We start from the raw sequence: 144,179 nt of genomic DNA, 5'->3' as shown, positions 1-144,179 counted from the left end.
GGGACTAACAAGCATTTTTTTTCTCCTTTGCATGTCCAGTCCCCTTGAATTTTTTAGAAGAAGCTACCGCGTATTCCTTTTTTATTATTGAAGATCATATGGTGCTATTGAAAATGACACCAAAACAGTTGTCAATAGAGTGATCACAATCTTTGAAAAAAAAATTGTTTTTTTACTAAAGGAAATTGTTACTTAAGTCCATAATATTTTGTTAATTTAGAAGATCAAATTTGTACAATATTCTTATTTTTTTTTAATAACTTGACTGATGGAGTCAAGGGATAAATTGGTAAAATATTCACACTTGAAGAACAAACTTGCACATAATTCACGCTTGATCAAATAAATGTGTAAATAATTCACACTTAAAAGACCGAAATTTTATTAATATCCAAAACAAAATTTCAAATTTTCAAATCTACACCTCATTTGCAAAAATTTCAAAATCTATCCAAATTGGGAAATAATTTTTCGGATCCAACCCCTAGATCCATAAAATAATTTCCCGAATCCAGACTTGTGGATCCATGAAATACTTTCCCAGATTGGGCAGATTACAAAAGTTCTGCAAATGGGGTGTAGTATATTTGTAAATTTGGTATTTTTGTGTATTAATAAAAATTTCGACTAAATAGAACTATTTTTTATATTTATAACAGTTCCACACTAGACAAAATAAATTCATACATGATTTGCACTTGCATAATAAATTTATATAAAATTCGCATTAGACAATTTTATAGATTTCACATGTGACAGTTGTACGGAATTCACGCTTGACAGAATAAATTTTAACATTGTATAAAATCGTTGTATGAAGTGTAAATTTTATCCAATTTTTTTATGTCTAATGTAAACTTCGCAAAAGTTTAAATTTATACATAGTAGGCACCTGATAAATAAATTTTAACACGATTTACCCATGACAAATATGAACTCGGTACAAATTTATTTTATTAACTCCTGTTTGAACGTGTCAAGTCTCAATTCAAATAACGAATTCACACATAGTAAAATAAATTTGTATATAATTGACGCGGCTTAAGAAAGTTAAATGGAAACATTCTAGGTACTATCAATGTTTACAGTCCAAATAGCAGATTCACACCTAGCAAAATAAATTTGTATATAATTGACGTGCCTTAATTAAGAAGGTTAAATTGAAACATTCTAGGTACTATCAATGTTTACAGTCCAAATAGCGGATTCACACCTAGCAAAATAAATTTGTATATAATTGACGTGCCTTAATTAAGAAGGTTAAATGGAAACATTCTAGGTACTATCAATGTTTACAGTCCAAATAGCGGATTCACACCTAGCAAAATAAATTTGTATATAATTAACGCGCCTTAAGAAGATTAAATGGAAACATTCTAGGTGCTATCAATGTTTACAGTCCAAATAGCGAATTCAACCTAGGAAAATAAATTTGTATATAATTGACGTGCCTTAATTAAGAAGGTTAAATGGAAACATTCTAGGTACTATCAATGTTTACAGTCCAAATAGCGGATTCACACCTAGCAAAATAAATTTGTATATAATTAACACGCCTTAAGAAGATTAAATGGAAACATTCTAGGTACTATCAATGTTTACAGTCCAAATAGCGAATTCAACCTAGCAAAATAAATTTGTATATAATTGACGTGCCTTAATTAAGAAGGTTAAATTGAAACATTCTAGGTACTATCAATGTTTACAGTCCAAATAGCGGATTCACACCTAGCAAAATAAATTTGTATATAATTAACGCGCCTTAAGAAGATTAAATGGAAACATTCTAGGTACTATCAATGTTTACAGTCCAAATAGCGAATTCAACCTAGGAAAATAAATTTGTATATAATTGACGTGCCTTAATTAAGAAGGTTAAATGGAAACATTCTAGGTACTATCAATGTTTACAGTCCAAATAGCGGGATTCACACCTAGCAAAATAAATTTGTATATGATTGACACGTCTTAAGAAGGTTAAATGGAAACATTCTAGGTACTATCAATGTTTACAGTCCAAATAGCGGATTCACACCTAGCAAAATAAATTTGTATATAATTAACGCGCATTAAGAAGATTAAATGGAAATATTCTAGGTACTATCAATGTTTACAGTCCAAATAGCGAATTCAACCTATCAAAATAAATTTGTATATGATTGACGTGCCTTAAGAAGGTTAACTGGAAACATTCTAGGTACTATCAATGTTTATAGTTCAAATAGTGGATTCACATCTAGCAAAATAAGTTTGTATATGATTGATGCGCCTTAAGAAGATTAAATGGAAACATTCTAGGTATTATCAATGTTTACAGTTCAAATAGCGGATTCACACCTAGCAAAATAAGTTTGTACATGATTGACGCGTCTTAAGAAGGTTAAATGGAAACATTTTAGGTACTATCAATGTTTACAGTCCAAATAGCGAATTCAACCTAGCAAAATAAATTTGTATATAATTGACGTGCCTTAATTAAGAAGGTTAAATGGAAACATTCTAGGTACTATCAATGTTTACAGTCCAAATAGCGAATTCAACCTAGCAAAATAAATTTGTATATAATTGACGTGCCTTAATTAAGAAGGTTAAATGGAAACATTCTAGGTACTATCAATGTTTACTGTCCAAATAGCGGGATTCACACCTAGCAAAATAAATTTGTATATGATTGACACGTCTTAAGAAGGTTAAATGGAAACATTCTAGGTACTATCAATGTTTACAGTCCAAATAGCGGATTCACACCTAGCAAAATAAATTTGTATATAATTAACGCGCCTTAAGAAGATTAAATGGAAACATTCTAGGTACTATCAATGTTTACAGTCCAAATAGCGAATTCAACCTAGCAAAATAAATTTGTATATAATTGACGTGCCTTAATTAAGAAGGTTAAATAGAAACATTCTAGGTACTATCAATGTTTACAGTCCAAATAGCGGGATTCACACCTAGCAAAATAAATTTGTATATGATTGACACGCCTTTAAATGAGTCTTGTATAAATTTATTTTTTAAGTGTAAACCTTCTAAGTTTTTCATTGTGCAAGAAAAATATATACGATCGTGGCAAATAATGTTGACTAAAGTAAAATATTAATGAAGTCGAGAGACGCAAAGCTTGTTTATTTAATTAGAATAATAGTTCTTCAAATTAACATATATACTTATGAGAAGTAAGAGACGCAAATAAATTTTTAGTTATGAAAATTTGACAATTTTGGACAGTCAAAGAAGAGTTATTTTAGAAGCGGTTGGAATCAAGTTAATTAATTGTCTAATATTTAAAAGAAACTTTTTATCTGAATTTCAAATCGTGATTTCGTACTTCTTCTTCTTTTAATAAAGTTGGGTCAAGCTAGTGGTTTGCTAAACCCCTAACGGGTTCAACCCGTTTTGCCTGGCCCGTACCCGTTACCCGAGCTACCCGTTGCCCGGGTACAAACGGGTAGACGGGTAATAAACGGACCGGACAACCTAATTTGAAAAAAAACCCGTTATACCCGTACCCGCCTACCCGCCTACCCGTACCCATCTACCCGCATACCCGTACCCGTACCCGTTACCCGTACCCGTTACCCGTACCCGACCCGTTTCACTTCAAAAAAATTTGAATTTTTTGAAAAAAACAGAAAAAAAAAAGGGAAAAAACAGAAAAAAAAAAAAAAAAAAAAAAAAAACCGGGCGGACCGGATCCGTACCCGTACCCGTCAACCCGCAACGGGTACGGGTAATAAACGGACCGGATAGAGGTTTTGGAAAAATTATCCGTCTACCCGTTACGGGTTTTACCCGTATCCGACCTACCCCTTTACCCGTCCTACCCGTTACCCCTAACGGGTAACCCGGAACGGGTCACGGGTAACCCGTTAGCAAACCACTAGGTCAAGCGACTCAACTGTTTTTAATATCCATTGAAGATTTTCTATTCGAACCTCACTACACAGAAGATCGATATTGATTTTGTTACTAGATTAAAGGTTGGTTTTTAATTTCGTACTTATTGTTTTTGTCACTAAATTAAAAATTAATTAAAGAAATATTAAAACTATTAATTAATTTACAAGCGTCAATTGGCTACTGGTAGGGTTTCTTTTTTATTAAATAAAAATTTACCAAATCAACTTGAGTGATTTGTTTTTCACAAAAATAATAAGTACCGAGATAAAACCTGTTTTTTCTTGTGCCAAATTGGCATCTCAATCATAGTAACAAGACTCGCTATTTATTCGCGTTTAATTTGTTTTTTTTACGTTTTCGAACTGAACTTCAAATAAAACACAAATAAACGTATAATACGTTTTATTCGCGAATAAAACGCGAATCACGAATTATTCGCGAATAAAATGCGAATCACGAATTATTTGCGAATAAAATGCGAATCACTAATTATTCGCAAAAAACGTAAAAAATATATATATATTTGATTTTTTTTTTTTGCTAGGTTTTTTTTTGGATTTTTTTTTTCTTTCTTGTTGTACCGAATCATTTCTGAATTATATTCAAATCACGAATTTTTGAACCCGCCGAATCAAATCCTAATTTTTCATTTGTCACTATGATCTCAATACAAGAGTTTTCACAAATTTTCATTGAAAAACGGTGCTTTGATGTGGAAGGCTCTATACCGAAAAGCGTTGATGTCATGCTTGATTGTCCAGGTCAATGTTTTACAAACTTTTTTCTCCACGTGACATCCAAATTTGAACGTGTATGTTGACTTCCAAACAAATATTTACCCGACATTTTTATTTTTACCCCATTAAAAATTATTTTAATAATAATAATCAAAGTTTAGCAACAATTTTAAAAATACCTTACACGTGGAAATTTTCCACGGACTGGAATTTTAATTCCTTTTTTTTTATAAAACAGAAATTTGTTTTTATTTTTTATTTTTTGTATTGAAATATTAGAAATGTTGGATATATTTCTTTAAAAATAGATGGAATACAATATAATTTGATTTATTTGAAAGACTGTAACAAATAACCCGGATCAATATTTTTCAGGTCGGATTTTTGGCGGCTGTAAGAAAAATTAATATATTTCTGTATGTGTTATTGGAAAAAAATAAAAAGGCTTAGATTCTGAGTTATTGATCCCGGTTCAAAAGTCACTTCTATGTAATCTAGAAAATATTGTGATCCTTCTAGGACATTTAATTTATGGAAAGTTGTATCTATTTTTGAAAAAAAATAAAAACTTTAAGTTATTTATAATTATTATTCAAAAAGAATTCTCAAAATAGATACAACTTTTTATAAATTAAATGTCCTAGAAGGATCACAATATTTTCTAGATTACATAGAAGTGACTTTTGAACCGGGATCAATAACTCAGAATCTAAGCATTTTTATTTTTTTCCAATAACACATACAGAAATATATTAATTTTTCTTACAGCCGCGAAAAATTCGACCTGAAAAATATTGATCCTGGTTATTTGTTACAGTCTTTCTAATAAATCAAATTATATTGTATTCCATCTATTTTCAAAGAAATATATCCAACATTTCTAATATTTCAATACAAAAAAAAAAATTTCTGTTTTATAAAAAAAAAAAAAAATTGGAATTAAAATTCCAGCCCATGGAAAATTTCCACGGGTGGGGTATTTTTAAAATTGTTGCTAAAGTTTGGTTATTATTATTAAAATAATTTTTTAATGGGGTAAAAATAAAAATGTCGGAATATTTACCCTCGTTATACCGGACCTAATTTCAAGTTGATAAATAAAAGAATAATCATTTCTGTACTCGCGCTACAGTACCCGCACAGTACCCGCGCTACAGTAATTGCATTTAGAGGAATAATGTATTATGGTCCCCACTAATTATATTGTGTTCACTAATTATTATTATAAATATATATTATATAGTCTCAACTAATTATTATTTTAAAATCCTAGCAACATCCTTTCAAAGACTCGGCACTAATTCCGTATTAACATTTCTCTAACAAAAATAGTTGACCTCATAAAAATAAATACTTCAGTGCATAGATATAAATACTTTCAATACTTAGATATTGATACATTTAGTGTCATATGTAAAAAGAGGAGGGATCAAATTACAAGATTATGGCAATTTAGGTCTCCACAAGCAGTTATGTAAAAATTACAACATTGTTTACTATATAGATATAAATACTTGTGTTCTTTGAACTATATACTTCAAGATTTGACTATTAATATTAAAAAAAAAGTTATAGATCTGGAACGATTGCGGTCCCCACAAGCAATTATGGCAGTTTAGGTGCGGGTACGATGTCAGAAATTTCAAAAAAAAGTGTGGGTACGATTATTTAAAAATAATTAATTTATCATTTACATTGTTTATTATATAGATATAAATACTTATGTTCTTTGGACTACATACTTCAAGATTTGACTATTAATATTAAAAAAAAAGTTACAGATCTGAAGTGCAGTTATGGCAGTTTGGTCCCCACAAACAGTTATATATGACAGTTTAGGTGCGGGTACTGTAGCGCGGGTACTCATATCAGCTTCCTAAATAAAAATGAAAGCAAGGCGCCTATGCTTGAGAACTATTACTTGAGTGATTAAGAGCATTTTATCACTGGAAAAAAAAATTAAAATGTAGTTTTAATTTGTCTTATCTGCAATTTTGAAAAGTATTTCTCAATCAATTTTATATCACCTATGACTCTATGTACTTACAATCAAGGGATTGATTAACTATCCCCAGTCAATAACTACTTGTGGAGACCGTTAACTAACTGAACTTCATTAATTACTTGGGGACCACTTAATATTTAATAGATTTTATAACTGATGCGTGCAAATATGGATATCTATAAAATAAAAACCGATCAAGAAATGGAATTTTTTGCAGCGAGGGAATTAGGGAAATACATATCTTCATTCCAAAATTTAAAAATTATTATTGGAAGTTAAATAATTGTATTATTGTAATCTAGGAGGACACTCAAAATAATAAATTAAATTCTTTATCGTCTCTACTTCAAAGGGCATTCTTACTTGCTATCTTTTTTAATTTTCTTCTCTGTTTCCCTTTAAGGCTGAACAAACAAAGCCATTTCTGATGACATGGTATTGCAATATTTTTATCATCATTTTTATCATTATCAAGTGTGATTCCAAAAATACATCTATTATAAAGGGGACAAAAAGATTACATTTTTAATTAACATGAACTATTAAGAGCAGAATTTGTTATTTTCAATTTTTGCTTCTTTTGTAAACAAAGTCAGCAATGTTTCATTAAAAAATCTTCTGCTACATTTAATTTAGATTTTCCTCAGATATGATCATTTAATGTTCTTTTATTTATTTTTGTCATCAAGCATTGATATTGGCAAAGTTAATACTTGTATGGCTATTCTTACCTTATTGTGATATTGAATTTCTAAGGTCAGTAGATGATAGTTCTGATAAACTAATTAAAATTTATCAAAATGTATAATAAAATAAGAGGAGGGTTCGAATGCCTTCATTTTATGTGTCTCCATCATGTCTTTATTTTTTAGAACTTTAATAACTTAAAATTTAAAATTTAAAAGTCAAAATAAAATTGTTGGATATGATCTATATCATTTTATCTATGCACATGTAAAAAATTATAACATTTCTATTTTGTTTTGGTTATCATCAAGAGCTTGTAAAAACGTACTAATGTGGATAATTTTTAGATGTTGATTTTTCAAATGATTGATTCACATTATAACAAAATCAAAATGTAATATTTATTTTATGAGAACATGGATAAAATAACATAGGTCACATCTAACGGTTTTATTTTTGACGTTTATAATTTAAATTTACATTTATTAATATTTTTAAAAATAAAAGTATGATGGAAGTACAAAAAATGAAGACATTTGAACCCTCCTCTTTTAAAAGTAAAAATAAAACCTTCAAACCTAAAGTTTGCATTAACATTTTTTTATTTTTAATTAACAACAGGGTAACTGTCTCCTAAATATCAAAATTAATTGCATAGACCTCTTGATATTAAGGAAATAAATCTCTTGTGATCCAAATTTTAGGAATAGTAATCCTGAAATTCCTATTTTTACAAATCCATCTGTTCAACTTTTTATGTATACACAACTTTAAACAACTGGTTTTCTGTGCACGCATCTCGAAACAAATCAACATTTGAATTTGGGAAAGCATAAATTTTAGACTAATATTCACATGTAAAGATCACAGCAGATTCGGATCCTGATAATAAAGTAGAACTGTAGAATTGTTAACTAAGCTTAAGTCTTGAAACCTTCAACTCTTCTAGGTATCAAAATGTTGAGGTTCCAAAATTCAAATTTGTCAACAACCCATGACAGGGGAGAAAATATGGGTAAATATCTTTGAAAAATGCACTGTTCGTAATGTCACAACTTAGACTCTTTCTCAGATTGTCAGAAAAAATGGGAGCTTAGCCGGTTAGCCCACCTCATAATGTATATTAATTGAAATTTGGTGAATTCATTGATTTTCTCTGTTTCTAGTCCATAAATTTGAACAACTATAGTAGCTCAAGTAATAAAGTATTAAGTTAATCTTAAGAAGAGGTCTTCTGTTTCAGTAGACACAAAATGGTAGAATTTTTTATAAACCATAATTTAAAATTTAAAAAAAAAACATTTTTATCATACTAACATGATTACCTTTTTTTTTTTAAAAAAACCATAAGAACTGAAATGTCATCCGGTTCAAATTTTTTTTTAGACCGAAATGGCAATTCGGTCTCAAGTATTTTCACAATTTTTCAACGTATTTTTTTTCGAAATCTATGAAAACAGTTAGGACTAAATTGACAATTCGGTCTAAAAAAAAAAGGGATCGAAATGGCATCTCGGTTCTTATGTTTTTGGTAAAAAGAACAAAGCAATCAAGTTGGTTTGATAAAATTTATTTCTTTATTTATGGTTTCTAAAAAAAAATTCAAAATGGTAAGAGATTTGTGAATATTTTTTTCATCACTCAAAAGACATATTCATAAGTATTTAAATTTGTAAATTTCTTCTGTTAGTAATTTATGATAATGACTGTGCTAGAAAATTTATAATGAAAATCAAAACTGGAAACATGGGTTAATTCCAGCAATAAAATATATTGACTTCACCAACTTCCCTATTGATCTACAATAAATATTTTCTAATTTGGACTTCTATATATTTTGAAGTCAAAATCAACTGCTGTGAATGCCATGCTAGTTCAGTAGAAATAATCAACCAAAGAAGAAAAGGACACAATAAATTTGAATTTTGACCTACTGTTTGACTAAGAAAGTCTGAATTTTGACTTAATACCTTTAGAAAACTGTTCATAATTGACTAGATTTTTCTTTTATTGACAAGCGACTTAATGAATCAAAAGTTATCAATTCTCGGTAGTACAGTTAAAACGTGCCGCGTGACTTTGATCTCATGTTATGTTGTGATCTAAGTTAATTTTATGTGTCGTATTGTGTCGTGATCAAAATATCAAGGGATGATCACTGTACACGAATGGTCATACCACGTGAGTCACACCGTGTTCAAATGTGTCATGACCAAATGTGACTCGCGTGATCATTTTATCATAATTTAAGTTAGTTTATTCAAGATTCATCATTTGATCAAGATCTAATAATCCTAATTATACGTGACTCGCATAATCACGTGTTGTGCCATGACTATATATTTCGCGTAACGTGCCGTGTCGTGTTAAATATTCAAAAGATAATCACGGCACGCGAATGGTCACGACACAAGACACGTGAGTCACGGCATGTAACCGGTACACGTGCCGTGCCGTTCCGTGACGGAGTCGACTCCGTTGTGTCATTTTTTCCACTCTAATTACAGTGAAGTATAATGTATAATTAGATCAAGCAACTAGTTGGCATTAAACAACATGATTATATAAAAGATCATGTGGCACCATATATCAAGGAAAAATATAATGAGATAAGATGACATAATGGTTTCATAAACAACTTGGTTTTTGTGAACCTGTAAAAAATTTAAAAGTACTTTGTGAATCTTTGCTGAATTCGAGCCCATATAGTTTATTTTTCTTTGAAATGTCTTCATGCAATTAGCAAGGAAATCAAGTTTTATATTTTGTTTACAAAGAGTTAAGATATATAATCAAATCTGGCCCAGCCTGGAACTAAGATAGTATATCTAATTATGCAACTGGATTCTATTTTGGGCTTTTAAATTTAGTTTCTGGATAAAGTAAAAAGGCCCAACAAAGTATTACATATAGGCTTTGTCATATAACCGTAGCTCATCCATTTTGAACAAAAATGCAGCAAATTAGTGCCCTTGATTTCCCAAATCCCAGTCCCACCATAAAAAATATCTACTAGCTAAGTTGAGAAAGAAAGGCCTTCTTTAAAAGAAGAGGCTTCATGATTTTTGACCCAATTAGCTTCTGCAATGAATTAAGTTAAATAAATGTTAGAAAAACAAAAAAAGTATATTGTCATTTATCTGAAACCAACCATTCTAGATTAGGTATCGTCAGGTACTATAATTTTACCAGTAAGTTTTCATATCCGGTACGCTAGGATTGGTTTAAGAAATTCAATTACTATATTGACAATAAGCAACAATTGCTGTTACGTGGAAGTTACAGTTTGCATGTTTTTCCGATTGGTACGTCTACGTGTACCAGAGACGGTCCTAATGACAATAGATTGACTTAAAATTCTCAGCCAGACAATCAGGACCTTATTTTTGTCTCTGTGTGTTTGCCCAACTTAATGGATAGATGCTGCTTAAACAACTGGTATTCCTGTTCGTTCGTGACCTGTTAGTGTTTCCATCTGTGCAACTATCTATCTATGATTGAAAACATACCAGATAGAGCAAACATTTGTTGCTATTGAATTTCTGACTCACTACAACATCAGCTGCATCTTAATATCTACTGGAGATCTCCACGCTGAGTTGTGAGGCCGATAAATGCTTATCTCCATTTGCAGTATGACAAGTGTTTTATTCAAAAGAAGCAGCAGAGAAAGTGCTCATTTTATTTCTGTCAATTTCTTTTGCTTTGTTGTCATTGTCTGACAAATAAGATTGAGAATGAGAAACATTTGGAGATATCTGTAATCAGGTTGAATGTTAGGATACTTACAATTGAATAGGAGCCACAAGTAACATTTAGGTAAGGCTTCCAAGCAAGGGGCAACCCCATGTGAAAAACGCTTGCTGGACACGGCTGTATTACTATTGACATTTCATGTTATTTAATCAATTGGAAATATTGATTGATTAATTGGTCAATATACTTTGTGCCAGGTGGATGAAAAATAAAAACTAGAAAATGTAGGTGCACCAACAAAGCATCAAAGTAGTAATGTAATCAGCTGGAGGACAAAGTATCTTTAGAGGACCAAATCACAAAATAGCCAAGACTATGTTACAAGGGAAAACAAAAAAAAAACACCAACAATATTAGAAAAATGAATTTAAATTTAATTGGCTCTGAATCAAGTTAATAATCATTCACTTCATTCCTCCAATATTTTAAAATCAATTCAATAAACCAATGATTTACAATTTGTCCCCCATTCACTTCTAGAACCTATTCATCAATGAAAGAATTTACCTAGGTATTATTTTCCAAACAAGTAATCCTTTAGTGGGTAGACCAAAATCACAACAGCCCTAGTTTAACCTGACAAGTGACAATGGTCCCATAATCAACAATCTAGCTGGTAACAAAAAAACTATGACTAATAAAAGCATGTTTTGTGGAGCAACTAGCCACTTGAATCGTCCTAAGGTTTCTCTCCCTCCTCTGAACATTCTAGAGAAGTCGAGTCTCGCGTTGTCATCAGTGGCATGTGAAGTCCATCCGTCAGGAGGGCCCATGATGATACTCGGGTCCGTACCATGTGGCACCACAAGGGGCCACCATACATGCCGCCTCTGCTGTCTCTTCTTTTGTTTTCGTAGTTTCATTTCGTGCCTGATCACAAACCTCACTGCCTTCATGTATGAGTTCATGTCGTGGTCCCTAAAAATAAAAATGTGAAGCTCACTCAGAAATTTTTAAAAAATAAAAATTGAAGATATCCATACCAGAATAGCATCAGCTGTTATATCAAGTGATAACCAGTATGGGAGGGTCAAGTACGTACATACCAGTACCTGGATGAACCCTAGTATGGTACATGCTTGATACTAAGAAACCAAGATCTGCCAGGTATCCAACTGGTACAGATTAACTTTTTCTTGATGTGTACTGGTAATAATGCTAATAATTTGGTTTGTACACTACCTATGGATGCTGCCACCAGGGCCATATGAGCTACGATCACTCAAAATCTCAAGTGGGTGTGGAGAGTTAAAGAACGCAGACTGGGCAGCTCTCAAGAGGCTTTTCGGCTCGTCGGATATGGATAGAAGGTAGAGCCCGCAACCCGGCGGAAGGAGGTGGTGGGGAGGAGAAAATCTCTCATCTGGCTGGAGAATTAGCAGCTTACCCATTGGTTCATATAACAGCTTCTGTTTCAGGAAACAAAATGTACATATCATATAACACCTTTCCAAATTAAATAAACATATCAAGGGAAGTTGCAAAACCACCCAAATTTTTCACCTATTACCTTTTTCTATTATATCCTTCATAATTTATTCAAAAACACCTGTGCACAATGTTATAACATTGACCCTTCCCATTGTTCCCAGCTATTAACAAATCCCTGGAAGTTCCTACTACCTCATTCTCGCTCTCACCACAAACAACTTGTGTTTGGGGTATTTTTTTTAAAAGGCAGGCAAGAATAACTGTAAAAGGAATGCTTTGAATCTTTTGATGCCAATTTCAATATTAAAACTTCCTAAATAACAAGAAGTTACCTGATTCACCAGGCACCGATGTTTTCGGAAGTTTCCATTTACTGCCTTCAAAATTTGTGTGACATTGTCAGGATAGTTACAGGAGAAGGCCCTCGGCACAATATCTCGATGCATGGCTATCCCATGGACATGGTCCATGGAAAGCCCGAGTTTGCGGAGCAAGTAATCACCTCCACACATCACAGCTGGAGCACCAAAGGTTATAACTGGCAATAAAGCCGAGGTGGGTGCCACGCCTCTTATCAAAAGCATGAGGTTAATTAGCATAGCAAGAGATCCACCAAGAGAGTGGCCGGTAAACCGAAATTTAGCTGAGCTACCACGAGAGTTAAGGTGCGATTTGACCAAGGGAAGCATTTGCAAGTAGATGCCTTTTGCAGCCTCATAAATACCTCTGTGTACCAGTACATTTAGTCCCTGAAACCAACATGAGAAATTCACATCTTATATCCAGTAGAGTTACCTTGTTGGTACCAAAGGTAAAAGGATAAAGAATTTTTCTTGTGACAGGCCGATGGAAAATTATCAATCAAATAATAAGCTCATTTATTGTGTGGACAACATTATTCTTTAGAACCATGTCATTGGGTTTTTGGCAAAAAGGACTCTTTTTTCCTTAATTACCAAAATAGAAACAATTTTGATGACAGAGGCATCCCCCCCCCCCCCCCCCCCCCCCCTCACTACCCAACATGTGACACGTGTAAATCTTTTTCAGCCAAGTGCAAAATTAAGTGAACCTTGTACAAATTTCTGTCAAGTGTGAATTTTATACAAATTAATTTAGGACGACATGGCACATTGAATGTTTGATGCATGTTAAAAAAAAAAAGGAACATAACATACAAGCCTAAAAGCACATTTAGGCCTAAACAGAAGTCAGGATAATGAAATGCAGAATATTCCATTTACCTTAAAAAAAAAAAAAAGGTAACCAGTATAACCAAAAAGAACCTATAGAATTATCCCATTAAATATTGAGCATGTTGCCATCAAAATGATATCCTTTAGATCCAGTGGTTCACAGATAAAAAAAAAAACAAATTGCTATTTTAAAAAGTTAATTTACTTGCTTACCTCAAATTAGATGCAATATAAAATTGCTACATTCTTAGCAATGCTAGATTTTAAGATTAATTAAATATCAAAAATAAATTCTAAATAGAGCTGTTAACCTTCCATAGAAGTATGAGTCTTATGCTGTCACCAAAAGGGCAATTATTCATTTTTATAATTATTATGCGTTCCAAACACAATCTATCTTTTTTTTAAATATATTACCTCAAATTTGACTGGTTCAAATAGAAGGTTTGCCTGCCATGACGCCAATGACTCCGAACCCTGAATAATTCAAACATGAACTCATATGTCACATATTTCTATCATTGTCATATATCAAAAGAAAAGTATATGCAAATACCACTTTGTATATATACCCTTGGGAGAACATCAAACTTCCCTAAACTACATCTGCAAGTAACATTATATCATGTTGAGACAATCAAAACCTCCCAATCTTCCATGTGGGCCCCTCCTAATACATTCTATACTTTCCTAAGAATTACACACTAGCAAGCTTTTCCAGGGGTGTTCATGGAAAAGAGAAGTTCCTGTTTTTCCTGGACAGAACAAATTAAGATCAACCAATAAACCATTCATAAGCATCCTGGCAGAAACTTACAAGCTCAGAAAACCTACAGTACCCTCTATTCTAAGAAGAGAATTGAAGTAGTTGGGGCTGTATAAAAAAAATAAATAAAAAAATAAAAATAAAAAGGTCACCGATCTAAAACATCTGAAAAATATCTCACCTGAATGACGAAATATCTCGTACCACTCTGATCTTCATCACAAACAAACCATTCACAAGGGGAGTTCACAGATGAATTCAAATCCTTTGCAATCTCTTCCTTTCGCTCTTCCTTTGCGGCCACCACAGCCGTGACCGAGTTAGTAGTAGCTACAAAGGAGGCCTCGTCGAGAACTCCAGTTATGGCACTCTCCTTTTCACCAGTTTTTGGATCCATTTTGTTGCCTTTGCGGGCTTTATTTGAACCAAATGGAAGGATCCCTATGGCCGTGGCCTGGAGATAAGAGGCGGCTGAGGCTGCAATGTCATAAGCAAAAGAGGCATTTATTTCATGTTGTTGGGATTTGGGTTCTGGGTCTTCAGTCTGATCAGATTTCGGATCAGGATTGCTGCCTGTTTCCAAGCTGAGTTCTTTCTTCTCCAACGAGGAGGTTACAAACTGGAGTTTATGGTACTGAAGCAGGTTTTGGGGCTGAAAAAAAAAATTAAGAATGATTGAATTAAAAGATTGATACATCCTAATTGATATAATGAGCTTTATTTTTCTGTTAAGAAAGGATCACCTGGGGATTTTATCAAACACTTGGAAGATCAAAAACCAATTTTTGTTAATTTTTAATATACAATCAAATTGGAACCTCAATTCTTCAAAAAGGAACTGAAATGGTGCCACAATCATCTGAAATCATATATTAAAGCCTTGATTATCCAAAAAAACACCAACAAATTATTATTACCTTAATTCTCTTGATGTTATACGTCAAATTACTCAGATATGACATTTTGGCATAAACCCGCATCTCGTCCAAAGAAATTCTCTTTAGCAATTTCCCAAAGGTATTCCGATCAACCACCTTTTCATCCTCCCTTTCTTCCTCGTCATCGGCTACAACGCATCCAACGGCGTCATCTTCATCGACTTCATCAACATCAGTTTCACCATCTACAGATTTGATCTCAGCTCGATCTCCCGTCTCTGATCTCACGCGCAGAATATTCAGCACCCAGTTCGCCTCCCTTCGCTCCTCTTTCCCTTCGCTTATCGACGTCGAGGCCTCTGGCTCTGCCACGTGTTCTCCTTCCCGAGTGTTCGTGTTTTCTCCATTGCTCGTGGCCCCCAACCCCCCTAGAATCCACTTTACATTCTGTCTCTCGTCTTCCTCCTCAGATGTCGACGTGGACGCCTCAACTGACGCCACGTGTCCCTCCTGCGATTTCTTCTCTTCTCTGATCGCATCTCCATTTCCCGGCCAGAGGCGCCCGAGGGGACGAAGAAACATATACGGACGGTGGCTGCTTAGAGGACCAGCGCTAACCTGCGCCTGCGAGGGCTTGGTAGCGTGCGCCGGTGTGCTCAACTGCGCAGGAATGGGAGCCCCACCTGCCCCGACTCCGTACGGGCCCACAGAGACGGGTGGAGGCGTGGGGATGCCACCCATAAATCTCAAGGCTTCCATTATTTCGTGATGACAATAGTTCCAATTTTGTATCGTTTATAAGTACTGTTACTGAATTAAATTTTGAAATGGACGAGATGGGTGTTGTAGAGTTGGCCAGCCAGGCAGCCAGCGATGGTTTATATATATATATACTAATAAAGGGAAGGAGATCAGAGAGAGAGAGAGAGATTGACGTGGAAGGAAAAGTGAAGGAGAGAAAAGAGGGGAGGAAAAGAGAGAACTCAAATAAGTAATAACTGAAGGTAGTTGCCCAAATTGGAGAAATGGGGCCGCTACGGTTGGCACGGGGAAAGAGAAGTTGAACGAAAGTAAAGACTTCTGAGGGTGGGGTCCATGGAATTCGCATCCCCTCAGGTTACCTGACTGAGTAGAATTGAATCGGACGGTCCAAAATTGGAAGTTTAACTTGGAACGAATCTCAAAGCACAAATAATACTGCCCCTACTGCCATCCCGATCGCCCACCGGCTGAAATTAAATCTGGACCGTCCATTGGAATTGTGTTGAGTCAGGTACCTGGGAGGATACGGATCCGGGGTCCATGGGGGATTCAGATCCAGTAGGCCCTACCTGTACCGTCCGTTTTAATCTTCACGAATCTTAAAGAGCTCCGTACATGTATGATTATTAATTAATCGGAAAAAACATCGTTACCCTCTAAGATACGCTTCCGGGTCATAGGTTGGAGTTGGACGACCTCCTCCCAGCGAGAAAGTATATTAGATTCGATGTAAACCACCTTTTACGTCCCTTCGTGTGGCCTTTCACAAATTGGACTGAAATATTTGTTCTTTTTGTTCGACGTTTCAATTCACCAGTGCGCGAGGTTGTTTTTGTTAATTCACCAGTGTATTATGTAGCTTCATTCTCTTATTTAATGCATTTTTATTTTTGGTACCCAATATTGCGTACTTTGTGATGTATACCAGAATTCTTCTGTTAGTAATGCATGATTTTTTCATCTTAACTATAATATTTTTATTTTTTTTTAGTAATGTATTGCTATAAGTTCTTGTTATCTCCAAATAAAATATACAGACCGCCGATTTGTATACAATCTGGTATGAAAAAAATTTAGTCTATTTTATCATAAATTAATGTTTTATTTTCGAATATTTCAGGATGCGTTGTACTTTTTTTTTCCATCTTAAAACAATTATTCTACTAAATTTCATTTCTTAAAACTTAAAACTATATTACCCCCCCCCCCCCCCCCCCCCCCCAGTAAAATAAGAAAATACAGTTGATAATTATGATTAGATTTATGGGCCGTTGTAATTTTAAAAAATATTTTAATTATTTTTTTCTCATACATTATTAAACTTTATTAATTATTTTTGGATAAAATCTGCATTATATCTTAATCAGTAATCACTAATTTTTAACCATCTTGAATTACTTTTAATACGAATTTGTTATTATGATCACCACCATGCTTGCATTGTCAGTGTGTCATATGGAAGAGACACGTCAGCAATGTTGACATCGATCATAGTGTCAAGATTCGTGTATTATATCCGAATTATGCCCGTATAATTCGTTTTTTGGTGATGCCGAACTGAACGCCGAATTATTCGGTTGACCAAACTTTGACCGAATTAAACCCGAATAATTCGCAAATTTTAAGAATTTTTCTCTAATTTTACGAATTATTTGCGAAATTTTCCCATAATATATATATTTTTTGGACTTTTTTTTTGCTCTCTTGTAAGATTGAGATCTCTGGTCCGAATAATTTCGAATCATTCCCGAATTATACCCGAATTATATCCGAATCATGAATTTTTGACCTCGCCGAACCGAACCCGAATAATTCATTTGTCACTATGGTTGACATGTCTGATATAATCGAAATTGCCACAAAAAATCAAAGATAAATTTGCTGTACTCTCCGGACCTGTATTTAATGGATATATGACCACGTCATCAGCTGGATCTTAGGAAGCTCCAGGTCCAGGCCCACCTAAATAACACTGAAACTGTAGTCAAAAGTCGAAAACGGGTCGGATATTTATTCACTCCGACGGTCCGACCGAATATATCGGAAACGCTTTCGACACGTCATATAGATAGATGTTGATTTTGGTCGGCGAGGCCTACGGGCCGTCAGGAAACCAAAAAAAAAAAAAATTTGGTCGGCGTCTTTTTTCTGCATTTATTGCTGACTCTATAATCTATATGCTGCTCTTGTACCGATGCGGATATCGGATCCCATAGACTCGGATCCATCAACTCCGGTTAATTCGGTTTGACCGTTTGGGTTTCTTAGAGACTTAGACAGTTAGACCATCCCAATTTTACGCTTTAATGAGACTGCTACTAATTAATGGGTGTTATAAAGTCTTTTACAAGCACTTATTGTGCAAAAGGCTACATATCAAAGTTATTAATGACTACATTCCAAAAAGATTCATAATGATGATCTCTCTTCTACTTGACTGCTAATGTTGTAATAATTACTGGAAACGAATTCTCGTGTGTGAATAGTCTTTTTGAAATTTCTGCTTTTTTAATTCAGCCGTTGAACTGTTTCGAGATGCATGCACAAAAAATTCTACTGTTTTGAGTTGCGTGCATAGAAAAAATTGAACGAATGAATTCAGAATTTTAGAGATTTTAGAAATAATGTTCACAAACTAGGGATTGCAGCGGATTTCAATTCATAATTAATAGATTCAAAATTGACATAAATGAAGTTTGTGCCTTGTTGTCTGAAAATTTGTCATACAAGTGATTTTACAGCACATCATCATATAAATTGTGTATCAGGAGTAGAACTAGGGTGTTCTTAAGTTTACTAAGTCTACCGGCGAACTCAAGTTTAAAATCTATCGAATCGATTTCAAACGACAAATTTGAACCGTTGAAATCCATCTATCTTACGAGTGATGCGTCTACATGTAAAAAATAATAATTTTGCATAGAGTCAAGTGGTAAAAAAAGTTCAAAAAATGATTGCATTAAAATTAATTTATTAACATTCTAATTTTGACCGCTTGACTTTATACTAAATTAATTCGAATGTTTAAAATTTTCACATGTAGACACATCACATATAAGGTAGGCGGATTTCAACAGTTCGCATTCGTCATTTAAGGCCGATTTGATGAGTTTTAAACTTAAATTTACCAAGAAGTTTGATGAATTTAAAAACACCCTAGTTCTGCTCGTGTATCAGTACATACAAGTGATTTTGAATCACATCATTATATAAAGTAATTCGTATGTTGCGGTATAATACTATGATTTGACAATAAAATAGTTTTGCCAAAATCTATTAATTACCCAAGTTATTGAAATTTACATGATAAACATAATAACATAAATAATTATCAATTTGTAAAAAAATAATCATTACCGTTATTTCCTAAACATAATAATTATAGTTAAATGAATTAAATTAATCACCACGTCCTAAGAAAATAATAATGATTATTTTTTGGGATGCGTCGCCGGTGATTAAATTACTTTAACTAAAATAATTTTGTTGGTCGGATTAATTTTTTTCCCATGTCTTACGAATTTTATGCCAATTAATTATTGAATTAATATGTATAGAATTTGCACTGTGGTGCACTGTTGTAATTAATAAAACTTATTGATGTGTACCTGTACTCTGCCAACAAGAGAAGCAACACAATAATTAGTCTCGCTTGATGCTGATTTATCATATTTAATTAATTATCCTTCACATCAACAAAATTTAAGATTATACGCAAGTCACAGGAGGGAGACTTGATAATCTAATCCAGTGTTTTAAATAGCGCGCTATAGCGCCGCTATAGCGTTTTCCGACCAAAAAAGCTATGGCGCTATGCCCAAATAGCGCCGCTATAGCGCGCTATTCCGCGCTATAGCGCGATTTTTTTAACCCGTACGCTATTTCGCGATAAACGCTATTTAAACCATTGATCTAATCATGTGTTTTCTTTCACTTGTTCTCTGACTCTCTTGTAGCATGGAGGTGAAAGAAAACACAGGTAGGGTATTCATTGGGTCCGGTTTAGTCAGTTTTGAACCGAACTAAATTAGTTTGGATCAAATAGTTTGGTTTAATGATTCTGTTCGGTTTGTTTTTTTTTTAAAACTGAATTATAACTTCGGTTCGGTTCGATTTAAAAATTTTCAAAACCAAAATAACCGAACCAACCGAACTTTCATATATTATGAATTTGATCTGAACTACCCCGGTTTATTTCTTAATCAATTGCTTTAAATACTTCGATTTATTTCTTAGTATCACAGTTTATTTATTAATATCCTGGTTTATTTCTTAATATAATCTGATTTATTATAAATCAATTGCTTTACATAAAAAAATTAATATATTTCGGTTTGAACCGAACAATCCGAACAAACCGAAATAAAACTTTGATTCGGTTCGGTTCAGTTCTATTTTTGAAACCGAATTATAACTTTGATTTGCCTAGTTCAGTTAGATTTCAACCGAATCGAACCGATGAACAACCTAAACACAGGTACTTGACTTCAGTTATAATTAAGCAATTTAATGACTTTAAGGCATGCACCAAACAGGTACATGCATATCTCAGTACTAAAAAATATTAATTTAAGATGGAATATAGTTAAAATCAGCATCATATGTACTTCAATTTTTTACACTGTATTTTTAATACTTCCTTTACTAACAGTAACATAATATATGAAGAGAATTTGATACTTGTTTAATTGTTTTATGTTATTCCAGCAACTGATTTCAGTATTAATATATACTAATGATTTACAGTTGTAGGATCTAATATAGTTTCTCGCTGGGAGGAGGTGGAATTCGGTCGTCCAACTCATGATCCGCGAAAGGAGAGGTAGTACAATTGGCTAAAAAAAAAAAAAATTTCGGGTTGTTGTACCCAAAGATCGAGAATTCGATTTCCCCTCACGACTTCACAGCTTCTGTGAAAGTTTTAAAAAAAATGATTTACAGTTGTAGTTCGTTTTAATTGTGCTACTGCAAAACTTTCACGAGTCTTAAAGACCTCGTACATCTATGATTAATCTGAAAAAACATTCTCTGGCTGGAATTGCGTACCCTCCAGTATAGTTACAAGATTTGTGAGTTAAATCCGAATTAAATCCGAATAATTCATTTTTTGGTGATGCCAAACAGAATGCCGAATTATTCGGTTGACTAAACTTTGACTGAATTAAACCCGAATAATTCGCTAATTTTACGAATTATTTGCAAATTTTTCCCACTTTTGCTCTCTTGCAGGACTAAAATCTCTAACTGGATAATTCTGAATCATCCCCAAATTATATTCAAATTATTTCCTAATCACAAATATTTATTTGTCACTATGCTCTCTAGGATATGCTTCCGGGTCTTAGTTTTTTTTTTTTTTTTTAACTTTCACAGAAGCTACAAAGTCATGAAAATGAATCGAACTCTCGACCTTTGGATACAATAGCCCTAAAACTTTTTTCTACCTGCTGCCTCTAATTCCCATCTCCTCTCAGGGAGAAACTATATTAGATCCGATGTAAACCACCTGTTACGGCACTTCGTGTGGCCTTACAGATTGGGCTGAAATATTTGTTCTTTTTGTTCGATGTTTCAATTCACCGCTAGGTTGTTTTTGTTAGTTTACCTTAGTTATATAAAAATGTAGGAACTCTGGATAATTTATTTTAATAAAATAAATTAAAATGAAAAATGGCCATTTAAAATTGTCTGCGAGGACGTGAGGTACATATAATTCCTTGTTTTATTTACTTAAATTCTATATTTCTTGAAAAAAAATGTAGTATTATTATGTATCTAATATAATATAATATAATATAGTCGATAATTTTTAATATATATTTATTAGAATTGCATTTTTTTTGTTTATTTAAGAAAAAATATCAATCTATTCAATTCATGACTAAGTTTGAGGAAGGATATGGTATGCACTATGTAGCTTCATTATTTTATTTAATATAAATACTGTTTAGTACCCATATTGCGTACTTAGTGATATATACCAAGATTTTTTTATTTTATTTTATCTGTGTATTGCTATGAGTTCCTATTTCTCTCCAAATAAAATATACAGACCGTTGTTAGCTTGTATAAAAATGTTTCATGATATGCTAATTTTATATGTAGTCCACTTTGAATTTTTTTTATAAACCATAATTAGAAAAAAGTTTTTTATGAAACCAACATAATAATGACTTCTTTTTTTTTTTTTTTACAAAAACTACAAGAACCAATTTTTTTTTTAGACTAAAATGATAATTCGGTCCCAGATATTTTTACAATTAGTGTATTTATTTTCCAATATGTTCGAAATGGGCTGTGCCGCAAGAGAAGATATGACAAGATTCTCAAATCATCACCATTCACCACTATATGTACATATATATTCAATTTCATTTTTTTCCTCTCCTTTTTTTTCTCCTTTTTTTCAGTTGAGGGAAACTCGGATCATGAAGTTAGAAGTTAATTTTACATGTACAAAAAATTCACATGATAAAAAAAAAAAAAACATTGATAGTGAGAATTAAAAAAAAAAAAGATAAAAAAAAATAATGAGGTGATTAATTAATTGCGAAGTTGTTTTTATTTCCTGTGTGGTGATATCCGAGAAAAATAAATTAAGATAAATCAACTAGATATTATTATATGACAAAAATTACACACGTTTCTTATATGAAATAAATTAATAATATTAGAGGAGGTTCCAATACCTTCTCATATCTCATCGTACCTTATATTTTATATTTTCGTTTTTCAAATCTAAATTGTCAATCCGAACCACTAAATGATATTCAAACTAAAATATGTTTGGGGATAAAATTTTATTATTTTTGAAATTTTATTACTATTTTGTAAGATAGGTACAAAATCACTATTTTGTACCGTTCAAAAACACTATTTTGTACCGTTCAAAAACAATGATTTTTTTACCTATCTAAAACATACTAAAAAAATTTCATCTCCAAGCATATTTTAGTATAGATATCATATTAAATGGTTCGGGTCGACAGTTTAAACTTTGAAAATAAAGATATAAAATATGAGATATTGATGTGAATTATGCAATGCAAGTAATAAATCCTAAATTGCACTCAATTTGGTTGCAAGTGTACAACCTTATCGAGGAGTACTTAGGGATCGTCTCCACAGGGACAAGTCGGAATATTAACTCTAACCTAACAATTTAATTTAGTAAAAGAAAGTAAAAAATGTTTTTGTTTGTTCAAAGGTTGGTTTGGTTTCGATTAAAATGAATTAAACTAAAGTCTTAAAGCAAAATCTGAGTTTTTAACAAGTATGAGAAATTAGGGTTTCTTAGGGTTCCTATCCACTAGTGTTATGACTAATCGGTTTATTAAATTTGTTCTTTTAGTTATGAAGGCACAGTTGGGTGTTGTAGGTACAAAGGGATATCTCTATATTAATATCATCTTTAAATTAGAATAAACGTCACCTCTCGGTACTTGGCTACCCTAATCTAAAGTTATTAAGTTCTTACTGTCCCAATAAATCTAGAAAACTATCTTTCACCTCTCGGTACTTGGCACAATTCTCTAAACTATTAGGTAAAGCCCGTATAAGACAAGCGTCACCTCTCGGTACTTAGCCTATCAAATGCCCTATTCCTTATGGTCTGGACCTAATATTCAATTTCTCAATTGCAAATACCAAATCCTAGGGTTTCATGTGATTTCGATTAAGTCCTCACAATCAATTAAAATAAAGAATAGATCATAATAAAGAACAAGAATATATAAAATAAAACCAACTAAATCATAACAAAAGTTTCAAGTACAACCCTAATCTACCCTAGAAGAGTCCTTAGCCTGTCATGGCTAAGATACAAATCAAATCAAAGAAAAATAGAAGAGTTCCGAAAGAAAGAAAACAAATAAAACCGATTGATCAATGATCTCTTCCTCCTTCTTCTCTCTTCTAGCTTTTCCTTGTTTTTTCTTGTTAAAACCCTAGAAATTCTGCCTAAAAAACGTCCCCCAATCTGTTCTACAAGTTCCTATTTATAACCCCCTCTAAAACCTAGAAATAACCAACCAAAAATAGCAAATTCTGACTCTGAACCGACCTAATTGCGGGCCGCAATGTACTGTAGCAGTTAACAGACTGCGCAGAAAAATTCTGAAGAGGTCCTTGCGGGCCGCAATAAAAGTCCTTGCGGGTCGCAATACATTCCTTTTATATTCTCAGGTTGTAGATCTTCTCGTTAGCTTTCCAAAAAGTGGTCACAAGCCTAAATCGGAGTTACGAGTCAAAAGTTATGGCCGTTTTAAGTTCAGACTCTATTTTTGGCTGACTGCTACAGTGCGTTGCGGGCCGCAATAACTGTGCTGTAATGAAGAGGCTCTGACTTGTTTGGTTGCGGGCCGCAATAACTCCATTTCGGGCCGCAATAAATGTTGGCAGAAGCTCATTTCTTCGTGCTAACTCACCCGTTTTGCTTCGTTAAGGTCCAAACACTTGATTACCTGTAAAACAAACATAACTAGGGCAGTAACTTGAACTTTTGGACATTTCTAACCTAATTAAACCTAATTTAAACTAATTTAACCAAAACTTGGCTTAATTTACATACCTAACCATAGGTTTAAATAGATACAATTTTGGCTTATCAGATATTAGTAGGGGTGAAAACGGATCGGATACGGATCGAATAGTGGTAAAACCATATCCGTATCCGTTTTTATTTTCCTGATATGGATACGGATCGGATATTAGACGGATATGGATACAGATTGAATATTAACCGGATACGGATATCCGCTTTTTATAATAGTGAATAACATAATTTTTTTCATATATTAAATTATATAATATATATCTACTATTCAAATACGGATAATTAAAATTTAAAATCATATCCGTATCCGTATCCGCACATATATTCAGATATCGAATATCCGTATTAAATTTTCGGATACGATCAGATAATATCCAACCCGTTTGCACCCCTAGGTATTAGAACCCTCCTCCTCGTAATATTAACATATCTGATATAAATCGAAATTCTCATAAAAATATGGTATTTTATTTAATTTTTATCGGTTGTACTCCACATGCCTGTATTCTAGTTGGAAATTCCTAAAAAATCAAAGTTAAAATTTGTTGTACTTTCTGGACCTGTATTTAATGGATATATGACCACGTCATCAAGCTGAATAACACTGAAACTGTAGTCTAAAACTCAAAAACGGGTCGGATTTTTATTCACTCGGACGGTCCTTTAAATACGCTCTGCACGAATCTCAAAGCACACATAGTACTGACCCCTTCATCACCCCCGAATAGGCACCGGACACGTCGGTCACGCAATAGTTGAGATATCTCAGAGGAATAGAGGATACGTACTCCCGAATATATCGGAAGCGCTTTCGACACGTCATGTAGATAGATGTTGATTTTGATCGGCGTTTTTTTTCTGCATTTATTGCTGACTCCATATGCAGCTCTTAGACCGGGTAAAGATTTTAACAGAGCAATTTTGGCTTCATGCAGAGAACGAACTATATATGAAAGTTGTTTTCATTCTATATATAGTATGGTTCCACTCTACATGTATCATACCCATTGACAACCCTACTCGGATCCACCAACCCCGGTTTCTTAGACCATCCCAATTTTATGCTTTAATGAGACTGCTATTGATTAATGGGTGTTATATGAAGTCCTTTACTAGCACTTATTGTTTATTAATGACTACATTCCATAAAGATTTATAATGACGATATCTCTTCTACAATTCTACTTGACTGCTAATGGAACCAACTCCGCTGCTCTTCAAACAGGAGAGCAGAACCCTGTTATTTAAAATCGAACCGTTCATCTGTATTGAGATCCGCGCATTAAAAAATTTAACGGTTCGATTTTGAATAACACGGTCTAATTGATCTCCTATTTAGAGAGTAGCGGAGCCGGATCTGAATGCTAATATTGTAATAATTAATAGATTCAAAATTGACATGAATAAAGTTTGGAGTCCGTGTCCCCCGTATCTGAGGTGCAATTTTAAAAAAGGAACGGTCCAGATTAATTCTATTCAGGCCAAACTCAATCTAGTGATTGTTGAGATTTTAGGGGGTTTGCTTTAAGATTTGTGTCAAGTGAAATGAACGGTTCAGATTCACCACTTGCACCTCAGATACATGAGGTGTCACAGATTCTAAAGTTTGAGCCTTGTTGCATGAAAATTTGTCATACAAGTTATTTTACACCACATCATCATATAAATTGTGTATTAATACATACATACAAGTGATTTTACAGCACATCATCATATAAAATAATTTGTATGTTGCGGTATGATACTATGATTTGACAATAAAATAATTTTGCCTAAATCTATTAATTACCTTGTAAAAAAAAATCAGTACCGTTGTTTCCTAAATATAATAAATTATAGTTAAATTAATTTAATCACCGACGACACATCCCAAAAAATAATCATGATTAATAAGCATCACGGGATTATCATGATTATTTTTTGGGATGCGTAGTCGCCTCGTCGGTGATTGAATCATTTTAATATTAATGTGGATCTAGTTCGCACAAATTTTAAAGTATATCAGATTGTTGAGATACATTAACTCAAAAGAGAATCTTTTGAGTCAATGCACAGGATACAAATTCATTAATTATGGGGAGGATTCAAATGCCTCTATTTTTTGTGCATCTATCGTTCCTTCATTTTTAAGAACTTTAATAACTCAAAATTTAAAACTTAAAGGCTAAACTAAAACCGTTGGATATGATATATATCATTTTATCTGTGCATTTGTACAAAATTGTGACATTTCAACTTTATTTTAATTGTCATCAAAAGCTTGTAAAAACGTACTTCTGTGGATAATTTTTAGACATTGATTTTTCAAATGATTGATTTACATGAAAACAAAATTGAAATGTGATATTTTTTTATAAGCACATAGAGGAAATAACATAGATCATATATAACAGTTTTATTTTGACATCTATGATTTAAATTTTGATTTATTAACATTTTTAAAAATAGAGGCACGATGGTGGCACAAAAAATGAAAATATTTGAACCCTCCTCATTAGGGTTGCACAAAAAAATTTCGTAGTTCGTGATTCGATTCGAGTTTGATTTGAAAAAGTTCGTAAAAAATTTGGATTCGAAATAGTTCAAAATTAATTTAAACCAAATTCAAATTGGACCTGGTTCGTTTGAAATATGTTCACAAACTATTCTAGTTCACAATAGGTCCCGCCCAGCAACAATTTAATCCACAAAAGACAAAGATGCAGCAATTTAATCCACAGAAGACAAAGGCCGCCTAGCCATAGGTAATAACTCGTAAGTCGTAACTCTTGCTCTCAGTTCTAAAACCTTAAACGACTTTCACCTCTCGCTTTCGATGACTATGATCACTTTTTTTTGTCGTAAAAGATTCGAAATTTAGTTTGTAAGAAAATTTGATTTGAAATTAATTCAAACTAAACTTCGAAATTAATTCAAACAAACTGAAACTGGATTAAATTCGATTCGGTTCAATTCGTTTGCAGCCCTAGTGCTCATTAATTATTGAATTGATATGTATAAAATTTGCACAGTGGTGCACTGTTGTTGACACTTGACAACCGAATTATAGACAAAACAACACCGCTGCAATTAATTAATAAAACCTTCTGATGTGTACCTGTACTCTCCCAACAAGAGAAGCAACACAATAATCAGTCTCGCTTGAAGCTGATTTATCATATTTAATTAATTATCCTTCACATCAACAAAATTTAAGATTATACGCAAGTCACAGGACTGAGATTTGATAATCTAATTCACTTGCTCTCTGACTCTCTGTAACATGCAGGTGAATAGGACTGCATCTAGCAAATGAGGCCCGAAATTTTTATAAATATCCAAATCAACTAACAAATTACGGAATCTACCCTGTTTTGCAATGAAATTCGAAAAATACCCAATCCGGTTATCCAATAACCGGATTTAATACAAGTGTCCGGTTACCCACTCCCCGAACTCAAAAAAACAAATCCGGTTAATGGTTAACCGGATTTGTGCATTGTGTTTTTTTTTTTTTTTTTTTTGAAAACAGAATTTTTTTTATTATTTTTTATTTTTTGTATTAAAATATTAGAAATGTTGAATATATTTCTTTGAAAATAGATGAAATACAATATAATTTAATTTATTAGAAAGACTGTAACAAATAACCCGGATCAATATTTTTCAGATCGGATTTTTTGCGGCTGTAAGAAAAATTAATATATTTCTTTATGTGTTATTGGAAAAAAATAAAAATAATTAAATTCTGAGTTATTGATCCCGGTTCAAAAGTCACTTCTAGGTAATCCAGAAAATATTGTGATCCTTCTACTACATTTAATTTATAAAAAGTTGTATCTATTTTTGAAAAAAATCAAAAACTTTAATTTATTTAATGATTGTTTTTCAAAAAGAATTCTCAAAATAGATACAACTTTTTATAAATTAAATGTACTAGAAAAGTCACAATATTTTCTGGATTACCAAGAAATGACTTTTGAACCGGGATCAATAACTCAGAATCTAATTATTTTTATTGTTTTCCAATAACACATAAAGAAATATATTAATTTTTCTTACAGCCGCAAAAAATCCGATATGAAAAATATTGATCCGAGTTATTTGTTGCAATCTTTCTAATAAATTAAATTATATTGTATTTCATCTATTTTCAAAGAAATATATTCAACATTTCTAATATTTTAATACAAAAAATAAAAAATAATAAAAAATTTATGTTTTAAAAAAAAAAAAAAAAACACAATGCACAAATCCGGTTAACCATTAACCGGATTTGTTTTTTTGAGTTCGGGGAGTGGGTAACCGGACACTTGAATTAAATCCGGTTATTGGATAACCGGATTGGGTATTTTTCGAATTTCATTGCAAAACATGGTAGATTCCGTAATTTGTTAGTTGATTTGGATATTTATAAAAATTTCGGAAATGAGGCTATATAACAGAGTCCGTATCCAGCGGATGAGGTTTCAATTTTTTTTTTTCCAGATGAGGTTTTTATTTTTTTGGTGCTGACTCTATTCTGGAGCCTCATCTGCTGAGTGCAGATTCTATTATGGGACCTCATCCGCTAGGTGCGGCTCCCAGTAAATGAAGTCGCATCCGCTAGATACACAAAAATTGAATTTTTCACAAAAGAGGGTTTTTTGGTTGATTTTTTTAACAAATGGTATATATAAAAATTTCGGTGAAAAAACAATCTTTTATGTTTATACGAAATGCCTCAAATTTAAAATTTCAATTTTTTTTTGTAAATATTTAAATTAAGAAGTTGAACTGCCATCTTTACTTAAAAATATTATGTCTTGATGAATTAAGAGTTCACTAACTTTTGGGTTAGAAATACCTAATTTGATAGGTCCTTGAATCTAATTAAGACCCATAATTATCAAAATAATTTTGCTTCTTGTAAAATGTCCCTTTTCTGTTGCCTGTTGGATTTTAATTTGCTCACACGTTAGATGTGGAAAATTATCTGGCAATTTCGTTACGGGTAGGCATCATCAAATGATTACATTTTATTGATGATAATTGCTTAATTCCTAAGTCTATTTCCTGGCATATGACAAAATATTCAAATAAATGCATCATATACTGCTTCAAATAAAAGTATATATTTCCTGGCATATGACAAAATATCCGTTTTATTTTATTCATTTATATTTATTACTTTTTTTTTTTACAAGAAATGTGGAGATCCGGCTTGTGGCATGCAGATTCAGAATTTTTGTCATAGTAGAGCAAGAGATCAAGTGTAATCGGATTAAAATAGCTAACTAGTTCAAGCTTGTAATAAGCTAATCGGATATTATTGTGGGTTGCACAACAAAAAATTTATTATGGGCACAACTAGATATATAAATATGTATTGTGTCATGTCGTGATTAATTATACTGTGATTAGGGTCGTCACGTGTTGTGTCATGATCAAATTCGAAAGCATAGTCACAGCATATTAATCACACTGTGATAACACGTGATGTATTCAAACATGACTTGTCACGTTTGTCATATTTAACTTTTTTTTTCATAATTTAAGTTAGTTTATTCAAGATTAACCGATTCTTTCAAGATCTAACGGTGTTAGTCAGGCGTGACTCACGTGATCGTGTGACGTATCGTGATTAGATCTTTTGCATGTTGTCCTGTGTTATACTAAGTTTTTGAATGATGGTCATGTTATGCGAATGGTCATGATACGGGACGTGCGAATCACGGCACATGGCCGATACACATGTTAGTCGTGACTAAGGGTGCAAATGAATCAGATACATATTGGATAGTGGTACAATCATATCCATATTTGCTTTTATTTTTTGAAATACGGATACAGATTGAATATCAAACAGATACGAATCGGATCTCCTATATCCGTAGATATATACATAAATATTATCATAATATATATTAAAATATATAGTATATATACTACTATTCAGATACAGATAACTAAAATTCAAAATTATATCCGTATTCGTATCTGCACGAATATTTGAATATTGAATATCTGTATCTAATTTTTAGATATGGATCCGAATACGATCGGATATTATCCGATCCGTTTGCACATTCGTGATAGAACCTTGTCACGTAGTGACGTGTCCACTCATAGACATGACTTTTGTACATCTCTAGACACAACACGAAATCTTTATTCTACTTTATTGATTCCAAAATATATTGCTTCTTAATATATATTCTTAGTGTTGCCCTATTCAGTAGAATAAAGTAGAATATATATTCTTGGAATCAATATATATTTATGTTGGAATCAATATAGTAGAATTTTTTTTTTCTTTTAATTCAAACTTCCTGATTCCAATATATATTCTTAGTATATTATTCTACTTTATTAATATATATTCTTAAAATAAAGTAGAATAAAGTTTTTTCTACTTTAAAAGAAAAAAAATTGCTTCTCTAATTGCTTCTTAATATATATTCTTAGTATATTATTTGAATTAAAAAAAAACTAAATTATACTTATTATATTATCGTCATATAATTCACCAATTTATTTCTTAATCAAACTTTTATTATGCTATTAATACAAAAATTAAATGCGGATCAAAGTTGTCTTAAGTTGAAACTTAGCACAAACATATAAAATTAGCATGAATTGAATGCGGGTCTAGAGCATCGAAAAATATCCTGGAAAATTGTTAGGATTTAGCAGGTATAAAATTGGAAATAAATCTGCTGTGATTCCAATGGAATAACAGGGTCCTGTTATTCCGATCTCAACCATTCAAAGTTTTTCATGCACGAATCTCAATAAAAAAACTTGTTATACACGAATCTCAACAAAATTGAAAGGTTGGGATCGAAATAATAGGACCCTGTTATTCCATTGGAATCACAACAGATTTATTTCCATAAAATTTTACATGTATAAGAAGTGATTATATGATTTATGAAAAGAAGGTAAAAAATGAGCTAAAATATTGATAATTTTCTTTTATTTTTAAACCATTTTTTTTGCTATATTTCATAAATCATAAATAGTAAAAGAAATTTAAAAAATAGTAAAAATTGTTATTCTACAAATTCAATATATAACCAATTTACTGATCTGCTTAGTTCGAAGTTTTGAATTCGACTTTTTAAAATTTAAATCGGTAGCACTTCGGCCGAAATTTAATAGCTCCAAAAATCCAAACAAGCATGCTTAATTTGTACTGAGTTTGCTTACCAATAATCATTTGTCAAATTTAATGCCGCCAAGTGTCATGTCAGTATCAGAATCAAACAAAATTATATACTTGTTTTTGTTCTTTTAATAATCTGTTGTTACATACAGTTGGGATCGTCAAATCTATACTTTCAAAACATTTGTTGAACGCCTAGCCTACTCTGTTTGTAAAAGAATCTATTAATATAAAATTAGTTTAATTTAAGCATAAATGGGGATGTAGCTCAGATGGTAGAGCGCTCGCTTAGCATGCGAGAGGTACGGGGATCGATACCCCGCATCTCCATTATTTTTCATTTTGTTTTGTTTCGTGGCGCTGGTAAATATATCTTATGGAAAGCAATTTAGTATTTTTTTTTGCTAGAAGCCCGTAGCCAGTTTTTTATTGGGAAAATTTATAGCTCACCATCTCATAGGGTGGCAACGAGCTACTTCGTCACGAGTTGGATTCAATTTGAACTTGTTACAAGCTGGCTTGTCTGAGTTACGAACAAGCTGATTTTAGAGATCTCTGAAATCTCAGCTTGAAATCGGCACAAGTTGGACCGAGTTAGCTCACGAGCTAACTTCTTGGATCTGACTGGACCTTGTTTAAAAAGAAAATAAATTCTACAAATTTTTTGAATCAAACTAAACCGAGCTGAACTGAGTTGGTCAGTATTAAATGCACATAAATTCATACGAATTCACAAATTGATACCTAGGTTCCAACTAAAATTCGTTAATTCTAGACCGAGTTGACTAGTTAACAGCTCGGTCTAATAATAAGCGAGTTGTTAGTGAGCGAGTCAGGAGCTTTTTTGCCACCCCTACTCTTACATTAATTAGTAGCTCTAACTAATTATATCATAAATGTTTGGTATTTGAAGTTTTCTAACCACCACTTTTGGTCTCCAAACTTTTAATTATCATCAACCGTCTTTTGCATAATTAGTTAAAGTTGATGCCGAAATAAAACAAATTAAAAAGGAAACAAGATATTTATGACCGGATTTTAAGTTTTAGATGCTTTAGTTGAAAAATAATTTAATAGTTTTTGCATATTTGAACTACCACTTTTTGTCTCTACACTTTTAATTCTCTAAAACTGTTCTTTTGAATAATCAGTTAAAGTTCATGCCAAAACTAAACAAATGAAAAAGAAACAAGATATTTATGACCTAAAATCATTTAATAATTTTGCATGAAACAAGATATTTGAATTAAAACGAAAGATAGATTCAATTTGAATAAAAAAATAAAATTGTATAAACCAAAAGTCGATACGATCTCCGATCCAGTCGTATCCAGACGTTTCAACGGAGTATCGGAGACCGTATCGACTGAGTAAGGATACACTAGCTGGCGTATCGGATACGCTAGCTGGCGTATCGGATACGTATCGGTGTCGTATCAGACGTGTATCGGTATCCGATACATGTCCCATACGGATATGGAGTGTATAAATGGAGTATCCGAGTAAGATAGATAAGATAAAATTGAATGGTCCGAAATTTGTACAACCATCGCCATGATATTAAGATACAAAATGCAGCAGGAGAAACAAAAAAAAAATTCAAACATCATAAATCACGAGAAAGGGAATGAAGTGGGACTTGTGAGCAGGTCCGATGCCCATCATATCTACTTTGATTTGACGGGTTCAAACACCGTCCAATCTACTTTATGATTCATCCACTTTGCTTTAAAGTTCGTGTATTTCAGCTTTAATTTTTGTGCGCACAGATTTAAGACGAATCAGACGGTCATGAAACTCATTGAAATTCGAATTATATTTTTATATTGCCATTTCTTCGGAAGTAAAGCCCAATTAGGCCCATCTAATTTGTAATTCTTCCAAGGATGCAATTTTTTTTTGCATCACATGAAACTGAACTTTCTACTCAGCTGCTATTGCTATAAATTTAATTTTGAGTGTCCAAATCAATACAGAAAACAACAGAGCACAATAATTTTGAACAGAAATTCACCAGCCATGGGTTTCTGTACCTGGATTGATTATCACTGGTAATTCTTTTTCACTATAAACATAATATTTGCATTTGCGGGCAAAAAAGATAACTACCCTTTATCGGCTTTTTGTATATTTGGAGAATACTTGCTGAAGTAAACATGTCAGCAATGCTTCTCAACAGTTCTACAACTACAAGTCATAAACAACAATCAGCACTAGCTCAGAAACTGGACCCCCAACAAGTGCTCACTTAAAATTTTATTAAATACATAACTATGTTCAAGACAGCCAAACAGCTACTGTGACCAATCAGTTCTCTTGTGCCAACTTCTCAGCTTTTGATGCATCAGAGACACCATGTTCAATGCACTGAAATATGAGAATTATTTTAGAGCAAGTAAAATATTATTTACTGGTGCAAGTATTTCTATATTAATGTCTGGAAAGTCAGGTGTAAGACAAACTAATCTACTCATTAAAACAAAGTCTAACTAATTAAAGCATATATAACAAATTTTCGCTAAATTAAGCATGAGAGAAGATTTAAAAAAAAAAATCACCTGTAGAAGATAATTGTGGAGTGAATCCAATGTCTGGGTGAATGTACTTGCTGAGATATTCACAACATGTATTCCCTGATTTAAAAGATATAAATAAGTAATGCAAAAGAATACTTGTTGACAAAACAAACACGGGGGAAAGCACATGGATATATTTGATCCAAACTTGTTTCAACAAATTTCAGTTTCATTATCAATACATTCATACACTTTTATCCTGTTTACGCATAATACCCAAAACATTCACATATGTAGGGAAGGAACAAAATGAGGTCATGGATTATACCATTCTGAAAAGAGAACTTTACTATGAAAACAATATGACAGAAATTATTCAATCTTACAAGAGTTAAAGAGTAGGACAACACACTACCTGTGGTTTGAAAGAGCAAAGATAGTCCTGAATTGTCTTTAAGTTGTTTATCAGCTTCTGACGATCCTATGCACGTACAAATTAATAAAAAAAAAAATGGCCTTTTGATGAGATGAAAGAAAATTAAAACTCGTATAATCTTTTATCATACGGACCAGATATTACTTACCATAAAAGGTCTGATTTACAAGTATCCCACAAGGTCTAATTGGCATCTCCACAATTAAAACCAACAAATAATAGCATCCACCATACTAATACATCATGATGACCGACTAATGACAAGAAAGAAAAATGAACAAAACTCTACAAAAAAATAAATCCTAGCAGTAGTTCAACTAATGTTTACCTGCATTAGACTCTTGTCACCAATAGCCCTAGTTGCTATCCATTCTTCTAATAATGCCTACATGCAGCCAAGACAGTTGACACATATATTTAAGATATTTATAGGAGAAAAGAGCAAAACAGATTCCAGTAATATTTACAACCAATTTGTGTCTTACCAGCAAAAGACGAGCAATAAAGGAACCCACTTAATTTGCTATGATCCAAAGAATTCTTTACACCAACAATTTATCTAATAAATAATTAATGCTTTGGTAGGAACCAACTGCGCTTCACTTCCAAAAATCCACAACCAAGTATTACAGGAAAAATAAACATTTCAATCATTAAAGGTCTAATTATCAATGTTGAAACAAACCTTATGATCAAACTCGGCCATCCTCAAAACAATTGGAATTGTTATAGGATCAGCAGCAGTTTTCTCTTTCTTAATAGCCGTAGTATTTTGCAACTCAGTTTCATTTGGCATTTTCTTCTCTGCAAAAAAGAAAAGAAAGTAAAGCTAAAGATTATGATTTTTTGAGAGAACAAAACATTACTAAATGAATATGGGCAAAAATCTACTCGTACAAAACAAAAACCAGGTAATAGCATTTCTCCAAAATAATCTAAAAGAACCTTTAGTCTCAGAAGAGGCAAGTGGCGGATCAGTAGCATGCTTACTCTCTTCCGCTTGGGAAGAAGACGACTCTTCAGCTTGGGAAGTACCCTTCTCAGACGAGCAATTCTTTGCTATATCAGGGTTATTCTCCTGTGAACCCAAAATTTTGTTTTCTGGCTCTTCTGCTGACTTATCAATTGAGTCTTTTTTTTCCTCATCCATCAAATATATGCTTGGATCCAAATGTATTCCCTGAAAAAATTATCACAATTCGTCATTTAGTAAAGGTTAAATGATATCATTAATTAAGAATCGAATAATATGATATCTGGTTGCACATGGAGTGATGGTTCAATGCAAAGGCCTAATCCAAGTTTGAGGACTAACATACCAGGTCACGTCATGTATTGGTATAACTGCAATGTGACTCATAACAAACTGGTCACAGTTGATATATCTATAGTGTTGCAGCATACTTGCATGACAGGATTGATAAAATTCTTCTCCTTTTGGAATAGTTTTGTTTCTCTATTGGTGTTCAATTTGCAAAACTGAGGTTCAAATTAGGCTTCATTGCAAATATTATATCTTAGTTGGCTTAATTTAGAGCATTGTTGCAGAGGGTATGTTAATGCCTTGCCACCTTGATAGTGAACCGGTCATTAGAAACTACCAGTAAGTATCAGCCAAAAGTGCCATACACTATTTAATAACATACCAATTATGATCACTTCCTCTCCTTTTCTGAAGCAATAAAATCCTACTTCATGTACTAACAGTTGTCACTGGAATAACAGAAATACCTCTATTATGATGGGCTTTCCATCTTTCATGGCCTTCTTCAAATCACCAGCCAAACCTGGCACAATGAAAGCAAAATTCTCACTGTCTGGTCTAAAGAAAAACCAATAATTTTACTTTCTTGTGCACAGGTGTTCCTCATGGTACACACAAAGCAATACAATGGTACCTTTGCGAACTATTCTACATTCCCTACAAAATTCTTTAATAAGCTCTTCAGGAGAATTGAAATCTCTAGCCCACACCGGTGTTGATGTAAGTGGTGCACTGCAAAAAGAAACTCATGCTTAGAGCATGATCTACATATAACACAAGAACACAACTGAGAACAATGAATAATGCATGCAACACTAACTCTGTTGACGTGCGTATCAATTCATGCACCATATCAGTCTACAAAAGAGAAGAAAAACGGATAATAATTAGCTCTTCACAAAAACAGAGAATAACTAGCTTTAATATTGAAAAATAAAATAATGTAAAGGGAAAATGATACATACATGCAAAACATTTGGTAAGTTGAGACGCTGTGCAAGCTGTGTGGCAACAGTTGATTTGCCTGTACAAGCAGTCCCACAGACTAGAATAACCAATGGCACCCTCTGATGATGAAACCTAATGGTTTATCATAAAACCCGAACTTATCAAGATACAATTTGCTTATCAATAGCGTCAGAAGAAATAAGCATTGCTGATAGGAAAGAAATGTCCATAATAACAAACTATAATATGAGTTCAATGCACCCAGAGTTAGGTATGGTACACAACTGCAGATGGCCTGCTTACCTAGTCATCATTTTGTACCGGTTGATATACTCCTCACCATAGCCCCGTCGCTCCATAAGCTGCACAGGTATAGGGAGATCCAACATTTTAAACTCCAATACAATAGAAAATTTTGATTTGGAAGTTGTAAAAATAATTTGTTTTTCTAAATCAAAGTAGGTACCATTTTATTTCCTAAAGCAGCAAATATTAAGGGATTGCTCAAATGTAAAAGTACCTTAAATAAGTTGGCTTCTAAATCAGATTGAGAGCTGCAAAAAAAATAAAATAAAATACACAAATGGATACAATCACATGAAATTATAATAACTAATTCATTGCTGACAAACAATAATGCAGCACATTTAAACAGACATGACAAACACTAATGCAGCACATTCCAAAGATAATGGTTGTAAATATTAAATGCTTTGAAGAACTGATGAGAACAAAACAAACATACACATCAAGAAGACTGTTATCAACTAGAAGCTTCTTGAGTTCCAAAGCAATTTTGATAGCTACATGATTAGGTATCTGTATACAGAATTAAGAGGAAGAGAAGAATTATGAGATTAAACATTAGTTTAACAAATTTGACACTCAATTTGTCCTATAATGCCAAAATCAAGCCTAACTCCATCAATTAATCTCTAATCTATAGTAGAACAGGTACCTTGGTCACAGTAAGCATGCGACTCAGAAGAAACCTTGACAATACGTAGTAATGATCAGCATTCTCCCCTAGCCACACTTTCACCTGAATGGCGTGACAAAACCAAATAAAAAAAATATATCATGATCACAAATGAGCATGATAACAGAAGTTCAGCATACCGTACCTTCACAAAATCGTACTTGGAAGAGCCGCTTCGGGAGGGATAACGAGCAGGCGGTACATTAGGCTGATCGTCCTTTTTCCTCTTCTCATCTGGGTCACGAGGTGGAACCTCAAAGATGTTTTCGGCAGAAGAGGCAGCCCCGATCTCACTATGCGTTCTCTCATGCATTTTGGAAGCAATTTTTCTGGAAATTAACTTATCGGCGAGGTGGTTAGGAGCAAAGTTCTAGAGTGTGGTAGGCAGGGTAATGCTTCTGGAGCTTGTTTTGAAGCCTAGAAATATAGAGAGTGTAAACTAATTATAAGAAACAAAGATTCATTCTCTCATCTCTACTCCTTCTCTATCTAACAAATACTAGAACCTAGATGGTACCACAGCCTCTAAAGGCCAATACCTACATTTCCCTCATCAAAATCCCTTTTTCCTCCCTGCTCAAAACTGAGCAATAGATAAGAATTAGCTCCAATCTGATCAAAATCTGCTCACATTTAGAAAAAGATACCAGAAACTCTCCTTTACTAAGGAAAAATCGGCCGAGTCGTACAGGAATCGGCCGCCGGCGATCCGATTTTGAAACGGGTTTCACGGTTTGTGATTTTTCAAAGAAAAAAAGGTTCAAACCGGCCAAATCAAGCGATTTTTCACTGATTCTTCATTGATTCGGACAGATTCTTGACGTTTGCAGCCAATTCTTCAAACTCTAGGTGAGATTTGAGGGAAAACACAAATAATCAGAAAAAAAATCGAAAAAGAGAACGAATGGGAGAGAGAAGGGAAAAACACAAATTGATTCGGACGGATCTCAGCTGTCTCATTAAAATTTTCCTTTTTACAATTTCAACCTTCAAATTTTAAGATTTTGTAAATCAGTCCCAATCATAATTAAAATAAGATTTTACCTATTATCAAATATAAATTTTCTACAGTACCTATCTCATACGTACTTTATTTTGAGACAAATATATTATCAATTAATCTGTGTTTATCGTATTTAATTTTAAATAACTAAATTTTGTTGTTCATTTGTCTAAAAAAAATATTATTTGTTCATTAGATGCTACCTATTTTATTGAAACAAATATATTCCAACTTTTCGCACAAATATGATTTACTTGTATTATATTGTATTAGTGGATTATTTGAATATAATTATTTGTCTAAACATAAATTGTTAACAAATTATTTTTTTATCATTTCTATCAATTTTTTAGTACAAAATAAATTTCTGGCAAAAGAGACCGAGTTTTCGATACGATTCACCCGATTCCGATTCCACAGTCAAGTGACCAATTCCGATTCCGATTTTTCCTTCTATAATTATACTATATCACATTTAGTTCACAATTAACCTCTGAGACGCATCACGAAAGTTCTCTCTTCACCCTCTGATTTCCCAAAATTCTTGCTGAAAGTACCAGCAACCAAAAAGTGTGACTATGAGTACCTAATCTCGGCCTAAAAGCTTATTTACAACTGAAAAAACATGAAAACTGCTAAACCCACAGGGGAAACCACACAAGTTAAAAAGCTTAATATCCACAAAATTTTACACACCTCTCACCAAAAACCGGACGTTTTAGTCTTTAAACCCTGTCAATTTAGAAAGCTAAAAAGTATGACATTGCATTATACCTGAAATCAATAACCTCGTTCTTCAGCGTACAAGCATCGATCTTCTTTCCAAGACCAGCGCCTGTATCTATACAACAGCGAATGAAGATCAGCTGATTAGATCAACCAAGCAACACCGATTCTCAAGATCAAAACGGATCGTCGCACACAATCAAAGCATTACAAGATCAGAATTTTCAAAAAAAAAAGAAAAAAAAAATGTACCAGACACATACCATGTCGTTCTACAGTCTTCAGCCGTCGCGCCGCACGGCGTCTATCTACAAACGAGACACAAGTGTCGCGCTCAACACCATAACCTAACCATCGACACGGCTCTCTCCTCCTCCTATCGAACAAGACGGCACCTCTTACCTTTCGTCTTCTAATTATCGCACTCTCAAAGCCACCCCTCTTGTTCCTGTCGGTTTCGACTAGTTCGAACGGGAGAGAAAAGAACCGAATATTTTTCTGAGAAATTTATATATATGCCCATCATAACTCTTTAATTTGATATTTCTCTATTTAAATATAACAATTTTATTAATAGAGTGATGCTTCTATGGACATAAGGACCTATTTGTAAAATGAACACCATTTTTATTTTCAAAGTTCAAACAGTCGATCCGAACCGTTCATCTTGTTCTCCATATTAATATGTGCTTGGAGACCAAATTTTACATTTTTCTGAATTTTTTTACTATTTATTAAGATGGGTATAAAAAATGTCAAATTCAGACCATTGAATTTTGTACCCATCTTAATAAATAGTAAAACAATTCAGAAAAATGTAAAATTTGGTCTCCAAGCACATATTAATATGGAGAACAAGATGAACAGTTCGGATCGACTGTTTGAACTTTGAAAATAAAAATATGTTAATTTTACAAATAGGTCCTTATGTCCATATAAGCCTTTGCCTTATTAATATATCCATTTTTATTATTTTTCAACGAAATATATAAGAGAAGGATCCAATTACACATTTTTTTGGTGACACCGAATTATACTCATTATTTTCAAAGTTTTCAAAGTTTAAATAGTCGATCCAAACCGTTCAACATAATAGATATATTAAAATGTTCTTGCAGATCAAATTTTACATTTTTTTGAAATTGTTTTACTATTTATTAAGTATTTAACAAAATCGCTATATTCAGACCATTGAATTTTTGTACACATCTTAATAAATAGTAAAAAAATTCAAAAAAAAATGTAAAATTTGATATGCAAGTACATTTTAACATATCTGTTATGTTGAACGGTTTGGAACGACTGTTTAGACTTTAAAAATATAGAGTGTAATTCGATGTCACCAAAAAAAGATGTAATTGGATCCCTCCGGCCATTTTTATTAATAACCCACAAAAAAAAGTTTTTTACAAAAATAACCTCAAAATCTAATTTTTTTCAAATATAACCAAACCGCCAGGGTTGCTGGCGGTCCACTTCTATAGCGGACCGCCACTATTCCTGGCGGTCCACTTTTTTTTTTTTTTTTTTTTTTTTTTTTAGAGATCTGATTTTTTTTCTTAATATTTTCATTTGTGAAGTTTTAGTTTTTTTTTGTTTAGGGTATTTGTCAAAAAATTAAGGACTTGGCATTTATTAAAATTTTAAATTTCAAGTTCTGACAGCTTGGGCGGTCCACTAGGGACCAGACCGCCAGTATCCCTGGCGGTCCGCTAGCTGTCTTATAAGCACGCTTTCTCTCTCTCTCCAGCACACAGTCTCATTTGTTAAACCACAGAGAAGAGAGAGAGAGCGATTTTGGCGATTTTGAAGCGATTTTAGGCGATTTAGAGGCGATTGCTACAGGTATTTTATTTTTTATTTAATTATTTTCTGTTTAATTTTTAATTAATAATTATTATACCCGCAGTATGTAAATACTATAAATTAGTCTTTAATTAATATTATAATTAACTTTTAAATTGCAAAAAATAATGAATCTATTATACAGTAATTCTTATGAATTTTTTTTTTAAATGTAGTTTGTTAAGGAAAAAATGCTGGTTGCACTGTACGTGGGCGGTAAGCTAACTAAGGGTGTAGAGGGCGTGTATTACTCGAAAGATGCCTCATTCGGCTTGCAGGTTAATGAAAGAACCACATTTATTGAACTTAAGCAACTAGTATACGAAAAGACTGGTGTAAACCCCAACCGGTATGACTTAGAATTGGCTACCCGAATTGACACACAACGGGCTGGGGCGGGTAAACCTTACTTTGTGAGTTTTCCTATAACAGATGAGGAGTTGTGGAAGGCTGTGTACCAACAATTTGAGTCTAGGGGGGTCGCGATGATAGACTTATATTCCAGGAGGGTTCCCCAGGCCGGGGCTAGACCTTTTAGTGCGGCTGGGGCTGGACCTTCTAGGGCTCCCCCTGTTGGACCTTCAGGTTATGACAATTCGGCTTATGACAGCCAGGGGTACCACCACTCCCCTCATGACAGCCAGGGGTACCACCACTCCCCTCATGACAACCAGGGGTACCACAGTCCCTGTTATGACAACCCGGGGTACCAAAACTCCTGTGAGTTTACTGAAGTTGTACCACCACCACCACCACCACCCAGACAGGCACCCATAATCCCTACATTTCCAGCTATACCAGAGTCAGTACCGATACAGTTATCCGTTAATCGAAATGATACTAATATTGATGTTGATGCTATTGATGCCATACCGGAAAGAGAAATGGAAACTGGAGATGAATACCAAGGAATTTGGGAATCTGATGACTTATCAGATGGTGATGCAAATGTACCAGGTTTGTCCAGGGAAGAAAAATTCCCAATCAGGGGTCGGGGGAATAGGCATCCTGTCGCCACATTCAACGATACCACAGCTTTTGAAGAGGCTGACATTAGTTTCTTTGGTCCTCGTGTTGTATACAATCGTGAACTTGCCCCAGGGCAAGTCTATACCAACATAGATGAACTTGTAAAGAAAATTCACGAGACTCACGTTCACGGCAACTGGGAATGTATATTAGAAAAAAGGGAATCAAAAAGATTGGTTGTGATATGCAAAAATGCCCCTTGTTGCGAGTTTCGCCTTTATGCAACCCCTGCGGGTTCGGGGGAAGCATGGATAATTAAAAAGTGTGAACCACCTCATACATGCAAGTCTGCGTCCACAAGGACAGACCATTCAAACCTGACAGCATCACTAATTGCCGATGCAATTGAGGCAGACATTAAGTTGGATCCATCGATGAGCATCAAGGCGGTGGCTATGGCCGTCAGACACAAATACATACATGTAATCCCAAAATATAATAGGTTGTGGAGAGGTCGTGAACTTGCGATTTGCAGAGTATTCGGTAGTTGGAAGGATTCATACAACTATCTGACACCATTGCTCCAGGCTATGGCAAGTACAAATCCTGGCACCGTATTTCAGCGGTGGCATGGCCCCATTTATGACAAGAATGGAGTACTAATAGAGGGAGTTCAACAATTCAAGGGCATAGCATGGGCTTTTGGTCCTTGTATCCAAGCTGTGCCATTCATCAGACCCGTTATCAGCATTGATGCATGCTTCATGTCTGGCCGTTACGAGGGGAGGCTACTGATAGCATGTGCATATGATGCTGAGAACCAGTTGTTGCCTTTGGCGTTTGCAATTGTTCGGAAAGAGGATGGTGAGAACTGGGGATTCTTTATGCAGTTTTTAAGAAGACGGGTGGTTGGGCCAACAAAGTTTTTCTCTGTAATATCAGACCAGCACAAAGGAATAAAATATGTTTTTGATCGTGAAGAATACGGTTGGTCAACACATACTGGCGAGTGTGTGCACAGGTTGTGTATGCAACACGTTGCGGAGAACCTTAGCAAGGCAACCGGAAACGATAGCTGGGTCCTAGAAACATTCAGACGTAATTGCAAAAAGAAGAAGCCGAGAAGGGTGGAAGAGATGAGTAGAGAATTTGCAAAGGTATGTGTTTGTTGATTGTTTACATGTCTTATTGTACTTTGTTAACATATTTTTATTTTAATTGTTTACTTATATTATTTTATTTCCTTATTTATATGTAGTATATGCCGAAAGCAAATCTCTACTTAATGAAGGTGGGCAAAAATAACCCCAGAGATGTCGAAGAGCCACCGGCATACGAGAAAATATTTCAAGCACGTGATGGAGGTTACCGTTGGGGAATTATGACCACCAACGGTTCTGAATCGCTGAATGCAGTCTTCAAGGAGAGCCGGACGTTGCCTGTGGCTGCAGTTGTAGAAGACACTTTCTACAAGTTAAATACCTGGTTTCAGGAACGGCGTGCTAAGGCCGCAGAATTAATAAGGATGAACCAGTCATTTTCAATAAGGGTGGAGGAGAAACTAAGAAAACACAGGAACAAAGGTGCAACTATGACCGTGATCCCGATGGGTAATGATGGTACAGAATTCGAAGTGCACAATCCAAATGAGTACGTTCCTTCCAGCCGTAGAGCAGATGGCACTATGGAGTTTGTGAAGAGGGCTTTCAAGTACGTAGTGCAATTCCGAGAGGCAAGAGAGGTGACCTGTACATGCCAAGGACCCCAACTATCTGGAATTCCTTGTAGTCACGTGATGGCGGTATACCGAGTGAGAAACTTCTGCGAGGATCACTATGTCGCTGACATGTATCGTACCGATTACCTTGCTTCTACTTGGGGTGGATCTTTCCATTCTTATCCTAACCAGCATGAGTGGCCTGCGTATGTCGGTGATAGAATACTCCCTTCAGAAGGATGGATAAGGAAGGGGAGGAGGAGACACAAACGTGCTATAATGACCATGGACGAGATGGGTGGTAGGAGGCCATCGGGAAATCAGGCTCGCCGTTCCGTTTCTGACAGGCGCAGGGCAGGTATGTAGCATTTTTCGGAATTAATTTATGATTTTATTATATTAATAACTGAATTCTGTTGTTATGTTCAGATGCTATAAACGAACACAATGAAAGAGAAAATGCGAGAGTTGTTGCTGAAGCAACTGGTAGAACACAACCACCTCTTGCGACCCAATCATCTAGTAGCCAAGGGTCTACAAGTACTGCTGCTCCTGCAGCTGACACCAGAAAATCTTCTCGTCTATTGGGTCTATTCCGACGTTGTGAAAGATGAACTTATTATTTTGCTTAGGTGAACTAAGTTATGAATATTTGTGAACTTCAGTTGTATCGTTGAACTTTAATTGTATTTGTGAACTTATTATTCCGACGTCGTGAAAGATACGTTGTAATTTCAGAAGACCATTTCGATGTAAAGCAGAAAAAACATAAAAACCAACATGAAATATAAAATAAAACTGCAATCATAATAAAGAGCTACAGTCCAAAATACATCATAAAAAAACTGCAATCATAATAAATACATCATAAAAAAACTGTATATGTATATATGTATGTGTATGTGTATGTGTATATGTATGTATGTATATATGTATGTATGTATGTATGTATGTATGTTTGTATATATGTATATATTATACATATATTATAAAAACCGAAAAAAAAAGACCAACAAGCTGTCAGAACTTGAAATTTAAAATTTTAATAAAGGCCAAGTCTTTAATTTTTTGACAAATACCCTAAACAAAAAAAAACTAAAACTTCACAAATGAAAATATTAAGAAAAAAAATCAGATCTCTAAAAAAATAAAAAAATAAAAAAAATAAAAATAAAAATAAAAAAAATAAAAAGTGGACCGCCAGGAATAGTGGCGGTCCGCTATAGAAGTGGACCGCCAGCAACCCTGGCGGTTTGGTTATATTTGAAAAAAATTAGATTTTGAGGTTATTTTTGTAAAAAACTTTTTTTTTTGGGTTATTAATAAAAATGGCCGGGATCCCTCGTCATATAAGAAATAGGTATATTTAGATGGAAAAATAATTAATATTTATGTTTGGAAAGAAAAATATTTAATTAAAGAAGTTACGATGAACGTATATTTAATTTAATTTTTATTTTTTAATTTCGGATTCTAGCTAGAATGTTTGAGCACAATTTTATATTATCAGATAATCGGATCCGATGTTTCCTTTCTCTTATCTATCTGTGAATCTAATTTTTAATAGATGAGCGCTGTAGAATGAACAGTACTACTACAATACTTAATCTGACGGTCTGAATTATCTGATTCAATATTCCGAATCTCAACCTTTCACCTCTCTCATCACCACGCTTCTTTCTCTGGAAATATCGATCCAGCGAATTCGGTAAAATCTCTCTCGAAAATTCTCCGCTCTCGACAACCTTCTTCCAAAATCTCTCTCTTTGTTTCACTTCACCTTTCTTACACAGCCCCTATTTAACCCTATTTAACCATATTCCCTATTGTTCCAATTCCATCCTATGCAAAATATTACAAATATTTTTCTACATCCTCCAATTACAGTAATTAACCATAAGAAGAACACAAAATACAAGAGCATCGATCTCTACCCTTGATTTCCTTTATCCGATTGAAATTGATTGCCCTTTGGAAATCAAGTTAATTACCAGTAAAATCGAATGCCTTTGCAATTTAACCTTTTTTTTCTGTGAATGAATCAAGCTCCTTTTTTATGAATCATGCCCTTTCCTGGTAGATAAATAAATATATTATTTTATCTATGAATGAATCAAGCTCCTCCCGTGATAGCAAATGAACAATGTATGTCTGTTCATAATTTTTTTTTAAGCTAGCAATTGATAAATCTTGTCATCAGTACACTTAAATATCTTAACATTATATGAAATGTTTGAAAATAACTATACTTATTCCATAAACAAACTAATATGCTTTCTCATTTTACAGTGGTGATGACAACAAAGGAAAAGAAAAGAAAAAATATGTGTATCACCAATTCAGCCCCATACAAGCAGTTTCACATCATTTGTTAATTATTGATATTATTTTTTTAGTGTCTCCCTGCAATGAACATTAGCAACTATTTTGTTAGAAGTTGTGTGAAAGTATCATAATAAAGGAATAACACGCTATATATCCCACAACCCTTATCTCTCCTCCAAACATAATCGATAAGCCAATACGGATTTATTTCATTTAACACTTCTATATTGTATATCATCATCTATTGTTTTATTTAATTAGTTTTCTTATCTGAACTTGGTATATACTTCTTCTGCCTCAACAGTTGTTGCCGAAGCAACGCGAGGCACATATCTAGTTTACTGAAATACATGATGTTTTATAGTCAAAACTGAAAGTTTGTACAAGACTAATACAAGCAAAGAGCTTGCGCCTTCTGTGTGCTTTTAGTTTCCGCACACCAGCAAAGGAAAAGGAGAAACGGAGAAGGTATAATAGGGGAGAGAGGAGAAAGAGGAGAAAGAAAGAAATGAAGAGAGAAGAGAGGGAGTTTACAGTAGCTGGTAAGTTAAATCCAAATAAAGTTTCCTGATGCAAAGAGGAAAAGCCTTCTCAGTTCTGCACCATTTTTATGTTATTTTGGTTAGATCCTCCTTCACACTTCTCTTGTTACAACTCATTGCGTGTTAGAATCTGTTTTCTTAGCATGTGTGTAAGATATCAACTATCAAGGTTTGTCTGCAAGTCCTTCCACTATAAAGTATTGCATTTCAATGTTTAATTTCTCAGATTTGCTTGAATGAAATATGTCTCGTTTATTGTTGATCCAGTGATGGAAAATTAAATTTGACTCTTATTTGATTGCGGATTTTTGTTGTACCGATAAGGTGTTTGATGAAATTTCCACAATTCCCTGTAGATATGCAGCTAAACAAACTTAATAGCATGGAGATAATAAAATTGATATTCATTCCCCTTATATATATACTTGCTCTTTTAAGCAAATCCAGCTCACCACACACAGAGAGGGGTAACCAGAGGGTGCATACTCTCTCAGATTCCTGATCAAATGCAAAGAGAAACCACCTGTTTGTCAGCATCAATTGATGTTTATAGTTTTACTTTTATACATCAGATCTTGACAGGTAAGAACTCTTTGGATTTTGTAGGTAGTGATTATAACCTGAGAAAATATTGTGGAATGATGATAAAGGAACATGTTTGTTGTGATAGTTCAAAAATTGATCATTACCCAAAATATCATGTAGAAAATAAAAAAATGTTGGTGTTGCATAACATACTGCTTATTCCAGCTTAATCCCTCTTATATATTTTACCAAATATTATTTTACATAACATACTGTTTATTCCACTATAATGAGGCGAAAAACTATTATCTACGAGGTGTGAACATTTTTAACAACAAGCCGAAGGTCATCCTTCCTACGCACGGTAAATCCCGGTGAATCACCCATGTTGAACTTCTCCCTTGTCATTCCACTCGGCAGCTCCCAATCGAAGCAATGTATGAGATTTGCTAAAGCGAGCTCTGCAGTGATCGTAGCAAACAATATACCAGGACAAATCCTGCGTCCTGCTCCAAACGGGATGAACTGAAAGTCGTTGCCCTTGTAGTCCACTTGGCTACCAATGAATCTTTCTGGCATGAACTCCTCTGGCACCTCCCAAGATTTTTCCTCCCTTGCAATGGCCCACGCATTGATAAGGACTTTGGTTCCTTTAGGAATTTTGAAACCATTTATCTCGCATTCTTCCATCGATTCCCTTGGAACCAACAAAGGGACAGGAGGATGTAGTCGTAGGGTTTCTTTGATTACCGCCTTTAGGTAGCTCATTTGGTTCAAATCTTCTGATATCACCATGTCACCATGCTTTACTATTCCCCTAACCTCTTCTTGCAGCTTCTTCATGTGTTCAGGGTTTTTTATGAGCTCAGACATTGCCCAATCTATGGTGACGTATGTTGTTTCAATTCCAGCAGCAAATGCATTCTGAATAATTTGAATGTGAAATGTATGTGATTATAAACTCAAGGTGCTTTGACAAATTGCTTAATTAAATGAGACAGTGATAAGATAGTATGACTTGATAAGAAAGTTCAATGATTTTAAATTTTCCAAAAAAAAAAAAAATAATAATAATTAAATGCTTACCCCTAGTAGCCCCTTGATGTGGTCCATGGTGATATCAAAGTTGATGCTTGGATCATTCTTTAAAGAAAGTAAAATATCAACAAAATTATCTTTTCCCTCATTATTCTCTTCACTTTTAATATGAGCTTGAATTACCTCTTCATACAACAGGTCCCACTTATTTCTATGTCTACTAGCCCTCCTGCTTAATCCTATAAGCCTTTCTAACCATAACAAAGAAGGAAACAAATCACCAATACTAAATTTTCCAAGTATTTGAACACCCTCTTCTAGAAGCTCTCGAACCATGGCGTACATCCGTTCTTCCATAATGATTTTTCCAGAAACAACCCTAAAAACAACATCATTCATGAATGAGAACAAAACCTTGCTTAATTCAATAGGATCACTATTCGACATGGAGGCATGGTCAGTGATCTTTGCAATCAAATTACCAACTTCCTCCTCTCTAATTGTTTTGTAGGAAGCAATCTTCTTGGTACTCATTAAATGGATTGTGAAGATCTTTTTCAATTGCCTCCAATCCTCACCATAAGGCTCAAATGCCAAGTCACGAAAACGGACGATGTCACTGACGACAGCAGAAGGCCGAGTAGCAAAGGTGAGGTCATGGGTCCGCATGATCGCACATGCCATATCAGATGATGAAACAATAAGCCATGGTACTTCACCAAAATGAAGTAACATGAGGGGCCCATATTTCAGAGAGAGTGAATAGAGAGATTGATGGGAAAGAGAGCTTAGTTGGTGGATGTTTCCTATGAATGGAAGCTTTGGAGGTGAAGGTATCACCTTTTCTCGGCCTTTCGAGAAATTCCTTCCCTTTACGCTGAAGCAAAGTATGAAGATAGATAACAGAGAGATACAGAGAAGTGACAGATTCTGTGATAAAGTAAAGATCACTTCTTGAAGATGCACCATTTTTTGTTAAATGAGACTGTGAGAGTGTATTTTTGTTCCCCAATGTGTTATATTATTATAAGGATGTTATAATTGAGCGTTATCTTATAGCACAAAATAAGAAGATAACATCACATCACTTATCAAAATTGATTATCCTCTCAACTTTGTGTCGCAGTTTTGCTTACTCTATTGAAATTCTTTACCTGCTTACTCTCTGTGAAAATGCCTTGCCAGCTGCCACCTTGTTTTACCTTAATAAAGGGTATCTGGAGTATACAACTTGACTACTAACTACAATTATTACGCTTTTTCAATATGAAATAGGTACTATAATGTGAAATTAGTTTAAGATTTAATAAAATTATGAAGTACGTCTTAATTTCTTTTTTTCTTAGGATGAAAAATATACATCTTAAATTAATATTCTTAATTGGTAGCCCATAGAAGCTGAACAAGTGTACTTAAAAAATAAATTATATTATGAACTGTTCCGATCTTTTTAATTACACCTTTCTATTCAAATTACTGGTACGGCTGCAAAGTTGTGAGAGAAAATTGAACTCTCAATTGTTGAATAACCAATAATCTTAGGACCTTTTTTCAAACCAACCGTATTACCTTCACTTTCTCTCATAATTATGATCACAATTATTAATCATTTCACAAGACTAGTAAGCGACCCGTGCGCTGCCACGGACAATGAAATTAAGTCCCATTATCATTAAAGAACCGTGTTTTGCAATATGGATTGAAAAAAAACGCATAGCAAGTGTGTTGGACTACTGCTTATCAAATTTTGAATTGTTTAGCAATACATTTTTAAATGCACAAATTTTGGATTGTTTGACAATATCATCAAAGAACCATGTTTTGCAACGTAAACCCTAAACCCTGAACTGCACCTGAACCGTAAACCCTGAACACTGAACTGAACTTGAACTTAAATCGTAAATCCTGAACCCTAAATCCTAAATTGAACCTGAACCCTAAACAGAACATGAACCCTGAACTGAACCCTAAACCCTAAACACATAAAACCATAAAAAGCCATAAGCTGGTAGTAACAAAGAATGTAGTGCTTTGCAACGGGAAAACAAAAATTTTAGTTATCAAATATTTATTCACTAATTTTTAGAATAAACTTACAATGTCACACAAATAGTTTTTGAATTTCTAAATTGCATGAAGAATGGCTTAAGAATATGTCTTTAATTTTATGAGTTACAATGATAAGTTAAATCTTGAAATTTATTTATTTAAATGTGATGACCAGAGGAAATGGAGAAATTACAAACATAACCTTCTAAATGCTTAATATTCATTTATGTAAAATTTTATACTTAAATCGAGAAACTAATATACTATTGCAAAAAAGTGGACTCTTAAGGAGTTGTTCGGCAACCCTCATTATCTTTGTTAAGGAGCTCTTATTCAATAAGATAGGCTTAAGAATGAACACTTAATATGGTAAAATATATCACAGTATGTATTATGTAAAGACCTAATTAACTTTTGTACTGTTGTTGTCATACAATGCAATAAAAAGAAGCTAATTATATTACAATTTAGTGTATACAATTACATTTAACTAAAATTTGAGGTGGTTATTTTAAGAAATCAATAAATATTGACATTTAGCTAATACTTATAATAGAGGTCGACAGTTATTCATCAAAATATTTAAAACTTAAAAAACAAATGTCAGAAATAATTACAACAAAGCATCGTAAATTGATCCCAACAAAATACAACTGGTACAGACTTTTAAAGCATCAATATCATCCTTGCTTCTTGCTCGACTTATATTTATTGATTTGCAACCAGTGCTTAATGCATGCAATAAGAAAAGTTACCATAATTGAGCTATAATAATGACCAATATGTACCAATTGGCACCAATTAGTATCGATTCCAACAAGTACCATTCGGTCGTACCAGTACCAACTGATATGTACCAGTATCAAATATGAAAAAAACACCAAATGTTGCCAATTAAGAATCAAATTGAAATTTTAACAAATCAAATCATAAACTTATAGTAATACATAAATAATTGAAACTGTCCTTTATAGTGACTATACAACGATAGAAATAAAATTTGACAAAAAAGAACTTCACTGTAACAATACTAAGAGTCTAAATAATGAAAAATTGTAAAATTTAGAAATAGGACCTTATAGTTTTTCAGAATTGCACGTCTCATTTTTCATGCATAGTTGGATCAAAACAAGCCTGTACAATTAGGGCACGATTTCATCTATTGAAACAAATTGAAACAAAAAATAAAAGGAATACTTCAGCAGAAAATGAAAAAAACTAAAAATAATTCAATCACTAAACGAAGACATAGCTATAGAAGCTATAGAATTAAAAAAAAAATTGAGTAAAAATATAAATTGACACAATAAATAAACAAAAATAAAAAATGTAAGAATTATGCACAAAAGCTCCAAAAGTAAAGGGAAAAGAGGGAAAAAACGGCTCCCATCAAGTTGGATGTCAATAGAGAGCATTTCAGTGTGAACTTCTCTCATGGTTGTAATTTCTGATTCCACATAGCCAATAACATTTGATGAATAATCAACGTCACAAGAGGTAAAATATATGATTAACAGGATTGAGAAAGCAATTTCTTTACAATTCTTATAGAGTGTGAGTCCCTCCTAACGATTTTTATGGAGCTCTGTGCGTGTTTTTTGCTCAATTCTAATCCAAGAATAGCCTCATTTCTGAGCATTGATTCCTTCAAAATCTGTCTGTGAACCAATATTTCATACCCAGTAAATATACTCGGCATATGGGTCTTGATGGAAGTCAAAAATGTAAAAATTGATTCTCGTTTCTATATGTATACGGGTGCACCTGAACATAACAGATATGTACTGTCAGATTATACAATAAATGTCCTTTCTTTCATTGAAAATCTGTCTATTCTTATTGAAAATCTCCCTTTTCTGCATGAAAGACCTGACACACTAATATATTTGCAAATAAAAACACAGAATGTAAAAAATAAATATGAATACCACCCGGAATTTCTACGTGTGTGACACTAACACACCACAACCATAATCTTTTCATTATGTGCCACATTTCTAGGCAGTTCAATCATGCTTTGCAATTAAGGCACAGAGAACTGAGAACAAACCTGTCAATATCTAACCCAAACAGCAAAGACTGAGGTTATATGGTACTATTCATAGTGTGGATTGGTCTGTACTGTGAATCAATATTTTTGTTTTCAAAGTTTAAATAGTCGATCTAAATCTTTCATCATGATCTCCATATAATTTTGTGTTCGCATACTAAATTTAACATTTTTTAGAATTCTTTTACTATTTTTTTAGATAGGTAGAAAATTACTATTTGTGAATAGTCTAGCTTTGTATGTTGAAATTTGTACCTATCTGGAAAAATAGCAAAAAATAACTGCAAAAATAAAAAATTTGATTTGCAGGCACATTTTCATATGGAGATCATGTTTCGATTATTTGAACTTTGAAAACAAAAAATATTGGTCCATAGTACAGACCAATCCACGCCACGCATAGTACCATAGACTCACTGAACAACAAAATGATAAGAATAAGATGCTATAATTTCAGCCAGTATCCTACATGAGATGCTATAAAGTCAGCCAGTACTTACCTTGAATATGCTTCAATGTTAAATTAAGTCGTTTTAATTTAATTTTAACTGTACATTTAAATCAAATTCAGCCTCCATATGCCCTTAACAAGCAGAGAAAGAAATAGAGGAACCTTGAAGCTGATAGCATTGTCACGCATTGTTAAACCAATTGATCATTAAGCCATTGGATTCGGTCATTAAAATGTTAAGCCCAATTTCGATGTGAACTCGGTATGAAGCCCCTAAGCTATCCTACTGCAAAGCACAGAAACATCATTTTCAAGAAAATGCTACTGCATTTGCAACATCTGATGCAGTTAAAAGTAAGACCAACAAAACAAAACAAAAAAAGCTAAAAGCAAAAAAAAAAAACTGATCAGGAACTGCAAAGCAGCAGAAGTTGACTTTTTGTCATAAAAAAACTGATCTAAAAGTGTATAACTATAATTGCACTTCTCTGCAATTAACACCAAAAATGTTATTTTACAGAGAAAACCACCTAATCATTGGAAATTGCAATTGACACCAATTGTGTACATTTTGTATCTAAACATGCACCGGAATGATCTGTTTATTCTTCTTCTGACGTGTAGGCCCCACGTGGTTCAGAGAGAAATATATAAGGTGGGACCCAGTAACCCTTGCATTAATTTCTAAATTTTTTTTTTAAGCTGCTCAAAAGTTTATTCCTCTGGCGGTAATAAGCTAGCTCACATATTAGGTAGTTGAAGTAAATATTTAGAAACATGTCAAAAATTGAAAGAGAAAAAAATATACAGAAAATAGGAAAATAACTTGCCTGTGCACTGATTCCTTAAATTTCTCCTCATATAAAAATTGTAGAATCAGAAACACCAGCTCCCGACTCAAAGATGACATATTTCCTCAAATTCACAGTCAATACTGTAAATTTCCTCAAACTCACGCCTAAAGGGTATATAACTGTGATTAGCATTTGCTTTTTCCGACATTCATTTTTTAATTTTTGGCATGTCATTTAGGAACACTAAGACTGTATTTCTCAAATAGTAGCATCATTTCATCTTAAAAAAATAGGAAAGCAAATGAGAAATAGAATGACCTGGAAAATGCTTGGTTAAACCTGACACATTATGAGTTATGTACATCACCATCCCTTGGTCGTATGGGTGAAATACATATATCTTGTATTATATAATAAGAACTATATTCAAATTTTATTCTCACCTTACTATGACTGTAGGCACCAGTGTTTTTCCATGACATCATAACACGAATCTGCCTTGCTCTACTTATAGCATCCGAACTACAAGAACATTTAAAAACAAAATTGTTGATTTAATTTCTATTTTCGTAGAAAAAGAAATAATAACCATGGCTATACAAGCAACGGAGGATCTAAGGAAACCCAAACCTGATTTGAGCAAAATTGAAAGGGGAAAAAGCGGGCGTCATGCAAACAGATCGCACAAAAATCAAATCGGCTGTGAGGCGGGAATGGTGGAAGAGCGAGGCAGATCGACTGTGAGGCGGGACTGGTGGCTTCATGGCAGAGGACTGATAGCGGAGGCAGATCAAATCAGTGGTGGGGCGTGACTGTAGGCGGAAAGAGAAGGAGAAGAGAAGTGAAAGAGAGGGAGAGAGAGCGGCTAAGGGAGACCGACGAAGGAGGAGAAACGCATATTCTGGAGGAGAGGTGGAATGGAAGAGACGAAAGCAAAGAAAAAAATGGGTATTCTGGAGAAAGGTGGAACGGAAGAGAGGAAAGCAAAAGGAGAAAGACGCGTATTCAGTGCGTCGGGAAAGGAAAAAGAAAAGTGAGAAACGCGTGGGAAAGAAAGAAAAAAGAGATACAATTTTGATGTGGCCCAACATGTGGCGAGTTAGTTTATAACTAATTTTAGATTTGTATACAAATGGATACATAAAATACATACATAATATCTCATATTCAATACAATGATTCAGAACGGTTGGATTTACTAAATGGAAGGCTGAGATCGTCTCTGGACAGATACACCATTCAGTCCCTTTCATATCAACGTGCTATTATAGGAGTCCTGATATAGCTGTCATTTTTGTCTCATAATGTGTTGAAAGATGCACTAATGTATATCCAGATAATGATAAAAAAGGATATTGTCTTGTCTGGGCAGCAAATTAAAAGCCAATTTGCCAAAATGTCATATATGAGATTTTTCTTTTGACACGATGAATAATTGACAAGTGAAGTGACACTGACCTGACTGACCTTGTGAAAAATGTAGAGGACAAGATGGGCTTTAAGAAATCATGAACCCTATTTGTTGGTTCAAGCTCGGCCTCTAAAACAAATGGGCCACATATTCAAATCAGGCCCAATTAATCAGGTGCAAAGACGAAAGAGAAGTGTTATCTTGACTCAGTATTTCGTTTTAGATCTGACTGCTCGATCCGCTTTGGCACGAATATTAAAGTGGTCCTGCGCATTACATCTCGGAAGAACGGTCCGGATCTAACTCAAATCTGAGTTACTTTAAGGGGACCCTTTGACTCGGATTTCAGATCCAGTGAAGTAACTCAAAGATTGGATTTTAAATCGGGACCGTTCGATTCAAATTCAAAATAATATATCCGAAGTGGAGCGCACACATCCTAAGAATTGAATTCGAATCGCGAAACAATCTCTAGCGACAGATTCGAATCGGATAGTCCCGATCCAAAACTCAAAGATTGAATTACTTTAGGGGATCCGGACCCCTCGACAGCTCATGCCTTGTGATGTACTTATTTGGTCTCATAATAATATCAATTTAATTATTAGGTTATCAGAATATTGACTGTTTTAAAACGGCTAGTTGTGAAGAGCTAGTTATAACTTGTGAAAATCATTTTTCATGGAATCTTCCATTCCTTTTCTTTTAGAGAAATTTTGCCAGGTTTGCTAGTCGTATCTGCCAAGAACTTGTTAGTTGAGAAATGCTGTTCCATTATGCTAATTAATTCACAAAAAAAAAAAAAAATACTTTTCTTGCAAGTAATTGCGTTCAAAAACTTTCATAGTATATATGCTCCTCGGTGCATTTATTCCCATTTTTCTTACCAATTTATATTTTCTTTGCTAAATAAAAATGTATATAAAGTTTGTGCAAACAAATTTCATTGAATGTGTTTATAACATTGCATGCAGATTGGCACTGTTTTGGTCATGTGGTGTTTGATTTATGAAGGCTGCTAAGACCTCTATTTTGATCCGATTGATGTAATCTAGACCAGTGTTGCAAAAATAACGGTATGCGGTTATCAGACGGACAAGGTACCACTAAGCGATTAATTAAAAATAATTAGAAATAATCGGTCGATTAATCGGAAAAATCCATAACGGTCTGGTTACCGTCAACAATAGGGGTGTTCATTAGTTCGGTTCTGTTGAAACCGAATCGAATGAGGCAAACTAAAGTTATAATTCGGTTTCAAAGATAAAACCGAACCGAACCGATTTAGTATTGCAACGGAACCGAACTAAAGTTTTATTTCGGTTTGTTCGGTTCAAATCGAAATATATTATTATTTTTATTTAAAGCAATTGATTTATAATAAACCAAAGTATTTAAAACAATTGATCAAGAATAAAACCGGGGTATTAAGAAATAAACCAGGGTGGTCCGGACCAAACTCATAATATATAAAAGTCCGGTCGGTTCTGTTATTTCGGTTTTTAAAATTCCAAACCGAACCGAACCGAACCGAACCGAACCATTAAACCGAAAAAACTGAACCATTTGATCCAAACTAATTCAGTTCAATTCAAAACTGATTAAACCGGAGCCAATGAACACCCCTAGTCAACAATTAATCAGCTTTAACGGACGTTTTTTACAACACTGATCTAGACTTTTATTCAATACAACACAGACAACTTTTGTCAGCTTATATATAAAAAAAAACATTACATGCATATTTAAGATCATAAAATCATAAAATCTGACATGTAATATTAAAATAATATCAAATATTCGAACATAAGTTTGTTCTTCCAAATCATAAATGATGCACCAATTATACAAACAATCCTGCTGAGTATATTCATATCTCATCAAGTGCATCTGTTTGTACTTCTAATTATTTTAAACAATATCTGAAGTTATTAAATGTTATTTTCGAAAATTAAATATGCAACTTCTCCGTAGAAAGACGAGACGGGACTCATGCAACTGCACTAAACTTGCAGTTCATTTTGTACATAAATCAACATCAATAAATATGTTATATAACCATCAAAATCAACATATATTCTCTAAACCAAAATTTATTATTTATTTGTACATAAATCTATTTATACTTAATCAATTAATGTGTTAAAATACATTGACGGTCGATCTGACACAAAATTATGGCAGAATGGTATACCAATAAAACGAAAAAGAATGAAAATTGAAATGTTCCACAATCGAATAAAGCAAAAAAGAATAAAAAAAAGAAAAGTATAGAGCACATGAATGAAAAAGTATATATAAAAAAAAAATATGAGATTAGATTCTCATACAATACAAGTAGTGGATTGAATTCGGGTAGGGTACGGGTACCTCGGGTACGGGTAGGGCGGGTACGGGTAGGGCGGGTAGTCGGGTAGGCGGGTACGGGTAGGGCGGGTACGGGTAGGGCGGGTAGTCGGGTAGGCGGGTACGGGTAGGTCGGGTAGGGTTTTAAAAAAGTGTACCCTACCCGTTTCAAACCCGTGCCCGTCCCGGGTAACGGGTACGGGTACCTCGAGTACGGGTAGTCGGGTAGGGCGGGTAGGGTACGGGTATTTTTTATTTTTTTTTATTTTTTTTTATTTTTATACTGTTTTTTATTTTTATTTTTCTGTTTTTAATATTATTTTTTTCGGCGGCAAAATAATTTTGAATTTTGAATTTAAAAAAAACGGGTAAACGGGTAAAGGGTAATGGGTAAACGGGTAAAAGTACACGGGTAAAAGGGTAAAGTAGGTCGGGTAAACGGGTGCGGGTACGGGTAAAACGGGTGCGGGTAGACGGGTTTCGGGTACAGGTAAAACGGGTACGGGTTGGGCGGGTTTTTTCCCGAATCATTGAGTCCGGTCCGTCTCAAACCCGTACCCGTGTACCCGTTTACCCGCCTATACCCGGGCACGGGTACGGGTACCTCGGGTAACGGGTACGGGTCGGGTAAAACGGGTCATACCCGTTCGGGTAAAAGCAAACCACTAAATACAAGTATACCCAACGAAATTCCAATCAACTCATGTTTTGCTCTTGTCATAGGACATGGCTCTCTCTTTCTGTTGTGCTCTAGAACTCTACCACACAGCATAGTCACAAGATTCGTAAATTATTTGCAAATTAAACTCGAATAATTTGTTTTTTTTTTTTTGTGATGCCGAACTGAACTCCGAATTATTCCGTTGACCGAACTTTGACCGAATTAAACCTGAATAATTCGTGAATTTTACGAACTTTTTCCAAAATATACAAATTATTTGCGAATTTTTCCCATAATATTTATTTTGGATTTTTTTTTTGCTCTCTTGCAGACTGAGATCTCTGATCTGAATAATTCCGAATCATTTCATAATTGTATCTGAATTATTCTCGAATGACAAATTTTTAACCTTGCCGAACTGAACCCGAATAATTCATTTGTCACTATGCCACAGAGAAGCACTAAAAGGAAGGTCATAAAAATTACATCCTCTATAATTTTATTTTTTCTCTCTTTCTTTTCCCTCCTATTTCTCTCCGATTTTAGCTTATGAAAAATATGAACATATATAATCCGAGGATTTTTATTAATATCCCTAAAACAAATCAAAATTTTAAAAATGCCCCTGTCTCCAAATTTTTATCAAATCTGCCCTGACCGCCTGGGCTTCGGGCGGCCCAAAAAAGCCCGTGAGGCGCCCCCCCATCTGGCGCCCCACTGCCCATCTAATAAACCCTAAACCCGTGAGCCCCTCCCCCTCCTCTCTGCCTCTTCTCCCCCTCCTCTCTGCCGAAAAAAACAGAAAAAAAAAAGAGAAAAAAGAAGAAGAAAGAAGCCCTGCCGAGTCGACCCCTCTCTGCCTCGCACCACGCTCGTCACTGCCTCGCGCCTCGATTCGCTTCTCTCTCGATCGAACAAGTGAGTTTTCTTCTTTTTGATTCGATTAGGGTTTAGGGTTTCGGTTAAATGTGATTAAATGATGTAATGTGATTCGGTTTGGTTTGATTCGATGTTTAGGGTTAAATGTGAGTAATTAGTTGAATTGATTGAATTGGTCGAATTAGTTCGATTGGATTCTTGAATTAGATGGTTGAATTGCTTGATTGCTTAAATTAGATGCTTCAATTGCTTGAATTGGTTCAATTACTCGAATTGAGGATTATGATTTATGGTAAAATTGCTTGAATGTCATATGGTTCAATTTAGGGTTTATAGTTGTCAATTGTGAATTTATGGTAAAATTTAGGGTAAAATTTAGGGTTTATAGTTAAATTTAGGGTTTATGTTTGTCAATTTAGGGTTGAAATTTATGGTTCAAATGGTTGAACGGTTTAAGAATTTATTTTTTGGGTTTATGATTTAAAAATATGCATATTTATTTTTTGAAAATTATTTTTGTGATAGTTCATGAAAAATATGTATATATCAATACAAAATAATTTGAAGTAAAAGTAATTTTGTTTAAAAATGACATATATATATTTTTTATTGTAAGTAAATTGCATGTATATCTCATTTTTTTATTTTTAAAATTTAGGTCTGCAAAAATTTTATGCGGTTTAAAATTTCAAAGAATTGCATGTATATCAAAATTGTGGACCATGCAAAAACAGTGATTTTCAATAAATCTAAAAAAAGTAAACCCAAAATAATTGCATGTAAATAAATTGCATGTGCATGTATATGCATTTTTTTTGTTTAAAAATTAATTTTGTTTTTTGTAAATTTTTTTTTTTACAAAAAAAATGCATATACATGCAAAATTAATTTTGTAAAAAAATTGCATATACACCCAAAAAGTAAACCCAGAGTTGTATATGCATTTTTTTTTGTAAAGTTTATTTATTTTCAACAAAATTATTTTTTTTAAATCATATACATGCAATTATTTTGGGATTATATACATTCAATTCTTATTAAAAAAAATTTATATAAATTGTATGTTTTGATTAATATTTTTTGGCAAATGTAGTATGCCTAGAGTTAGACGGTGGGGAGTACGAGCTGAGCCTGCAGAGGGTGCAGATCCTGTGGATCCGAGTGGAGCTGGCGCACCACCTCCTTCCACGTATTCTGCAAGCTGGGAGCAAGATCCATGGGAGCTGCGTACACAGCCCGCCAATGCAGAGTCAGCTGCTGGATTTGATCCATGGGCAGCCAGGACAGGTACGCAGCACATGTATACGGGGGACGAGGATGAGGATATGGGGGACGATGAGGAGGATTTGGGAGAGGATGCATTACGAGATGTGAGTCCGCAGAGGCGCGTGCAGTCGCACAGGCATGGCAAGGGCGTAGCGGCTCCTAGGGTGTCTCTATCCGGAAGGAGACGAAGATGATGATTGTAGAGTTTTTGTTTATTGTGATATATTTCTGACTGTAGTATTTTGACTATGGGACTGCTGTATTATGTTGACATTACGTTTTTTTATTTTATGTTCATGTTGGTATTATGTTGTTTGCACTTTGCATTTCATTATTATAACACAGTTCAACAATACAATTAAAGTTCAACAATACAATTAAAGTTCAACAATATAATTAAAAGCTTAACAGTATACTTCAAGTAATTACATTCAAACTAAGAAATTATATTCAAGTAATTACAATTTCTTCACTATTTGCGACCCACACTCCCAGCAGACCGCCTGTGACAGGGGCCGTTTGCTAGGGTCCTGACCGCCTGGGCCACGGGCGGTCCACTAGGGATGCCTATTTATTCGTTTTTTCTCTCTCTCTTCTCACTCCAACATCAGTCTACCTTCCACCTCAAAGGCAGAAAGAAGGGAGAAAGCGCTCAAGGCGATTTCGGGCGATTTCGGGCTATTTTCTGGGCGACTACAGCTACAGGTAATTTAAATATTTTTTAAATTATTCTTTAAATATTTTTGGTAATTATTTTTTAAATATTTCTTTTAATTATTTTTAAAATATTTATTTCAATTATTTTTTATATATTTTCTAATTATTTTCTAATTAGCCGTTGATTACTGTACAGTTAGTATTTAATTACGCACATAATTAGCCTTCCTAATCAATTGCTGTCACTTGAAACCCTAGTTATAATGGCACCCAAAGTTGGAAAAAATAGAGGAAGAACTGAAACCGAACGCGAAGCAAAAAGAGCACTCATTAATAATTTTTGGACGGCTGAAGCCTACGCGATGAGGAATTTGGAAAGATTGTTTTCACCCAAAAATAAAGAAGCATTTCTGAGCACTCTTGATCCATCAATTAGAAAAATGCTGATGGAAGGCTAGGTGGACAGGGTCCCTCCACCTGGATGGGGACAGTGCTGCTTATGTGAGCTGAACGGAGATATGGTGGATATGTTCTTCTGTTATAAATGTGGCAAAGCTGTTCATCCCAATTGCATGGACCCGCATGCAGATCTGCTGAACGACGCTCATCTCACTACGTGGGAGTGTCCTGCGTGCGTCCGTCGGGCTGAGGAAAAAAAGGGAGCAAGCTCCTCGTCTCGTAAGGCTTAGACCCCAATTGTATGTTGTTGTAGTATTTTATGTTTTAACTGTAATGGTTTGTATAATTGATATTTGAACTGGTTGTTGCTGTATGAATTTTATGTTACCTTTTTCTATGGACTCGACGGTACTGTATTATTTAGTAATGTATTTCAATTTTAAATTCCTGGATTTATTATGAATTTTAATCCGTTTTTCTTCACAAAATTCTTCAAATCAAAATTATAAGATCTATATAAAAAAAAACAAAAAAACAAAAAAACCATGGGGCGCCCTTAGGGATGGCGCCTCACTTGCCTTATGGGGCGCCCCAGGGGGTGGCGCCTCACAGGGTATTTTGGGCCGCCCTGGGCCCAGGCGGTCAGGGCATTTTTAAAAAAAAATTGGGAGCAGGGGCATTTTTAAAATTTTGATTTGTTTTAGGGATATTAATAAAAATCGCCGTATATAATCAGGTCCGATCTCGCTGCGTCTTCAATTCTATTTTTTTCCTCTCTTTCCTTTTCTTTAATGAGTGTATTGTGAATCATAGTCTAAAAATAAATAACAAATGACTATTTTATTAAACATGTTTTGAACTGTTGGATTCAAATTAAATAATGTAGAGTTATATAATACCATTTAACGATTTCCACAAAATTGTACTGGATCTGAATTTAAATTTCATTATTTTGTGTAGTTTCATAATATCACCATAAAAAGCCAACAAAAATGCGACCATCTCAATTCGTAGTTGACCAACTTTTTTGAAGCCCTTTTTCTGATAAACAAAAAAGATTCACTATATATTATGCGTCCATTATTTGAGTTACTAATATTTCAATACAAATTTTACATAAATAAAATTTTGAAAATTGTCAAAATGTCTTATTATTTGACTTACTAGTGGAGACTAAACCGTAAAATTAAATAAACATGTTTGTGCAAAATGCTTATTGGTCTATATTCCCAATTTGCTTAATGTAATGAATATGGCTAATATAACATCAGTGTCATTTCAGTCTATATAACACCAACTCTAAAATCTATCAAATTGATTTCAAATGGTGAATCCAAACCGTTCAAACCAATTTTCTTTATGAGTGATGCGTTTACATGCAAACTTTTTATATTTTCAAGTTATTTTAGTATCAAATCAAGCAGCAAAAAAATTGAAAAATAAATGTATTAAAATTAACTTAAAAACTCAAACATTTGACCGCTTGACTTGATATCAAATAAACTAAAAAACTTATAAATTTTACATGTAAACGCACAACTAATGAAGTAGATCGGTTTGAACAGTTTGGATTCACCATTTGAACTTGATTTGATAGGTTTTGCAGTTGGTGTTATATAGACTGAAATAACACTGATGTTATATTAGCCATACTCGTATGTAATATATATTTGCTCAGAAAAAAATCATGAGTAGAACTAGGGTGTTCTTAAGTTCACCAAGTGTCTTGGTGAACTCAAGTCTAAAGTCCTTTAAATCAGCTTTAAATGACGAATCCGACCCGTTAAAACCCGCCTGCCTTACGAGTGATGTGTCTACAAGTGAAAATTTTTAATTTAAAAATTAATTTTGCATAGAGTCAAGTGGTAAAAAAACGTTCAAAAAATGAATGCATTAAAATTAATTTATTAGCCTTCTAATTTTGACTGCTTAACTTTATACTAAATTAATGTGAATATTCAAAATTTTCACATGTAGACGCATCACTCGTAAGGCAGGCGGGTTTCAACGGTTCGGATTCTTTATTTGAAGCCGATTCGATTGATTTTAGACTTGAGTTCACCAAGGAGCTTGGTGAACTTAAGAACACCCTAGTTCTACTCATATATATATTTGCTAAGGAAAAAAAAATCATTCAGATTTTGCTCTGAATTCATCATTTTTTTTACTTAAAAGGAGCGAATCACATACATTTAAAGAGTAAATTATGCACGAATTTTAAAGCTAGAAAATAATGAACTTCGTTCTGAGCAAAATTTCGTGAGCGTAGTCGACAATACCCTCATTGTAATATTGTTCTACCTATGAAATATTTTAATTATTTATCATAATTGAACACTGTAGAGTTAATTATGTTTATTCAAAAAAAAGTATATACATTACGCATGCTTGTGGGTCTTATGAAGTAATTAAAAAAATAATCATAAAAAAATTTCGGTTGGGTGAGCGCCCAAATTAACATCCATTTTGCTTAAAACGGCTACCAAAATATTTATTTTAATATAATCTATAAATTAAATTAAAGGACCTTCGCATCATTCCTGATGACCTTAATCTTATTTTATATGCTGTAACATAAATTCTTAGGGATATTAATTTTATATTCTGTGTATGACCTAGTGCTTCGCTGGACTGATGAATTTATAAAGTAATAATATACATTTTTTTTTATATATAAAACTGTTGCTCATTAACTCAGGAAAAAAAAATAGCTTCAGCATAAAACTCTGTAAATTCTGTAAGAAAAACTGATTATAACATAAATTAATTATTTTATGAGAAGGGATCCACTTACAACCAAAAACCTTGTATTTTCAAAGTTTTCAAAGTTCAAACAGTTGATTCAAATTGTTCAACATGATGAATATATTAAAATGTGTTTGCATATCAAATTTTACATTTTTTTTGGGATTTTTTTTATTATTTATCAAGTATTTTACAAAATCGTTGTTTTCAGATCATTGAATTTTTGTACACATCTTAATAAATAGTAAAAATATATATATATATATAGAGGTTGGCTATTCTACTTCCATAAGCATATGTCCACATATGCTTATAACCCATTTTTGTGTTTCCATTGTCCAAATGGTCGATCTGAACCGTTCATCTTGTTCTCCATATTAATATGTGCTTGGAGACCAAATTTTACATTTTTATGAATTTTTTACTATTTATTAAGCCACTTTGAAAATTGCTGATCCAACGGTGGCTTAACAAAACAGTAAAATCAGCAGCCACCGTTGGATCAGCAATTTTCAAAGTGGCTTAATAAATAGTAAAAAATAAATAAAAAAATGTAAAATTTGGTCTCCAAGCACATATTAATATGGAGAACAAGATGAACGGTTCAGATCGACCATTTGGACATTGGAAACGCAAAAATGGGTTATAAGCATATGTGGGCATATGCTTATGGAAGTAGAATAGCCAACCTCTATATATATATATAATTTGATCTGCAAGCACATTTTAATATATTCATCATGTTGAACGGTTTGGATTAACTGTTTGGACTTTGAAAATATAGGGTGTAATCCGATGACTATAAGTGGATCCCTCTTATTTTATATGTTGTAACATAAATTTTGTAAATTCAAAACTGATCATAACATAAACCCCCAAAAAAAACAGATTAGATTTACCACAAATATTTATATGCTTGCTCTTAATTAATTACTGTGGATCAATACCGGGACACGCTTAAGGGATTCATAAAAAAAAATTATTGATGCTAATTAAGGTACTTTTTCTGTCTTTTTATTAGGTAAAATTGGTTGGTACTTTCAACACCAGAAAGCTACCTGAGAATAAAAAATGAGAGAGGATAGGTGAAGTTGGTGCAGCTTCTCAGTATATTATATATTGCATGCTAAAATTAGCAAGATTATACTGTGAATTTTAACCAGAACATATCTTTCTATGCTTCTATATATTAACTACACACTACACACCAAATAAGCTGATATCCTTGTTCTCCAAATGGCTTTCTCTCCATCTCTCCAAAGGCTCTGGCTTCTTTTCACCATTGTTTGCTTATCAGCATGCTATAGCAATGCAGGTGGGTTGTTCAAGTCTTGATGTGTATTAATTAATCAGTGAATTTTGGAAAAGCTTGGTTACATTTCTTATAGTTGTGTCATTTTGTACCAGTGTTTTTTTTTGTTTTTAATTTGAAGCAAAGGCAAAGTCTTAGCTACTTTTGCTGCTCTTTTTCAAATTTATGTATTAGCTTATGGATTACCTAAAGCCTGAGAAACTAAAGAGCATGTTTTTTATTTGCTCTTGTTGAATGATTTGTCCCTTTAAATTTTTATGTAGTTGCTAGTTGCTATCTCAAAATGCTTGATCTGAGTAATGAATAAAACATTTTCTTGAAGGTGGAATATAGAACTCTTGATATATAGTGCTCTTCCTTCAAGCAACTCTTTTTTTTTTTTGCACCGTGTTTAATTACGGTTGCTTGTTCTTTTGTATATTTCAGTTACACAATATTTACATGCCTTTTTATGATAATTTACAGAAGAAGGTGCCGCTGGAATTGTTGGAAACGCATTAGATTGCTTTAACGACCACTATGTCAGTTCTTACGATGAGTATCTAATTTATTACTCTATTTTAGTAATAATACTCATAGATTGATGCAATGATGCTTGACAAATTATCTTGACAATCAATATTGTTACTTTGTTTTTTCTTAATCAGCATTTCAAAATCTAAATACATTTTCACCAAAATATAACACGTAAGCGGAATAACGTTGTTCATTTATTTCATTTTTCTTGTTCCGGAAGCAGGTCTACACTAGTTGCCAGGAGTCATACAGGCTGACGCCACAGGGATCACTAAATGTGCCTCCCCAGTACACTGACGAGTTTTGTGAAGGGCCATGCTTCGAGGAGACAAATCTCGTGCTCAAATGCATTGATAACATCATGTATAGTTTTCGCTTCTATGATGGTGCCTCTGTTCATGATGTGCGCTATGTTCTTAGACGCGGCTGTGGCCACGATGCTGGAAGAGGTAATAAATATAGAGCTTCCACTTATCTGTTACTTAAAGAGAAATACCTACTGTTCATATGTTACAATACTGGTCTCTTTTGTTTACTTCATATCTATAGTTGATTTTGCTTATGTTGTTGGTCTGTAATTAACAGGTGATTTCAATGCATTAACGAACTTTCAAGGAGGCGGAATAGGCGGATTTGGAGGAGGAAACAGATTTGGAGGAGGCGGAATTGGAGGAGAAGGGTACGATTATGACCATGGCATCAACTTGGTCATCCCCAAATTTTTATTCCTGATTGTATCTCTAAATTTCATTTTATTTCTACTGTAATAGTCTCAACTTATGATGATATAGTTATATTTTTTATTTTTCTGGAAAGAGGAAATCTAATGCTCCTATATTATATGCAGCTTAACAGTGTAAACAATGTACACTACTATAATGAGATACAAAATTAATGGAATGAACCTACTTCTAAGAATGCAGATGCTGATTTTTTCTGTTCATCAATTCATATTTCACAGACAGCACTCTTACTTCAAAGAAAAAAAAAAAGTTGCACATATTTTGATGTTATAGATTTGCTAAAGGGAATTTGGGCTGGTTAGCAGGCCCTTGTGCTAGAAGTAATTAGTAATAACTAATAATTCAAACAGGAATTTAGATTTGGATGGATAACCTGTGTACATTTTAGTTATTGAAAGTTTATGATGTAACAATTTCATGAAAAAATTAACTCCACCTGCATATAGTAAAAGTCTCACAAATAATAAACCCTATAAAACTTGTTTGAATAAATACATGTGGCTTCTAAATGTACAATCATGATGCTCATCCAACGATAAAATTTAAAAGGGTACACTTGGCAGGAATTGCATCTTGGATCTGGAACTGTTTCCCAAATCTCTACAGGGACCCAATTGCTCCGAGGCATCTATTCTATTGCACTATAGTGTCCATGCTCCCTACTGATATAAAGTAGGGATAAATGATGGTATCTTATTTTTACCGATCTTGGCCTCTCATGGTCATTCCGGTCAGGTTACCAGTGTTTCCTCTTAGAATTGGTATTTTACTATTTACTGGTATAGATTAAGGTTGTGTTTTGCTCATCTTCCAAGTTTCAGAATATCAGGCAAGTACATTGATTTAACTCTCTTGTAGAACTGATCAATAGAACACTGTTCTTCATTCTTAGAGGGAAAAAAGTGCTATTCACAGTTGAAATAGGTGGGAAGTCAGCAAATAACACCAGGAAGCAAAAATACGGGCAATAAAAATGTGACTGACAGAAAACTCGTATCTGTATCTGATATTGCAGTTCTTTTCTAATGATCACAAAATAGGGGGCAAAACAAAAAAAAAAAAAAAAAATCTCAGCAAATCAAATTTCATTCCTACACAAGCACATACACCTAATCTTAAGAAAAAAAACAATGTAAAAATATAACAAAGAATAGAACATGAAGTTCAGCGGGCCAAAAGTGCAACCCGGTCTTTTTGCACAGCCTGGGAGAGATTGAGATCAAACAGCTCGCACCGAATTGGCATTTCCATTTCATAAAAGGGGTTCTTCAACACATAATCAGTATAGAGCTCGTATATTCCCTTTAGTAGTAGTTCCAAAGAAAATAATATAGATCACATCTAACGGTTTAATTTTGACTTTTAAGTTTTAATTTTGAGTTATTAAAGTTTTTAAAAATAGAGGCATGGTGGAGGCATTTGAACCCTCCTCTTTTTAAGATAGGTACAAAATTATTGTTTTTGGATTGTTCAAAAAAGAATGATTTTCTATCCATCTTAAAAAAGAGGAGGGTTCAAATGCATCCAAATGCACTCTATTTTTCAAATTATTTTTCTCCGTTTTCAAAGTCTAAATAGTCAATCCGAACTGTTAGATGCGATCTACATATTAAGATGTGCTTGGAGACCAAATTTTACATTTTTTTGAATTTTTTTACTATTTATTAAGCCACTTTGAAAATCACTGATTTTACATTTTCTGGATCATTGGATCAGCGATTTTCAAAGTGGCTTAATAAATAGTAAAAAAATTCCAAAAAATGTAAAATTTGGTCTCCAAGCACATCTTAATATGTAGATCGCATCTAACGGTTCGGATTGACTATTCGGACTTTGAAAATGGAGAAAAAGGATAAGGTGCATTTGGGTGCATTTGAACCCTCCTCCTTAAAAAATAGTAAATTTTTTCTAAAAATTATAAAATTTCATCCCAACCATATTTTAGTATGAATATCATGTTAAATGGTTCGGATCGACAATTTAGACTTTGAAAACAAAGATAACGACGATCTAAAATATTATGAGGTATGAAAGACATGAAGCATTGGAACCCTCCTCTTTAAGAAAAATTAACTGGATCCTAGATATCCAACCACTAAAAAACTATAATATAAATGTTGAGAAACCTTAAACTCCAATATTTTGCAAAGTAAATTAGAATTTACTTTGCCCTTTATGGGCCCTTGGATCTGCGTCAAGATTAGTGCAAAGTACTGGATGAAGGTAATCTACTCGCTTTTCTTCTCTGCAGTCTCGTCTCTCTGCGATAAACAAAGAGGAAAAAAGAAAGGATAAACGAAGCGGCTCCTCCGTTCAATTCGAAACCCTAGGTATCCACCCGCCACTGCTACGTCCAAGACGTAGAGAAGCAACAGAGAATCGTGAATTGAACACAACATCAAGCAATTCGATTCAATTTCAAAGAACTGAATCTAAGATACCAGTAAAAACAGTAGAGAAAATGGATAGGTAGAAACCTAAAAAATCTTATTTTATTTCATAATCTCAATACATACACTTCAAGCTCTTTTATAGGCAATGATAGAGATACAAAAAGAACGGAATTTGATTACTTATTCCTTCTAATCCTGTCTTTATTACAAATCTGTCCTTAATTGGCTTAATTGACTGATTTGACGAAACAGTCCTTCAACAAATTGTCTCCATTGCTCTCCAGTTCTGAAGTAGCTGGCCCCACCTGACAGTGAAGGTTTCCTTTAACGGGCTTGGGTCCCAGCTGCAACGTTCGTTACATCTCTGCTGCCCGAGCGCTTACCCGAACGGACCGTGCTCCCTTCTTCTCCCTCACGACATGGAAACGGGTTGAAATTGATCCATGATTTCAAGGATCGTAACAGCCACCAAGTTGACGCGAATCCAGAGACGACGAAACCCTAGAACTGGTGGTTTCTTCTTCTCTCACTACACCTCACCTCTAACAACGTCGTAAGTGCTTCCCTCACCCTCGCTCCTATTCAACCGTACTTTTTCTTCCCATAACGTTAGAATCGCCCTGTAATAGGATTCTTTGCTGCCGATAGATTTTCCAAATCATGGTAGCACCATTGGATTATTGCTTGCTATGGTAGAAAGATTTATTTTTGAGTAAAGTAACTTAAAAACTGGAGAATAGTGTTTTGGGATTGGTAATTTGGTCATGCATCCTTTGATAGCAAATTACTTAACACTAAATACTAAGGTGTTTTGTTCTTTCCCCGGTGCTTAGCCACTGGGATAAGTAATGGCCTCAACAATTTCCTTCTCTCTTGGAAATGTTCTAGTAAGGCCCAAGGTGGCTCACAGAACAGCTTCCTTCCCACCCAGTACCAATTTGAGATCTTTTGTTGCGGTTAGAGCAAGCAATGAGCAAGATGACTCAATTAAGACTTCCCGAACTCTTGAGGAGTGTGAAGCAGCGGCGGTTGCTGGTAACTTCCCTGCCCCACCTCCACTTGTCAAGCCAGCTGGCCCCAAAGGAACCCCGAAAATCAAGCCACTTGTGAGCAATTTCTTAAGATCTACTTGAATTTAAGAGTAAAAAAGGTTTTCATTTTGTATCCTTAGGATTGAAGGAATGGTACTGTAATCCATCTTGGCAACTGGCTGGTACAGGACTAGGGAATTTAAGTCTTCATACCCTAATGGGTAACTATGTAAATGTCAATTTTATGAGACTACTCAAAGATCAGTTCTCTTGTAATTTTAATTTGCACCCTTCAAATGCTAGTGCGAAGTGAGATCTTTCTTCATGAAATTGATATTATTCTATGCTAGTCCGGAAAGACTAACATTTTAGGATTCTGTGAATCTATTATGTACAAAATTTTCTGTTATGGATGTTTTGCTAATCTTGAAGGGCTAATTTTTTATTATTTCAGTTATGTATTCTCTATACTACATTATTATATATACCTTTCACTCTGATGATATCCAGGATCTGGCGAGACGCCCTCGCCGCAACCGCAGATCACTCGCACTCAGATCTGCATTCCAGGAGACGACTCTGTCTCCGGCTAATTTTGTCCTCCCATTGTTTATTCATGAAGGTAAATTTTTCTTGGGCTAATTTTCTATTTACCCTCAAAGACTTCTTCAGTTTTCTATTCCCCCCTACACTCTTTGTTATATTTCATATATCCCTTAACTCTGTTTATTTTTTTTTTAATTTACCCACATAGTTAATTATTCATAGTTAAGTGTTATTAGGATTAACTTTCCAGTTATATTCTTGTTCTTATTCATAAAGTTTTGTATGATAATCTCTACACTGCTATCTTGCCTGTTCGTTCCAATAGCTTAAGTTCTTCTGCCTTTTATTTCTTTACTTCGTCTACCCACCAGAATCACCTTTTCTTAGAAATAGAACCAAGCTTATTATTGCAATATACCAAAAATATTATAGTAAGTTCAATTTGAGTTGAGAAAGTATAACTTCACGATTATGACAGTAGGTAGGATCGGATTTATGTCAGTATTCGGAGTGGACGAGAAAGAAATGATTTCTTGGAGCAACTCCCTGCTTCCAAACCCAGGACTTTACTACGATTAATACAAATTTGTCAAATTGGTCAAAAAGTCAGAATAAATGGTCCGACCGTTCACGCCTTTCTCTGACAAACCTTCCAAAATCCAGCTCCATGATTTTCTTGAGTTTCCGATTGATTTACCTGATCGATCCTTCCCGTCCAATTCTTTGTAACTCCCCTTCTATATTATATTCTCCAAAATTGAGAGTTTTCAATTATAATAAAATCTCCTATGCTGTTCTCCATTGAAGCTCGTCTTTCAATTGCGCAAAACCTCCGTGCTTTTGGTCCTGGCTTGAATCCTCTCCCTTTTGCATGTGCAAAACTACACCTCTTCCCGCCAAATCCCTGTACTCCATTTTTCAAGACTATGTAAACCCTAGGTCTTGTTCTTTGATCCTTTCTGTTATGAAAATGGTACATTCGGTACCAAAACTACGTGTTCTCTTGTTTGACCTCTTCTATAATATCTGATTTTTTCTTTCTGGGATAAGTGAATATAAGATTGTCCTTCTTGTGTGAGTGAGGTCGATTGCCTATCTGATTTGAAGTATAAAAATAAAGGAGAAAAACAGGAGGCGGAGTGGAAAAACAAAGAAGAGTGCAGGAAATATGGTCAAACCATTCAGAGAGAAAGGATATTTTCGTCTATTATAATTTTAATCAGAGAATTAACTATGGTTAATTATGGTTAACTTCATAATTGTTGTGTAATGAGTAAAAAAGAAAAAGTTTTAAGAATTCAGGCATAAATTAGATATATTCAAGTGTATAGGGATAAATAAGAAATTAGAGAACTCTATAAGGGTATATGAAAAATTAACCCATTTTCTTTATTATTATTATTGTTGTTGTTGTTGTTGTTGTAATTATTATTATTATTATTATTGATTTTCTTTTAAGTAAATCAAGTATGCTGATATATTATAGACTTAACTGTGTGGGTTTGAGAGTGAGCTCTTTTTTCTTGTCTTTTTTATGCTCATGCAGGTGAGCTAGATACACCAATTGGAGCAATGCCAGGATGCTTCCGACTGGGGTGGCAACATGGACTTATAGCGGAGGTGATGAAATTGGATTGTTCCCAACTCTTATAGTTTATGGTTGATGAATGATGACTCTGTGAATGTGTGAAACTGTGCAGGTCTCCAAGGCAAGGGATGTCGGTGTCAATAGTTTTGTGCTGTTCCCAAAAATCCCAGATGCATTGAAGGTTTCTTTCTTATATGACTACTATCTTTCTTTTATATGCTTTTAATTGCCAAAGTATGAACCTCATTCATTTTGTTTTGTAGACTCCGACTGGTGATGAGGCATACAACGACAATGGTTTGGTTCCTCGGTCAATTCGTTTGCTAAAGGACAAGTTCCCCGATATTGTGAGTCGTTCCCTTGTATTATAGTCATATAGTGATTAGTGAATTTCAAAAATTAAACAATCTTAATAATGCATAAATTGCCATTCGTTGATGATATTGCCTTATCCAGATAATCTACACTGATGTTGCCTTGGATCCTTATTCATCTGATGGTCATGATGGCATTGTCAGAGAAGATGGTAATGACAAAATACAAATTTTATTGATATATGATTTGTAAATATTCAACCATTAGAGGGTTTGTAAATCTTTTGTTAATTGTCTATAGGAGTAATCATGAATGATGAAACTGTCTATCAGCTATGCAAGCAGGCTGTATCTCAGGTAATGCTACTACTCTTGTTAGTAATTTGTGTATTTTTTAAAACAGACTTTGCATAAGTTTTTTTTTTTTTTAATAGGCCCGAGCAGGTGCAGATGTGGTCAGTCCAAGTGATATGATGGATGGACGGGTTGGTGCTATTCGCAAAGCCCTTGATGCTGAAGGATTCCATGATGTGTCCATTATGTCATACACAGCAAAGTATATTCATATTTTACTGAGGATATCTTCCATAATTTATAGTTCTTAGTTCTGCTGATAATGGTGCCTAACAAGCCCATTTATCCATTGCAGATATGCTAGCGCATTCTATGGTCCATTTCACAAAGCTCTAAATTCAAACCCACGCTTTGGAGATAAGAAGACGTAGGAGTTGCACTATTAGACAATTTATGTTGACTTATTCCTATACCTAATGTGATGGTTGAATCACCTTACATTTGAATGATTATTTCAGATACCAGATGAACCCTGCTAATTACAGGGAAGCTCTCATCGAAACTGAAGCTGATGAGGCCGAGGGGGCAGATATACTTTTGGTAGATTTCTTTACTTGGGTCTTTGACATATTTTGGTTACTCTCATGGTCCCTATTATAGAGATTTTCGTTCAGGAGTAAACATTTTTGCTATTTGTTAGGTGAAACCAGCACTGCCATATTTAGATGTTATCCGTCTTCTTAGAGATAATTCTTCTTTACCAATTGCTGCTTACCAGGTAATCTTATTATTTCTTTTCTTTTTTCCTTGGGTGATGCTTCTGATGATTTTTTCTTTTTCTAATGGATATGTAATTTTTGTGCGTTAAGGAAAAAGAAAGAAGGAAAAAAAATAGACAAAGAGGAAGAGAGTTTGAGGGACTTTTTGTTTCTTCGAGAGTACTGTTGCACCAATGTTTCTTTCTTGGTTAAAATTTGAGGAAAAAATTGTTACTTTGTTGAGTAGAGCCAAAAGTTTTGACCTGTAGAAACAGAAACCCTTAGATTTCAGATTCTGTTTCTCAATAGTCACCATCTGGTCGTGTTAAATACTCCTAATTAGTTGCCGACATATTATCTGTACTTTTGTTTTGATTAACATTTTCTCTATTTGATTTCAGGCTTCAAGAGAGTACTCTATGACCAAAGCAGTTGGTGTTCTTAAATGGATGGATGAGGAGAGGGTGATGATGGAGTCATTGATGTGCATTAGGCGGGCCGGTGCCGACATCATCCTTTCTTACTTTGCGCGCCAGGCTGCCGGTGTCTTGTGTGGCACGAAATCTAATTAAGTAGGCCAAATTTTTGTTTTGTTAAAATTGAGTGTCTTATTTTGTTAGTAATATTTTTCCTTCCTTTTAGAATGAGCAGAACCTTGGTTTTTTTGGACATGGATTGTAGAATAAATGTATTGGGAAAAGAATAGAAGAATGTTTAATGAGTGGAATCTATGTAATTGTTCTTATATGTCAAGTATGAAAAACATGCCTAATCTATTTATCATCTGAGGGTTTCGGGTACCATTATTGTCAGTTTGTCACCTTTACTTTGTATTAATGTTTCAATTCAAAATCCATATCATGAATCTGGACCATTTTATCCCAATCTTCTTCACTAGTATGTATTTATGTAAAAAAATATATAATATTTTGATTGTGTTTGATTAAGTCTGCACTAAAATTCCATTCTAAAATGTCACAATTAGACCTGTTAAACGAGCCGGGCCGGCTCATGGGCTTTGAGCTGGGCTCTTAAACGAGTCAAATTGAGCTGAGCTGAATTCGAGTTAAGCCCGAACTCGGCTCGAACTCGAAATAGAACATCTTTTCCCTAATTGATCCGATCCGAGCCGGGCCGCCCATTGAGTCAAACCATCGCTCCGTTTCTCTTTCGCTTTCCTTCGCTTCGCTAGGAGAAGCTCCGCTAGGAGTAGCTCCGTTTCTCTTCTCCAGTTTCCATCGCTCTCGTCGCTCCACTAGGAGAAGCTCCGTCAGTCTCTCGCTCGCTCTCTCGCTCTCTCTCTCTCTCTCTCGCTCTCTCTCTCTCTCTCTGAGTTGTTTCAATTGAAAACAAAATCTGTTGTAACTTATAAAAAAATTGATACTGAAAACAAAATCTCTCTCTGATACTTTTTATTTTGTGGGTCTCGGTGCTTTTATTTTGTGGGTCTTGTTAAATTGAAAACAAAATCTCTATCTCTGATACTGGTACCACTGATACTGGTAGGCCACCGACTTGGAATGGTGTCGACTGGATGTGCATTTTATATGAGTTTCTTGCCTTTATTGTCCGTACACCTTTTCCTTGTTCTTCTTTTGTATTTATCTCTGACCAACTCTGTATTGCATCTCTGATGGATTTCTGTATCAGTGCATTAATGATTTATTTTATTAAGGTGGTCTCTCCTATTTAGCAAATTAAGCCTTGATTAACCATGGATTAAGCTTCACTGTTCCACAGAGACTTTGTTGAGGCCAATGTTGTCTCACCTAACCTATTTTTTTCACTTATGATATGAGGCTCAATCAAGCTTTGGTTTAGTTCTCGCTTTATTATCCATATACAATTAAACACCAAATAAGCCCATGTAACAATCGGTTCATAGTTTCCAAATTTATTTTGCAGAGCTCTTTGCTATTATAGCCATGAAATACTAACTACTGTTATGTTGTTTTTGTAAATAGATGATTATGATCAGCTTATCAATGAAGCCATAAATCAAGCAGAGTAAGTTCCTAAATTGAGTTTCTTGCTTGTTGTGATGCGTGTATATTGTTTTGGTGGTGTTCTGGGTTTATCAGTATATGGATGTCCCTGTTCCAAATTCAGACCTTGAGAAATAAGTTCTGGGTTTATCAGTATACCGATGAATAATTAAAGGGGTTTGAGGCTGAATCAAGTGCTCAGGGAGGTCATTCAGAACATTTAAAAGGTTTCAATGGTTACAGAGGCTACAATTCAACCTGAACCAGGTTCTGGTCAAGCTCAGGTCACATGACCATGCATTTTCAGATCTGTCTGATCCATTTGCTCATGAATTTTGTACATGGGTTGTAAATTTTGTTTTACGGAACCAAAGAGACATGGATTAAGGGCTTGTATACCAATTTTTACCATTTTAGAGATTTTATTTACATTTTTAGGAATTTTTCTCCTGTCAGGGGCATGGACTGTCATTTTGACAGGAAAATTCAGAATTCTCTCATTTTTAAATATGAACTTTGAAAATTCATAACTTTGTGTAGAAAAATCAGAAAAATGCAAAGTTTGAGTCCATTTCATGTATTTTTCAATGCTTTATCTGACTGTGGAATTGGTTTTGCTATTTAGTCCTTCAATTTGTCAGTATCAGCTGTTTTGTCAGCAGAGGTCAAAATAATGCTTTTCATTGCATTTCATTGTGACAGTAGCACTTCATGGTGCATGTGTGGCTGAGTATCATACATAGGCATTGTCTAGGACTGGTTAAGGGTATTTTATACCTATGCAAAGACGATATAGTGTGAAAGATCATGCGTTTGAAATTCTGATGAAAAATCTCCTTGTAGATATTAAATAGTTTGATGGCTTAACCTCTAATATTTACTGAAAAAATAACATAATTGGAATTAACTTCAACCACATTTTCTGTTCATGTACATTAGTTATAGTTGGGTCACCTACAGAGCAAGGAATTTGTAATGAATTGAGTTACAAAAGCAGCGAACATTAGTTATAGTTGGGTCACCTACAGAGCAAGGAATTTGTAATGAATTGAGTTACAAAAGCTGCAAGCACCGCAACAATATACACAAAACCATAATTTATTTTGAAAGAATTACAGAAGTTATTGGGATAGTGCCATAGCCGGACGAAAGAGGTGGTGAGACAGACATGCCTTTGAAATATATTACAGTTAATTGAGTTTGAGCCGAGTTTTGGGTTTGAGTCGAGTTCGGGCCGAGCCTAAAGAGTCCAATGGACCGAGCTGAGTTTGGGCCGAGCCTAAAGAGTCTAATGGACCGAGCCGAGTCGGGCTTTATTCTTCAAAGTTGAGTCGAGCCGAGTCGGGTTCTAATGAAAGAATGAATGGACCGGGCCGAGTTTTGAGCAAGTTACCGCTCATTAGCAGGCCTAGTCACAATTATGTACTGCAATAAGAGTCTCCACAAAGATTTTTGACAAAGTTGCATGTAAATTAAATTATAAAGAACTGGACACGTGCAAAATAAAATGAAGCGAAGCATTGTCAATGTCTGTAGTTATTTGCCAGCTCAGAAAAGATTGGAGTTCCATAATTCTAAATTCTAATAACAGGTACTCAATATTGACCTTGGTATCTCTTTTCTTAAAGTAGGAAAAACTAAATGACAAATATTTAGTAAAATACAGCCATGAGCCATCCAATTTGTTGATGGCAACAAATGGCATAAACATCCAATTTGTTGCAAATGGAAAATCTAATTATAGTGATTCACTATGTTGTGTAGAGACTAGAGAGTCACCATAACTACAATTAGTTAATTAAAATTTGCAACTGGAATAGTGTACCGTATTTAAAATAATATTTACCCTCCAATCATACTATTGAGTTTCTCTTCATGTCTAATGAGTGATGCTTTGGTACTATGCATATAGCTAGCCAACGTTATTAAATGCAGTTTCTATGCGGTATGCTGAAGGCTACCGCATAACGCATATGTAGTATACAGCCGCATATGCGGATTTTAAAATGAGAATTCATATATATATATATATATAGATATATATATAGAGAGATGGGCTATGGTGCATTGCAATGCATGAACCCCCTTATGCATTGCACTATAATCACGGATTTAAAGTCCAAATGACCGATCCGAACCGTTAGATGTTTAATCCATATTGAAATGTGCTTGGAGACCAAATTTTACATTTTTTGGAATTTTTTTACTATTTATTAAGTATTTTTGAAAATTGCTGTTTTGCTATGAACAGTAAAAAACAGTAAAATTTTCTGGACCATCAGATCAGCGACTTTCAAAATTGCTTAATAAATAGTAAAAAAATTCCAAAAAATGTAAAATTTGGTCCCCAAGCACATATTAATATGAAGAACAAGATGAACGGTTCAGATTGGTTGTTTGGACTTTAAATCCATGATTAATAGTGCAATGCATAAGAGGATTGGTGCATTGCAATGCACCATAGCCCATCTCTATATATATATATATATATATGAGCTATGGTGCATTGCAATGCACCAACCCTCTTATGCATTGCACTATAAATCATGGATTTAAAGTCCAAACGACCGATCTGAACCGTTCATCTTGTTCTTCATATTAATATGTGCTTGGGGACCAAATTTTACATTTTTTAGAATTTTTTTACTATTTATTAAGCAATTTTGAAAGTCGCTGATCTGATGGTCCAGAAAATTTTACTGTTTTTTACTGTTCACAGTAAAACAGCAATTTTCAAAAATGCTTAATAAATAGTAAAAAAATTCAAAAAAATGTAAAATTTGGTCTCCAAGCACATTTCAATATGGATTAAACATCTAACGGTTCGGATCGGTCATTTGGACTTTAAATCCGTGATTATAGTGCAATGCATAAGGGGGTTCATGCATTGCAATGCACCATAGCCCATCTCTCTCTCTCTCTCTATATATATATATAGAGAGAGAGAGAGGTTGGCTAAGATCAAAGTGGTAGTTCCTGAGCCTTGGTGCTACCAATTCGTTTTTCAATTTTCAAAGTTCAAAACATCGATCCGAACCGTTCAAGTTGTTCTCCATATTAAATTATGCTTGGAGACCAAATTTTACATTTTTCTGAATTTTTTTACTATTTATTAAGCCACTTTGAAAATCGCTGATCCAACGGTGGCTTAACAAAACAGTAAAATCAGAAGCCACCGTTGGATCAGCTGTTTTCAAAGTGGCTTAATAAATAGTAAAAAAATTCAGAAAAATGTAAAATTTGGTCTCCAAGCACAATTTAATATGGAGAACAACTTGAATGGTTCAGATCGACATTTTGAACTTTAAAAATTAAAAAACGAATTGGTAGCACCAAAGCTCAGAAACTACAACTTTGATCTTAGCCAACCTCTATATATATATATATATATATATATAAACAAGTATGCGGTAATATGCAGCAATATGTGGTATGCTGTAATATGCACTAATAATCGGTATCATATAAACAAGTATGCGGTAATAATAGATATCATACAAACAAGAATGCGATAATGTGCGGTTGAATATGCAGTAATAATATGCGGACGAATATGCAAAACCGCATATAGATTACAACCAAATATGTATATGCGACCGCATAGACCGCATTTTATTACACTGTATATATAGCATAATAGTCCGAACCATAGATCAATATCTCTGAGTTCAAAGTTTGAGCAATCTTTCTACATGATTCTAATGTAAAAATACATTTGTGTACTATCTTTTTTTTCTTTTCTTTTTTACATTTTTGATATATTTTAACTATTTTTTAAGATAGATAGAAAACCACTTGATCTGAAAATTCCAGAACATTCAAGAGTTGTGATTTTCTACCTATCCAAAAAAAAAAAATTAAATGTAAATTCTATTTGCATGTACATTTATATATGGAGATTATGTTGAACGGTTCATATCAATTATTTGAATTTTGAAAACAATCAATCTATGTTATGCACAGTAGAAGTGATTTTCTACCTATCTAAAGAATAGTAAAAAAATTCTAAAAAATATAAAATTTAATTTGCATGTACATTTACATTTACATATGAAGATGATGATGAACAATTCATATTAATTATTTGAAGTTTGAAAACAATCTATGCTATGCATAGATAGTACCATGGTCTCACCCCTACTATGTATAGAGTGACATGATTGAAACAAATGAAAAATTCAGTGATTTGATTGGGACAAATCAAAGTCAAATAACTAATTCGTGACAAAACACAAAATTTAGTGACCTCAGACGAAATTTACCAAATTTATGGTTTAATGATACTGTTATATGTTATTTTTTACAGTGAAGATCTAAGTTTAAATCAGCAAAAAAATGGATTGGAGTCTTAATTTTTTTTAATCAAAAAATGTGTGAATTGCATGTTGTATTTCTTTTGGATTTTAGTTTTTGTTTCCCTATGCATACATTAATAAGTTCTTGCTTTTGAGATGGTAGAAATTTCAACAACCTTCAAAAAGAAGATTTATACTACCAATAAAGCTTTCATGTACAAATTAGTCATGGTCAAATTTAACATGGATTCAATTTAGGATGGTTTGAGACTTTGATTCTCATCAAAAGAGGCCTTAAGTCTGTGAAAATATTTCAAGGCAAAATATTGTTCGTTCTTTACAACATTTATTTTCTGATACCTTAATTTACAGGGGAGAAATTACTGGAAAAAAAAAAAGAATATGAAGATTAACAGATGATTCTATCTTTCATCTCTTATTTTGATTTTGTCAATTGAACTAGATATTGTTCACTTCTTTATTTATTTTGCTTTGATGTTACTTCTGGTTTTTTTTTTTTCTATACAAAGAAATATTATTTTTAACAACATTTTAAAAAAGTTTCAAAGCCCACAATTCTAGTTTTATGAAAGAATGAGAAAGGAAATTACGAGTCTTTAAGTATCTTACCGTGACAAAACTGATAATAACGTGACTAATTTTTGTACGAGTCTTTAAGTATCTTTAATCCGAACTTCTTTGTGAATAGCTTTTTTTTATTAAAACCCCTTTTCTTTTTGGATTGGGTAGGAAAGGGGGTGTGCTAATTCTCATTTAGTGAGATAAGTGTATGAGTTGATAATCATTTCACAGAAAATACCTGAGAATTGTTTAGTTGCTTGTAACTAAGAGTTTGTTTGGATGAAAGCTAAAATAGTGAAATTTGAAAATAATATATGAGAATACAGAAAAAATAGTGATTTTTATATTAGTTTAAAAATAATGCTATTTAGATTAGTAAAAATATTATTTGAATTGTACATTTGAAATAATGAATAGCTGAAAACAGTGTTCTAAATAGCGCTATAGCGTTTTTGGACCCAAAACGCTAAGCTATACAATTAAAACACGCTATTTGAGCTACAGACGCTATAGCGGTAATAGCGGTCCGCTATAGCGCATAGCGTGTAGCGCAAATAGCGCCCGCTATGCAACATGTTGTTTTTTTTTTTCTTTTCAATTTATATGGGCTCAGATTGGATTTTAATCGTGATTTTTTTTTATAATTGACATACTAAGCTTTATATTAAATTATTAATTATTATTTTGATAAAAATTTATTAATTATTAAATGAGATCAAATAAGGAAGCTACAACGCGCTATGCAACATGAGCTGTTTTTTTTTTCTTTTTTTAATTTATATGGGCTTTAAATAAAGGCTCAAATTAAATATATTAAGATATTACTTGAAGTAACAAAATGATACTTACTATATGATAGTTTGAATATTTTGAATAGATTAAGATAATTAATTATGCCATGATGTCTAGGTTATTTTGAAATTTAAATAGAAAAAAGATAGATTACGTCATGATGCTGAATATATTTTGAATAGAAAAAGATCGATAGTTTATGATATTAGTAATACTATGGATATTTTGAGTCGCAATTTGGACTTTGTATTGGTTCAATATGAATACTATAATTTTTTAATCAATTTGATGTTATTTATTATTCTATGAGACTTAGATAATGTTGATATTTAGTACAAATATATGATATAATTTTTATAAAAATAAAAAAACGCTATGTGGCATAGCTTTCGCTATAGCGACGCTATTCGTTATAGCTTTTTTTTTCGGCTTCCCGCTATGACGCGATAAACGCTATTTAGAACCTTGGCTGAAAATGAGAAATAATAGTGCTAACAAAGTGTTATTTAATATAAAAGATAAGCAAGTGAAAATTATCATGATTCGAAGACAACAAAAATAGTGTTAACTTTGTCATTTCGAAACTGTGTTGTCAAAAAAAAAAAAATTTATTTTTTTCTATCTATTTACACTTCTGAATAATAACTATTCTAACATTTATAATAATTAAAACATAACAACTATTCTAACTATTTCAAATAATAATAATTTCTATTTTGGATACATCCAAATGTATCCTTAGCGTAAATATAATCGAGAAGAAATTACGGTAAATATAATCGAGAAAGAAACTACCGCAAGTTTGTTTGTTTGTTTGTTTGTTTGTTTGTGGTGTTTGGATTGTTGTTGCGTCTCTTGTCACTTGTGGGACTTGAAGTTCTCGGAAATGTCGCTTAATTGTTGTCCGCGACCCCAATCAGAAGTCAATTAAGTGAGTCGTAACTTTTTTTTACTGACACCATGTCATATTAAATAATATAAATAAGGATAAAAATCTAAAAGAGGAAAGGTAGCGAGTGTTGTGCTCGAGATGCATGTTTTGATAGGGAGAGGGGGCTGTCAGATCGATATCGGACCACTTTTGTGTTTGATGGGTTCTCTTCATCATCGAATCTGTTTTAGGATTCGCGCCCGCAATTTCGTGTCTGCTTTAAAATTCGTACACACGAATCCTAAAGCAGATCTGATTGTGAGAGAACCCATTGAACACAAAAGTGATCCGATGTCGATCGGACAGCCCCCTCTTCCTGTTTTGATAAACATAGTTTTAAAATTTATTGAATTAATTTCAAATTACAAATTTAACTGTTATGTACAAATAAAATTTTAAAATTATTTAGTATAAAATCAAGCAGTTTAAAAATAATAAAAGATAAATATTTTAAATAACTTGTAAAATTTCATTTATAACCGGTTGACAGCTTGATTTTATACTAAATTACTCACCACTTATAAAATAAATCGATTTAAACAATTTGAATTTATCGTTTGAAACTAATTCAATAAATTTTGAAATTATACTCATTAAACTCTCTTAATAAACATAACACATGTTGTCATACTTTATTCAATTTAAAATATCTTTTTGCCACCTTATCATAATTTACAAAATATTACAAAATATATTCTTTTCCTGCATGGACGAAATAGTTTAGAAGACTTGTCCAGTAAATATATTTTGCTATTTAAATAGGGATTTGGTTTTGTCCAAAGGACTTTGGACAAAGCTTCATCCAAAATTAAGCTTAAACGTCCGATTTGTATTGATATTCGTGCAGACATATTTAAAACTTAATAAATTTAAATGACACCTCAAATTATAAATGTTTATACCAATTTAAATCAGACTTTGTCTAAAACCGTTTGGACAAAACCCCACCCATTTAAATCACCTAGAACGGGTGTGATAATGTGATTATTCACTCGAATCATGATTAATTCGGTGTTGATATTAAATGCGATGTGGCAAGACACTATTGCCTTACTTCATTATAATAAAAGAAACAGGAGGCAGTGAGACTTTCAACTATATGGATCAAACGAAAAAAAATTAAAATTAATCATACAAAATTTTCATACTGAGAATAAAATTATTAAAAAAAAAAAATCAATTGACTCTCATTCGTTATGCATGCTTCTGTCTCTGAAAAGAAATTGTATAATTTTAAAATAAATCAACTAATTTTTCCTTTAGAGAAAAAATTACTTGTACCCAAATTTGTTGAATACAAGTTTTTTTATAGGATTATTTTCTTTTATAAAATTTTTTGAATAAATATTTTCATAGAGAGAAATAGTAAATTTGCATGATGTCTTTTCATTTGTCTCGTGATTATCATAGAAATATAGTTATACATTTATCTTGACAGTTAGGCTCAGCTTCAGATAGAGGGACGTGGAAGGAGGAAACGACAAATTCTCTGTATAGAGGTGAGAACTCACTAGATCTGAGATGATCAGATGAACTCACCTATTCCAAAAGAGGAGAATCGAAGACGGAGCGAATGAGAACGAAAGCAGAGGAGAGCGACAAGAAGATTTTGACAAAATCTGTCACTCTCAATTTGAAGTGTAAATTTTTCTGTTTGAAGGATTGTTTCCTCCGTCATTCCATCATTTTCTTTTCTTTTAATGAGAGTTTCTCCTCTGACACTGAAGAACAACCTTAAACAATTATATGATTTTTAATTGGCATTGTATAAAACCCCCCCACAGCCCCACTTTTCTCCGCAATTTGCAAAAGAAATATATAGTCCAGCAATTATTCTATTATTTAAAAAAAAAACAATTATTCTATTAGTAAAAAAAAGAATCAAATTTTGACTATAAAGATGACAAACAAACAGTGATGCGTTTGTCAAGTGCTCTCCAAATTTATGACAGCAAAAAAATTGTCATTTTGAGCGACAAAGAAAAAAAGAAAGAACTTCACCAAATGGATCTGGATTTCAATTGTAGCGGGTGCCTCTAGATTCAATATAAAAATAATATTTGTATGGCTTATTACACTTCAAAAACAAAACAGTTAGATTTATGAGAATCACATTCAGTACAGTGATTGAGATGTTTTTTCTATGAAATTAAGAAATATAAGTTTGAAGCTTTATATTAATATTGAAATTAAATTGAAGAATTTTAACTCTTATTCATCATAAAAATATTTATCATATTAACACAATATAATTTATCATACTAATAAGGAAGAGCTACTTTGTAATAAAGATTCATTAGAATTTGAACCAAACAATCATTATAAATAGAGTAAAATTGGGACTTTTTTTTATGAGCTTAATTCAAAAATATATCTGATTAATTTCAATCCCTCAATTTAATATAAAAATTATTCATTAAATTAATTTATAAATTTCTATTATTTGACTATATAAAATTAAGTTAATTCTAAATGAATAAAGTTTGCATATAAATATATTATTTGTAAAATAAAGTTTTAATAATTTAAATTTGTCATTTAAAATCAATTCAATAAATTTTAAAAATTAAACTCACCAAACTCCTTGTTCTACCTAATTCTAATTCTAATTGATTGTTCTACACTCCTTGATTGAGTGGTCAAAAGATTATTAAATTGCCTGACCGGCTGACCGCATCCGATTCCCAAAATAGTAAAAAGATGTATTATTTTATTATTTATATCTGCGTGAGTTTAGTTGCTTGACCTGAGGACCGGAGCTGAATAAAATAGAGAAAAATATTTTATTTTTAAGAGAACCGAATCAGGAATCCTACACGGCTACCCCACTTAGGCATGGTCAAATTTAACATGGATTCAATTGCTCTATATTAGAATGGTTTGATACTTTGATTCTCATCAAAAGAGGCCTTAACACTTTGTTTGGATGGAGAGTAGAGGAAGGGAAGGAAGGGAAAGAAAATATATATATATATATTTTTTTATTGAATCGTGTTTGGTTAACAAAATTATATCGGAGGTAAAAGATTGTGCGTTCTTTACAACATTTCTTTCTAATACCTTAATTTACTGGGGAGAAATTACTGAAAAAAAAATAATCTGAAGATTAACAGATGATTCTATCTTTCATCTCTAATTTTGATTTTGTCAATTGAACTAGATATTGTTCTCTTCTTTATTTATTTTGCTTTGATGTTACTTCTGATTTGTTATTTTTATACAAAGAAATATTATTTTTTAACAACATATTCAAAAAGTTTCAAATCCCACAATTCTAGTTTTATGAAAGAAAGAGAAAGGAAATTGCGAAATGACTTTTTTATGAGGAGTGAAACAGATCTAATTTATTTGACTGAATTTTGAAAATAAAATTATTTTTATTAATCCTCGAATATTAAAAATAATAAAAAATTATAAAAGTTTTTCAGACCGTTTAATTCTTTTTACTCCAAACGCCAAAATTTTTAAATGTACCATTTATTGAAAAAAAATTATCTTTTCTGAAAAATTTGATTCTACCATGGCCGCACTTAGTGGATGCGGCCTCTAATACCATATGGCCGCACCTAGTGGATGTAGACTCATTTATTGGGTCGCATCTAGCAGATGATGCCCTATGATAGGGTCCACATCTAGCGGATGAGCTTTCATTTTTTTTTTTTCAGATGAGGTTTTTTATTTATTTAGGTGCAGACTCTATTTTGAAGTCTCATCCGCTAGATGCGGACCTTATTCTGAGGTCTTATTCGCTAGATGTGACTTCCAATAAATGGGTCCATATCTGTTAGATACGGCCATAACCAAGGTTCTAAATAGCGCGCTATAGCGTTTTCAGACGATAAAAGCTATGTCGCTATCAGCGCTATAGCGGCACTATATGAGAATAGCGCTGTTTTTTTAACCATTTCGCTATGACGCGATAAACGCTATTTAAACCTTTGGCCATGACACATAACAAAAATCAAATTTAAAAAAAAAAAAAGATTTTTTTTTTCTTTTGAAAAAATAGTAAATTTAAAAATTTCGGCTCCAAACGGAAAGCCTATATATACTTTTGCTTCGGACCGGCGTTGGAAAAAGATTCACCCACTTTTGACCCAAGACCAAAATATTTGTTTGTTAATTTCTAATTTCGATGCACAGTTAGAATCCAATCAACCTCATCATTTCTCCATGCGGATGCGGTCCTGCCGAGTATAATTTTTTATTTAAAAATAATAGGGTTAATTTCTTACACACTCTTAAAGTCTTCTTCAATTTTCTATTTACCCTCGCATTCTTAGTTATATCTAATATATTCCTCAACTCTGATTGTTCTTTTCTATTTACCCTTTAAGTTAATAACTCATAATTAAATATTATCTAATTTACTTTTTTTCCATCTTACCCTTGTCCTTTATCTTTGATTTAAAAAGCTGAGATCGAGTTGCATACATAAATTTTTTTTACTCAAAATATTATCGTATGCTCAGGAATCTTAATATCTTCATGTTCATGTTCAGGTGTGCTCGAATGTTATTGAAGTCCTAAAAGAGATCTCCCCTTTTTTTAATCCATTGACCCAGCAAATTCATCTGAAAAATCGAATGTTGCTCAAGTCATTGCAATCTCCTATTTTGCCAAATTCAGAATATGCATCTCTGGACTTGAGAGTCTTATATATATATAAAAAAAAAAATAATAATAATAAAAAAAAAAAAACATCATCTTAACATGGTCCCATAACATTCAACAGGAAAGCCTAGCCTCCTATTTCAGTTAATTTTTTATGTCATTTAGGAAAAAGAAATGCATTGCTAAAATAAACATCAGCAAGGATGACGAATCGCCCTTCGCAAAATGAGTTTTTTTTTTTCTTAACATATTATTTATGATGATCTGAGATCATCATTTGAAAACTAAATCTTTGATCCATTTGTTCATCTCAATAAAACTGAAATTTGATCGCAGATAAGGTGAAATGGCTATGATAGCAGAGAGATAATACAACGATTGACACAGTCTAGAAAAAATTTCGGGGTTTCACTTTATCTTCTCATTTTTTTTTTTCTTTGTTTTCAACTCAGACAACACTCAGACTTCGTGAGCAGCTTAGATTTCTTATTTTTTAAGGCTTTACAGGGCTTAGTATACTTAATGGTGTTTTTATCCTTTTTTCCTGTTTTCGTTTTTATTTCTTTCTCTTTGGAAACACTGTTCTCGTGTACCAGTTCCCCTCAAAAAAAGAAAAGAGGGCTTTGATCCTCGTTTTTTCTCAATTTAAAAAAAAATGAAATTCGATCTTATAGGGTCGAAAGCCTAAAGAGTGGCGACTTTTAATACTCTCAATTTAGTTCTATTTGCTCAGAAAAAAATGATTTCCTAATTTGTAAGTGATTTTTTAGATTGATTTTGCACGGATTTCAAAGCAAACATACGGACTGGATTTTGATCAGAAAATTTTATATGTGCAACTCGATTAAGGGTATGATGGTAAATAATCAAATCAGATAATATTTAATTGTGAGTTATTAACTCAAGGGGTAAATAGAAAAGAAAAATCAGAGTTGAGGGATATATTAGATATAATCAAGAGTACGAGGGTAAATAGGAAATTAAAAAAGTTTTCAAGGGCATATAAAAAATTAACCCAAAATAATATAGGCAATAGATATTCTGTCTTAAGATTTTGATTTAATAGAAATAACTTATTTTATTTTTTCAGTTTCTTTAGGCAATATTATGTAACATGATGTATTTTTTTAAAAATAAATTTCATCTATTATCCTATATTATTTTATATAATTTCTATAAAGAAAAAATTCTGCCTGTCCCGTTTTTCTATTTTTGTCCCTTGTGACATTAAATATTGTCAAAGGAAGGCGATATGTTGTCTGCTTTAGTCAAAATGACATCTAATTTTTTCTACAAATATTCCTTCTTGGTTTTTTCTCTTTGAAAGGAATGTGTGACAATTATTAGGAAAATAAAATAAACTTATAAACTTTATATACATATTTTATGATTTAAATTGTATGCGTATTAATTTTTTTGGTACAACTGAAAATAACATTTAGCCAACAATTAAATGTAATAGATAGTTAATATATTTTTATTATTTAATGGATAATGGAATAATTTTTAATTGTACTAAATTGAAAGTGGCTATTTAAATCAAAGAGAATACATTTATATTTTTTAAGTTTTTATTTTGATAATGGTTAAATTTTTAGTTATAATGGTCGAATAATTTTGATATCAATATAATTTATCCTTTTAATTTCTTAATGACTTCAGCTTACATCTTGGTAAGAGTTTTATTAACAACCAACTATGTCATTACATTTTATATAAAACGATGCTAAATTATATTAAATATATTAAAATTTTTATTTTCAATAGTACCTTTTCAGATTCTCATGATTGTAGAATATGTTTGGCAGAGGCGTATTCAACTGAAGAAATAAGATCAATTGATCTTTATTTTTTTGAATATATTTTTGCATTTTTTTTATAATTTAAAGTAAAATATTATGATACTGTAAAATTGATTTTTATTCTTTATATAATTTTTTTATGTAATTTTATATGTATCTGACTCTCATAATATAAAATTCTAACTCTATGTTGGATGTTTATATAATTAAATCCCAAGTTACTCATGTATCAATTTGTTGCTTTTTATTCCTATGATTAAATCCCAAGTTAACCCTTATTAGATGAGACTTTGAAGAAAGATGGTACCTTTTGTGTCTTATCCAAGATTGCATTACTTTACTTAGCAAAGTGTGTAAAGTTGTAATACATGCAACATTACAAAAAGTCTCGATTCTTGAAAAGAAAAAATAATATATTTGTTCGGCATATTCGGAAGATGGGGACAAAGAAACGCGTTCCAAATAAAACTTTTAGGCCATGTTGATTTTGCCAAGTAAAAATTAGTTTAAAAATTTTATAATCTCATTTCTATATCTATTTTTCTCGGTTTGTCGAACAGGACCTTAAATTAAGGTACTTCAGAGAGCTTCTGGTTAAAAAAAAGTGAAATCAAATATATTTTTTATTTTTGGTTCTCAAAATTAAGTCTTATAACATTTTTTTTTTTTTTGGTAAGAACAAAGATGTCTAACTTACCGATTTTCATTAATGCCTTGAAGAATTAAATGAATGGTGAAAAATTTATTTGAATGGTCCGACAAGAAATTGCCTTGAAGACTTGTAGTTGTTTAGCAACTCTGATTAAAATAAGATGACCATCTCACCTAATTTAAATATTTACATAAAATTATCATTTAAAGCATTTCCATCTTCTGACTTCCCATGTGAAGTTGGGATATTGCTTTGACCATATATCAAAGAAAATAGAATTAATTAGTTGATATATAAATTGAAATAATTTACAACAACTTCACACATGTGTAATTGTAAATTATAATATTACAACTCCAACATAAATTACACATCATACAAGAGAGTTTAGTACTCATTCTATGTATCAAATAATGAAATTTTAGAGGGGATCTCTCTGCCATTGCAGAATTGATTTGGTGAACTTTATTAGTGCCTCCTAAAATTAGAGCTTTCATGTGGTTGGTGGCCCACAAAGATAATCTTATCATTAGAGGATAGAATGAATCCCTAAACTGTCAATTTTGCCCTCAAAATGAAACAGTGAACCATCTATTCCTAACATGTACACACTATCACAACAATTTTTGTCTAACTGGCATATAGTGGAAGATATAATCAACTTCTCCTAAATTTTCCTCTCACAAAAAGACAGGGTTTCTTGCTAGTGCTAAGTGCTGTCTGTTGGACAATATGGAGACATAGAAATGACAAATGCTTAAAAAGTTGTTCTACCAAATCAGCTATAACTCTTATATTCATGATTAAATCTTTACTCTTTTATTGGACAGGAAACACCAAGGAAGGGATTCAACAAGAAATGGATGCCATTCCACTGGCTCAATATATGCCGATGGAGATTGTGGTGTACCAAGCACCAATTGCCATGAATAGAGATTATAATTCATTTTTGTATCTATCTTATATTCTTAGCCCCACGTTGAGTGGCTTAGTACCTGCTACTTTAGTGTTCTTTTGGAGCTTAGCTTGCTCATTATCTTGAATTGTTGTTATGCTTTGTTTTGTTGGTAGAATGTTATGTGTGTTTTCTGGAATTGTGATTAGGTGTGATCTGACAATGGTTGTAATTAATTGTTTCAGTTAAATGAAACGGGCTTTTGCCTCTTTTAAAAAAATTAAAATAAATTATAGATTTAACATACTTGTTTATTTAGCTTTTTGGTTCAGTTCTTCACGGAAGAATGTACATAATTAAAATATATTAAATTATTAATGAGTCTTATATTTTGAAATTAAAGATGAGTTATAACGATGAAGATGACTAAACATTGTTTGAAAAATGATTGCTAACATTATTTATGACTGAAAAAAAAATTTGTAATTAATTTATGGAATCTTGAAAAATAAACTAATAAAAAATCATTTTTAAATATCTCAATCTTATAAAAAATGCATAAAGAAATAAAAAATAATTGGAATGAAAGATTAAGATTAACAATTAGAATTTGTTATTGAAATTTAAATTTATCAAAACTTGATAAACTTAAAGCTTATATTAAATCCTCTCATAATGTGAGGAAAGAGACTGAGGACTCTCATGAAACCGATCTTTGACTGAACAAATGAGGTTCTGTTTTTCAATACGAATGAAAAAAAATTTGGTCCTGGATGACACCATAGTGACAAATGAATTATTCATGTTCGGTTCAGCGAAGTCAAAAATTCGTGATTCGAGAATAATTCGGTTATAATTCGGAAATAATTTAGAATTATTCAGACTAGAGATATCAGTCTTACAAGAGAGCAAAAAAAAAAAAAATATATATATATGGGAAAAAATCGCGAATAATTAGTTAAATTCGGGAAAAAAACCATAAAATTTGTGAATTATTTGGATTTAATTCGGTCAAAGTTTGGTCAACCGAATAATTCGGCATCACAAAAAAAAAGTTATTCGGATTTAATTCGCAAATAATTCGCGAATCTTGTGACTATGGACGACTCATCGATCCAAGTGTCCCTCATAGTCACAAGATTCGTGAATTAAATCCGAATAATTCGGTTTTTTGGTGATGTTGAACATAACGCCGAATTATTCGGTTGACCGAACTTTGACCAAATTAAATCCAAATAATTTACGAATTTTATGAAATTTTCCCGAATTTTTTCCAGAACATGTTTTTTCTTTTTGATCTCTTGCAGGACTGTGATCTTTGATCCAAATAATTCCGAATCATTCCCAAATTATACCCGAATTATTTTCGAATCACGAATTTTTGACATTGCCGAACTGACCTCGAATAATTCATTTGTCACTATACTGTCCCTCCTCTGCTGTGGCTTCAACACAGTAACCGTTACAATAAATCAAATCTGCTCCTGGCTGACACAGCAATCCAAGTGTCTGCTACTCTGTAGGGGCTTCAACTTCAACATGGCTTCTCTCAGCGGTGCAATCCTTCCAAGTTACTCTACCCCTGAATTGTTTTTATCAATAATCAATTATAATGACACACTTCCCTCCATTTAATCTAACAATGGAGACGTCCATGAGTAGAGCTAAGGTGTTCTTAAGTTCACCAAACTTCTTGGTGAACTCAAGTCTAAAATCTATTGAATCGTCTTCAAATAACAAATCTGAACTGTTGAAACCCACATACCACATCACATGTGAAAATTTTAAATATTCGAATAAATTTAGTATAAAATCAAGTGGTCAAAATTAGAAGGTTAATAAATTAATTTTAATGCATTTATTTTTTAAACATTTGTTCATTACTTAACTCTATGCAAAATTAATTTTTTTTACATGTAGACGCATTACTCGTATGGTAGATGAGTTTCAACGATTCAGATTTATTGTTTAAAACTAATTTGATAGATTTTAAATTTGAGTTCTGATCAACTTAAGAACACCTTCGTTCTACTCGACGTCCATTATAGTATTCTTTTAATTATAAAAGTATTTTAAGCGGTACAAATCGGGCAAAAAGATAGATACAAGCTATAATTTTGACGTAGATATATAACACTCATTTATATATACTGAAAGTTTAATATTTGATGCTTAGAAATATTTTGGTTCAAACTTGTAACTTTAGTTCAATGTTCAGTTGAAAATTAATGGCGACTCCATTGATTAGTAAAAGTATGCAAATTTAACCATATACTCGAAGCTAGGGGTGGAAAAAAAAATTGTAGTTCGTGGCTCGATAGTGACTCGAGTCTTGGACCGAGCAGTTAACGAGCCAGTTCTTCACTAGCTCAGTCCAGAATTAAAGAATTCAAACTGGGATTATGTTTGCTCGCCATCTCGCGAGCTACCTCAGCTAGGCATCAATTTGTGAATCTGTATGAATTTCTGTGCATTTGATATTGCCCAATTCGGTCCAGCTCAGTCCAATTCGGTCTAAAAAATTTGTAGAATTTATTTATTTTCTTAAAATAAAATTCAGTCATATTCACTAAACCAGCTCGTCAGGTCGCTCGTGACTCAGACGAGCCAGCTCATAACAAGTTTAAGCTAGACCCAGTGTTCTAAATAGCTAGCTATAGCTTTTCCGAACCATAAACGCTAAGCTATGAGATAAAATTGCGCTAACTCAGCTACGACCGCTATATCTATAATAGTTGACCGCTATTACCGCTATATGAGACCCGCTATAGCTACCGCTATGCTACATGGTTTTTTTTTTTTTTACAATTTATATGGACTTCTGTACTTCTATTCTTATTTTTAATGCTACATAGTCTTCTACGATAAGTATACTAAACCAAACTATATGCTTCTATTTTTATTTGTGATTTATTCTATCATTCTATATCGAGAAATATTCAAATACTAATTCTTCATTTTGATTGCTCTTTGCATAGTATTCATTTGTAAAATTATTATCGTTCATTTCAATTAAAAGATAATTTTGATTATTATTATTATTATAATATATAAAATGTTTAAATATGTATATTGACTTTATTTACCTTAAAAAATTAATTGATCTTTGTTTATTATAATATGTAATACTATAAAATATAAACTATTAAATAATGTTACTTTTTAGATTTTTTTTTCCTTCTTATTTGCGTAATTGATAAAAAGTATAGACTTAGTTTAGTTGTCATTTAGTTGTTACATCAATTCTTTAATATTGATTATGTTGATAATTAGTATAAATATATAATATAAAGTTTGAAAAGGGAAAATCGCTATGTATGATAGCTTCCGTTATAGCTTTTTTTTTTGTCTCCCCGCTATGCCGCTATAATCGCTATTTAGAACCTTGGCTAGACCCAACTCGTGACGAGTCAACTTGTTGCAACTCCTACTTGAAGCTTTTAAAATGCTTATGAGTAGCACATATGGTCAAAGAATAATGTTGACTAGATTGATATGAAATTTTTTATGTCTATTCCTCTTTTTTTTTTTCAACCAAAAAAGTAACCCTTATTTCTCATATTTCCAAAATTTGATAAAATCATGGCTAAACTGAACACAAGCGGATGAAAATTATTTTCATGGACGCATGCAAATTCCGATTATTCTCTCATCTAGTATTTATAATATTTTTTTGCCAACTTTTTTAAAATTACCTTTATAAAAAAAAAAAATAAACCGCTGAATTATGGGAATTTCAATATTAACATGGCCGTCATTTCACGTTGCGGATCCCAAAATTGGATCTGCCATTTGTCATTGCGGATCCAGTAACAAGACATGTAGGTGCACTATTACATGATAGAGATTGCAATTTTTTTTGAATTTCTCTTTGACTCAGAGATGAGTATTTGCTTTTCTTTTTTAAGGACTGATGAATCAAACGATATTTTTCTTTCAATTTCTTTCGCTTGTGTTCTCTTTGAACCAAACTTTTCTTGGCCATAAGTTACCTCTATTTTTAAATAGTCATTTCATTTCATTCCTAAAACAATCTTTTTTAATATTATCTATAAATATTATTGAATAAATTTTTTTTATTGATCCATTTTTAAAAAAAAAATATGTTATTATGTATGAATATTCTTTTGTTCTTTTCTCCATTACAACGTTCGGGCACCATACTACTTTTCTATTATAGTGGTTAGTATTAAATGATATTTTATCTTTTGTTTTTCTAGATGGATACATTTAATGTAGAGTAACTTTTTTTTTTTTCATATTTCCTAATCAGTAAACTATTGAAAATGTTCTTTCCTTGTACAAAAAAACCCACTAATTGAATGCATATTAATCAGTAAACAATATCATCTATATAAAATGAATCAAATCATGATTCATGAACGTTACAGCAATTAAACCTCTACAAAGGACACACTCAATATTACACGAGATAAAATCATAAATCGGTTACTTTTCCACCAACTTCTGGTCCTACTTTCTCTTCTCTTCTTCCCTCTTTGCTCCTAAGCAACGCATATATATTCTCACAAATAAAAAAAGAGACAGAGCAACCTTTTTTTTTATAAGAAAAAAAAAAACAGAGAGAAAGGAAGAAGGTGAAACAAAAATGGAAGAGAAAGCAAATGAGTACCAACATAAACAAGAGGAGCTTGTGCTAATAGTCGGGGCCGGCCCGTCAGGCCTTGCAGTAGCAGCCTCCCTGGCCGAACGAGGGGTCCACAGTCTGATCCTGGAGCGGGACGATTGCATCGGCCCGCTCTGGCGCAAGAAATCATATGACCGTGTATGCTTACACTTGGCAAAGCAATACTGTTCTCTCCCACATTTGCCACACTCTGAGACCACCCCCACCTACATCCCCAAATCTGAATTCATCTCCTATCTCGACTCCTATGCAGAGCGGTTCCGTTTGCGGATCCGTTTCGGGCGCCAAGTGGAGTCAGCCCGATATGATCACAGGTTGGGTCGCTGGATTTTAAAGGCCAGGAATGGTGATGTTTTGGAGGAGTATGTTGGGAGATACCTAGTGGTGGCGGCAGGGGAGAACGATGAAAAGGTGGTGCCGGATGTTAACGGGTTGGAGAGTTTTAAAGGGGTGGCGATCCACTCGAGCGAGTACCGTACCGGGTCTACATTTAAAGGGAAGGATGTGCTCGTTGTCGGATCGGGTAATTCAGGTATGGAGATCACCTATGATCTGTTTGAAGCCGGGGCAAGAACTTCGGTTGTCGTACGAAGCCCGGTAAGTAATTTACATGTTTTGCATGCTCTGTTTCATTGCTCTGTTTTCTGATATTCAACAAATAATTGATTGCATATACTGTTAGCAATTAACCAGATACAATTTCTTCAAATGACAATCGTTTTATATTGGATTATTTCTTTTGTATACCTACCAACAACATTTTACGCAATAAATGAAAAAAAAAGGTTTAGTAACTTTATTGGAATATTTGTTCTGTAAGACTGCTTTTCTAATGAAACAGGAATTGGTTGCTAATTTTTTTTAGGGAAAAAATAATAAAATGAGAGGTTTCATGTGTAAGGAAAAAGACTAAAATTCTCCAATCATACTTCTGCTTAGAGTGGGAAAAATGGCTAGGCAGAGCCGGCTCCGTTACGAAATGGCACGGCACGTGTAATTGTTCCGTACCGTGATTCACGTGTCCCGTGCTGTGATCAGTTTTTGAAAAATTTGGCACGGCACATCACGCGAAAGATCTGATCACAGCACGACACATCACGTAATCACGCGAGTCATGTGTAATTAGGACCGTTAGGTCTTAATCAAATGACGAATCTTGAATAAACTAACTTAAATTATGAAAAAAAATAGTTAAACGTAAGAAACGTAACTAGTTACGTTTGGACACAGCACACGAATAGTCACGGCGTGACTCACGTACCGTGATCACTTCTTAACATTTTGGTCACAGCACAGCACGACACGGCACATGTCAGTGTTCTTTAATCACAGTATGGCACGACACAAGACCAAAAGTCATGGCATATTAGTTATGGCGTGTTAGTTACGATACGATATGTTTTTTCCACACTCTACCAATGCTTTACAATTCTATTGACCAGGTCAACAGAAATAAAGTACCCACTTTACAATTCTAGACAATGCTTTTATTGAACCGGTAGAATCTTTTTAATTTATTTAATTAATTGTTGTCTTTTTCTTAATCCACGCTGTCAGATCATGGTAATAAAAGATGGGACCTGAACAGTTTTATTCCGACCAGTACCTCTAATAAGTTAATTTTTTTTATTAAAAAATATAAGTGGTACATGATAATACATTGGATTCTGTAATTAAATCCAACTCATCCTCTATTCTCTCTCTGTATCTGTTACAGACTTACAGTGATGCTCTATTTTATTTTGACATTCTGGCATGGCTTTCTATGTTCTGGTTCTGGCATTAAGCAACAGAACACACCTAACTTGTGCTGTGCTTTTCGCAGACAAGTGATTAATTTCCCCAGATCTGGCAAACTCTGATCCCATTTAATTATCCGTATGAATCCAAACCCGGCCTAATCAATTCCTGCTTGCTATTATTTTGAATATAGGCTTCAATTATGTTAAATAAAGTCAACGCTAAAATATGTTCTAGTTATTCTCCCAATAGAATTAATCTGGTTGCAAATGAGCATTTTCCAAATCGTTTACGGGTTCATCAACATTTCATGCTTCTCGGATTCTGATTTTGATGAGGTCATGAGTTGTGTAGGATATGGTTCAGATCAGACTTACCTTACCAGAATTATTTGAGATGTGAACCAACCTTCAGCTGTTAGAATTAAGATATAATGGGTCTGAAAGGAGCTATTGTCTGAAGCTGAAATTGTATGCAAAATAGTTATTTATTTAATTTTGAATCCAATAATCTCTCATTGCACATGATACATTATAATTTGAGACTAGCTAGTACAAAACAGATCAGAAGCTAGGTCAATTTGTTACAGTAATGAACCTACTTTTGGCAGGTAACTACTGATCTTTACATTGATGCCAAATTAAATGCTCCGACGTGATGCTATTTTTATTTTTATTTTTTTCATGTTACAGATCCATATCGTTACTAAAGAGATCTGGTTATTTGGCATGCGCCTGATGAAGCATTTGCCAATGTCCATAGTAGACCATATTATTCTCTTGCTCTGTTATCTCAGGTTTGGCAACACTGCCAAATATGGTATCAGAAGGCCTGATATTGGTCCCTTGTACATGAAATCCTACACTCCTATTTATCCAGTTGTAGATGTCGGCGCTTACGACAAGATCAAGAACGGAGAGATTCAGGTTAAGTTTTCTATGTATCAAACAATATTTAGTTGAAAATTAAACCAGTAAAAAAATCGATTTGTACTATATGCAAAAATGTGGTAACAGAATGAGATTATCTTGTGTTCAGGTTTTTCCATCTCTGACAAGCATAGAAAAAAACATGGTGACATTTTCCAATGGAAAGACACACCACTTTGATGCGATTATCTTCGCTACAGGTTACCGAAGCACAATTCGACAATGGCTGGAGGTACTCAAATTAATCAACACATATATTTTGGAAAGCTCCTTATATTGAATTTAATCAATTGTGTGTTTGTATGTCAGACTGATGAGGGTTTGATTGGAGATGATGGCATGGCAAAAAACAAATACCCCAACCACTGGAAAGGAAGCAACGGCCTTTACTGCGCCGGTCTAAACCGAAGAGGCCTCTATGGTTCCTCAGAGGATGGTCTCCTCATAGCAAACGACATCAGCAACGAGTACATTCTCTCCAAGGAAGCTAACAGTGTGAAGTTTGATGAGAAAAATAAGAGTGTTTAATTGAAGTAATTAGAAAAAAAAATTCTTCTTTATCTTTGGGTAGATCCTTAGATAATGTTGTGTAGTTAATAAATGCATGGTCTTCAGTTAAGTGAATCTTTGCTAGGTCAAAAATTAAAATCCAGAATTCTAAAGCTTTGTTCAAAAAAATCAGATAAATCTGTTGTTGGTATTTTTGTGCTGCATTTTCATCTAGGATGAACAAGTGGAGAACTTAAGGGCCTGTTTGGCTGTCACTGTGCCGGTGGGGAAAAAAAAAATTCAGAGTAAATTTTTTTTTCCACGCGCACAGTGTTTCGGCCATTCAAATTAGATTCAAACCCAAACCCATTCCCGTTCTCGCCTGGCAGCCAACCAGGTCCTAAATTTGAACTCTCTACATGTTGTTTCTCAAGCATGCTATCCCAATTAATAAGAACCAAGCTTCTAAATAGCGTTTATAGCGGTGTAGCAGGGAGACCAAAAAAAAAAGCTTTAGCGAATAGCGGAGCTATAGCGAAAGCTATTATAAATAGCGTTTTTTTATTTCAAAAATTATATTTTATATTTCTACTAATAGTAAAAGAGTGATGCTTCTATGGACATAAGGACCTATTTGTAAAATGAATATATTTTTATTTTCAAAGTTCAAACAGCCGATCCGAACCGTTCATCTTGTTCTCCATATTAATATATCTTTGGAGACCAAATTTTACATTTTTATGAATTTATTTACTATTTATTAAGATGGGTATAAAAAATATCAAATTCAGACCATTGAATTTTGTACCCATCTTAATAAATAGTAAAAAAAATCATAAAAATGTAAAATTTGGTCTCCAAGCACATATTAATATGGAGAACAAGATGAACGGTTCGGATCGACTGTTTGAACTTTAAAAATAAAAATATGTTCATTTTACAAATAGGTCCTTATGTCCATAGAAGGCTTTGCCTAGTAAAAATGTCTCATCAAGAAAAAAAATATCAAATTAATTAAGAAGTTCTAATATTATTCATATTAAACCAATACAAAGTTCAAATTGTCATTCAAAATATCCCTAATTCAAAAACTATCGATATATTTTATATTCAAAATATACCACTACCATATATTAATGCATGATACAAAATTTAATTGATATAGCGGTATAGCCCGCACATGTTCCATTGTATTGATATAGCTTAATAAAGTAAAAAAAACAATCTAGATATTAAGGCCCATTAAAATTGCAAAATCATGTTTTCAGAAAAAAAAAAAATTGCAAAATCATAACCCATGTAGCATAGCGGACCGCTATTGCCGCTACGCGCTATAGCGGACCGCTATTACCGCTATAGCGGTCGTAGCTTGATTAGCGTAGTTTTAGCCCGTAGCTTAGCTTTCTGGGTCCAAAACCGCTATAGCGGCGCTATAGCTTCGCTATAGCTAGCTATTTAGAAGCTTGATAAGAACACAGCTAATTTGGACCCCTTGATTGAATACAGATCTGGGTTGACATTAATGCAATTTGGATCTCATCTGTTCACACTTTAATTACTATGTTTACGGATAATTTTTTGTGAAAATTATAAATATTTTTTTGGTTAAATGTTACATTTTGATATATTAATAAAAAATAATTATTTTCGAATTATATTTATAGAGAGGGTTCAAATGTCTCCATTTTTTGTGTCTCCACCATGTCTCCATTTTTAAAACTTTAATAACTCAAAATTTAAATCTTAGAAGTTAAAATAAAACCATTGGATATGATCTACATTATTTTATCTATGCACGTGTAAAAAATTATGACATTTCAATTTTGTTTGATTGTCATCAAGAGCTTGTAAAAAACGTACCAATGTGGATAATTTCTAGACATTGATTTTTCAACTTATTGATTCACATAAAAACAAAATTGAAATGTGATAATTTTTTATGAGCAGATAGAGAAAATAATATAGATCACATCTAACAGTTTTATTTTGACTTTTAAGTTTTAAATTTTGAGTTATTAAAGTTTTAAAAATGGAGGCACGATGGAGACACAAAAAATAGAGGAATTTGAATCCTCCCCATAGTTGTGATATATTCGAATTACGAATTTTAAAGAAAAAATAAGATGGATCAAGCTTCTAATCTTATATTTTATTGATAAGTTAGAAGAACTAAACATTTAAAAGAAATTTTGACAGTATTTTCCAATCTGTCCGGCCTGTGCGCAGCTTGTGAGCTCAAAATAAAACCTGTATTGAGAATGAGCCGAATCATTAGCAATCACAATGTAAAAAGAAGTGTAGCTGTTGTGACTTGCGAGTTCTCATGGGCCAAGGCTCTACCTGGGCCTTGCGTGTTAATTTTCTCACAAATGTAAATCTAACTCGGCCCAATGTGAATCTAACTAGGCCCACTGTAGCGCTTCGTTAGGGGCTAAATAAAGGAGTCCATATCTTCTGAGATTTCTCATATTTCTGAATGGTACATAATTTTCAGATTAAGTGATTTTTTATCTATCTAAAAAATGGTAAAAAAATTCTAAAAAAATGTAAAATTTGGTTTGCAAGTACATATTCATATGAGATCATGTTGAACGGTTCGGATCGACCGTTAATATTTTAAAAACTCAAATATTGAGTCGTTGTATGCTATGCTACGTGTAACATATTAGCATTTTCCTATAAAATAGATTAATATATGACAAATAGTATTCTTTAATTGATATAAAAAATGAACAAAAGAACAAAAACTATGCGTTTATGTCGAAAACGACAAAAATAAATATTGATACGGGATTGGTTTTTCAAAATAATATCCAAATTTAATATTGCTAAAATTGATATTTTAGGTTAGAATGGTGCTGCTATAGCATCACAACATCACAACATCGTCATATAATTTGGTCCTATAGTTCTTCCAAGTTCATATATATTGTGATAATAATTGAAATATCAAATAAGTCATATTTTTTGTTTCTATTGATTTCTTGATTTACTTGAGGATAAATTATTATTAAGATATAACCAATCAATTATCAATCAATAAAAAAAAAATCCCAAATAAGAGGATTTAAAAAAAAATTCAAAAAAAAAATGAAAAATCCAAACATGAGAGCAAATGTGGTAAGTATCTAAATAAATTTAGACTTCTATATATAAAGATAAATTAAAAATATGCATAGAATAAAACAATGATAAATAAATATTTGATTGAAGAGTTGATATTTAATCTAAAATTTTATTTTTTATTTAGTAATAGACAGATCAGAATATCTTCGTGCTTAATATAAGAACAAATACATCACCACAAGCTTCGAGAAGGCCAAAGATGGATTTTTTTTATAAACCATAATTTAAAAAAAAAAAGATTTTTTTGAAACTAACATGACTTTTTTTTTTCTTTCTACAAAAATCATTAGGACTGAAATTATTTTTTATTTTAATTTTTTTGGGACCGAAATGACAATTCGGTCCCAGGTATTTTCACAAATTTTCAACTTTTTTTTTCTTGAAATATGTGAAAACGGCTTGGACTGAAATGACAATTCGGTCCCAGGTATTTTTACAAATTTTCAACTTTTTTTTTCTTGAAATATGTGAAAACGGCTTGGACTGAAATGACAATTCGGCCCCCCCTCCAAAAAAAAGGGGACCAAAATTGCATCTCGGTTTTTATGATTTTTGTAAAAAACAAAGCAATCAAGTTGGTTTGGTAAAATTTATTTTTTTATTTATGGTTTCTAAAAAAAATTCCCAATATAATTGCAATCAACAAAAAATTATAATAATAATGACAAGGTCATAAATTAAACTCGTGATTCTTGTAACGTCAGCTTAATTCCTTGGAGATAATGGAGTCATTGCTGATGTCATTTGTTTTTTTTTTTTGGCATGCCATCATCTCCAATCAATTCCGGATCATCATCAGTCTGACATACAAAACGACAATTGATTCAATTCAATAAGATCTCTTTCATTTTTCATGTTTAACATGAAAGAAGAAGAAGAAGAAAGAAGAGCATCACCTCATAGCACCAAATTTGGATTAAAAGTAAAGATCACTCATTACCGGTCAAAAGTTTGTTTATTACTGTTACAAATTTACCTAGCTTCTGATATATTTTATGATAGCTAGTTTGAAATTATAACATATTACATGCAATGAGAGATTATTGGATTCAAAATAAAGAATTTAACTATTTTCACATATTAGTCGGGGCCGGCCCATCAGGCCTGGCAGTAGCAGCCTGCCTGGCCCAACGAGCCGTCCCCAGCCTAATCCTAGAGCGGGACAATTGCATTGGCCCGCTCTGGCGCAAGCGGACGTACAACCACATCAGTTTGCACTTGGCAAAGCAATATTGCTCTCTTCCACACTTGCCACACTCTGAGACCACCCCCACCTACATCCCTAAATCCGAATTCATCTCCTATCTCGACTCCTACGCTGAGCGGTTCCATTTGCGGATTCGTTTCGGGTGCCAAGTGGAGTCGGCCTTGTATGACCACAAGTCAGGTCGCTGGATTTTAAAGGCCAAGAATGGTGATGTTTTGGAGGAGTATGTTGGAAGATACCTAGTGGTGGCAGCTGGGGAGAATAATGAAAAGGTGGTACCGGATGTTAACGGCTTGGAGAGTTTTAAAGGGGTGGTGATCCACTCGAGCGAGTACCGGACCGGGTTTGCATTTAAAGGGAAGGATGTGCTTGTTGTCGGATCGGGTAACTCGGGTACGGAGATAGCCTTTGATCTGTTTGAAGCCGGGGCAAGGACTTTGGTTGTAGTGCGCAGCCCGGTAAGTAGATTACGTGTGTTGCGTGCTCTGTTTTTTTGTTTGAACTATCCATATTTTCTTGGAGTGCAGTTATTGACATGCAAAAAATAATTTTATTGCATATACCGTTAACAATTAACCAAATACAATTTCTTCAAACGACAATCATTTTATATTTGTTTATTTCTTTACAAGGCAAAACACCTACCAACAACTTTTTACGAAATAAATGAAAATAATTGTTCAGTAATTTTATTGGATTTGATCTGTACGACTGCTTTTCTAAGGCAACAGGAATTGGATGCTGAATTTTTTTAGGCAGAACACTAATAAAAAGAGAGGTTTCAGGTGTTAAAGAAAAAATAGAACAAGGAAAAATCAAAGAGAAAAGTAAACATTCCTCTGTTTATAATCTATATATCTGGCCAAAAGAAATAATAAAGAGATGAGAGCTTTATTTATTAACTAAATATGTACATAAATTTGCATATCTGGTCCTTGATTAGGTAAGCAATACCACCTCAAAATTGCTAATTAAACCTAGGCGTTGATTACTTAATTGTCTCACTGTTTCTTTTCTTTCCCATGTTTTTTTTTGGATCATGGTAATGGGTAGAATGATGTTAAAAAATATATATATAAACCAACAAACAAATCGGATCTGATCGAACAGTTTAATTGGGTCGAATAGAATTGAGTTTCGTTCAAAGGGTCTTGGACAATATGTACCCAAAGTCGGATCTAAACCGTCTGATCTATATTGAGATTTTTGCAAACAGATTTTAAACTTAATAAATTTAAACCGTCCATGCAACAAAACCTCTCCCTTTTGACACAAATTGGACGGTTTAGATCTGATTTTGAACAAAACCCCCGCCATTTCTCAGATGTGAAACAACCTGAACTGAAATTTGGCCAGACAAAAATGGTCTGTTCCAAAAATTGACACCTCTACATATTCTACAAAGTAAATTTATCAACCAAATTATCATGTCTTTGCTTCTTTGGACCATGTTTTTAATTGAGATAGCATCAAGTTGAAACGGGTCAAGTTTTATAGCTTGTGCTACCCTTCTTTATGTGACTTAACAGACAGATCAAATAAACTTTTTTATGTCAAGAGTCAGAATAAGTACCTATGAATACTAATTAATCTCTTTATTTATCTGTCTTCTTCTTAATATAGGACCTGCTGCACCAGCTATATGAAGTAAATGTAAAAAAAAATATATATCAATTTTTAGTACAGAAGGTACTGCATTTACTGTTAAGCCTGAAAATTACACATTTCAGTAAGCATAGAAGTAAGCTTTGCTAACTCAAAATTAGGCATACAACAAAAATAACCAGTTTGACAGGAGCTGTTATCTGAAGCTGAAATGTATGCAATAGTTAGTTATTTAGTTTTGAATCTAATTATAAAGTCTCATTGCATATAATATGTTATCATTTGAGACTAGCTAGTATAAGTTAGATCAGAAGCAAGGTCAATTTGTTACACTAATAAGTAATAAACCAACTTTTAACGAGTGATGTTTACATTTATGCCAAATTTCATGCTCTGACTGTCTGACATGATGCTATTTTTTTATTTTTTTTATGTTGCAGATCCATATTGTTAATAAAGAGATCTATTTATTTGGCATGCGCCTGATGAAGTATCTGCCAATGTCGATAGTAGATTATATTATTCACTTGCTCTGTTATCTCAGGTTTGGCAACACTGCCAAATATGGTCTCAGATGGCCTGATATTGGTCTCATGAACATGAAATTCTCCACTCCTACTTATCTAGTTGTAGATGTCGGCACTTATGACAGGATCAAGACCGGAGAAATTCAGGTGAAGTTTTCTATATATCGAATAACATTTAGTTAACTTGAATTTTTTTTTCAGTGTAGTTAATTTCAATTTTAAATACTTGCTTTGTGAGATACTCTGTTTTCCAGAAAAGAACTGAGTGTCGTTAAAAATTGACCGAGCATAAATAGTTCTTCTTGAACTATTTTTAAAGGAAATGTTTGCAATAAAAAAATCGATTTGTACTATACATTCTAACAAATTTATGTACAGGTTTTACCATCTTTTATAAGCATAGAAGGAAACATTGTGGCATTTTCTAATGGACAGGCACACCACTTTGATGCGATTATCTTCGCTACAGGTTATCGAAGCACAATTCGGCAATGGCTGGAGGTACTTAAATTAACACAAATATTTTGAAAAGTTTCTTAATTTATGCTCAGAAATATGAAAAATGAAAGAGTTTTTATTGACTTGAATCAATTGTGGGTCTGTATGTCAGACTGATGAGGGTTTGATTGGAGATGATGGCATGGCAAAAAACAAATACCCTGACCACTGGAAAGGGCGCAACGGCTTTTATTGCGCCGGTCTAAACCGAAATGGCCTCCATGGTTCCTCAGAAGATGGTCTCCTAATAGAAAACGATATCAGCAACGAGTACATTCTCTCGAAGGAAGCTAACGGTGTGAATTTTGAGGGAAAAAATAAGAGTGTTTAATTCAAGTAAATAGAAAAATAAATTCTTGTTTATCTTTGGGTAGCGCCATAATTAAATAATCCAAAAGCCTTAAAGCTTTGTTTCAAAGATGACATCAGATGGATCTGTTATTAGTACCCTGATGGTTTTTATTTTTCTGCTGCATTTTTATTCTATAAGAGCGCAGCTAATTTGGATCTGATCCCTTGATTGGAGACAGATCTGGGTTGGCATTATTTTTGTCTGTGTACTGCATGAAGCCAAAACTGATCTGTTAAAATTCTTTACCCCAACAGCTACACTTCATTTTACATTGTGATGCTAATCTACTGTACTGATATATTCCCATTACATATTTTATTTTGTGCTCACAAGCTGTGTGAAGGATGAAGAGATTGGAAAATAATGTCAAGTTCTTAATTCGATTTAAAACTCGTGATTCAAATAACTTTAGCTTTCCTTGGAGATAATGTAGTGATTGCTGATGTCGTTTGCTATGAGGAGAGCATGCTCTGAGGAACCACCGAGGCCTCTTCGGCCGAAGCCCGTACAGTAAAGACTGTTGCGCCCTTTCCAGTGGTCGGGGTAGTTGCTTTTTGGCATGCCATCATCTCCAATCAATCCCGGATCGTCAGTCTGACACAGAAAACCAATTGATTCAATTTAACATAAAAGCTCTTTAATTTTTCATGTTTTTGAGCAAAACTTATAGAAACATTTCAAATAATATGTGTTGATTTGAGTACCTCAAGCCATTGCCAGATCACGCTTCGATAACCTGTAGCGAAGATAATTGCATCAAAGTGATGTGTCTTTCCATTTGAAAATGTCACCATGTTTCCTTCTATGCTTGTCAGAGATGGTAAAACCTGTACACACTCAGTCAATTTTTGTTTTTGTTTTTTGGAAATAAGTACAAGAAAAACAATGCATCTAACAAGTATTTAAATATGAAATTAACTACCACTTGAATTTTTTTGAAAGAAACTAAATGTTATTCAATACAGAGAAGACTTCACCTGAATTTCTCCGGTCTTGATCCTGTTATAAGTGCCGACATCTATAACTGGAAGAAGACCGGTGGAGGATGACATGTACAAAGGACCAAAATCAGGCCTTCTTAGACCATATTTGGCAGTGTTGCCAAACCTGAGATAGCATAGAAAAAGAATAATCTGGTCTAATATGGACATTGGCAGATACTTCCTCAGGCGCATGCTAAATAAACAGATATCTTTAGTAATGATATGGATCTGTAACATGAAAAAAAGAATTCGAAATAATATAATTAATCACCTCAGAGCAATGTAAAGATCAATCATTACCTGCCAAAAGTTAGTTTATTACTGTAACAAATTGATTTAGCTTCTTATCTATATTATACTAGCTATAGCTAATCTCAAATTATAACATATTATATGCATACAATTAATTCAGCTTCAGACTCTAAATCTGGTAAGGTGCTATGTTTACAGCTGCATGTTGTTTCTTGCAGGATTTACAGCTGCATGTTGTTTCACATCTCAAAAAAATCTGGTAAGGTACTATGTTTTTTTTTTTGAAAACTTGATAGCTGCATAAGGTACTATTTCTGCTTGCTATTATCTTGGATATGGGTTTTGGGTAATTGTTGAACTTAATTCATTATGTTAAATCAAGTAAACGCTAAAGTATGTTTTAGATATTCTCCCAATAGAATTTATCTGGTTGCAAATTAGTATTTTCAAATTATAGTGGTTAATTACTGTCGGATTTACAAGTTGTCACAACAAGCTGTCACAACAAACAAGGAAAGATGTAAGCAGGAAGGAAATCTTCAAAATTCGTATGTAATATTAGCTAAGCTGTAATAGGCCTGTGATTGATTGTATTGTATTTATTGTATTATAATTTCTAAATATAGATAAGGAGAAAAACAGAAATAAATAGAGGTAGAGGCGGAATGTATAGGATATAGAAAACAGAAGAAACAAACCTTGTAAAATTAATCTTTCTGATAAATAAAATTGAGGGAGGGAAGGGATTTCTTGGGAGGATTGTGTTCTCTAAATTGAATCATGGTATCAGAGCTTTGGTAAGATCTCGCTAGCCTTCTCTTCCAAACAAAACCGCTGCCAGAAACGACTCTGGTAACAGCACCATGGCCGAAACCAATACTCTCATTGAGAAATTAACACAACTAATCACCTTGCAGCAAAATCAATTACTGGCTATGCAACAGCCAAGTAATACACCACCACAAGCCCCAGTTCATGAACCAACCTTGCATACAAACCTAATACCCATAAAACTCGATGGAAAGAATTATCCATTATGGTCTCAATCCATCCGCATGTGCCTTAAAGCTCGCGAGAAATTGAAGCATATCACGGCGGCACCTCCAGCTGAAAGTGATCCACTGTTCCCACGGTGGGACATTGAAGATACCGTGGTCAAAGGGTGGATATGCAACTCACTCGACAAGAACCTCTACGGCAAGTTTCTGAGATATCCCACGGCTAAGGAGGTGTGGGACGCAATAGCCACAACCTTCTATGACGGAAGTGATTCCGCTCAGGTATACGATTTAAACAAAAAGGTAAACAAAACCAAACAAGCCGGTAGGTCTGTAGAAGAGTATTATAATGACCTTCAGGACCTATGGTTAGAAATAGACTTCCGACGTCCAAATCCAATGGACTGCACAACCGATATAGAAAGGTTTGCAAAATTTTTACAAGAATCAAGAGTGTACTCTTTCTTGGATGGGCTTGACGATAAATTCGACAACGAACGAGCCAGCGTGCTGCAAATGACCCCGTTTCCTTCCCTTGAACAAGCCTTTGCTCGGGTAAGGAAGGAAGCCACTCGGCAGGTTGTGATGCACACAGGTGTTGAGGCCGAACCCCAGCTCTCTGCTGCCATGTACTCAAAGGGACACAAAGGTATTGATAAATCTCATTTAAAATGTACTCATTGTGGTATGACAAAGCACACAAAGGATCAGTGCTTCAAATTGGTGGGATACCCGGATTGGTTCAAAGACCGGCGCAAGGAGAAGGGGAATTGGTCGGGAAAAGGCCATGCTTCTGTGGCCCGAACAGATCTGGCCCACGCACCACAAATCAATCACCCGGGTGCTGGCACGGGTCCACTTGGCGCGGGGCCATCAGCCAGCTACCTGGGCGCGGGGCCACCAGCCAGCCACCTGGGCGCGGGCACGTGGTACCAGGTTCCAGCCGAACCACCTGGTACACACCGTTTGGAGGCGAGCAGCAGTGGCGCTGGCAAGAGACAAGGTGCCGATAATGGTGCTGGTAATGGATCGGACCCCATCTCATCAGCAGGTAAGTTTTTTTGTTCGGACCATAATTTGGGAAGAAAGGAGAGGGTAATTTTTAATTCAGACCTTGAGAATAAACCAAATAACGTTCTGTGACCAATTGATGTTACTAAAAATGAGCATGTTTTTAAAACAGACCCTGGAAAAGAACTTAATATCAGTGCAATATTTAAACCAAATAAAATTTGGAGTCCGAACCCTGTAGATATCCAGAATATTGATGGTGAGACAAATTCAAATATTTTAAATTCGGCCAGTGCCTATGCAGCATATCAAGAAGGTACAGGTAATAGTATTACATGGAAAAATGATAATGAATGGGTACTAGATACAGGGGCTACAGACCATATGACATTTGATAGAAATGACCTCATTAATTTCAAAACACCTAGAAAAACTGGTATTGTTAATGCAAATGGTATATGCTATCCTGTCAGTACAGCAGGGGATGTAAAATTATGTCCAAACTTGACACTCCAGAATACATTAGTTGTACCATCTTTATCCTCTAAACTAGTATCAGTCGGCCAATTGACAAGGGAATTAAATTGCATGGTCAACATATTTCCTAATCACTGTGTATTTCAGGATATCAAAACCAGGGAAATTTTGGGCCGTGGTACTAGGAGAGGCGGGTTGTATTATCTTGATGGTTTGAAGACGGGAGAAGCATTACTCAGTACTGACTCGACGGAGAGAGAAAGTGAAACTTTATTATGGCACAAAAGATTAGGTCATCCATCGCTAGGGTACATGAAAAAACTTTGTCCTCAGTTATTTAATTACAATTGTGAGAGAATTTTTTGTGAGACATGTATTAAGGCCAAAAGTCACCGGTCTACTTATCCGCTAAGTAATACTAAAGCATTAGCTCCATTTGATTTAATTCATACTGACGTATGGGGACCATCCCCAATAATTTCAAAAGCTGGTTATCGATGGTATATAATATTTGTTGATGATTTTTCAAGATTAACATGGTTGTATTTATTAAAAACCAAAGAACAGGTAAAAGACATATTTAGAATATTTTTAACTATGATCAGAACGCAATTTGAGAAAAATATCAAAGTAATCAGAAGCGATAATGGAACAGAATATATGAATAGAGAAGTGCAAGAAATACTTCAAAATAACGGCATAGTACATGAGACATCATGTGTAGGAACGCCTCAACAAAATGGTGTTGCAGAACGAAAAAATAGGCATATACTTGAAATTACGAGATCTCTTTTAATTGAAACAAATGTACCAAATATTTTTTGGGATAACGCAATTACATTTGCTATATACCTCATGAACCGCATGCCAACACAAGTCAATTATTTTAAAACACCATTACAAGTTTTTTCTGCACACCTAAAAATTAATTCCATTTTAAATTTACCTCCAAAAATTTTTGGGTGTATAGCATACGTTCATCTTCAAAAACAATACCGATCAAAACTTGAACCACGAGCGGAAAAATGTATTTTTTTAGGCATGGGTCAAAATCAAAAAGGATATAAATGTTATAGTCCAAATACACGAAAATTTTTTATCACCATGGATGTAGATTTTATAGAACATGAACCGTATTTTAAACTTTCACAAAATCCAATTCAGGGGGAGAAGGTAAATATATCTGAGGAGGAATTGAATTTTGACTTTTTAGATTTCACAAGATATCATGCTTCTTTAGATTTTTCTACCCCTGTATTATATCAAACTTACCAAGAACAAAATAATTCCGAGGAGGAAAGCAACCAGGACTTAAATAATGAAAGTGAAATAAATCAAGAACAAAATAATTCTGAAGAGGAAAGAAACCATGACATAAATAACGACAGTGAAATAAATCACTTGGAGACACACGACACCATTGAAAACCAAGAAGAGATGATAATACAACCCGCCGATGATCCAACACGGCCTGGCTCTCCATGTGAGGTAAGTTTCTTTGAACAAAGATTTATATTACCACCAAGAACAAATAGAGGGAAACCACCAAAAAGGTATGTACCTGAAGACGGTTCAAGCACAGAAAGATATCCAATTGCAAAATATACAACAACCAATCACTTAAGCGAACCACTGAAGGGTTTTGTAAACCAAATATCATCAATAACAGTCCCAACAAAACTAGAAGAGGCCATAACAGACCCGAAATGGAAGAATGCAATGGACATAGAAATGAATGCACTAAATAAAAACAATACATGGGAAATCACCAATGTACCTAATGGCAAAAAAACTGTAGGATGTAAGTGGGTATATACAATAAAGTATAATGCACAAGGAAAAATAGAAAGGTATAAAGCGAGATTGGTTGCAAAAGGATACACACAAACATACGGAATTGATTTTCAAGAAACTTTTTCTCCTGTTGCTAAGTTGAACTCTGTTAGAGTCATTCTATCTATTGCAGCAAATTTAGAATGGCCACTGCACCAGTTTGATGTGAAAAATGCGTTCCTACATGGTGAACTAGAGGAAGATATCTACATGGAGATGCCGCCAGGGTACCAACCACCGAACATGGCGGGTAAAGTATGTAAACTGAAGAAGGCGCTGTATGGGTTAAAGCAATCACCACGGGCATGGTTCGGGCGGTTTAGTCAGGCCATGAGGGGATACGGCTATACCCAAAGCAATTCAGACCACACAATGTTCTACAAGAAGAGCGATAAAAAAATTGTTGTTCTTATAATTTATGTTGATGACATAATCATAACAGGAAGTGATCAAGATGGAATACGAGAATTAGAGGAAAGGTTGTGCAAAGAATTTGAGATGAAAAATTTGGGTGGGTTAAAATACTTTCTGGGGATAGAGGTAACCCGGGATAAAGAAGGAATATATTTGTCACAAAGAAAATATATACTTGATCTTTTATGTGAAACAGGAATGCTAGAGTGCAAGCCGGTTGATACACCAATGATTCCAAACTTGAAGTTAGAAGCCTACACGGATCATACACCCACCAATGTAGACAGATATCAGAGACTTGTGGGTAAGTTGATTTACTTGGCTCACACAAGACCTGACATTGCGTATGCCGTAAGCGTAGTGAGCCAATTCATGCACTTCCCCAAGGAAGAACATCTAGAAGCAGTAATGAGAATTCTCAGATATTTGAAGGGCACACCCGGGAAAGGTATAGTGTTTAGAAGAAATTCACATCTTCAAGTATCTGCATACAGTGATGCAGACTGGGCAGGATGTGCTATGGACCGAAGATCAACGGCAGGTTATTTCACATTTGTGGGGGGAAACTTGGTCACATGGAGATCGAAGAAACAAAATGTGGTGTCTCTGTCAAGTGCAGAATCAGAATTCAGAGGGATGGTTAAAGCAATGTGCGAACTCCTATGGATAAAAGGATTCCTAACTGAACTAGGATTCGAGCCAGAATCCGAAATGAAATTATTTTGTGATAACAAGGCATCTATAGATATTGCCCATAACCCGGTGCAGCATGATCGAATGAAGCATGTTGAAATTGACAGGCATTTCGTTAAAGAGAAGTTAGAGACTAAAGTTATATCTTTGCCGTTTGTGCGATCAAATGAACAACTTGCAGATATATTAACTAAACCTGTAGTAAGTAGAATTTTCAGTGAAACAGTTAATAAGCTAGGAATGAAGGATATGTATGTGCCAACTTGAGGGAGGGTGTCGGATTTACAAGTTGTCACAACAAGCTGTCACAACAAACAAGGAAAGATGTAAGCAGGAAGGAAATCTTCAAAATTCGTATGTAATATTAGCTAAGCTGTAATAGGCCTGTGATTGATTGTATTGTATTTATTGTATTATAATTTCTAAATATAGATAAGGAGAAAAACAGAAATAAATAGAGGTAGAGGCGGAATGTATAGGATATAGAAAACAGAAGAAACAAACCTTGTAAAATTAATCTTTCTGATAAATAAAATTGAGGGAGGGAAGGGATTTCTTGGGAGGATTGTGTTCTCTAAATTGAATCAATTACTATGTAGGACCTGATTCAGATGTTGAACTAGCTGAATTCATTTTCCTAGTAGTTTATGGGTTCATCATGTTTCATGCCAGTCGGGTTCTGATTCTGATACTGAGAATAGATGATGATGATAAATAAAAATAAAAAATAAAAAAACAGAGAGATTTTAATTACAGAATCCAAAGCATCTTCTTATGGGAATTTATTTTTGTTGGTATATATTTTAATTATCATGATGTCCAAGACAAGGTTATGACAGTGTGGATTAAGAAAAATAATTAATTGAATAAATAAAAAAATTCAACCGGCTCAATCCAAGCACTAACAAGACTCCAAAAAAAGAACAAGAAAAGAAAAACAAAAACAGGGAAATGTTCTTACCGGGCTGCGCACGACTACCGAAGTCCTTGCCCCTGCTTCAAACAGATCAAAGGCTATCTCCATACCCGAATTACCCGATCCGACGACGAGCACATCCTGTCCTTTAAATGTAGATCCAGTCCGGTACTTGCTCGAGTGGATCACCACTCCCTTAAAACTCTCCAGCCCGTTAACATCCGGCACCACGTTCGCATCATATTTCCCTGTCGCCACCACTAGATATCTCCCAACATACTCCTCCAAAACATCACCATTCCTGGCCTTTAAAATCCAGTGACCCAATTTGTGGTCATACCGGGCCGACTCCACCCGGCGCCTGAAATGGATCCGCAAACGGAACCGCTCTGCATAGGAGTCAAGGTAGGAGATGAAGTCGGATTTGGGGATGTAGGTTGGGGTGGTCTTGGAGTGTGGCATGTGTGGGAGAGAGCAATATTGCTTGGCCACGTGCAAGCATACACGGTTGTACGACCGCTTGCGCCAGAGCGAGCCAATGCAATCATCCCCCTCGAGGATCAGGCTGGGGACGTCTCGTTCAGCCAGGCAGGCTGCTACTGCCAAACCTGACGGGCCGGCCCCGACTATTAGCACTAACTCCTCTTGTTGATGGTGGCACTCATTTACTTTCTCTGCCATTTTTGTTTCAACTTCTGTCTCCTCCTTTTTGGGTCCTTAAGAAATATTTATTCAGTTTAATTCTCACTGAAGAGAGAGCGAATTTGTCCTTATATTCGGTCGTATTCTATCAAACAAATTTGCAAGTGACGGAATTAGGTCACCAATAATTTTGATTCCATATCATATTCAATTATTCAATTAATTAATAAGGGAGATGATATGATTACCCGCACTCTCATTCCCTCATTATCCCCCCAATTTTATTTGTTGAATCTTGTCCACATTTCTTATGATCTATAAGAAATTTTGCGAATCTAAAATCACGAACGTCTTCTACACAATTTTATCTTTCAAATGAGATCCATGATGACATACTTTCGGATTCGTCATCACACAAGTATTTATACATCGTCATTTAAGTATTTATACCTAGTATTTTTCACATATGACACTGCTGACATTTAAAAGTATTAATATCAAGTATTACAAGTATTTATATCTATGCACTGAAGTATTTATACCTATGTGGTCAACTATTTTTGTTAGAGAAAGGTTGACGCAGGGACGATTAGGGAAATGTGATGCGGAGATGAGGGGTCCACGATTGGGGATAAATACTTACAAGTATAGGTATAAATACTTGTATGATGCGGTATAAATACTTGCACAATGAGGTATAAATACTTGTGTGACGATGAATCCGAAAGTACGTCATCATCGATCTCATTTGAAAGATAAAATTGCGTAGAATACATTCGTGGTTTTAGATTCGCAAAATTCCTCATAGAACGTGAGAAATGTGGAAGATATTGAAAAAAAAAAAAAAAAACCCACCTCTAAAAATATGTATGATTCTTCTCCCCATGTAGTTTGAGTGGTCCCTCCATATAATTATATCAAGTTAGACATGCAAGTATTAATATCTTAATTTGCAAGTATTAATTTATTATCTTCCAAGTATTTATACTAGTGTTTTGAATAAATTAGTTAGTTAAGTTAGTTTGTGGGAAGTTAAAATCTGTTTAAGAGATGGGGGTATAATGCGGGTACTGGAGTGTGGGGATTGAAATAATTATTCAATTAATAAATGAGTCGTTGGGTTCATAATGATAAAATATAAGACATCTGCAGATCTACTAGCAAACGAAAATATATATATTTTGGCAGCAGATAAGGCGTTATTAAACAACGGTGAGTCAATATATATTATTTTGCTGATATACTTTTTAACTATATTTTCTTTTTCTTTTGCCAACATATATGTTTTACAACTTTAAAAGATAATTCCATATATACCTCTCACAAAATTTGAGATTACGATTATTTTCTCTTAATAAAATTCATAATATTATATTTATCTTTCTAAATTTTAAAAGGTATTATATTTCTCTAATTTATTGTCCTTTTTATTAAAACTGACTTTATATTATAAAGTTTTCGTTTTATTTTTTTATTAAAAATCTAGGAAACTTGTATAATAAAATACGAAGTTTCTGCTACATAATCCAAGTTTATTTTTAAAATATATGTTATATATAAAGATGTGCATAATTTCAGCTGCCTGAATGCACTGTGTGTGTTATATGTAGAAAAATAAATCATTTCTCATCACAAACAAACTAATTAGTATTTTGAACATTTCTCTTACACATGCTATATATTTTTCATTTTTAATAAATGACAAAATGAGAATTTTATAAATGTAAAATATTCTTTTACTAAAAAATACAATAAATTCGATAAATATGAGAATATTTTCAGAAGGATAAATTATAAATATGATATTATGAATGGAAATGTGTAATTTCAAATTTTTTTTGAAGGCTATACATAAAATTTACTCTTCGAATACTTCAGCACAGACTATAATTATTTTTGGTATTGATGTGTTCAAGTGCTAATAAATGTTTTACAATAATAATCACGACAGACATGGTAAAAAATACAGTAACAATCATATATGTTCAAACATATTAAATTTATTGAAAAATAAACATATAAAATTAAAAATAAACATAAGTGGTATTTAATCTAAACATAAATCCTTCCGCTGTATACTTTGTGTTGTAGCTTTATGTTTTATGATGTATTCTTTATTCTTTGTGTTGTAGCTTTATGTTTTATCATGCATATTCAAGTGTATCAAATTTTCTATTGTATTCTTTATGCTGTAGCTTTTGATGGGCAGTAGATTAGGTCGATTTAATTATTATCATTTTTTTTTAAACTTGGTAGGTACTCACACAAAAGTATGCACAAAGTTTCAGTACAGCAAGCTGTACCTTTTAACCTTGATTACACTTTCGACTCAGATTGCAAGTGTACAATCCTAATCGCGTAGTATTATCAGGTATCGATCCACAGGGACGGTTGAAACTTAACTGGACTTTACTTAAATTAAATAAACTCTAGAAGTTGAAAATGTGATTTTGGTGTTTTAAAAAGATTAATAATAATATTCAAAACAATAAATATTTTTGGGGTTTTGTTTAATAAGAATAAAAAGACGTTTTCAGGGTTCAGATTTCATTTCTGTCCAGCCCCGAGGCATACGGCCCGTACGGATTCTCGTACGGCCCGTAGGGGACCCCGAGTTAATGCTGCAGCTACTGTTTTCTGCGTTGGTGCTTATGTTTAGGGTTTCTATCGACCAGATCTAGATACCTAAACTCAACTTTCGCATTTTGGCCTAGTACCCGATTACCGGACTCAAATACTTCCCTCTTAGATGCGTTAAACCTCAACTTTCGCATTTTGGCCTAATTTATCCAAGTTACTTGTCGGTTTACTAAAAGTATCCAAGGACTTTCGCCTCAAGGAAAGTTTCACCTTTCGGGTACTCCTTGGTTTCACCCTACTTCATATACTTTATTCGGTTGGATTAAATGTCATAAACTTGGCTCCTAACACTTAGATGTGCGCATTCATCTAACGGGATGACTAATCAATTCAAGCAAGCACAAATAAAGCAATCAAAATACTACTCAACAAGGTAAAAACAAAGCATTCAACACAAAATCCAAGTAGCATGCAAACAAAACCAAACTAGAAACTACATCTTAACCCTAGAAACTAAAAGAAAAGAAAGCAAATAAAACAAGTAAAGATAATGATAAAGGAGCTCATGGCAAAACTCGAGGAACGAAGAAGATCCGTCGCAAAACTCTCGTTTTTCTCCTCTCTACTTGCTCTCCAAGCCAAGCCCTCGCTCCCCCTAGGGAAGATTGTCCAGGTTCAACCACGAAATCACCTTTTTTATGGTGTGGAATATATTATTTTAATGCCCAGATCACGTCCCAAGAGGCTTCCTTTTCGGCCTCCTTAAATTATGCTCATTTCAGATTCCAGCTGGATTTTCCGAATTAGCGTCCTACGGGTCGTAGGGGACCCCGTACGGGCCGTATGCCTGTGCTTTGTCTTAGAGACTTTGTGCCTCTGTTGTGGAACCTTCTGTGTGGTTGGGCAGATCTTGTACGGGCCGTACAAAATATCATACGGGCCGTATTAAAAATTGTCAGATCCAGTTTTCGTCCTTTTTCCTGCAAAATACCAAACAAAGCATAACAGTACCACATTTCATCGAAATATAAGTAAAAAGTCCACACGTATAGGCTTTAAAGCACAGGTTTTAGTGTAAATCAGGGCTGTAATTTAGACATAATATGGAGATATCAGTAGGAGCTACCAAGTGAGGTCGATTTAATTATTATGGAACTTTTAATAATGTATGTCAATATCATTATTAATATTTGTTGAAAAATAAAGTGATTTTGATGTGTCACCATCATTAATAACATTCATAAATGTCATATTAATTCACAAACAAAAGTTTTACAACAATAATCACGACATATATGATAAAAAAAATATAGCAACAACCATGCATGTTCAAGTGCATCTACTTTACTAGAAAATAAACATAAGTTGCATTTAATCTAAATATGGATCCTTCTGCTTACTTATACTCACCATCTTGTCTAGGCACCTCTTCCTTATTACATAGAACTTACATAAAAGTGGAACGGGTGAGAAATTTAAACATTGTCTTAGTGCATAATTTAATTTAGTTTCATTCTCGGATTTGGCGATTTCTACACGGATTTGGCGATTTTATATAAAAATTGTGTACCAAATAGGTTATTTTGAAAGCCCGAAATATCTGTTGGATTTCTACACGGCTATTTATTAAAGAATCGGTGTAGAATTGTTTGGAAAAAAAACCGTGTAGAAAGGTAGAAATTGTACACAGATATTTAATTAAACATCCGTGTAGAAAAGGAAAGAGAGCTACACGGATGTTTAATTAAATATCCGTATAGAAAATGATTCGTACACGGATATTTAATTAAATATCCGTGTAGAAAAGGAAAGAGAACTACATGGATATTTAATTAAACATCCGTGTAGAAATAGAATTCCTCCTTCTTACGCGCCTTCTACCCGAAATTTTTCATAAGTTGCGCGCCTCCTCTAGGGTTGTCTAACCTCCTTCCCGGTCCGCAACCCTCCCTCTTCGCCACCTCTTGGTGCATGTTGGCCTCTCTCGGTAACAAAAAACAACCCCCTCTCTCTCTATTTCGTTTTTCTTTTGGCTGATTTGAAATCACCATTGTTAATTGATGAGTGTGCTGTGGTTTTTTTGCTTGTGCCTTGTAAATGAAAACATAATTGGGGTTTCGTTGTTCTGTGATGGATGTAACCGAGATGAAGATGCATGTCAAGTTTATTGATTTTTGCAAGATCTCTCTAGAATTGTTTGTTATTTTTTTTTTCTTTGGTACGATAGTTATCAAAACCTCAAGTCCATTTGGTATCAATCCCCTTGGTCCTTTTTTTCTATTTATTACAGACTTTTTTGTCAAATTGTGTTTAAAAAAAAAAAATCTGAACATTAATGTTGTTTGACAAAATTCTTGCTAAACGGTAGATATTCTCTCCCTTTCTTTCTTTCCATTTATAAATTGTTTATTGGAAGTCAAAGAAACCTTAGAAATTTTGCAATTTTTTTTTATAATAATTAGTTCTTAGTTGCATAATCAAATATTTCATGCATCAGACTCATACTAATCTTGTATTCTCTAGTCTTGTGCTTAACAGTAGATGCATATATACCGCTCTATTGGTAATATTTGCTAATAATTGTTGCTGGTTAGTGTAGCTTTGCATTGATTATTTCGGGTGCTTACATGCATGCTTAGATTTAATTTTTTTAGTTCATCCTTAGATTCACCAAAATGCAAAATTTCATGCTTAGATTTAATTTTTTAGTATAATTTAAAATTCAAATTCAATGTTATGTTAGATTTAGTTTTATATTTGGATTTATTTGGATTTTAATATGTTAGATTTATTTTTAATGTGTTAGATTTATTTTTAATGTATTATATGATTTGTTTTTATTTTAATCTTTTTTTTGTAGAACCATGTGTCACACTCCAGATTTTGACTATCCGGAGCGTGATTATATAAGAATCTTCACATCTTTTCTTGGCCCGTCAACCTACGTCGCCAACAGAAATGAAAACAAAATAACAAAACGGAATCAGCTACAAAGCTCAGTAACCGGTTATTTAACGACGCGTTTCTCTATAATTGGCTTAATTTAACAACCATTCAAATAGACCGGATTAATCCACACAAATTCACATCAAATTATGCACGCATATTTAATTAGCAATAGCACGTCAGTCTAGGTTGTCCATAAAACAAGTCACATCATATTCACACATGTGTAATTCCTATCACAGGCGATTCCCACATTCTCATAACACAATTCCTTAAACCGCCAATTCAATGGGAAATCCATCCAACATTGGAAGGCCACCAATCCACTATGAAATCCATCCAACAGTGAGAGGCTACAATCACATATCAAATTCCAACCTCAGACCCGCTATCCCGTTAAATATGCCATCATAATCCAATATGCAATACCAATATTCAAAACAACCACACAAAATGAAAACACAGTTATAGAGAAGTCCGGTTACCTGATAGCGAGATTTTCAGAACTCGAAATTGGATTTTAACAACAACTTAGAATCACTGCGATGTAGTCATAATTCAAATCGAACGTAAAATGAAATTCTTCTCGATAAGATGTGCAAGAAAAAGAGGAGAGAGGAGAGAGGAGAGAGGAGAGATGACTTATTTGGATTCGGTAGAGAATTGATACAGAGGAATTGAAATTAGGGCGCTTAAAATAAAACAGAGAGGCGGCACTAGTGAAATGAAATAAAGGGTTACGGATTCAATATAAATAGAGGGATTTATTTATATAAGGAATCAATTTCAAAATCAGAGGCGTTCATTGGTTATGAGATTTTGAACGGTTATGAAAATGGAAAGTTTGCGCCATGCGGAGGAAACAAAATCATATTAGTATATATATATAATAGTGAACAGAGTGCACCAATTAATAGGCGCCTCTTCTGCCACTAACAGGTTCATCTTTTCACATTTTAATAATTATTTAAAAAAAACGTTTTAATTTAATTACATGGAAAACTAACGGAGAAAATGAAATTTATTATAGACGACTAATTGAATTGGTTATTATTAAGAAAAACACATTTATAATTGAAAATAATGACTAATTGTTATTTTAGATGAAATATTTATTTAAAATTATATACATTTTCTTTTTTCAGAAGAAATGTTGATTTCAGTATTATCAATAAAATATTTTATGCATAAAATAAATAACTCAATTTTTCGGGATGTTACACCATGTCACATTCGGATGAGGACATAGACATGATGGAAGAAGAGGATCCGCAGGCTATGCATCATGGTAATGCGAATATGTCTACCCAGTACCTGTGTTCATCGATGCGTCATGCTAATGCGGAGAAAAGAAATTTATTATCATGCCATACCACCAGAGGTTACTTCTAACCTTAACTTATGTATTGTTTATATTTTAATTAAAGAATCAGCAATTCAGCAACTAATACACAACCGCTACAGTACCAGATTAATGCTGTACCAGTACCAGAAGAAATCACAGTGACAAGGATCTTTCGAACCAAAATATTACCTTTGGAAATGATCTCCTCTCGTTCTCCATTCTCCAACAGAGTACTAAGAAAAAAAGAAAAGAAAAAAATAATACCTTTGGAACCAACAGGAGATCGGTGGAGAACGGAGAGGAGGTCGGTGGTCGAACGGAGAGAACGGAGAGGAGATCGGTGGAGAGGTGGTCGGTGATCGGTGGTGCGTCGATTTCGCGGGACAGGAGATGATCAGTGCGCCTTTTTTTTTCGCGGGACAGGAGATGACCTAACGTGGGAGGGGAGAAGTATCAGGAGACCTTCTGGGACCAGGCCAAATCGGTCCCAGAAGGGTGTGGGCCAAATCTGTCCCCAGTGCTTTTTTTTTTTTTTTTTCAAGGGATCTTATGCGTCCGACGAACATAATGGTCCCAAAATTCGGTTCCAGATGAGTCGTTTTGCTGTAGTAATTGATATGCATTTAATAAAGTACGGTACAATATAATTTTAACAATATCCGTGTATTTCATATTATTCTATCCGTGTATTTAAAGGCTTACTTACCATTTAAAAAAAACATTTAACTTTATTTTTTCAGAAATTTCATATTTACCAAGACTGAATTTTTAAATTAGTGTCATATCTACTTTAGTGTCATATTAAATTCACTGTTGAGTCCGCAATTTTAAATTGTGGTACCACCCTGGTGCTGCAGTCTTGCTAATAAATATGAGTCTTTTTAATAATAGTGGTTATTTGGTTTTGTTTTTTTTAAAGATGGTAACTAAAATATTTTGGGCCAAGTCAGATTTACATTTGTCATTATAATTAACACGCAATTTTTGTTTTTATTTATTAATTAGGACCAAACTAGTTATACAACAATTTGTACTACTACTTAAAATATTACAACCGAACCTCTTTATAAAAGTAGATAAGAAAAGTTAGAAAAAAAAACACAGAATTAATCAAAGGATTACTGCGCTCAGATAAGTAGAAAGAGAGCCTACAGAATTTTCTGTGCTTGTGTTCATATTTGTAGGTTGTGCGCCTACATAATTTCTTATCGTTAGCACAAAACAATGCTATTGTAATCAAAGTAACTCAAGGCCATGTAGCAGCACGAGATCTAGCAAGTCGCAATGGCTGGGTAAAATTTTTTACAGAGCAGTTCTGCTTTCATGCAGAGCTCAACCATATGGAGCGCTGTTTTGATTCTATAGTTTGAACGCTGCATGAAGCCAAACCCTCGCTGTTGAAATATTTACCCAACAGCTACACTTCATATTACATTGTGATTGCTAATGTATTGGTACATTCCCATTACAGGTTTTATTTGTGCTCACAAGCTGCGTGCAGGAGGAAGAGATTGGAATATAATGTCAAGCTCTAATTCGAATTAAAACTCATGATTCAAAATTTCAAATCACGTTAGCTTCCTTGGAGAGAATGTAGTCATCGCTGATGTCCTTTGCTAGGAGAGCATCCTCTGATAAACCACCGAGGTTTATATGGCGAAAACCCGAGTAGTAAAGGTTGTTGCGCCCTTTCCAGAGGTTAGGGAAGTTGGTTTTTGTCATGCCATCATCTCCAATCAAACCCGGATCATCAGTCTGACATATACAGAAACCACAATTGATTTAATTCAATAAAAGATCTTTCATTTTTCATGTTTCTCCACAAAAATTATAGAAACATTCCAAAATATATGTATTCATTTTAGTACCTCAAGCCATTGCCACATCATGCTTCGATAACCTGTAGCGAAGATAATTGCGTCGAAGTGATGCGCCTTTCCGTTTGAAAATGTTACCATGTTTCCTTCTATGCTTGTCAGAGATGGTAGAACCTGTACACAAGTGAATCTTAATCTGTTAGAACATTTCAGTATATAATACAAATCGATTTGTTTATAACTGCATACATTTTTAATAAGTAGTACAACACTAAGTTCTTTTATTTTCTTACAAACAGATTATCTCACAAAGCAAGTATTTAAACTAGAACTTTACTACTACATCAAAAAAGTTTGAAATTAACTAAATTTTAATCGATATATAAAAAACTTCACCTGAATTTCTCCGGTCTTAATCCTGTCGTAAGTGCCGACATCTACAACTGGAATAAGATGGGTGTCGGATAACATTAACATGTACAAGGGACCAAAATCAGGCCTTCTTAGACCATACATGGCAGTGTTGCCAAACCTGAGATAACAGAGAAAGAGAATAATCTGGTCTACTATGGACATTGGCAGATACTTCATCAAGCGCATGCCAAATAACCAGATCTCTTTAGTAACCATATGGATCTGTAACATGAAAAACAAAAAGAAGTATAGCATCATACCAGAGCATCAATCCAAGCACTGACAGTACTCCAAAAAGGAACAAGTAAAGAAATTAAACAACAAACAGAGCAATGAAACAGAGCATGCAAGACATGTAATTAATCTACTTACCGTGCTGCGCACGACAACAGAAGTCTTTGCCCCGGCTTCAAACAGATCAAAGGCTATCTCCATACCGGAATTACCCGATCCGACAACGAGCACTTCCTTTCCTTTAAATTCAGAGCCGGTCCAGTACTCACTTGAGTGGATCACCACCCCTTTAAAACTCTCCAGCCGATAACATCCGGCACCACCTTCACATCAAATCTCCCTGATGCCACCACTAGGTATCTCCCAACATACTCCTCCAAAACATCACCATTGTTTGCCTTTAAAATCCAGTAACCCGACTTGTGGTCATACCGGGCTGACTCCACCCGGCACCCAAAACGGATCCACAAACGAAACTGCTCTGCATAGGAGTCAAGGTAGGAGATGAAGTCGGATTTGGGGATGTAGGTTGGGGTGGATTAAATGCAACTTATGTTTATTTTCTAGTAAAGTAGATACACTTGAACATGTATAGTTGTTGCTATATTTCTGATCATATATGATGTGATCATTGTTGTAAAACTTTTGTATGTGAATTAATATGCTATTTATGAATGTTATTAATAATGTATGTAATATGTGTACACATTGGGTCGAAATACATAACAAATTATCTCAGAATGTGACACATCAACATCACTTTATTTTTCAACAAATACTAATATGATGATATTGACATACATAATTAAAAGTTTTATAATAATTAAATCGACCTCACTTGGTAGCTCCTACCAAGTTAAAAAATAAATGATAATAATTAAATCTACCTAATCTACTGCCCATCAAAAGTATATATATATCCGGCACATGGCCATGGAATCTATAAAGGAGGAAAATAAAGTAAAAGCTTAAAACTTGAGAGGTAAGGAAACGGTGACGTTATAAGAATTTTGAATATGTAAAATAATGTATAAAGATAAACATATCAAATAATAAGTATGAACATATATATGAAATTTTAAAAATATATTAATATTAATAAACATAAATTGGATGAATATATATAAATATAAATATTAACATTAATAATTAACCTCAAGGAATCCAATAATTTTCCAGGATAGATCTCGTATTGGAAAATTTTGCGAAATTAGAAATTGCAATTGTCCTGTTGGAATATAATCAAAAGTCCCTCAATTAATTGGCAATATCAACTTTACCTTTCACACTCTCAACTACAGTGTTACATTTGATCACGCCGTGACTACACGTAACGTTATTGATGACGTTTAATTTTTTTTCCGGTGTTAAGCTAGTTCGTAAAAAAATTTAAAATAATTCTAAAAATAATAAAATATTGCAAAATAAATTAAAAGAAACATGGCATGACGTGAACATATCAGTTTACGTGACATGATGTGTCAATTTCGATCGACAGGAGACACATCATGTGACATGCAAATCAAGTCACATGACCGATCATGTGTGACACGCGAGTCAATGACTACTTTACTAAGGTCCATTTGTGGAAGTCATTGAACCCAATTCATACTTTTTTTTTTTTTTTTTTTTTTTCATTTTTCATTTTGTTTTATTGCAAATGCAAACAATCAATTATTAAGAGAAAAAGGAAACACATCTAGGATGAACTTAACATTGTTGTCCAATAAACACATTAAGAAGAATCTCAGATTTATTTTCTTGCTTTATTATACAGTCCAGTTGTGTTACATATAACAAAATAGTTAATTGAAGAATATAACAGTAGATTATATAAAAGTAATGTAATATATACACAATCTTTTATTTACATAGATTATATAAAAATAATATATAATATTAGATTAATTGTGGTGGAATTGTAACTAAAGGATATACACCATGTTCCAGTGGGGCGCAGCTAATAGCTGTCTTGGTAAAAATAGATTTTTTCTAACACTCATGTTAAATCTATGTGTTTTGTAATTAAAAAAAGTTCGGGATGATTTGGTATCTCAGAAACAGCAAAGACGTATTGACCCCACTCCACCAAAAGTAATCATGAAAGAAAAAGAAAAAGAAAAAGAAAAAAAAGAAAAACATTGACTATTGTTTTGTCAAGTATTCTGCATGCCACTTTCAAGAGCTCACCTTACTTTCTCCTCAGATCGTTCTGTCCTCCTCTTTACTCATTTCTCATTCTCATCACTCGGATCTAAGGTTCTTTTCCCTCTTTCCACAGAGATCGATAGAGCGAAATGGCAGGGAGTTTGATAACCTCTCTGCTCTCTCGAGCCACCAATTTGCTCCCCTCAATTACTGCCTCTGCTGAAGCTCCTTCTTCATCTTCATCAAATTCTAAAAACTCAGAAAGGGAGCGTGCTCATGCCATTGAGAACGATCTTGAGAGGTTGATGCGAACTCTGGAGCGAATCAAGGCCACGCTATATGATGCTGAAGAAAGGGAAATCAGAGACCGCTCTGTCAAGCTCTGGCTCAAGGAGCTGAAGAAGGTTGCTTATGATGCTGAGGATGTGCTCAGCGAATATCAGTATGAGGTCACACGTGTTCAAGTAGAAACAAGAAATGCTTATGAGGCTACCAGTTCTCATAAGAGAAAGCAGATAGAGGTTAGTGCCTTGTGCATAGATTAAAAGGATCTTACTTGTGATAGTGTTACTAAGTGCAATTTTTTTTCTTCTTTTCATTCGATTGGTATCCACTGTAGTTGTCACTTGTTTTATAATAATCTTTTCAAATCTAACAACAGAGTGTCAATTCATCCCTTATATATCATTTTTAGTTAAAAAGATTACAAAATTTGACATACATACCTAATAAACTTCCTTTTGGACAGCACATTGTTCCAATTCCTAATGGAACTGTAGACCGGCTTAACAAAATAAGAAATCAATTTGATGAAATAGCAAAGGATCGTGAGGCTCTCCAATTAAAGGAGAATGATGGGGTGAGGCGTCCCAACAACAAAATTTTACGGCCTCCAACTGGTCCAATGGTGGATGAGACAAACATTTTTGGCAGAGATGCTGATATACAAAAGGTCACTGATTTATTACTATCCGAAAAAGAAAAGTCATTTTCGGTCATTTCAATTGTTGGAAGAGGTGGGCTAGGAAAAACCACCATTGCTCAACTTGTCTACAATGATGAGAGGGTTTTCCGATGCTTTGATTTAAATGGATGGGTATGTGTCTCCGAAGAATTTGATGTCAGGAGACTCATCAAAGCAACCATTGAATATTTCTCCAAAACCAATTGTGGTTTAAATGAGTTGAGCCAATTACAAGAAGAGCTTGCAAAAACTGTGAAGGGAAAAACAATACTACTTGTTTTAGATGACGTGTGGAACGAGAATCATAATCTTTGGGAGTCATTCCGAGTTCCTTTTAAAGAAGCAAGGATGGTCAGAATTCTCGTGACAACAAGAAATAAAAAGGTAGCAGAGGTCATGCAAACAACAACCTGTTTTTACCCATGTATCTTGTCTGAATATTCAAGCTGGCAGTTATTTGAGCATTATGCATTTAGTGATACATGTTACACCAAACCAAAACACTTCTTAGACATGGGAAGGGAGATTATGAGAAAGTGTGGTGGGTTGCCATTGGCTGTGAAGTCAATTGCAAGTCTCCTTAGGCATGAAGCTGATGAAGAGGTTTGGAGGGAGATTCTAGAAAGTGGTCTTTGGAAAAATAAAGAATCAAAAGAAGTGATTTTCCCCGCACTTCAGATTAGCTATGCTCATCTACCTGCCCATCTTAAGCCTTGTTTTTCGTTTTGCTCAATGTATCCAAAAGATGAGACACTAATGAAAAATGATTTAATAGAGTTGTGGATCGCTCACGGGTACGTCGAGTCCCGGAGCAATAGAAAAATCAGAGAAATTGGTGCTGAATATTATAATGAGTTAAAAGGGAGGTCCTTTCTTGATGATGCATTTACAAATTCCAAAGAATGTTGTAAGTTGCATGATATAATCCATGATCTTGCTCGACTTAATTCTGAGAATGAACACAACTCGGTGGATATCAATCAGCCACTTGATATTCAAGAGAGAACTGTTTTGCGAGAAGCATACCATTTATATGTAAGAGGTTCAATTGGACATGTAAATCAAATTCCCCAACAAACTATGAAGCGTTTAAGAACTATTTTTATGGAAAGCCAAGAATGCAACAGAGATTTTGAGTACGGATATTGTACAAACTGTACAAAGGCAATTAACCAAAACTTGGAGTTGAAGGAAAATTGTCAAGATTGTTTGGGAAACGTAACCTTGTTTAACCTCAATAAATTTGAAGTGCTCAGGGTATTGGTATTGGAATCAGATAGTTTGACAAAAATTCCACACTCCATTTCAGAGTTGAAACATCTTACCTATCTAAGTATTCATTCTTTCCGTCTTAAAATGTTACCCTTATCCATTGGCCTCCTTTACAATCTACTGGTTTTCAATGTTATTTGCATGTCCCTTGAATATCTGCCTGAAAATATTGGTGATCTGGCTAGCTTACAGTTTCTAACTATTAAATCTTACCGTCTTAAAATGCTACCAAAATCACTATGTTCACTTACTAACTTACTGGAATTAGCTATTTATGGTGATTTCTTGGATTGTGATCCCAATGGTTTTGTTAATTTTCCGTCAGTAGCAACAGTTAGAGTATATTGGCAGGTTAGAACCATAGGTTGGTTAAAGGATACAAAGGACCTTAAAGGAAAGGTCTCTATTGTAAGCTTAAATAACATTAGTGATTTAGAAGATGTCAAGCGTGCTAACCTGAGAAATAAGTGCAAACTTGAGGTTTTAGAGTTACGCTGGGATCATAATTTCTTTCATGCTTTTGACAGCGAGGACTCAAAGCTGACATTAGATCTCATACCAAAATCTTTGGAGGACCAGATACTTGGAGAAGGTGAGGTACATTTGCCCTTGATAGAATGCCTCCAGCCACATCCTAAACTCAAGGTACTTCGAGTAGGAGGTTACTCTTCTCCCATAGTACCAGGATGGATGACGGATCCATTTTCATTGCAGTCAATTCAAGAACTCTGGTTAGAAAGTTGTGGCTATATTGAATCCCTTCCATTTGGCAATCTTCACACTCTCAAGTACCTCCACATTACTGAATGTTTTAGTATCCGAACTATGAAGACGGAGCAGCTGCCCTCCCAGCTTGAAACTTTGAAAATTTCAATGTGTGACCACCTGGAGTTGATTACCGGATTAAGGCATCTGGATATGTTAGAAACACTGAAAATTTCCTTTTGTATAACCCTGAAATCACTAACAATGGATGGACTGGAGTTGGTGGAATCTACTGAGCTATTTGGTGATTTCTTTCATGAAATACCACATATTAATCGGCAGAGCATGTCATCACTTACAAGGTTGGTAATTGAAAACTGTGGTTCGCTTCATTCTCTGCCTGATGGGTTGATTCCACCTTGGCCTTGTGATGTGCGCGTTCAAGGTTGTGGCTGCTCTGACTACTATAAATCAAATCAGGTTCATAATTTTATTATTATTATTTGAATATTTAGATTTAGACCACTCAACTTTTTCACTTTAATGTAACCATAAACCTTGGTAATATTTGTTCATAAAGGAAAGGATGTGCTCGTCGTCGGATCGGGTAATTCGGGTATGGAGATAGACTTTGATCTGTTTGAAGCCGGGGCAAGGACTTCAGTTGTCGTGCGCAGCATGGTATGTAGATTAATTACATGTTTTGCATGCTCTGTTTGTTGTTTAATTTCTTTACTTGTTCCTTTTTGGAGTACTGTCAGTGCTTGGGTTGAGCCGGTGGAATATTATTTTTTTTATATTTCTTAATATATACTGTCATAACATTGACTTCAATACCATGATATAAAAAAATTAGACCAAAAAAGAGGTATTTTCCATAAGATAATGTATTGGATTGTGTAATTAAACCTATATAACGCATCCTCTATTCTTTGTATCAGAATCAGAACCTGACCCGCATGAAACGTGATGAATCCATTAATTATTTGGAAAATGAACTCACCAGTCCACAATCTGTTTCAGTTCCAACCTAGTAACAAATTTAAATTGAAAATGCTCATTTGCAACCAGATTGATTCTATTGGGAGAATCTCTAATACATATTTTAGCATTAACTCGAATTAAATAGAAATAATATTGGAAATATTACTGGGTGTATATTATTGGAGATGATTAGAAATGTAACAGAGATAGTTAGAAGATGATTAGTGGAGATACTTAGCAGTAGATCATAATCAAGTCTTATAAATAAACTCAATACAAGATCATCTCTTTCTTAAATCCTGGAATTTAACATAATTGAAGCCCAATAATTACCCAAAATCCATATCCAAAATAAAAGCAAGCAAAAATATTACCTTACCAGAATTATTTGAGATGTGAATCTAACTGCAGCTGTAAGAATTAAGAAATAATGAGTCTTACATGAGCTATTGTCTGAAGCTGAAATTGTATGCAAAATAGTTAGTTATTTATTTTTAAAATCCAAAAATCTCTCATTGCATATAATATGTTATAAAATAGATCAGAAGCCAGGTCAATTAGTTACAGCAATAAACCAACATTCGGCAGGTAATGAGTGACCTTTACATTTATTCCAAATTTAACGCTCTGACGTGATGCGCGCTGATGAAGTATCTGCCAATGTCCATAGTAGACCATATTATTCTCTTTCTCTGTTATCTCAGGTTTGGCAACACTGCCAAGTACGGTCTAATGAGGCCTGATTTTGATCCCTTGTACATGTTAATGTTATCCAACACCCGTCTTCTTCCAGTTGTAGATGTCGGCACATACGACAGGATTAAGCCCAGAGAAATTCAGGTGAAGTTTTCTATATATAGAATAAGATTTAGTTAATTTCAAACTTTTTTGAAGTAGTAGTTATGTCCAAATTTAAATACTTGCTTCTGAGATAATCTGTTTGTAAGAAAATAGAAAACATAGTGTTGTGAAAAATTGACAGAAGTCTGAGGATAGCTTTGTTGTACTACTTTTTGAAAATGTATGCAATTAAAAATATCCATTTGTATTATATACAGAATGTTCTAACAGATTAAGATTCACTTGTGTACAGGTTCTACCATCTCTGACAAGCATAGAAGGAAACATGGTAACATTTTCAAACAGAAAGACGCATCACTTCGACGCAATTATCTTCGCTACAGGTTATCAAAGCACAATGTGGCAATGGCTTGAGGTACTAAAATGAATACATATATTTTGAAAAATTTGTATAATTTTTGTGGAGAAACATGAAAAATGAAGATCTTTTATTGAATTGAATCAATTGTGGTTTTTGTATGTCAGACTGATGATCCAGGATTGATCGGAGATGATAGCATGCCAAAATGTAAACACCCAGACCACTGGAAAGGGTGCAACAACCTTTACTGTGCGGGTTTTTACCGTAGAAACCTCGGTTGTTTATCAGAGGATGCTCTCCTCATAGCAAAGGACATCAGCGACGACTACATTCTCGCCAAGGCTAATGGATTTGAATCATGAGTTTTAATTCGAATTAGAGCTTGACATTATATTCCAATCTCTTCCTCCTGCACGCAGCTTGTGAGCACAAATAAAACCTGTAATGGGAATGTACCAGTAGATTAGTAATCACAATGTAATATGAAGTGTAGCTGTTTTGTTAATATTTCAACAGCGAGGGTTTGGCTTCATGCAGCGTTCAAACTATAGAATCAAAACAGCGCTCCATATGGTTGAGCTCTGCATGAAAGCAGAACTGCTCGGTAAAAAATTTTACCCAGCCATTGCGACTTGCTAGATCTTGTGCTACTACATGGCCTTGAGTTACCTTGATTACAACGGCATTGTTTTGTGTTAACGACAAGAAATTATGCAGACTCACAACCTACTAATTTAAACACAAGCACATAAAATCTTGCAGGCTCACTATCTACTGATCTGAGTGCAGTAATCCTTGGTTCTGCTTTTTTTTTTTTCCTGATTTTTTTTGTCTAATTTTGTAAAAGAGTTTAGTTGTAATATTTTAAGTACTGGTACAGGTGATGTATGTACTGGTACAAATTGATGTGTAACTGGTTTGGTCCTGATTAATAAAATATCACCTATACGCTTTCAATAAAAAAAAAATTGCGTGTTAATTATAATGACAAATGTAAATCTGGCTTGGCCCACAGTAGCGCCTGGCCGAAATTTTTGTAGTTACCATCTTTAAAAAAACAAAACCAAATAACCACTTTTATTAAAAAAAAATCATATTTATTACCAAGACTGCAGTACCAGGGTGGTACCACATTTTAAAATTGCAGACTCAACAGCGAATTTAATATGACACTAAAGTACATTAAATTGAGTCCGTAATTTAAAAATGCAGTCTTGGTAAATATGAAATTTCTGAAAAAAATTAAGTTAAATGGTTTTTTGTTTTAAATGGTAAATAAGCCTTTAAATACACGGAGAGAATAATATGAAATACACGGATATTGTTAAAATTACATTGTATCCGTATTTTATTATATGAATATCAATATTACTAATAAGGAGAAAATAATATGAAATACACGAATATTACTAACATAAAATTTAAAACTAAATCAACTTTAAACGAATACACAGATACAAATAAGGAGAAAATAATCAACAAATACGGATGTGTAATAAATTATTAATGGATATGACTAATAAATTTGCACGAATAATAAAAATATGTATTTCAGAATGATAAAATAATCATTCAATATAACAAAATTAATAAAAAGTGACCTTAAAAATAACAAAATTAGTAAAAAAAAAAATACATATATTAACAAAATTAACGGATATTACTAATAAATATGTTGACAGAAGTAAGTTCTGAATTAAGTTAATTTTATTTATTTATTTTTTGTTTTTTAGAATTAAGTTAATTTTACTAAATTCGAGAATGGAACTAAATTAAATTATGCACTGAGACAATGTTTAAATTTCTCACCCGTTCCACTTTTATGTAAGTTCTCTGTAATAAGGAAGAGGTGCCTAGGCAAGATGGTGAGTATGAGTAAGCAGAAGGATCCATATTTAGATTAAATATAACTTATGTTTTTTTTTAATTTCATATGTTTATTTTCCAGTAAAGTAGATATACTTGAAGATGCATGATCATTGTCGTAAAACTTTTGTTTGTGAATTAATATGACATTTATGAATGTTATTAATAATGGTGACACATCAACATCACTTTATCTTTCAACAAATATTAACGATGATATTGACATACATAACTAAAAGTTCATAATAATTAAATCGACCTCATGACTTGGTAGCTCCTGCCCATCAAAAGCTACAGCATAAAGAATACAATAGAATTTTTTTTAGGAGAATACATTAGAAAATTTGATACACTTGAATATGCATGAAGTTACAGAATAAAACATAAAAGCATAAAGAATACATCATAAAACATAAAGCTACAACATAAAAGTATACAGCGGAAGGATTTATGTTTAGATTAAATACTAATGTTTATTTTTAATTTTATATGTTTATTTTTTTAATGAATTTAATATGTTTGAACATATATGATTGTTACTATATTTTTGACCATGTATGTCGTGATTATTATTGTAAAACATTTATTAGCACTTGAACACATCAATACCAAAAATAATTATAGTCTGTGCTGAAGTATTTCGAAGAGCAAATTTTATGTATAGCCTTAAAAAAAAATCTTGAAATTACCCATTTTCATTCATAATATCATATTTATCCTTCTGAATTGAAACATTCTCATATTTATTGAATTTATTGTCTTTTTATTAAAAAAATATTTTGCATTTTTAAAGTTCTCATTTTTTTCTTTTATTAAAAATGAAAAATATAAAGTATGTGTAAGAGAAATGTTCAAAATGCTAATTAGTCCATTTGTTCAAAAAAAATTACCCGAAATTGTCTCAGAATTCGCCCTTTTTCGCCTCCGAAATCGCCTTCTCTTTCTCTCTTTGAATTATGGTGAATTTGAGAGAGAGGAAAGAGAAACAGAGTTTTTATAGAGCCAAAAAAAAAAAAAAAATAGCAGACCGCCCCTATTGGGCGGCTCGGTCTTGATAGTGCATGGACCGCCTCCGGCTGGGGCGGTTAGGTCTTGATAGTGGGCCGCCCCTACCAAGGGCAGTTAGGGAAATTTAAAAGAAATCGAGAGTATTTTCATTAAAAATATTTTTTTTAGAGTATTAATAAAAAATTCGGAACATTGTTGCCGTGGCAATATTCAGGTCAGCAAAAAAATACAAGTTTCTTTCAAAATTATAAAACTTAGATTTTCCACCTACCATGTGGTGCTACTTGTTTTTCAAGAATTGTTGTTTGAAAAAGGAACTATTGTATTCTTTTGTATATAGATACAAAAGATATTCCGCTCATATATATGTAGTGATGTTTTCATTGATCTAGAGAACAAAATATCAGAAAGGTTAGATTCTATATTCTGGAATCCGCTGAGGAAAAAAAGGGTATTAACTAAGTCAGTATACCAACATTTGGATTTAATTTGTCTGACACATCTCACGAAAAAGAAGGCAGGATCCATTGATTGGTTTTCGTGAACCGGTACGCACAAGTATGAGATGTGGTGATCGAATCAATGTAACTATTTTTTCATTCGTTTATTATTTTGTAAAAATATATCAATTTGTATGAGATTTTTTTTGTGCAATATATATTGGTATATTTTTTCATTGGTCTATTTTTTTTATATAAATATGTCATTTTATTTTATAATTCACTTTATTCTTTTATTACTTTTATAATATATTTATGTTGTAACGCACGGGCATATTAGTTCCTATTCAATTTTAAATTTAGTATATATTTTTTATTTGTGTTGTAAATAATTAAAAAAAAATTGTATATGCACTGACATACAAAAAACCGAGTTTATTAAAAATACCCAAATTTATAAATATTTTATTAGAAATAACCAGATGTTTGGCAAAATTATATTTTTACCCAAACCATAAGGAAATCTTACGGTTTGGATTAAAAATTCAAACTGTAAGATTTCCTTAGGGTTTGGAATTTTTTTTTTTTTTTTAGCCCAACTTTGCATCTCTGGTTAACATATCAAAACACCTTCAAAAATTATGAAAATTTACCGACATGCATTTTTGACTTCGTAGAATAAGACTGTGAAGTTTCATACAAAATCACAAAACAAATCATGAGATATCGGCTCTCAAAAATTGCCCGAACTGCTGAAAGAGTGCTTCTGAGCCCAAATTTGCACCTTTGATTAACATATCAAAACACCTTCAAAAATCATGAAAATTTACATTTGGCTTAAATAAAAAAATTTAATTAACTTAACGATCGTTCAGAAATTTTTTGACCGACTAAAACGAAACTAAAATTTCGAAATATAAATAATGTATGAAATTATGTATATTAAAATTTAGAGATTTAAAAATAAAATAAAATATAACACTAGGAATAAAATTATAATTATTCGGTAAATTAAAAACTTAGAAAATCCGCTACAATTCCTTTGAATTTTTAGAAACGAAGAAATTGATTTAATTACAACCGTGTGAATAAATAAGTAATTGAATTCCAAATAAGAGTATAATTATATGAAATTATTCGTACAATTAGATTATAGAATTTATAAAACTAGTTCATTCAAGAATTTTAGAGATTTAATGGAATATATAAAATTATATAAATTGAGAACGAATTATTCGAATCATAAATCTAAAGTTTAACATCCGGAATATTAGAACGAAATTGTAATAAATTTTACGAGACTTGATTCTAATTTTTGTAATATAAAACATCTTAAAATAATCGATTGAAACCATGTATTAAAAATCAGAATGTTTAGAACCATTTGATCTTGAACCAGCACGGATCTTGAAGCAGCCCCATTTAATACAACCCTCTCTCCTCTCCCACCCTGTCGTGCAAACCCCCACCCCACAACGCCCCCCTCTCCTCTCCCGTTCACGCGAGCCAGGGGGCTCCGCCCCGCCCCTCCCCTCTTCCGTCGCCGACGAGCCCACAACCCCCGCCCCACCCTCTCCTCTCTCTCTGTCCGTGAGACCCCACCAGCACCCCGCCCCCCCCCCCCCTCCTTTTCTGCCTCCCTCTTCCCCTCCGTTCTAAAACCCTAACCCTCATCTCTCTTGCTCACTGACCCGTGGCCCCCACCGAAATATCCCTCTCTCTTGTCCCTTCTTGGAGAAGGAAGAAAGGCACTCGAGTTCACTCTCCCTTGCGCATTTGGGTGACTTTTGCCGCTGCCTTTTCGAGTCGAACAGCCGTCCGAACTGACCCGTCTCTGTTGCATGGGGGTTTCCCTTGACTGCCTCTCGGTTGTAAGTAGGCCTTTCTCCTCTAATTTTGGTTAGTTTGGTTGTTTGCTCTCATGTGTTGAGGATTTTCCCCTCATTTCTGTTTGCCTCTAATTAAATTGCTAATTACCCGAATTGTAGAGGGCTTGTTGTGATTTTTAAGAAATCTGGTGCATTATTGTCTCGTGGTGGTGATTCGGTGATTTTGAGAAGATTGCAAGGCGAGACGACGAACTTTGGAACCAGCCGTCTTTTCGTGTCTCTGATGGATATTCAAACTCTCTCGGGTAAGTATAAAACAACCTTTTTTTTTCTGAATCTCGAGGCTTGATTGTGCCTTGTTGATTTTAATTGGTGCCGTAGCATAATCGTAGGAAGTGATTTATAATCGAGTACGGGTTGTTGATTTTCCCAACTCGATCGAATTGCCCGAATTGCTCTATCGGGATATTACTGTAGCTACAGTAAAATCGGAGAAAAAAAATGGAGAAAAATAGAAAAACAGCTAGGGTTTAATGTTAGCTCTGATACCAACAAGAAAAGTGGTTCAAAATGAATTGTATTGATTTCTTGGTTCTCTTGGGCATATATAGGCATCACAAATTACATCCGTAACCCTATACTTTCTTATAACTCTTTTTTTACCAAAATGACACTATAACTTCTATTAATGCGATACGATAAACATACATTAAATCTCAACATAAATGCATGATCAAACTGATATAGTTTCTTGGTACTGAAACCGTCCGATCCATGTCCTTCCATACATAACATTGGTAACATGGTACATTGCATCGGCAGGACAAAGTAAACCTTGCTTAAAGAAAAACTAAAACAATGGACGAGAACTGATATTCGTAACATAACCAGTGAGATGACTAAACTAGTCGTTAATATACCGAACAGATCAGAGTTTGAACTATTTACACAAAAATTCAACAACAAATCTTACAAGTGTAATAAACATAAAATACAGAGAAATTTCATTAATTAGGAACGAGTACTGATTATATTGTGCAATTGAACTTAATTTGACACAAGTCTTGCAAATTTGCACTAATATGAACAAATTTGAAGTAAAATTGAGTGAAATTTCAACCAACTTGGAACTAATCTGCAGCACTTGAACTTAAGGGCTTCAATGTTCGTATAATAGAGGAGTAACACCATTTGGTATTGTTGTTTGAGGTGACAATCAGTAGAATTAGACCGAATTAAAATCAAATCAATCACAAATACAGATCTGAAATTATTCTTCAGTAATAAACACAAATTTGTTACTCATTTGTAGCACAATGGCACAAAATCACACAAGGGAAGAGAGAAATACCAGCTGTGTGCGCACTATAATCTAGGGCTTCACTTGGTTGATCGAGAGAAGAGAAGTGTAGTGGATCGACTAGCTGACAGGATAATGAAAGAACAAACAGAAGGTTATAGTCGCAAATCATGAATCAATGGAGACGATAGATCTTCTTTGGTGAGAGAGGAGCACTGATCTTCTCCTTCCCTTCAAGAGTCCCATAGAGAGGTTGCTGTTGCTGTTCCTCTTTATTTATTTTTTTTTATTGCAGAGGAAGATGCTTTCCGAGACCCAAAAATAGATATTGAAGTCATAAAACCTAATGTAACTCAAATTTTGTGTTTAGATTCGGACCATCAGATATGCTTCGTACACGAATATTAAAGAAGACCCGTGCATTTCACCTTGGACAAAATTGGCCCGAATTCTGATCGGACGGTCCAAATAAAAAAACATAATTTGAGTTACATCAGTTACATAGGCCCGGCTAATAGATAAGAGAATTGAGATGGAAAAGGAGCCGTCCGATGGACATCAGACCATTAATATTAAATCTAAACTGTTCGATGGTCGTTGAGATTTGAGTGTTCATAAGATTCACGGAAAGAATATTGGTTATAAATTGTATGCACCAATTTTGATGCGCATCGAATGGTTTGCACTGAATATCGAATCAAATTGGTCTCAGATGATGGCCGAGAAACGGAGACTTGGTTTTCTCAAAATAAAAAAGTTAATTAATAATAACAGCAATAAGATGGGCCCGTCGGCCCAGATAATATTACGGGCCTAAAATATATGCCTTTGATATTATAGAAAGATGGTAGTTGATTTGGGCTTTTGGGCTAGAAGGGTAAGTAGCTGTACAATCAAGCTTAGGATATTTATTTTGATAGAGAGAAAAGTCTGAAAATAGTCCATGGACTATTGATTTAATTTATTCAATCAAGCTTATATATATACTTGATTTTGGTTTAATAAAGTCCTTCAAATTTTAATTTTTGATTTAATTTGGACCTTCTACTCATATTTGATTTAATTTATTCCACCTTAACTAATTTTATTTTTCTTTAAGTAGAGGTGTACTATGATAGAATTAATTATATTTTGTCTATATTTTCAATCCGATTACGACTCCTTTGAGCAATTAGTTAACTTTATGCACTTTATCAGAACTTGACTTGCTGTCCGATAAGTTTATTAGAATTAAATCAAATCATATCGTCAATTAGTTAACTTTATGCACTTTATCAGAACTTGACTTGCTGTCCGATAAGTTTATTAGAATTAAATCAAATCATATCAAATCCAAATCGAGCTTATACATTTGGCCATATCAAATCCACACATAATATTGTTGACTTTTGAAAATTATTAGACAAAAACATATAGTTCTCTATCGGAACATGAGTTCTTACCCTCTGAAATATCTTAAATTTAAGTTAATCTAAAGTCCGATCAATTTTTGTTCGGTGCCTATTTGAAATGCACAGAACTGGTATTATTTGTTTTTATATATGTGCATAAATGATTTGAATGGTTCAGATTTTCCTAAGATCAAGTCAAAGTTTGAGATAAGTTTTTTTACATAACACAACGCCTAGCTTCATTAACCTGAAACGTTTCAAGTTACATCCTAAAAATGGTTGTGGTTGTGTTGTAAACAACTGTCCCACCTGAACCCTAAATCCTAACCCCTCACCCCTCACCCCTCACCCCTCACCCCTCACCCCTCACCCCTCACCCCTCACCCCTCACCCCTCACCCCTCACCCCTAACCCCTAACCCCTAACCCCTAACCCCTAAACCCTAACCCCTCACCCCTAACCCCTAACCCCTAACCCCTAAACCCCTACCCCTAAACCCCCAAACCCGCAAACTCCCAAACCCTCAAACTCCCAAACCCCAAACCCCAAACCCTTCATTAATTAACTTTTTTTATTTTGAGAAAACCAAGTCTTCATTTCTCGGCCATCATCTGAGACCAATTTGATTCGATATTCAGTGCAAACTGTTTGATACGCATCAAAATTGGTGCATACAATTTATAACCAATATTCTTTCAGTGAATCTTATGGACACTCAAATCTCTACGACCATCGAACAGTTTAGATTTAATATTAATGGTCTGATGTCCATCGGACGGCTCCTTTTCCATCTCAATTCTCTTATCTATTAGCCGGGCCTATGTAACTGATGGTCGTAGAGATTTATTAGGGGAGTGGGTGTTGGTGCATGTGCATGCAATCAAGGTTTCAACATATAATTTTTTATAGCCTAGCTGTATGTAAAATAGGTGTTTCGGTGAACCCTGGTTAAGAGAAGAACCTTAGGTAATGGGATTTCAACATAGAATTGGGAAAGAATTATATTATTATATACAAGACCTAAACAGTTCATGAGCAATAGTAAGCTGAGGTTATGAATTATGATAAGAGTATGCATTATAATTGAGAATAAGTTACCAGCTAGGGAAGATTATCTGAAATTGTCGTTCTTTTTATTTCATTTGCAGATTCAGTGCTTTTTGTATGATACATAGATTTGCAACTAATACTAGATTCTTCAAACCCGTTTCAAGAACTATTTTCTCCATCAGCATGTCTACATCAGATGTGAATCATACCACGCCTCCTCAAGAGGAATGCATGTGCTCTTCAAGCGTGAAATTAACCCCAGAAATTGAAAAGAATTTCGTGCACCGGGTCTACAATGCAATTGCTCCTCATTTCAGCTCAACCCGCTTTGCAAAATGGCCCAAAGTAGCTGCCTTTTTGAATTCTATTAAACCCGGATCTATTATCCTCGATGCGGGTTGCGGTAATGGTAAGTACCTTGGATTGAACCCCGATTGCTTCTACATAGGCTGTGACATAAGCCCTTCCTTGATTGAAATTTGTGGGAATAGGGGGCATGAAGTGCTGGTAGCAGATGCGCTTAATTTACCATATAGGAATAATTTCGGAGATGCTGCGATTTCAATTGCTGTTTTGCACCATTTAAGCACTGAAATTAGGCGAAGGAAGGCAATAGAGGAGTTAGTGAGGGTGGTTAAAAAAGGAGGCCTTGTTTTAATCACTGTGTGGGCCGTGGAGCAAGAGGACGAATCCCTTCTTGCCAAGTGGACGCCTCTATTCACCAAGTATGATGATGAATGGGTTGACCCGGACCCGAGTACAAACCCGACCCGCAACCAATCTAGTGTACATTTAGCGAGAATACCAGAGACTGAAACTGTGTTACGAGAATTAGAGGATGAGAATAAGATATTGAATGGTGAGGTTTCCTCTGGAATTGGTGAGGGTAGTAACAGCAAACAGCAGGAGTATTTTGTGCCATGGCACCTGCCATATCATCGTGCTGAGGTCAGCGGTGCCTCAGCAGTTGCGGTGGAACATGGCTTTGCAAAAAAGGATGATAAAAGGGGAGCTGTGGTGTATAATCGGTATTATCATGTTTTCGCAGAAGGGGAACTCCAAAGGTAATAATATTAGTACATTATTTAGAGTGATCAAAGTCCAAACAGTTGATCTAAAACATTTAACATGATATCCATATGAAAATGTACATGTACATCAAATTTTAGTCTTAACTATTTTTTTAGATAAGTAGAAAATCACTTGATCTAAAAAAATAGTAAATAAATTCTAAAAAATGAAAAATTTAGTCTGCAAGTACATTTTCATATGGGGATCACGTTGAATAGTTCAAATCGACTATTTGAACTTTGAAAATGAAGATATTAATCTATGGTACAGATCAATCCGCGCTATGCATAGTACCAGAGCCTCACTGCATTATTTATTTATTAATTCTTTTGCTGAATGTCAAGATAGATATGTTCTTTCTTATTATTTATTTAACGAATGTTTCTATTTTTATTTTTTTTCAGATTGGTTTCTGGTATGAAAAATGCAACTATAGTGGACCAGTTCTATGATAAATCCAATTGGTGTATTGTTCTCAAGAAGATGTGAATCGGGATTTTTCTATGACGATGCTGTTGGCAATTGTTGTTTGCTCGAAACATCGAGGTTCTCTTTGCATTCTTGTCTTTTAACTGACTAAAATTCTGTCAGTAACTAGATTTTTTTTTTTTGGTATTTATTTTTATCATTTTATGTTGTGGTCTTCTTTGTATTTCATGTTTGGAGTGTTATGTTTGACTGAGAGATGCATCTTATCTGGAATAAAAGAAAATTTTGCACGCTTTGACAAGCTCGTAGTTATGATTCAACACCATACTAAAAAAGTTATGATAATGATGATATGCAGGTAGTCCCTTTATTCTCCTGATCTGTGGTTTTGTCAACTTTTTTTTTGGATTTAGCGAAGAAATTTGTTTTTTCATTTGGTTTTGTAAAAAACATACAAAAGAGAGTTAACCAGACAAATATTTGGTATTCAAATGTGCCTATGATATTAGCTAATATTTGTCCTTTCATTATGCATGCCTTGTGGTTATGAAGTGATCTGAGACGCTCATTTTATCGTCAAGATGTGTACAGATCATGAATAGACAATACAGATCGTTTTTATCATTAGTTTTTGTAAGCGCGATCTGTGGAAACATATGTATAACGGGTAAAAAAATGGTTAAATATTAACAAGCATTTCAGCTTGTCGCAGCCGATCAATCGAGAAAATATATAAGCCTCACGTGGTGAGGCCCACGCCCCTGCTTTGAATTAGATGTCCCTAAAGTAACTTAAATTTTGTGTTTGGCTTCATACCGTCCGATCTTCTCTTACACAATTGTTATAGAGACTCCTGACTTTGTGTATTTTACCTCGAACTCGTACGCAAGATGACATTGATAGTTTAAACAACAAACGGAGCTATGAAACAGAGCATGCAAAACATGTAAATATGTAATCTACTTACCGTGTTACGCACCACAACCGAAGTCCTTGCCCCGGCTTCAAACAGATCAAAGGCAATCTCCATACCTGAATTACCAGATCCAACGACGAGCACATCCTTCCCTTTAAATGTAGACCCGGTCCGGTATTCACTCGAGTGGATCACCATCCCTTTAAATGTTAACATCTGGCACTACCTTTGCATCAAGCTTCCCTGACGCCACCACTAGGTATCTCCCAACATAATCCTCCAAAATGTCACCATTCCTTGCCTTTAAAATCCAGTTACCGGACTTGTGGTCATACTGGGCTGACTTCACCCGGCACCCGAAATGGATCCGCAAACGGAACCGTTCTGCATAGGAGTCTAGGTACGTAGGAGATGAAGTCAGATTTGGGGATGTAGGTTGGGGTGGTCTTGGAGTGTGGCATGTGTGGGAGAGAGCAATATTGCTTGGCCAAATGCAAGCAGACACGGTCATACGACCGTTTGTGCCAGAGCGAGCCGATGCAATCGTCCCGCTCAAGAATCAGGCTGGGGACAGCTCGTTCAGCCAGGCCTGACGGGCTGGCCCCCACTATTAGCACCAGTTTGGCAGTTTGTCTTGTTGATGTTGGCCCACATTTGCTTTCTCTTCCATTCTTGTTTCACCTTTTTCCTTGTTTTGTTTTCTTAGAAAAAAAGGTAGCTAGCTTTCTGTCTCCTTTTTGTTTCCCCAAGGAACTTAATTTTATTCAGTTTTAAGCTCAATTAAATTTTATTTATAATTTAGAGATGCGCTGATAAGATATATTCGATCAGTCATATTCTATCAAACAAAATTGTGGATCACGTTGCCAATAATTTTGATTTCATACTATATATTCAATTAACAAATGAGTTGTCAGCATGTGGGTATGGATGCGAAATCGGTGTAGAGCTTCCAATCACGCATACATAAATAAACATAAATGCATGGTGAGCTAATTTCTTATTTATTTATTTTTTGTAAGAGATATTGGCTTTATATATCTTATCTATATATGTACCTATACATAATTAAGGATGGCAAAAAAGCTCGAAGCTCGTGGTTCGATCATGACTCTGCTCACTCGTTATTGAACCGAACTGTTAACGAGTCAGCTCGTCACTAGCTCGGTTAGACATTAATTTGTGAATTTGTATGAATTTGTGTGCATTTTATACTGTCTAGCTAGCTTGGTCCAGCTCGATCTAAAAAGTTTGTATAATTCATTTTCTTGATCTAAAAAGCTCGATCTAAAAAGAGATAAATCGTACAGAAAAAGATGTTATGAGCAGAGGCGGAACCAAACTTTCAGGCTATGGGATTAAATGTGAATGGAAATTAAGTATATATAAAAATTTTGTACTGGAGATCAATTTCACACTATTCATAATATTTTATTTTAAATTATATTAAAAATAGAATATAAATATAAAAAAAAAATTGAAAATGAATAGAGCCCAATTGATCCCATTTAATGAATGTGGATTCGCCTCTTATTATGAGTAAATATAGAAAAAATAAATAAAATTAGATTAAAATTAAGCAACCTTCTGCCAAATGCTCCTGTGCATCGAGACTACCACCTCCGGTACCGCCCGGTACCACGGTCTCTCCCTCTCTTGCTCTTTTATTCAGTTCCTCTCTTCTCGCCTGTTGCCTCGTCTGTTGACCTGAAGACATGTATGTATGTTGCTTGTTTAATTTATATTTAGTTCCTTTTCAAAATTAAAAGGATCAACTGCAGCTGAAACCGTGAAATCATAAGATCATATCCTGTTATTTATAGGTCATCAAGAGCGGAAGAGCGGTGCGAGGTTAAGTCTTCGCTTGCCACGTGTACGAAATATAATGACGTGTATTGTGTTCGTCAGAGATATTTTGAGACCGTATTAGCTAGAGTACTAGACAATTGTAGAACTATGATAATTAGGTATTGCGGATTAATTTGTGTTATAAATTTTTATTTTTATTTTAAAATTTTAAATAATAAATTAAACTGTTAAGTATGGATTTAATATAAAAATGTACTTGAGAATCAAATTTTTATGTTTTTCTGTAATTTGTTTATTTATTTTTAAATAAGTAAAAATTTATTGTTCTCGAATGGAACCAAAAGTTTTACCGTAAGTAAATTTTTATTTATCTAAAAAGTATTAAATTCTTTTAAAAAATATAAAATTTAGTTATAGAGATCATATTTTATCTATTTTATATTTTTATACAAGAAATGATGATCAAGTTAAATGGTCGTGTTGTCAACAACTAGGTTTATATTAAATTTATATAAGAATCAGTCTTTTATCTACTAGTAAAGATAATATTTTATGTATAAAAAGATGCAAGTATGAAATTCGAAAAAAATATTTTTTTATAAATATTAAATAATTAAATGATTTAATCTCTGATATTTTAAAAAAAAGTTACATTTATATCCATTAAATCATACATAGTACAACCTTTTTCAAATGGTCAGAATTCATCATATTCGCCAGAGGTACGTATATCTCAAATAAACAAAACTATGTTATCTGTATAGTCACAAAACA

General features: G+C 33.7%; 11 protein-coding genes, 1 long non-coding RNA gene and 1 other non-coding gene across 19 annotated transcripts; 8 read left to right on the top strand and 5 right to left on the bottom strand.

Moving 5' to 3' along the window:
* Positions 1-11,444: 11,444 nt before the first annotated feature.
* On the bottom strand, positions 11,445-16,328 carry LOC144544297 (phospholipase A1 PLIP2, chloroplastic-like). Its single transcript, XM_078292751.1, has 6 exons — positions 15,399-16,328; positions 14,663-15,133; positions 14,133-14,192; positions 12,852-13,268; positions 12,271-12,497; positions 11,445-12,006 (listed from the first exon to the last, which is right to left on the bottom strand). Exons 1-6 carry the CDS (start codon positions 16,116-16,118, stop codon positions 11,655-11,657), a joined length of 2,247 nt encoding a protein of 748 aa, XP_078148877.1. The 5' UTR covers positions 16,119-16,328; the 3' UTR covers positions 11,445-11,654.
* A 15,730-nt stretch (positions 16,329-32,058) lies between these two features.
* TRNAA-AGC (transfer RNA alanine (anticodon AGC)) lies at positions 32,059-32,131 on the top strand. Its single transcript has one exon. It is a non-coding gene; the product is annotated as a tRNA-Ala (tRNA).
* Positions 32,132-33,821: 1,690 nt separating this feature from the next.
* On the bottom strand, positions 33,822-40,121 carry LOC144544226 (P-loop containing nucleoside triphosphate hydrolases superfamily protein). Of its 4 annotated transcripts, none has more exons than XM_078292658.1 (17): positions 39,926-40,121; positions 39,722-39,788; positions 38,090-38,361; positions 37,924-38,007; positions 37,711-37,784; positions 37,486-37,519; positions 37,269-37,327; positions 36,983-37,097; positions 36,838-36,875; positions 36,652-36,749; positions 36,485-36,540; positions 35,699-35,933; positions 35,439-35,557; positions 35,082-35,138; positions 34,733-34,798; positions 34,360-34,434; positions 33,822-34,168 (listed from the first exon to the last, which is right to left on the bottom strand). In XM_078292658.1, exons 3-17 carry the CDS (start codon positions 38,255-38,257, stop codon positions 34,109-34,111), a joined length of 1,338 nt encoding a protein of 445 aa, XP_078148784.1. In that variant the 5' UTR covers positions 38,258-38,361; positions 39,722-39,788; positions 39,926-40,121; the 3' UTR covers positions 33,822-34,108. The 4 variants fall into 4 exon arrangements, with proteins under 4 accessions (XP_078148784.1, XP_078148783.1, XP_078148786.1 ...); XM_078292657.1 differs by having other exon boundaries at positions 39,937-40,121; XM_078292660.1 differs by having other exon boundaries at positions 35,439-35,554; positions 39,937-40,121.
* A 7,607-nt stretch (positions 40,122-47,728) lies between these two features.
* On the bottom strand, positions 47,729-49,654 carry LOC144544225 (cytochrome P450 71A26-like). Its single transcript, XM_078292656.1, has 2 exons — positions 48,683-49,654; positions 47,729-48,520 (listed from the first exon to the last, which is right to left on the bottom strand). The coding sequence occupies exons 1-2, from the start codon at positions 49,601-49,603 to the stop codon at positions 47,906-47,908; spliced, it is 1,536 nt and encodes a 511-aa protein (XP_078148782.1). The 5' UTR covers positions 49,604-49,654; the 3' UTR covers positions 47,729-47,905.
* A 1,602-nt stretch (positions 49,655-51,256) lies between these two features.
* LOC144544694 (uncharacterized) lies at positions 51,257-54,502 on the bottom strand. The gene is made up of 6 exons (XR_013508304.1): positions 54,422-54,502; positions 54,015-54,142; positions 53,347-53,470; positions 52,224-52,447; positions 52,028-52,130; positions 51,257-51,842 (listed from the first exon to the last, which is right to left on the bottom strand). It is a non-coding gene; the product is annotated as an uncharacterized LOC144544694 (long non-coding RNA).
* A 10,948-nt stretch (positions 54,503-65,450) lies between these two features.
* Positions 65,451-67,066, top strand: LOC144544368 (uncharacterized). 2 transcript variants are annotated; one of them, XM_078292869.1, is made up of 4 exons: positions 65,451-65,657; positions 66,120-66,175; positions 66,391-66,619; positions 66,756-67,066. In XM_078292869.1, exons 1-4 carry the CDS (start codon positions 65,579-65,581, stop codon positions 66,935-66,937), a joined length of 546 nt encoding a protein of 181 aa, XP_078148995.1. In that variant the 5' UTR covers positions 65,451-65,578; the 3' UTR covers positions 66,938-67,066. The 2 variants fall into 2 exon arrangements, with proteins under 2 accessions (XP_078148995.1, XP_078148996.1); XM_078292870.1 differs by having other exon boundaries at positions 65,461-65,657; positions 66,394-66,619.
* Positions 67,067-70,100: 3,034 nt separating this feature from the next.
* Positions 70,101-74,622, top strand: LOC144544541 (delta-aminolevulinic acid dehydratase, chloroplastic-like). 2 transcript variants are annotated; one of them, XM_078293065.1, is made up of 12 exons: positions 70,101-70,412; positions 70,848-70,959; positions 72,430-72,503; positions 72,584-72,652; positions 72,735-72,818; positions 72,928-72,997; positions 73,087-73,142; positions 73,220-73,341; positions 73,435-73,506; positions 73,598-73,679; positions 73,780-73,857; positions 74,239-74,622. In XM_078293065.1, exons 1-12 carry the CDS (start codon positions 70,155-70,157, stop codon positions 74,407-74,409), a joined length of 1,248 nt encoding a protein of 415 aa, XP_078149191.1. In that variant the 5' UTR covers positions 70,101-70,154; the 3' UTR covers positions 74,410-74,622. The 2 variants fall into 2 exon arrangements, with proteins under 2 accessions (XP_078149191.1, XP_078149192.1); XM_078293066.1 differs by lacking the exon at positions 73,435-73,506 and having other exon boundaries at positions 70,105-70,412.
* A 20,294-nt stretch (positions 74,623-94,916) lies between these two features.
* On the top strand, positions 94,917-98,402 carry LOC144544575 (putative indole-3-pyruvate monooxygenase YUCCA11). Its single transcript, XM_078293106.1, has 4 exons — positions 94,917-95,630; positions 97,466-97,699; positions 97,812-97,934; positions 98,012-98,402. The coding sequence occupies exons 1-4, from the start codon at positions 94,995-94,997 to the stop codon at positions 98,228-98,230; spliced, it is 1,212 nt and encodes a 403-aa protein (XP_078149232.1). The 5' UTR covers positions 94,917-94,994; the 3' UTR covers positions 98,231-98,402.
* A 3,947-nt stretch (positions 98,403-102,349) lies between these two features.
* Positions 102,350-105,534, top strand: LOC144544109 (putative indole-3-pyruvate monooxygenase YUCCA11). The gene is made up of 4 exons (XM_078292524.1): positions 102,350-102,982; positions 104,570-104,803; positions 105,035-105,157; positions 105,267-105,534. The coding sequence occupies exons 1-4, from the start codon at positions 102,350-102,352 to the stop codon at positions 105,483-105,485; spliced, it is 1,209 nt and encodes a 402-aa protein (XP_078148650.1). The 3' UTR covers positions 105,486-105,534.
* A 380-nt stretch (positions 105,535-105,914) lies between these two features.
* On the bottom strand, positions 105,915-123,357 carry LOC144544108 (putative indole-3-pyruvate monooxygenase YUCCA11). Its single transcript, XM_078292523.1, has 4 exons — positions 123,200-123,357; positions 122,810-123,049; positions 106,211-106,333; positions 105,915-106,100 (listed from the first exon to the last, which is right to left on the bottom strand). The coding sequence occupies exons 1-4, from the start codon at positions 123,260-123,262 to the stop codon at positions 105,915-105,917; spliced, it is 612 nt and encodes a 203-aa protein (XP_078148649.1). The 5' UTR covers positions 123,263-123,357.
* Positions 123,358-125,264: 1,907 nt separating this feature from the next.
* Positions 125,265-128,831, top strand: LOC144544453 (putative disease resistance protein RGA3). Its single transcript, XM_078292962.1, has 3 exons — positions 125,265-125,730; positions 125,958-128,630; positions 128,731-128,831. The coding sequence occupies exons 1-3, from the start codon at positions 125,359-125,361 to the stop codon at positions 128,776-128,778; spliced, it is 3,093 nt and encodes a 1,030-aa protein (XP_078149088.1). The 5' UTR covers positions 125,265-125,358; the 3' UTR covers positions 128,779-128,831.
* Positions 128,832-129,355: 524 nt separating this feature from the next.
* LOC144544455 (putative indole-3-pyruvate monooxygenase YUCCA11) lies at positions 129,356-131,253 on the top strand. Its single transcript, XM_078292965.1, has 3 exons — positions 129,356-129,974; positions 130,228-130,350; positions 130,461-131,253. Exons 1-3 carry the CDS (start codon positions 129,780-129,782, stop codon positions 130,656-130,658), a joined length of 516 nt encoding a protein of 171 aa, XP_078149091.1. The 5' UTR covers positions 129,356-129,779; the 3' UTR covers positions 130,659-131,253.
* A 3,905-nt stretch (positions 131,254-135,158) lies between these two features.
* LOC144544454 (tRNA (carboxymethyluridine(34)-5-O)-methyltransferase-like) lies at positions 135,159-140,978 on the top strand. 2 transcript variants are annotated; one of them, XM_078292964.1, is made up of 5 exons: positions 135,159-135,481; positions 135,599-135,744; positions 136,752-136,991; positions 139,279-140,244; positions 140,656-140,978. In XM_078292964.1, the coding sequence occupies exons 4-5, from the start codon at positions 139,295-139,297 to the stop codon at positions 140,738-140,740; spliced, it is 1,035 nt and encodes a 344-aa protein (XP_078149090.1). In that variant the 5' UTR covers positions 135,159-135,481; positions 135,599-135,744; positions 136,752-136,991; positions 139,279-139,294; the 3' UTR covers positions 140,741-140,978. The 2 variants fall into 2 exon arrangements, with proteins under 2 accessions (XP_078149090.1, XP_078149089.1); XM_078292963.1 differs by lacking the exon at positions 136,752-136,991.
* The last annotated feature ends 3,201 nt before the right edge of the window (positions 140,979-144,179 follow it).

The sequence above is a fragment of the Carex rostrata genome, chromosome 26 (assembly GCF_964058835.1).
Source record: "Carex rostrata chromosome 26, lpCarRost1.2, whole genome shotgun sequence".
NCBI lineage: Eukaryota > Viridiplantae > Streptophyta > Magnoliopsida > Poales > Cyperaceae > Carex > Carex rostrata.
The sequence above is the reverse complement of the archived record's forward strand: the minus strand, read 5'-3'. Positions and strand labels throughout refer to the sequence as shown.

Coding starts and splice junctions, on each gene's coding strand:
- LOC144544297 (XM_078292751.1), bottom strand. CDS start 16,118: ATGGAAGCCTTGAGATTTATGGGTGGCATCCCCACGCCTCCACCCGTC. Junction 15,134..15,398: donor ATAACATCAAGAGAATTAAG/GTAATAATAATT, acceptor TTTTTTTTTCAG/CCCCAAAACCTGCTTCAGTA. Junction 14,193..14,662: donor CGAGATATTTCGTCATTCAG/GTGAGATATTTT, acceptor TGAATTATTCAG/GGTTCGGAGTCATTGGCGTC.
- LOC144544226 (XM_078292658.1), bottom strand. CDS start 38,257: ATGCATGAGAGAACGCATAGTGAGATCGGGGCTGCCTCTTCTGCCGAA. Junction 36,541..36,651: donor ATGTAGAATAGTTCGCAAAG/GTACCATTGTAT, acceptor TCATTGTGCCAG/GTTTGGCTGGTGATTTGAAG. Junction 34,799..35,081: donor GTGACAAGAGTCTAATGCAG/GTAAACATTAGT, acceptor GTACGTGCATAG/GATCGTCAGAAGCTGATAAA.
- LOC144544225 (XM_078292656.1), bottom strand. CDS start 49,603: ATGGTGCATCTTCAAGAAGTGATCTTTACTTTATCACAGAATCTGTCA. Junction 48,521..48,682: donor ACATCAAGGGGCTACTAGGG/GTAAGCATTTAA, acceptor CAAATTATTCAG/AATGCATTTGCTGCTGGAAT.
- LOC144544368 (XM_078292869.1), top strand. CDS start 65,579: ATGGCTTTCTCTCCATCTCTCCAAAGGCTCTGGCTTCTTTTCACCATT. Junction 65,658..66,119: donor AGCATGCTATAGCAATGCAG/GTGGGTTGTTCA, acceptor GATAATTTACAG/AAGAAGGTGCCGCTGGAATT. Junction 66,620..66,755: donor TGGCCACGATGCTGGAAGAG/GTAATAAATATA, acceptor TGTAATTAACAG/GTGATTTCAATGCATTAACG.
- LOC144544541 (XM_078293065.1), top strand. CDS start 70,155: ATGGCCTCAACAATTTCCTTCTCTCTTGGAAATGTTCTAGTAAGGCCC. Junction 70,413..70,847: donor CCCCGAAAATCAAGCCACTT/GTGAGCAATTTC, acceptor GATGATATCCAG/GATCTGGCGAGACGCCCTCG. Junction 72,653..72,734: donor AAATCCCAGATGCATTGAAG/GTTTCTTTCTTA, acceptor TTTGTTTTGTAG/ACTCCGACTGGTGATGAGGC.
- LOC144544575 (XM_078293106.1), top strand. CDS start 94,995: ATGGAAGAGAAAGCAAATGAGTACCAACATAAACAAGAGGAGCTTGTG. Junction 95,631..97,465: donor CGGTTGTCGTACGAAGCCCG/GTAAGTAATTTA, acceptor TTCATGTTACAG/ATCCATATCGTTACTAAAGA. Junction 97,700..97,811: donor TCAAGAACGGAGAGATTCAG/GTTAAGTTTTCT, acceptor TCTTGTGTTCAG/GTTTTTCCATCTCTGACAAG.
- LOC144544109 (XM_078292524.1), top strand. CDS start 102,350: ATGAGAGATTATTGGATTCAAAATAAAGAATTTAACTATTTTCACATA. Junction 102,983..104,569: donor TGGTTGTAGTGCGCAGCCCG/GTAAGTAGATTA, acceptor TTTATGTTGCAG/ATCCATATTGTTAATAAAGA. Junction 104,804..105,034: donor TCAAGACCGGAGAAATTCAG/GTGAAGTTTTCT, acceptor ATTTATGTACAG/GTTTTACCATCTTTTATAAG.
- LOC144544108 (XM_078292523.1), bottom strand. CDS start 123,262: ATGGAGATAGCCTTTGATCTGTTTGAAGCCGGGGCAAAGACTTCTGTT. Junction 123,050..123,199: donor CTGTTGTCGTGCGCAGCACG/GTAAGTAGATTA, acceptor TTCATGTTACAG/ATCCATATGGTTACTAAAGA. Junction 106,334..122,809: donor TTAAGACCGGAGAAATTCAG/GTGAAGTTTTTT, acceptor GAGTGTGTACAG/GTTTTACCATCTCTGACAAG.
- LOC144544453 (XM_078292962.1), top strand. CDS start 125,359: ATGGCAGGGAGTTTGATAACCTCTCTGCTCTCTCGAGCCACCAATTTG. Junction 125,731..125,957: donor ATAAGAGAAAGCAGATAGAG/GTTAGTGCCTTG, acceptor CCTTTTGGACAG/CACATTGTTCCAATTCCTAA. Junction 128,631..128,730: donor ACTACTATAAATCAAATCAG/GTTCATAATTTT, acceptor TTGTTCATAAAG/GAAAGGATGTGCTCGTCGTC.
- LOC144544455 (XM_078292965.1), top strand. CDS start 129,780: ATGAAGTATCTGCCAATGTCCATAGTAGACCATATTATTCTCTTTCTC. Junction 129,975..130,227: donor TTAAGCCCAGAGAAATTCAG/GTGAAGTTTTCT, acceptor ACTTGTGTACAG/GTTCTACCATCTCTGACAAG. Junction 130,351..130,460: donor CAATGTGGCAATGGCTTGAG/GTACTAAAATGA, acceptor TTTGTATGTCAG/ACTGATGATCCAGGATTGAT.
- LOC144544454 (XM_078292963.1), top strand. CDS start 139,295: ATGATACATAGATTTGCAACTAATACTAGATTCTTCAAACCCGTTTCA. Junction 140,245..140,655: donor GCAGAAGGGGAACTCCAAAG/GTAATAATATTA, acceptor ATTTTTTTTCAG/ATTGGTTTCTGGTATGAAAA.